Source organism: Ornithodoros turicata, chromosome 2 (assembly GCF_037126465.1).
Source record: "Ornithodoros turicata isolate Travis chromosome 2, ASM3712646v1, whole genome shotgun sequence".
In the NCBI taxonomy this organism is placed as follows: domain Eukaryota; kingdom Metazoa; phylum Arthropoda; class Arachnida; order Ixodida; family Argasidae; genus Ornithodoros; species Ornithodoros turicata.
In genome coordinates this window covers 8,065,312-8,209,490 of record NC_088202.1, presented here as the reverse complement: position 1 = coordinate 8,209,490, position 144,179 = coordinate 8,065,312, and the positions used below count along the sequence as shown (strand labels likewise).

Here is a 144,179-nt window from a genome sequence, read left to right as displayed (position 1 = left end):
ATAAGTTGTTGATAATAAGTCTTTGGCAGCATGACACAAGGGGTTTTGCTCGTTTAAGAGGGCTCTGCTGCCACGTTTTCCGAATTTAACGATCGCCTGTGTTATAACTCCAGCAGAATAGAATTGCACAAGCCACTGATAACTTTATTTCTTTCGCTCGATGATACAGGGAGTGTCGCCCCTTTTAAAAGGCCTTGCTGCCGCCGTATCCGAATTTTGCGGTCCCCTCTTGCGCAATCCCGGTAGAAAGGCATAGCATAAGCCGTCATGAATATGCCTTTGGTACCATGATACAAGGGGTTTCGTACGTTTTAAAGGACTCTGTTGCTGCTCTTTTCGAATTTCGTGGTCGCTTCTGTTGCAATCCTTGCAGAAGAGCATCATAAGCCGTTGATGATATCTGTTTGGAACCATGATTAAAGAGGTTTCGCCCATTCTAAAGGGCTCTGCTGCGGTCTTTTACGGATTTTGCGGTCGCCTCCGTTACAATCCCAGTGGGAAGGGCAATAGCATAAGCCGTCTCGAATATGCCTTTCGCACCATGATACAAATGGTTTGCCCGTTTTAAAGGGCTCTGCCGGCGCCTTTTCCAAATTTTGCGGTCACCACTGTGAAAATCCCAGTACAAGGGCCTAGTATAAGTCGTGGATAATGGCTTCGCTATGCAGAATACACCAGTGACTCTTTGTGGTGTATTCCTTGGATGCCCCTTCCATCATCGGGGTTGCAGAAAGGTTACTTTTTACTTTTCTCAAAGAAGTAGGCAAGTGATGCAATGTTTGAGAAGGAGACTGTAGGTCATTTCTTGCAGGTAGACGTGTAAGCGGATCATGGATTTCTCTATGCGTGCTGCACTTAGAGAAAAATTGGTTGATTACCATGAACAGTGAAATTCAAACGGCTTCGTAACGGATATGTATTTTCATCTATGATGTCTTTTCCTCAGACTTTAACACCAGTGCTCGTAGGTGTCTGCTGCCGTGTAAATGTTTGGACTGCCGGCGATTTGCCGGGCAAGTTCACTTTTGTGCCCCGTATCTTGGCATTTTTTTTTTCTTACCATATCGTCGCGGCTCTCTCATGCTGAATTCAAGCGGCAGGTATCAGCTTTTAGTCCGTTGCGCAACTCGTATCAGCACCGAAGAGCAACGACAGTTTCTTCTTTGTCATTGTTGTTGCGCTGGCACTATCATCAATGCGCATAGAAGCCAAGATGCGGTATACCCGACGTGATAAGATGTCTGCGTGATTTTGAGTGGAGCGAACCATAAGGGGGTATATCTTTATGGATACATATCTATGGGTGCATGGATTGTTGGGCAAGCTGTATCAGGAAATCTCATGAATTACAGGGGGGTGGATGGAAAAATTCAGGGGGAGTGTACACCTCCCTGGGGGGTGGGGGTAATGAAACCCCTGGAAAGGACCGCAATTATAGCAAAGTACCTTAGCGTAAACAGCTGAGCGGTATAGTTATTAGGCATTCGCATATACAATTCGTCAATGAAAAACTTCACTCGACACACCAACAGAAAAAAATTAGCTTCCTATCCAAATGAGACACTGAAAATTTGAAAGGCGTTTCAAGTTCTCTGAAATTGTCGGTTTACACACTCTATTGTTGATTTTGCTTGCATTTTCAACGTGAAAAAGAAAAAAAAATCAGGGAAAGAGAAAAAAATTAAAAATTTTCACACAGTAACCCTCGTACATAACTACTCCATCTCTATTTCTTCCCCTTTATTTCTCAAACTGCACGTTCAGACCAGATCGCTATAACGACTTGTCGAGGTTCATGAGTCACAAGAACTGTTCGAATGTGAATGTACTTCCCAACGTCGACAGGAGCAGCATACGTCGATCAAGGGTAAAAACAATGCCTGAAAACGTGTTTTCATTCCGAATTCTTCATTAATGGGGGGGGGGGGGGGTGCAGCTTTATTTTATTTAGTGGTCAAGAGCCCTCGGAGCACAGAATAGCTGACTGCAAGCCATGCACATGCGCCCCGCGTTTGTGAGAGCCCTGATTACCCTGATGTAAGCATTGCTTCATCTTAAGCGAGAAATAACTAATGTACTTGTGGGCGCGTAGCACTTGTTTAGCGCTATCTCCAAATCTGCTAATGAACAACTTTATTGTTGACGTTGGGGTATCTAATCGCCACCGGCGATAATCTACCCTGTTCCACTTTCTACTCCCCTATACAGGCTATACTCAATCCAATGCCAGTCTTCATACCATGGATCAATGGACTGGTTGTTGGAAATCTACAATAAACATTGGAGATCAACTTGAAAGGTATAGGCTGGGATTGAAGGAACGGGTCGCACCATCAAACCGCGTTATTGTTGTTTCGTTTCAAGCTGATCTAAGCTCACTGATTGCTATGCAATTTATTTTTGGAGCACCTTATATTTTCCACGCATAACTATACTACTGAATACAACAGACGTCTGTTGACGTCTGTACGCCGCTCATAGCCGCAGTTACTTCGCGGCGCTAACACGCAATAAAAAAAACTGAATACAACAAGATCCGTATCCGTAGGGTGCATCCGATGCACCCTACATTTGTAGTTGTAAGGGACGAATGTCCGCCTCGGTAAGAATACTTTCACCCGCTGGATCACGTCACGGAAATGTTTCCTTTCCAGACGGGGGCGGCAGACGTGCATTGTCATTCAGAGATGCGATAACATACCACCGAACGCGTTTCAAAATGAACCCCCAGAAAAAAGCTCATTTTCATGTTATTTTGGTTTCGTCACTGATTTTCCTTTCCCACACTTCAGCCAATCAAATTTTCCTACCTCCCGACACCGCGCCCCCCGCAAAGGCCTAGGCTGCGTTCGAATACCTCGCGCCCGCGAAGCCGCCTGACTAGGAAGCCTTTGCTTGTCACTATTGGAACAGGCTTGCCTAGCCGAGGCGCCCGTGGCGCCATCTCGTTGCTCACGCAAGAAATGCGTACGGCGCAAGCGCAGCAGGTACTAGCGTTTCCCGCTGTCAGCCATCCCGGCTGTCAGATGGTCAGGCGTATAACTAGACTGCATCGATGCGCACTAGGCGGTAGCCGACTGAATAGCGGACTTGGCGAGATTTGGAACGAGACTTAACATGGCGGCACTTCCGGTTAGACCGCTAGGCAGTCGACTAACCGGGGTATTGGAACGCAGCCCTAGTAAACAGCACAATGCGGAAGCAGATGCGGTTATTCTGAACTTTTTAGGAACATATTTGTCAATCCCAGCGTACTGCCTCGAGGTTGTTAGCGCCGCCTGTCCACAAGCCAACCTTTCAATACGCATCGAGTTGGACCGTGTAGCAGCATCGCGCACCCAACTCTATGGAGAAACTGGATGCGGATCGGATTCAATCCGCATTGAAAGTGTCGTAATTGTCTGTTCTTGTTTTGTTGTAAACTGCCGTGTGGCCTATCCACCTGCGACTATACCTCCAAGTATGGGTAAACAGTATTGTATATACACTAAAATAAAATTCACTCAGTTTTCTACTTCTTCGCCGCCTCGTGTGTCGGTGACCTTCTGTATTCCTACCCACTGCTGGGATTTGGGAATATACACGCCTTCGATTCTGAATGTATTTAGTTCTGCACCAAAATCTCTGGTCCAACGAAGTCGCGTTTTATCAAATCATTGCCACTCGCAGACGCCACCACTCGCATCGCCACAGCACTCGCAGACGCCAAATTGTCCATATCTTCCATTTCATTTAGTAATAACTCTGGATATCACGCACAAGTCGCTCTGTTGTTGTTTCGTGTTTGTTCTTTGGTCACTTGTGGATTTACACCAACCAGCCCAATCTGTATACTTCAGACATTTTGCCAAGTCGTCGCCCAAGTGGCACTCACTGGTGCCAACTTGTCAGTTTCCTCTGTTTTAGCTCGTTATAACTCTTGATACCAACTTGACACTGACGGTATCATCATAAAATTACGTATCTGTGTATCGTCTGCGGACCGTAGCTGTTGTCCTTGCTGCACCCTTCCCAAGCAGCACAATGTACTGAAAGACGAGTGCAATAGGGGTAGACGGTATGTGTCTTATCAATGTTCTTTAGTGTCACGAGTCTGTTCAAAGCCTTCCACCTAGCCGTCCACCGCTATTGTACCCGACTCTTAGTACATTGTGCTGCTTGGGTTAGAACTCGTATTTAGTCAATTTGTCGTCCAGAAGGCTATCACAGGCGCCAACCTGCCAATTTCATCCGGCAATCTCCCGATATCTGGAAAGTCTCATGCTCATTCCCACAGTTATACATCACGTATTATTCTTTATCTTACAGGAAAGCTCCCGGGCGTGTAATCGGCGTTGTTATCAGGTCGGGGCGCGAAAAGGGAATTATTCGCCTCAGATATGTCCTCCTCTCCCTCCCAAATCTGTTCCTCCTCACGTACTCACTCACCACCCTGTAAACTTAGCTTCCTTGCGTAGGCTGGAGCGTGCCACGGTGGGCATGTCGGGCACTGATGAAGGTTGCACTAGGGACCTGAGAGTAATATTTAATCTTTGTGACGTGACAAAACTTCAAAAGTCATACAACCCCACACTGTGAACTAAAAATGCTCCAGGAAATATATCACACCATTCTTCCCTGCCTTTGCTAGTTTGTTACAGCATCTCTGCTACATTTGTAATAATAGGAGCGGGGGGAGTCAGGAGACAAGATCCCATTGCTGTACAGGAATGTAAGTACAAACTGCTTTCTTGCAGCAGATGATAAAGCAGACAGCAAAGGTTAAGAGCATTCTCCCACAATGTATCGCAATACTTAGCCGTCACCATCCAACTCATCAACAAGATGGCGCGTATCTACCACATCTATTGGCCTGTCAGGGAAGCAATAAACCACGGGTTTGTGGCAGAAGGTTAGGTAATGTACATGGCGTAAAAACTTGTGCACCATCAGTGTCATAGCCAAGCGCCAAGCTGAATTGACATGACAGGTCATCAGGACCTATATCAGATGGCAGTGAGGCATCAGTACAGCCTCATACACAGATCTATAAAATTAACCACATGCCACGCTTTTTCAGTGCAATGTGAACAGTACTGACAAAATATGCATGATTGAACAGTTAATTACCTGGGTTCCTTCTCAAAACTGACAATATCGGCTGTGTCATCATGCCCTGGTGATGAAATTGACAAGGAAAAAGGTGGAGGCTCCACAGCAGATGTTGATGATCTAGGGAGAGCTTGGACACTATCTGATGGCTCAGGAACTTCTTCTATGATCAAACCAGGTAGACCCTCTGTAGGCACCATCTCAGTGGTTGAATCTTGTGCGGGTGGTCTCCATTGTGTGACCGTGGGCTTTGCTCCAAACGTCTCTTATCTCTCTGTGTTGCTGCATCTTTCATTGCATGCCGAGGCCCTATGAATGGGGACGGAACTGCAGTGAGCAACTTACATTTATAAAGCGAGTGACTAGTTTGACTGTGTGCAAAATACTTTTTTCAGGACCATAATGATTTGGTATATTCCACTTGGAAGCAGGTGGAGAGTGTTGCTCATGCAGGCTTTGTCTCTTCTGTATATTTTTACTCCATGTCCCTTGTGTCAACTGAACTACGAAAGCACAGCACACATTTCCCCTGCCCATGCAGTTCACCTGCGATCTTGACTACGCCAAGCCATCGGGCAACTCATGAGTGCCACTCCGGCAGTGAGCGCGATATTACACTCTAAACCCAGTGACGGATAGGTGCCGTCTGATCAAGTGGCACATTTGTAAAAAAAAATGTGCCAGATGACTTCAAGGGGAACGCGGTGCCTGCGAAAGGTGCAGGTGCCACGTGCCCCCTGAAGCAACTGGTACAACATTCCTGCTGACGCCTGGAGCCACAGTGTACCGGACGTATCGAAGGGTTACTTGTGCCCACTAATACGCGAAACACATTGCGCCATCTCGAGTTCATAATAGAAAAAATTACCTCCACGCTTCGCAAAAAAGAAAATGCTCCAAGCACATCGAACATGAAACACCAAATTTTATTGACTTCCACACACCTTTAAATTGCATCCAGTACATCATCGTTTGCCGAATGGAAAGCATATACGGTTCACTGATCCCAACGCATACATATGGAGCACAAGTTGCACGGACACAAAACCCATCCGGTGATCCGATGCACCAAGCAGTCCTCCAAATCCTCGAAATGTCGGACAGGCTGGCGCTGCAAAGCTTAATGAAGATCCTTAGTGACGAACACGACGGGTCCTCAAACGAAATGGCCGAGGAACAATTGTCCAACAAGTGGCAACAGACACCAATTCCATGTGAGAAGCAGTTGCAATCTTGTATGCGTGTGTAAGACCGTTGAGACAGGAAACAACCTGTAAAGAAACCGAAGTGAATATCACGCTGGTATTGTTCCAACGTTAATGCTGGAATAGTACTCCATTTTGTAACTCACCTCCTCGCAATCGATACAGTCCCAGGTCACCTAGAACGAAATAATACAATTAACCTCGCTTGTAATGTACATCGTCGCTTCACCGATGCAGCCGATCCTCTCCTGCCGCCGTTAGCAATGCGTCCACCATCTGCAACAGAATGTACTTAGACTGCTAAACACGAGTAAACCGCAGGCGTCGTACGATGCATCACAGCTAGGTTGACTTACCTTAAGCAAAAATTAGACCTGTACTTAAAAAGCAAGGTGTCATCCTTCTCAAAGGCGAGGTTGCAACGCAGACAGCGGGCAAGAAAGCGGGAAGCGGGAAGGAACGTGCTGCGGGAGAATACATTGTGCCATGTCACTCCTCATCGGCGGTGCGCGGAGCAACGCGAACGCACGCACGAAGGCACGCATATTCAGCCGGCACACGCATTATTCAACAAGCACACGAGTACAAGGTTCAGAAGGCACACATATTATTCAGCGGGCACAAAGCCGTTTTGTACCTGTTGAAATTTGGCGATGAGGATCGCTGTGCTTGCACTTTGATAACCGTTACGGCTGTTTCGAGACGGTTACGGCTGTGTCACGGCTGCACTTTCTGCGGGAATTGTTTTAACTGGCACATGTCCGTCACAGGATTTAGAGTGTAGTTTCAGGAAATGCGCCGATAACAAATATTGCGGCTCAGTACGTATTTTTCTATTTCTCTTCGTCAGCTGGACTCTCGCCCCGTCTCCCCATCGAAATTGCTTGGTCCCTGGCCCAATCCAGCCCAGCAACGCTCTGCGCTCAAAGCTCTTCTGACGTTTCTGCACACCATCGGATTTCGATCGTTATTGTGAAGGGGCTCGTTATTTTATTCCCCACATCCCCACCAGCAATGGGGTAGAGTATCGCCCCATGGCGATGAACCTCCCCACTCTCCAAAGTCAAAATAAAGTTGTTGTTGTGCTATTTCTATAAAGCAGAATATTATTCTTCACCGTACTCACCTGTCTCTTCAAAAGGAACTGATACTGCACCGCCAAAGTCCAAAGTTCAAAATTCAATAAAAAATTCCCTGGGCCGAATCCAAAGAAAAGCTTCTGCATTATGGCTCCAGGAAACATAAGTACCCGTATTCACCAACCTCCTTAAACCATTGGTTTAGTGACGTCGGTTTTAAATCGATCACGTGAGACTTTCGTTCGCCAATCCTAGATCACCACCCCATGCTCTACCACCTGCTGCTGTGAAGCCTATGGCACCGCACATAGCGAGCTTCCTGCATGGCGCATGCGCATTTCGCTAGAGTCTGCCAGAAGCGGTGGTGACTGATAGGCCTAATCCCCGGTTCACGAAGAATTTTTCATGAAATCTTGGGTAAGTTTTGACTGATATAGTTCCTAGAAGCGCACAGGAGACGGATTTTATCGCAATAGGACGAATAATTGCTTCAAATATTCCATTTCGATCATCCACCCAAGCTACTTAAACCGGTGGTTTAAGACCCATGCATTTGAATTGGACGTATTTTAAACCAGGGGAGAGACCAGCCTGACTGGTGTCAAAATTAAGCAGAATCGTTTTAAATGCACGGCTAGTAAAGAAAAGCGCTTTACCGTGGGCACGGAATGCTGCAGTTGTTTTTAGAAGTGCGCTATTGCGAACTCTTGCATAGTAAACGTAAAAAACACCGTGAAAGTGTGGTCAAAGAGAGTGACATCGACAATCGACATGTGCCACTGGACAAAATCCAGATACCAATCCAATGGACCGAGAGAGCGTGCGGATGGGCGAACGTCAATGTGCATCTACAAAAACAAAGTATAAGTAGTGCTGGCGCTTATTATGAGTGTCATCTCCTGTGATACACACTGAAAGCACCCCGGTCATTGTACAGTAAGAGCAATAACATACTAGATGGTTGTTGCGAGCTCCGACGGAGAAGTTGAGGGGCGTTATCCACTGGCATGTTTATCAACCATCCCAGTATCTCTCACCTCTTCGCAGCGTATCTAATCTCCATAGACACTTCACCGTGCAATAGGACTGATCATAAAGTGCATTAGCGTCTTGCGGCTGTTGGGTGGATACTATCGAGGCGTGGAGATATTTCATGTTGTTGCACTACACTGAACACAAAATTTGAGCAAGTTGTGCGTTCGCAGATTATGAAAATACTGAAGCACAAGCGAATGAGGTCCCCATTTTCACTGGATTCACATGCAAGCATAGATGAAACTGAGATGTGTGTTTTACGTATTTCAGCATGCCACAGCAGAAGAGAATCTATCGAATTTATCGTCTGGTAACAGTAGATCTGTCTGTAGGGCTGCTTCTGCAAAAGATAATACAGAGCAACGTGCCAAAGGAGGTTGCAAACCTTTTGGAAGCATCATTACTTTTGGAGGTTAACAATTGCAGGTACACACCAATCACTGACAGCTTTTGTGCATTGTATAAGCACAGATATTCTTGAGATCGTTTCTCAAAAATTATCTGGTATGGACACATTCAAAACAACAACCATGTATTTGTGAGCTTTTTGTTTATGTTCAGACAATAAAGGTGATTACGTAGTTCAACAAGGATGACTTTTTTCATAGAGGCACGCACTCTCGATACCCTGCTGGATTAGTTACCAAGGTCAACATAAGTGAGCAATGGTGCACAAGGGAAAAAATCCTTGCTGCATTGCATATGCTGACTCCACTAATATATCTGAGGAGTCGTACTGCAATAGAGCTGAATCGCACAGGAATAAAGGGCAATGTGTACAGAAACTATGAAGCTCCCATTGCGCGGCACTTAAAGTTGAAAATTAGATCAAATTCAATTACGGCATATAGACACATTCCAGATGAATATAACAAAACGTAGGCTATAGACTCATCAATAGATGGTATTGACAATTATAATAGTAGTATAATGGTATATTGGTATAATGGTAATCGTAGTATAACAATAGAATAATGGAAATGTGGTTCTGCCATAACTGCAGCATGAGCGCATGGATAAATTGTACCTACATGGCCACGTGACTGTTGTCAGCTACTTAAGAGAAAGTTAGCTTGCGTTAACATGGATGGATTTAATTGTCCTGCCAGTGCAGCCATTTATATCTACACTGAGCAGTAGCTATCGTTCTTTTAGGTTATTGACAGCTGCCATATGACCGCATGGTTAATTTCTGTGCGCATGTGTTCAGTGTGGATATAGACGACAGCAGTAAAGCAGGGTAAACATGCACCCATATTACATAGCTCTCCTTTTATGTTGTTGATAGCTGACATATTGCCACAGAATTTATCCATGTACTCAAGTGTTGAGTGTGAATATAGCACTAAACAAAAAAACAGTGTCCCTTTTGTGTCTCCTGAAGCTCGAAGCTTTTCTTTCAAGTCAAAATGTATGCATGCTGTTCTGCATCATTTCTGTGAGCAGGACTGCTAAAAATTGCTCGACGACACTGCAGCTTTACACTGGTGTGATCTGTGCACTCTTGTTTTGTAGAGTCATATCCTGTACAGGAAATCTTAAGAATGGAAAAACACACCTCATGGAATCATGCCATATGATTTATAATACTGTCCCGCATCCACATTGCAATCATGCTCCTATTTATCGCGAATGCCACAATGCCTTTAATTTGGATTTGTGCCTGTTTTCAACACGTTCTGAATAGCCAAGTTCCAAAGTAGTGACCAAACCAATATCCACTTCTAATATGATTACGTGCACTGTACTTTCAATTTTGTTTACAACTTGTTCTCCTTATACTAGCTCAGGTGCATGCTAAGTGTCCACGGTTTTTCCTATATAACATGTCCTGTACATTACCTACGCAGAACTGGTACTCTCATTTGACACTACCTCTCCTCTGCCTTGACTCGCACTCCACCCCTAAAGGAGTGAGTGTAGGGTATACAGAATATAGGCATACTACGGTAATAAAGTTCTGATGTAACTAAGAGTGTGTCATCAGTGTCATGACAAATGATTCTAACATCTATGGATCTGTCATTCGAAAGAGTGCCTGAATGCTGTTGCAATAAGACACACCATGACATACATTTATTGCTGGGAAGCTCCTTCCTCCCTCATCATCACGGCAATAAGTGGCATCTCGTGCAAGCTAGTTTCACTGAATCACTGGCACCAAATGCCTGTGACGTATGATTGTATACGTGTCACACCTGGTTATTTATTTTGTTTCAGGTAAGCAGTTCTTCAACGCCATACGTGAAGAAAATTTATTGCTATACAGACATGTGGCTTGAATTAGCTTAGGCTTATGGCATACCATGCCACCCCCAACAAAATTAACCCTGATGAAACACGAAAAACATTTCTGTGTAAGAATTAGCTTCACCATAGGTAAAGAAATCTTGTGGTTGTGTGTGTGGAGTTTTTCATTTCTTTTTAACGGGAGATTGACACTTCTGTTTCTTTTTAGAACCCCATCTCCTCCCACATTTTCTATTGCACCCTTACGGGTGCATAAAGTTCACTAAAGTCCCAACGCATTTGCCCAGGATCTGTGAAACTGTTGCTTTGGGTGCTGGTATGTTGCAAACCATCTCCCCATACATCAGGTATTACTTTCCAGATGTTGCCTGAAGACAGTGGTTAGTCATGCAGAGGCATCTATTTTATTTTACTACATATTCAGCACTATGTCCCATACACCTGCTCCCGAACTACCAAGGTGGCTCAAAAAATAACTGAAATTATAGAAGAAAGGTATATAATAATTTAAATTTTAATAAGTATACCACAGCACATTGTAGCTAAGATGCACCTGATTTCAAATTGCATTCTTTGCTTTGTATGAGCTTATAAGAGTTGCATCCATTTGTTCATTGCGGACTTCCTCTTAGTGTCTGCTATAGATCAATACAGAAAGCGAGCCGCAATGATCAGCGCTGCTGCTTAGTGTGGCGCTGAGATTTCATATTGAATGAGCACCTCTGTGCCTTGCTTTGATATGCCACTGCGTTGTTTCCCAAAAAATAGCACAATCTCTCACTACAAAGCTGCACAGTCAAACTGCATAACCACACAGTGCAGAAATGCCGCCTGTACAATAATTTTTCAGAGCTTTATCATTGGCGTAAACAATGAGAATTGTCCATGTTTGTGGCCTGCCTCGACTAATTCTCAAACATGTAAGCCTCGAATGCTCAGTTGCTTAGTTGCTCGAATTATCGTCTGTATTTCAGGATGTCTGCAATTCAGTAAAGCACGGAAAACTGGAAATGGTCCGAGAACTATTGCATGACTGGAAAACTAAAAAAAAAATGTCAAGAGAGTGGTGAAGAGCTGCTGAAGTAAAAATTAACTGGCATCTTATGTCATTTTACAGTCAAAGTTGAGTGATCTGTGTCAGAGTGGAGCGATAACTGTAACTGCATCACTATGCAGATTCTTTCTGAGCAAGAAGCCTGAACTGAAAACCTGAATAAGGAGTGATTTCACAGAGCATGATGTGCATTCATAGTGCATGATGCAGTCATCCGTGTTGTCATTCTTCTGTCCACGTCGTTTTCCTGTCTACACACCATAATTCGTACCAACTACACCGCCTTCATAGTACGCTTGTTTAGTGCATGATGTGCTGTTGGCAGCCATATTAGAGCACAGCATGAGCTGTGGGGAGTTTTTAGACATTGGTGGGGGTGGGGGGGTGATGGTTTGGCATATAATGGTGCGATGATAATGCTAGTGAAATTGTTTACAATGCCAGTATGAAGTCAAGAGAGAAGCTTATAAAGAATGAGCATGGAAAAGTAGGTAAGTCCCCAACCAAGTGTGTAAAAGTGTTTCCTCAATAAAATACTGCTTTGAACAGATAAGCACAATGTAATTATTGAACAAAATAGCAGCACAGGCTTGTTTGTAGCTGATGTTGCAGCTGTTGTTGTGTGTGTTCTCTTTGGTCCATTCCTGTTTGCTCCACTATTGAAACACCACTATTGAAACTGATATAAGATCAATCGTTCTTTAGGTTAGGTTAAGTTACGTTAGGTTATGTTAGGTTAGGTTATATTTTGTGTACGTGGTGTCAATAAACTGCAAATTCTGAATGGCTCGGATGTATTGTAATGGCATTAAAGTGTGGCCGTTTATTTTAGCAGTTATGACGTCTCTGATGTCAAGTATATAATATCAGGTGACAAGCATGACAAGTATGCTTAATAACTAATGACAAATATTTGCATAGGTATGTTCCCATTTTGTGAGATTTCATCAGAGCAAGACACACCTACATCGTAATGATGAATCTTTGTTGGATGAACAGAACAATCAATTTAGTGCGTAATGATTTCGTACAATAATCTTATATGCTGAAACACAGAAATCAAAGAGGTCAGAGTTAAGCACAGCACCGTACTGTCAGGGGTTTACGACACCGGCAACTTCCTCGCTCACACGCAGGGACGCCCTGGGCAACATGACGAAAACGCTGTTAAACAAACAAACAAACAAAAGCCGCACACACACACACACACAGGACGAGGACGTAAACGAGGCAGCACCCTCAGTACGTTTTCCGTATGAGTCGCGCTCGAAAGAAACACATCCAGCAAAGAGATGCTTTAACGCGTTGCAGACTTGTGACAAGTTGAAAGTACCATATCGATTTCTTAAAGGTATAAAGTTATGCGAGTGGGAGGATATGGCTACCCCAGCATCGATGTTCTTTCTCTTGACATAGCCTACAGTGATCAAGCACTTGATCGTTGCAGACAGGTGGCACAACACGATAAACAAGCGAGGGTCGGTGCGGATCAAGTTATTACGCGCAACCACAATCGACGAGCGAACGCCGACAAAAGCACAACGGTCACCTGTGCGAGGACACGTACTGCTGCCTTTCAAATAACGTGACAAACGCTCTCTATGTACACTTTTTAGCGACCATACCAACCACAAGTCGCAGAGCTTTTCATTAATGAATACAGAGGTAGGCCCGACCGCCGATTACAAACACCCTGATCCGCAACCAACTGCAACCGCAGCGCCCGCGCCGCCTGAACTCTTCTTCCGCTAAACCGCTTCATAATAAAAAACAAACAAACGGGAGCCCTCTCCTTCGCAGTCCTGTCATCTGCTACTTTCTCTCTTCCCTCAACGATCTCGTGACAATGTGAATAATGCGCATGCGTCGTGGTCAACCCTTTGGAAAGAGCTTCAGAGCCGGAGAGATCACGTGATCGATTTAAACCCGACGTCACTAAAACTTCGCATGATAGCTCCAGACAGTCCCTTTACTTTTGAATTACACTTTAATTACGTTTACTTGCTTTAATGACTCCCAATTTCGCTTTAATTGACGTTAATTACCTTTAGTTACATTTAATTACCTCCGGTAACATGTGGATAATTTCGGTAATCTTTAATTTCATTTAATCTTTCTCTTAATTACACATATCCTACATTCATTTCCTTTACACTCGGTATTAGTGCTATAGGTACCTTTAATTACCCATAATTACCATTAATTACTCTTACTCTTAATTACCTTCAACTACTTCAATTCCATGTCATTTACCTTAATTTATATTGACCCTCTTATCTCGCATCTATATCAATACTTCCGGCTGCCTTGATCGTCTGCCCTACTCGTCTGTATGCACATCGACGCACATCGCCTTGGACAGCAGCCTTCCAATGCATTAAAACCGAGCCATACTTTCAGAATCGATATGCAGGGAAGGGTAGTAACGGTAATGGCAACGGAAGCAGAAACCGAGGGTAACGATAACGGAAATGCATACCACGGTCCGGAAACAGAAACGGCAACGAATTTCTCGTCCGGTATTGAATTGGGGTAATGGTTATTCCTGCTGTGCGATGAGTGATTTTTCATTTTTTGTTGTTGTCTTGATGACTCCGTTCCCTGGAATGCTCTAAATACTACACGAGAGCATGGAAAGAAAGTGCAATATTGGATTACGAGGGTGCATCCTTTGCTTACCTACTTGTCCCAGTCCTCATACCTCCAAGACTATATTTACGGAGTCAATTCTTCGGGTTAAATGCCTTTCTCAGATTCGGGGGTAAAAATCGGGCGCTATTTTTAAATCTGTAATTCGAGGAGAAATCGGGCTATAATTGGGCGGCTTCGGTGTTATCGGGTGTTCTTTGTTTCTCCTCCTGTCTACTAGGTGTTTCCCTATCCCCCCCTTTTTTTGGTTGACCTATCAGCGCTAATACCCAAAGGCATAGACAGTGCTGACACACATGGGTATATTTCTGGGAACGTAAGTGACTCATTCTTGAATGTGTTACACGTGGCGACCTTTGTTCGTCTCCAGTGGTAGCGTCGCTTGAGGATTTCATAGTGAGTGGAATTCCACGAGAAATTGGGTTTAACCCGAAAAAGTGACTCTCTAACTGTACTCCACCAGAGCACGAGGATGACAGCCTACGACTTTTAGTTATTCTTCTTTTTTTTTCTTTTTTATGCATTGAATTCTATGAATGCGACATTGGATAAAAGCTACGCCCATCTTGAGTGGCTGGGCTCCAAGTGACTGAAGACATGTTCCTATATACGTTTTTAAATCTTGCAAGATGTGCGCATCCGAAGGACGTAAAATTACTTGTGTAGTGTGTACGTGTGACACCGAAGCAGAACTTGGGCAAAACAGGACGCTGTCCTCCCGCTGTCCCTCAGTTCTGTAACGACTGTTCCATTACCGGAAACAGCAATAGAAACGTAAGGGAAACGAAATTTGAAGGCCGGTATTAGAACGGATACTGGAAACGAAAATATAGCAGTAACGAAAATGGAAACGGTTACCAAAATACGTCCGTTATCCTTCCCTGTCGATATGTATGTACCTTTTACTTTCCGACTTTTCGAATAACGTTTCCGTCTTGTCGGGGCCTAAATGTTATACACCTAACTGTGATTTCTGCCGTACGATGTGCTCAGACATTTCCCTCGCAGAAAAGTACAAGCAACTATCCATACAAACAAGGGTGTAGTCCTATCGTCGAATGAGCAGACGCAAAATTGGTCGGAAGCTGTAAGTCGATACGTGTAAATGCTTGGGGAGCTAACCAGACGGCAACGTCTCCAAGCGTCATACGACGGTAGTTTGAGTTGGCCCGTGTGCACGCAGCCTATACAGTGGGCAGCAGCGGTGTCGCCATCCCGATCGGTGAGGAAGAAGCGAGTACTTGAGTTGCAATTATACAGTCCCGGTCAGTCAAGACGCGGTTTCGCCTGCTGTCAGTGAACTGCTTCCTGTCCCTCTGCCAGAGCCCACTGGCGTTCAGACACAATGGGTCCCTCAGGAACGTGACCCGGTGGGTCTCTCGGCGGTGGCGCAGGTCCAACACCCCCCATTCGTCGACTCCCTTTTAGCACCCCTGAAGATATCGTTGTCTGATCTGGCCCCACCCACCTGCCCGCTGAGGGACCTGTCTCTGCTGATCGCCGAAGCCTTCCTCCCTGGACGTGTCCTAGCTCCTCTGGCCAGGCTCGAGGCCCTCCTCACGGACCACGTCAGCCGGTTCCACTCTCACCTGGTTGTTGCCACAGATGCTTCCGTGTCCGCCGGGCTGGCGGGTGCTGGAATTGTCTTCCTGCAGCTGGATGCGCAATTCCCGATTCGCCTCCCGGACTTCACTCCAGTATTTGAGAGCGAGCTCCTCGCCATGATACTGGCTCTCCGCATGGTCCCTCCTCAATTCTGCAAGGTTCTGTTCCTGTCAGGCTATCTGTCTGTCATTGCAGCTCTGTCGGACCCCTCTGCCGACGCTTGGAAGTCCTTCCTGTCCCTTACTCCGAGTGATATCACGGACGTCGTCTTGACGTGGAGTCCAGGACATCGTGGCCTCTCTATCAACGAGTTGTCTGATAACCTGGCTAAGGCATTCATCGACCTGTTGCCTCCATTGCCCGCAGTAACTCGGGCCAGATATAGGAGGCTGCTGGAGCTGTCTGGACGCCGCTTGCCTGACCCCGTTACGATCACATTTCCTTCCCGTGGCACACTGATCGCTGCCCTTCGCGCTGTGCTGAAGTCCTGCTGACGCGCTTTCTATGCCACGCTTTGCCTCTAAACTTTTACCTTCACCGCGCGGGTACCCATCCATCGCCAGCGTGCCCTCACTGCGGGCAGGACGAGACCACTGAGCACCTGCTGCTGCACTGTCGCCTGTACGACAGGTCCCGCCGCAACCATTTCACCCTGCCCTTTGCCAGACAAGGCATCACTCTCTCCTTATCGTCCTTACTCTTCTTCGGAGCCTCACACACGGAGAAATGGATCCCCGAAGTGGCGTCCAGCGTCGTTGCCTTCTTAGCTACCTGCGGCCGCTTTTGAGTCGCCCTACCTGAGTAGCATGACCACCTAACCCCCACCACCGTCCCCGTCTCTACAACGCCCGTCCGTCCCCCTGGAACTGTTATCCAACGCATACTCCTGGCCAATCGCCCTGTGTGGATAACGGCCCTTTTAGCTACTCAGTCACCTGAGATCGAAGAAGAAGAAGAGGTCATCGAACGACGAACGGTGCATTCCTGAACACCAGACGCTGTCAAGGTACCAGTTCGTTTGAATCGTGATAAGGCTCAGCATTTCTACGTCTTGTCTACTTTCTATGCTCTTTTTGTCGTGTCGTTTCTATTTTGTGCATGTCTTCACTCGTCACCTGTAAGTACGCCTGCAAATTTCGGATTTCGGGGGCGTAAAACGCAAAACGCAAGAGTGTTGGTGCCCTCCTGGAGAGACATGACACAGTATGTGTAGGCAGTGTTTTAGAACTAGCCCCAGTTATTGTGGAAAGAGAAGGAGAATCGGTAAAGTAAGAATATTGAAAATAGTGGCGCTACTCCACATTTGCCATATTGGTACTGAATTCTGCAGTGTTAGCCGGACAAGTTGTTGAATGTACGCTACAATTCTACAGCCATCGGTGACCCAATTTGTCCGAGCACTTTAATGTACTCTACTGAGGATTACTGTCACATTCACCTACAACGATCCAGCTTCATTATGCTTCGACCAAGGCAACGGTAACTCGTATAAAACTACGACATTGTAATTGTTTTATCCCTTGCCAGAAAGTTTCAATGCGACAGTACGTGCGTTTCAATGCGACCGTCAGCGTTACCTCCGTGGATATTATTTTTTGTGCTAGCATAGTCAAGCTTCATCGGCGTGATTCAACGGGTTCAAAATAGAGGACAGTTAAGTAACAGCCAAAGCAAGAAGCGATTGACGCAACCAGGATGAGCACATTACACAAATCAGTCGAGTTCAAACTCTGGTGTTCAGCAATATAGAATTTTAAAAGTTCATAGCCGATTTCCTAAGGATCTTTTACCAATACCTTTTTCGATGGCTTAATGGGCGAATTATTCAGCCGGGGCACCTTCGTGAAGCACCATAAGCAGCAGTAAAACATTACAGTCACGATATATGCAGTGGATGGGCCAATTAAACGTAGGACAAGCACAACACAAGCCCCATAACGCCCACTCGCATGCTTGAATTGAATGCAATGGGTAGGGCCTTGCACCGGCCGACTTTCCGCATGTATTAAGTCCTGTATCTCGGCACGTGTCGCCTGATACCGGTTGTGTATTTATGCCTTCTTTTCCTGCAATACATTTCAGTTGTGAGTGACGCTTGTGTGTGTCTGTGTGTGAACCTTGAGTCCTTGCCTTTCGTGTCCCAAAGTGCTGCAGTATGCATACAAGAACTGTCAGTTTGACACCACAACAGCACGAGACCAAATTAAATCCACGACGCAAGCGGCCAAGCGCGTTATCCTTACACTACTAAGTTTTTGTGGATGCAGAGGATGCTCTCGACAAAATCCTCCCGGTCCTTGCCGCTCTCACCAAGGTTTGCGAACGCCTTGTGAGGAGCTTTGTGAGGAGTCAGGAACAATGTAAAGTGGCTTTGAGAATGCCACACGCACGGTGCAGTGTTCTTGCTTGCTTTCGCACAGGAATGAGTCAAGCAAGTGAAGATATGACGTAATAGTCCTCCATTGCGTGGAATTAGCAGCGTGACCCGGTCGAGCCTGACTGTTGGAAACGCGTTTGTCGGCACGAGCCCGGCCCGGCCCGCCGTGATGGTGTCTTTTGTCGGCCCGGCCCGCGGTGTTGGCGTATTTTGTCGGCTCTGGCCCGGAACACTCAGCCAATGACAAGCCTGTAGCGGGCCGTGGACAACGACGAAGATGGCCACGCGCCTGGAGCACCCACCTCAGTTCCACCGGCGCGGCCATGGAGATAGCCCTCCGTCATCGCCGGCCCTCTACATTTGGTGACCCGAACGATGAACATCAAGTTCGGAGCAATTCAGCCCTTCTCCATCCCAAATTTTTGACAAAATCGACTAGCACTACCAAGGCAAGCTATCCCTGGAAGCCCCCACCATTACCCGACGCATCACGACCGCCACGCCGACCGCATCCGTCCCGCTTCCGTCCACGCTACCGATCCGACCGACCACGCAACGTCCAGACTCATCATCCCATGCGCCCACCGACCCGCTCCAGGGCTTCCAGGGACCGACCTGCGCTGAACACGGCCCCCGGCACACTCACCACCCTCTTCATTTCTGCATCTCAACTCGCACCCACTGCCGGCCGCGACACCTGAGGTCGCGGCGGCCATGGAGATAGGCCTCCGTCATCGCCTCTCCGTGGCATACCATCATCGCCGGTCGGGGCTCATGTAGAGGAAGACCATCGTCCTCTACAAGCCCATTCCAGCCCGGCGGGCCGGGTCGGGCCAGGACCCTTGCAAGGCTCTGGCCCTGCAGTAAGAGATTAGCAAAAACCACTTAAATTTTTCCACCAAACATAAATGTGGTGTTCTATAATTGTATGCGAAGCGCACTTTTCTAGCTCGTTATCGTCTGACTCCTCACTATCGACACTATCAAGGACTTCCGTGATTTTACGATTTTTTTTACTACATCTTCCATCACCCTTCCAAATCGACGAAGAAGGCAGTCGTAACGGACTTTACACCTGCAAAATTTTTGTTTTGTTAGATGTTATTTTTATTTAAAAATGTAAAATTTTGCCAAATTTTTAAGTGTTTCCCAGAATCCCTCAAGCCCTAAATTTTGCGAAAGAAAACTAAGACTCAGTAAGTATGTAAATTTTACCTCCGCGTTTCGACGCTAGAAGGCTCTGAAATTTGCAAAAACCATTTTCCCAATGGAAGCGTGTCGTGAGCGTTCCACTGCACCGTAGAAGCTCGAAATTGTTTTCCGGAACGCTCACGACACGCTTCCATTGGGAAAATGGTTTTTGCAAATTTCAGAGCCTTCTAGCGTCGAAACGCGGAGGTAAAATTTGGGATGTTGTATATGTCTACCTCCGCAATGAACTCCAATTGTAGGGAACACACTATCTCGAATGTTATCTGACTTTGGAAGCGTTATCTGTTATCGTGTTTTCTGTACCACCGCTGCATCGCTCTCAGATTGCGATAACATAATCATGTATGCCTTCTCGGAACGTGGTGTGGGTTGTGCGCGCACGTGGTTGTGATGTCATGTATGATGGGCGGTTCTTTTGGTATAAAAGCGAAGCTGCGCGTGCAGCACGGAGAGAGAGGCCAAGGTATATCTAAACTGGTAGCGAAAACAAGCCAAAATACCAAATCAGACCCATCGGCAAGGCCACCAGCAAGAGGCGCGAGCGATCCTGGGTGTTGACAGTAGAGGTACGGTTGTAAACAGAAAAACTTTACAACATGGGCGTCGCTTGTGTGTGTACAGGTTATTCATAATTTCAATGTAGAAAAAGCTTTCTGTTGCACCGCTCGTGCACATATACGAGATATCTACCACTCCAGTACATTTCCGTATCCTGCTCCTTTGCGCATGTGCCGCAGTTGGGTCTGTTTATCCGTGCGTCTCTGTATCCGTACCGTGTGTCCGTGCATTGTAATACGAAGTTCGTACACTCTTTGGGTTAAACAGGAAGCGACGTTCACATCTCCGTGCTGTAAACCAAGATTAACACGAGTGAACAGATAAATACAGTGATCCCATGTTGCTGGGCCCACGAAAAAAAAAAGATTTCGTCATGGGACGAGCGGCCATGATTGTGTGAGTGTTAGCAGGAACCAACTGTGTACCAACGATGTCGTGTTTTGTTGCAATGGACCTATAACGGCCACTTATTGAATAAATGCAAACGTCTAATCACTAGGTGTACGTATAGCTCTAGGTGAGAAATGGGCCTTATGTGAGCCTTCCTAATTTCTCTATGGTCATCACGATGTGTCTCTGTTTGGAGTTGTCAAAATCTGTGATAACTGTATGTATTTGGAATTGATATGATTCATTAAATCTGATATGCTTTATTTTTCTGTGTTCTCGTCTGGTATTGTTGACTGGGCGCGGAAAGGCAAGCGAAGTGGGCCGGGCCAATGTAAACGTGCATGGATAATTATGCGCTACTTATTATTCATACTAGTGACGTCGTCTCTGACGTCATTTATTTACAATCGTAGTAGTCCGCGCAACGGATGGATGGCGCTGACCGTCTCTATCATGGCGTCATTCTGAAGACACAGGGGCCTATGGGAGTTACGCTACCTGTTTAAATATACCTTGGAGAGGCTTCCCTGGGCCTATCTGGCTTGGCACGCAGACAGCTGCTCCGGGCGTTGGTGTGGTCAGAGAACGGTGGGCCGGGCTGGATCTGGTATGGTATGGCTTATTCTTTGGATGCTTGCGTCCTTCTTCAACGGCAGAATGGACAGGGGGACCCGCGAGTTGGATAAATATTCCCACAATATATATATATATATATATAGGTACTAACAAAATATGAGGCAGACAACGAAGATGTAGGAAGTAGAAAAAGGGGGAGTTATTTATTTACTAGTGGAAAGTTAAAGGGACTATCGCATCCATCTCGGTCGATTCCGAAACTTCAGTACCACAATATTTCTCAGTGCCCTCTGACAAGGGCAGCGAAAACCCCAAGTGAATAGGTCGCGTATATGCTGAGCAATCTAATGAAATACATCGAGAGAGCAGACGACGCATAATGAGGTCCCTCTCCACCGTCTCTCCACAACGCCTTGATAACGTCACGCTCAACAGCGCCAATGAGAGCGCTTCTTCCTGCACAGCTGATCGGTGGGGCCGCGGGGCATCTGGATGCGAGGCGGCCAGCAGACACCAAGCGTAATGTCGGAATCGTCGGAATACGAAAGTGACGTCGCGTCGCTTCCAAGCGATTCTGAGGACTACAGCTCCGAAGAAATTGTGCTCGACGACGACCCTTATTCCACAGACCCTCTACCACTTGACCCTGCTGCACGTCGTGCTGCAGGTGAAGGTGCAGCCACTGAAAGCGAGCCGTCCGATAGCGACGACACTTTCAGGTACGCCATATCCCGATCATATCATATCTCATGATGATTGTGCACTGTTAAGCATTTTGACATTTGTCCACTTGGAAATGACAGATGCCTCTGCACTCGCTGCAGTCCAGTGGAACCCGATGAACGCCGGTGCTGCAGTTCTGTTGATCGGGTGTCGGCTGTCTGTGAGGGTGCCGGGGTCAATTGTATCACCGATCACCCACTCTTCAATGACATTTGTCTGCGGAGGGAGCTCCTGGTTGTTTATGCACCAGTGTTTTGCCGCGATGACCGTCGCATGCGTGTTCTCGAGCCATCTGACAATAGGTACTGTGTCTAAAACTTCTCATACGTCGTAAATGTCGTGATTTCGTGCCACTTTCGTTTCGAGCACATGGATGTGTGTTACTAAAAGTTTGCTGCTCTTAGTCAAGCAAATCAATATTTTGTCTCCTTTATTATTGTTTCACACAGACGTCTCCGATACAGCGCGTATTGCGCGTTCACAACATGGATTCATGGATACCTTGGGATAAGAAACCGAAGGCAGATTCCAGGATGTGCGGTTCGAAGAATGAGGACGTTGTTCCCGTCAGTTACATATACGGGATACTACGAGTAACACCAGGCATATCTCCCATGTGTCATATATTGTAACATACTTCACTTTTCATAACACCTTTCAAATTCAACTCGTGCAGCAGGGTGTTTGCTCTAATTAACGTGTCCAGAGGTTTTATCTAAAACGAGTGCTACTTTTGAGCTACCTCACCAAGAAACTGGAGCTGCTAGTGGAAGCATTACCTGTTTCTTACTGAAGAAACAGGTACTGCTTCACTAGCAGCACCTGTTTCTTAGTGAAGTAGCTGAAAAGTAGCGGTCGTTTCTCTTTTGTCACTCGCTTTAAATATAATTTCTGGACACGTTAGAGCTTGAATTATATACGCTTTCATTTTAGGACTCATCAGTGTCATTGTTGTTTGCGCATGTTCATGTAAGGTGCTTTGCTATTAGAAGATGTAACTGTATACACAATCAAAACCTCCATGATCAAGAGAGAACTGATGTTCTGAGGCTGGAACAACATAGAAGGGACAATCACATACAAGGCCTCAAGTTGCCTAAGAAATTAACGATGAAAGATGGAAGTCACTGAAAAGGTTAGCCAGCTGTAGGACTCGAACCCACATCTTCTGGATTACCGGTCCAGGGCTCTACCAATTGAGCTAACACGCCTTCTCAGCGACTTCCAGGGTGCGTCATCTGAAGTGACAAACCAGTCACAGTAATCCAGAAGATGTGGGTTTGGGTCCTACAGCTGGCTAACCTTTTCAGTGACTTCCATCTTTCACCTCCATGATGTTTGCTTTCCATAACCACATATGGTGAAGAAATGTTGCAGAGCGAAGTAACAAATTATTGAGCAGGTCATACTGTACGTCATATATGTGCATGCACAGTTCCGAAGGTTTGGACCCTTTGTTTCACTTCAAGAGCAGTGTACAGACTTAGGTCGCATACTGGAATGTGTAAACAATTTTCATTGAGAATCATTTGGAAGTACAAACCACAAGGTTCTCCCAGGTGAACATTAAAACTGCATTTAAGCCCACGACAACACTGAGGAACGTACTAAGCCACCCCAAGGACAGAACACCACCGGAAGAAGAACGAGGCGTTGTATACAAGGTATCTTGTCAAGATTGCCCTGCCGTGTACATCGGAGAAACAGGAAGGAAAACACGAACAAGAATGAAGGAACACAAGAAAGATATCGAGAAATCAGCAACAAACCCAACAGAACTGTGTGAACACGCGCGCAAAACAGGACACGTGTTAGACCTTGACAACCCATGCATTCTTGCGAAAAAGAACAAATGGGGGGTGAGGAGACAACTGGAGTCATGGCACATAAAGAAAACAAAAGAAGCTATCAATCGACAACCAGGCCCCCTCCCAGAATGCTACGCTCCTCTTCTACGTAAATACCCGGTGACGACCAGGACAGCGTCATTCTGATGATGGGACCCGAATGGGACCCGAAACGTTAACTGTATTTTGTTATGTTTGTTGAAAGCCGGTGCGGTTCAAACTAGTAAAGATGTACAAACCACAATGAGGACAAGTACTGGTGCAATACACATTTTGAAAAGTCTATCCAGCTTCACCATAGCGAGGTTTCTTTTGTACGATGTTTTTCAAGCTTTCTGAACCTGATACATATATTAAACATTTCGAACAAGAACTGATTGTATTTAGTACATTTTATTTCCTCATTCTTGCTATATTTTCAGTTGCTATGTAGGGAGCTGGCATTATGGTTCATGTTGACAGGATGGTAACAGGTCCTTTTCTTCCATACGAGCAGTGCGAGCTCAATGTGCTGAAAAAAGTAAAAACACAAATTTAAGACAAAGATAAAAAACTTACCATCATATGCATATCGGAGCCCGATACCACCATATTCTTGAATCCTTAGTGTGTCCTCTGTGCGCTGAAATTGTAACTGGAATTCCAATAAAAGCCACACAGGTGCGCATATAGTTCATTAGATGCTATTAATAGCCAGAGAAGGAATTTAAAAAAAAGCAGTTCATTTGAATCAGCAACACAATTCAGAAAAGTGTATGCAGCTGGACCAAAAACAATAATGTGCACTTTGGTGGGTTCATAACGCAACGCTTGTCTCTGCATAAACCTTGTGGTGGCCCTGAAAAGGGCCTTTTTTTAGCTTAGTTTCAACGTTCAGTGTGTGATGCAGGTGGGAGCCTCATTTCTGGAACCTAAAAATAAAAATTCACAATATATAACAACATCAAGCCATGACAGTATGTGAGCAATATATGGTAGGAAAAGTGTGCACAAACCTTGCCTGATGCTTCACGACTGCTTCTGTAAGGCTTGGCCTCTCACCATATGTTGATGACCGCGTTGGCAGAGTTGCCACAGCTCCAGACTCCCTTCTGTGCTCCTGAATGCGTGTCAGCACCTGATCAATGCACTGAAAATTGCCCTGCTCCCCATTGAACGGGATTCAAAAATAGGTAATGGTGAAGCAAAGTGTTTATGGACAGAGGGATATTCCTTGCCCAATGATCTGACATTAATACTAGATTTGAATATTTGATCTCACTGTGGAACTCAATATTTGTAACATGTACAGTGGATTTCAGGAAGGTTCCTTTCCCATATTACTCCTATCTCACTTGTCTGAAAGTTGCGAAGGCACGGTTTCACCAACGTCAATTTACATTTCAACCAAGATCTCTGGTCCCTTAACTTGAATTTAACACATAACTGTTCATCACTAAAAAGAGTCATTGTCACTGAAACGTTCATCACATGACCATCTAGCATTTGTAAAGAAATAATTGTGTGTTAACTTTACGTTTTAGCAACCCTTGATCTCATTTCAAAGTTACCCAGCGTTGGTGTAACCTGGGACTGTGGTAATTTGTTGGCAAATAAATAAAACTAAAACTCAACGACTGCAACATAGATTCATTCATGATGCATGCAACCAGCACATACCATAGCTAGCACTCTCCTTCAGAGGTACAGCCACCCACGTCTTCTTAACCTTCAATGCCTTGAGACGGTACTGCTTCGCGCCTTCCCTCTCCAACTGGACACGGTCTGCATTCTCGTTGAAGTGGATGATCGCCAACTGTGTCCTACAAGTGGAGTACATTACATTCTTATTATACCCTTTGTCACCGTGCTGGACTTGGCTCCTAGCTCGTGGGTCCATACGCTTCATACCTAGCCACCATCCCCTCGTCAGAAAAAGCGTAGGACTTCGGCAGGAAGTGGATGAGGACACTGTGAAAGGCCTCCAATCCATATGTCTGCTCTTGTGAGGACAGGAATGGGATATCCTTCAGGAGTGCAGGTGACAACAGGATGTCCTGGACTCGCCTGTACGTCTCTGTGTCTACAATTGTGTGTTGTCAGGTGCTTGAAATGTTCATCATGTACACTGAAAGGTTACAGCCCCTACGTTTCTGCAGTGATAATTTCAAATATACTGCGAACGACAAACTGATAATCTGCAGTTGGGCAGGGTCATGTGCTGGATAACAGTGCTTTCAATAACAAGTACCGATACATTAATATGAATACAGGAGAGCCACATATAAACCAATTGGTCTCTCTTGTCCCCTTGCTGAAGGCAGAAGAAAGAATTTACTGCGTAAAGAATAAGAGATAAATAATACTCAAGCTCTTACCACCACCGAGATCGTGGATCAGAGAATGGGAATGAGGCTGCAGTATAAGGTGTGCAACATATTTTTTTTTTCCTGTTTTCAATTGTGTTAATTTTGTTGTATGATTTTGGAATTTGTGGTGTATTTCACCCATAAGTGTCAGTAAGGAAAACTTTTATTACTTCGCTACTCTGTATATAATGTTTTACAAACTGCAAAATGTCAGTGTTTACCTTCTCTGAGCCATTGTCGTGGTTCAGAAAGTGCGCCGTTTTAGCAAATCGGGTACAATGGGTTGTCGTGCTCATGGATGTCAACAATGTGGTTAACTGCTGACACCCACTTTGCAAGACATAGGTCCCCATCATCCCCGCTTGTACGCGGACACCAATAAGCATGTCTCGTCAAGCTATCAATCCAGAGCTGCACAACTTGGTGTTTCGTTGAGCGACTGAGAGCCAAGAGCTTTTTCTTGACTCCTGTTGGATGTTATCATGTGTGACATAAAACTCCCTCCAGAAAATTACACCACTCACCTTTGACAACATGCCACACATCAAATCTGTGCTTTATGTGTGGGCACAGTCGCCTTAGCATGGCTTTGATGCCAGAATGGCGGTCAGTGACCAAGGTGTCCACAGTCATGTCATGTACCTCGAGAAAGGCGAGGCATTTCTGTAAACCATAGGCTTCCATTGCATTGCTGCAGCTGACCTCAGTAGACTGCATAGGAGGAAAGGTCAGGGTCAGACATTGTGCACTACAACGAATTGCCATACTATTAATGAGATACTTTTGTGAGTAATGCGGCAAGTAATTTATTAATTTTTCCAAGCAATTTGTGAGTAATTTCATTACGAGTGAATACTCTGTAATAGATAGTAATTAATCGTTTTGACTAAGCTTGATATATAGTCTTTCCTGTCGTCCATGCTATTGCACTACAATAAGTGATGGTCACTGAATGTAGCATTTCATATGTGCATTCTAAGTTTTGCCTGGGGGCACTTTAGTCTCGTCCTACTACAGCCTGCTGTATCCACACTTCACATTAGACAATTAGGCAAAAGCGAGTCATTTTTGAATTCCCAAATTAGAATGTAACATGACCAAGCTCTTCTATTGTAGGTGCTTTTTTATCCATGATAACTTTTGTCACAAAACTTTTCTGGTGTCCACAAAACAACTTGAGGTACCTTAACCAACTCGAAGTGCACGATACGGTTGGCTGCAGTCTCCAGAAGCGTGTAGGTGCCATACAATGCAGTGTGGCCGGGTGAGTCACACCTGCCATCCCCGGCAAGGGTCAGGGGCAGTGGCCGAAGCTGGTCAAGGATCTCTGCTTGTCTCATGAGGTAGACCTAAAAACATTTTCGGATGAGTGCAAATTGAGGAACCCTGGGTACACATGGTACCCATGATTGTCAGAGAAATAGTGGTAAAGCCAAAACCGTACTAGACTGCCTGCCCTACAGCATTGCATTTGCAATTGATTGAAGCACCTCCAAACGAGGTTCTTACTATACGATCATAGCACAATCACAGAAAAATAGTTGTTCTTTCTACTTTTTACTTTGACTATTTGCTGAGGGAACTCAAGGCACAGCCAATAATCTAAGCAGCAGGAAAAATCAGGGCCATACACTCAACGCAAACATATCACGTGCCCCTTTTATCCCACTCTGTGTGGCATGTCACAGCAAAGTCATACGTCACGTCACAGGACTCACATCATTCACAGCAGGAAAGAGGTGCTCCTTCTGCGTTCGAAAGTACTGAGACATTGTAAGTGTTGCCATCTTCATAAGCTCAAACATCCTAAACGCTTTTGAGATGTTCACAGCTGAGAAGAGGATTGCAGAGCAGACCAGGACGTTCCCCAGAGGTCGGCCCCCCAGCCAAGGTTGGCTGTGCCAAGACCGTTCCCTCCCACACTTGCAACGCATGACAGCTTTCAAGCATGTCCCCCTTGTTGTGGTGTTGATGTCAACATCATCGGTCCCACAATAGGGGCACTGGGTTAGCAGCTCTTTCAAGCTGGATTCTGCCACCAGGAAAAATCGCTCATCTGGATTTGGTCTGGAAAGCCAACCAAAATTTTTAATTCTTAGATTATTATGCTACCAGCGTCTTGAACAAGCTTTGAGAAATATTTCAAAATATTTCACTTACGTTTGATGCCCACGAGATTTTGAAAGCCCTCGTGGTTGCAACATCTTGTCTCCTTCACTGCAAGAAAAGAAAACAAATTCTCAAAGTTTCTATTTACCTCATGATCTCAAGCTTACTCTTCAGTGTCTGAGCTTTCTGCGGTTTCAGACAACTGGAATGTCACATCCTTTGGGTCAGGTGGGCTGTACGCACAAGTGAAACAGATTAATTTGCCTTCATCATAAGCGCTTTTCATCTCTGCTGAGACAATGCCACAGTGTCATTTTTATGTACACCAATCCAAACAAAGTTCCCAGAAATAACAACAAAGCTGAATACATGTTGAAAAAGAAAATACTGCCCATACCATGTGGACACATCCGTCGTGTCTAAGTCCACAGGCACTGGAGTAGAGGTACGGCCACCAGGCGGTGACGTCGAAAGGCTAGCATGCTCCAGTGGGACAACACAAAGCTGTGCTGCGTCATCATGTGGCAGCAAAGCCTCTGCTAAAGAAACAGCTGCGCCTTTGTCTCCACTGGTTTCTGGACACTCTGCTGCAACTTGTGAGGATGTAAAGGAGAGTGCACCAGTGGGTGGGAAGGTTACAGCTGTCTGAGTTCCCCTGCTTGGCATGAGGATGCCTGTTTGAGTGGCTGCATACACACAAGTGAAAAACATACATGGTTAAAAAAGGATGAAACGAATGCACGTTGAGCTCATGTTTCTCACAAAGTTCTTTGAAAGCTTACACAGCAGTTAATTTGGTTCAATGTCACTACTGCTTCTTTATAATAAGTGCAACAGTGTTTTGGCTTATAACTTCATATACTCATGACGGAATTCTCCACCTGACCAGTTAGGCAATATGACGGAAGCAACCAAAGTATTCATTACGTATAGTTACACTGCATAAGAAACACAAACATATTTGTGAAGCACAATACATTTTGAAGCATAACTACCAAGTGTTGCAGTGGGAACAGCTGTCTGTGTTTTCTTATTTGCCGTCTTTCCACCCTTCAAGCGTTGTTTCTGTGGCACCAAAGTGTACAAAAAGCCATATTGGCTGACAGTCTGGTATGGAACCAAAGGCTGAAGGGGCAGTTCATCCAGGACGAGAACTTAAAAAATTAAGCAAACACACAGTATATATATATATATTGTCAGTATATGTATTGTAGTATATATTGTATAGTATGAATATTGTCATCATGGGCACATTATTGATTACTGTATTTTCTTGAGACAAGCTGCATAGCTGTAGGCTCAGCTACACTTAGTGCTGGACAAAAGTTTCAGGTGTGGCACATTTTTTCATCGGACTGAGTGCAAAACGTGACTTGCTAGATGGGTGGTGGACTATTTGCATCCACCTTTCAAAATATGTGTACCCTATATTGTAAGATGCTAGAGTGTCACCCTCAGGCAAAACTCTGCCACCACCATGTCTGTTTTTACAGTTCTTTTTTGGTAGATAATTTACAGTCTTATTGTTTGAGCTGTGATAGGTGAACTGGAAAGCATACCATCCTCTGATGATGTGGCTGTCATGTGCTGCAGAACTGAACTCCCACTTGCACCACTTGTAGAGGCTGATACTCCTGCATACGCTGCCGGTTTCACAACATGAACAATCAGTGTAAATCATAATTCATATTTCATTAACCGTACAACACGGACTTCCCTAATGGAAGTTTCTTGTACTCACCACCTGAAGCAGATTCCATCAAGCCGCTTCTCTCCACCTGTGACAGAAATTGAGCACCTGATGTGGGACATGATGCGTAAAACTGTAATGCCTAATTGTTATTCTGTTGGAAAGCTGCCTCCTTTGCTCTCACTAGCTCACAAAAATGACGTTGCTATAGTTCACAAAAATGCTGGGTTACATGAGCAAAGAAAGACACAGGAGAAACAGTGAATCTGAATAATGCAAGTTATAGAGGGATGTCGCCAAAAAAAAATACGTAGGGTGCTCGTGGGGGCTAGGAGTGTCTGGTACATCACTGCCGGTCGCGGTGTTTCACGTGTACTTTTTCTGGCGCGCATTTGCAGAAACAAATGGCTGAAATCGGCGGATAGAGCGTGAAAAAATGTACTTCCGTACGTACTTTTTGTTATATACGCCGAACAGCACAACCGACATCTGGTAGGATATACTCTCCCCTTTATTGTACGTGATTACACTCCGAGTGTAGTGTGTTTACATTGAGTCACCTAGATCCCGATCGCCTACATGGAGGCACTTCGTGAGCTATTATATCACTACACCACACTTTTGTAGGGCTTCATTCGAAATGAATCGAAAACAAATGCTTACCTGCTCATCCGGCACGTCGGTGGTTTCCATTTGCTCATCGAACAATGTGGGCACAGCATCGGGCTTTAGTCTCTTTCGTTTGGCTGACAGTCCCATACGGAATTGCAATAAGTCCGATTCCACGTACGCCTCGTCGGCAAAATGCGAGGAACAAACGTGCCGAACATGCAGTTCCTCTGCCACGACAGGAAGACTGCCGGCGATTGCTGCTTCCCACTTTCGTTCCGTGTCTCTGCCCTTGGCCCCGTGAAATGTCAATTCTGGGTTCGCACCAGACGATTTTTTACAGCCAGGAACATTACAACGTGTTCCAGAACTCGAAGACATGTTGCAATTTCACCACTGAGCGAAACTCACAGCACTTTCGAGGAAATTGGTTGTTTCATACACAGAGACATGCACGACGCCATATGTACAAAGCAGACGATATCCCCGAGAGAAAATGGGGGAGCGGCGCCGGCGGTGCGCCGACCTCGCATTGGTCCTGTTGAAGCCTTCGTCACAGTGACGTCATCCGATGTTTCGCTGATCGAAAAAACTCGTTTATTTATTACAGGAACATTTTCTAGCCAAGATAATTGATGAAATGAATTGTCGAATGATGCCAACCATTCTCGTAACCATTTCCTACCCATGTCTCCGGATGCGATAGTCCCTTTAAGGGGGAAGTCAACGTTGCGGCGGAAGCTCCGCCTTCGTCAGGACTGAAGAATGACAAATGACACTTGGAGTTTTATACAGTGCTACAATGACGTCACAATCGGGGGGTCCCGCCACCTGGCGGCCGTCAGCAGGTCAAGTACCTTGGATTCCATCCCACCTCTCGGACGAAGACCTCTTCACCGGACATGACTCAACCACTTCCTTGTACTTGACCTGCTGACGGCCGCCAGGTGGCGGGACCCCCCGATTGTGACGTCATTGTAGCACTGTATAAAACTTTAAGTGTCATTTGTCATTCTTCAGTCCTGACGAAGGCGGAGCTTCCGCCGCAAGGTTGACTTCCCCCTTAACTTTCCACTAGTAAATAAATAACTCCCCTTTTTCTACTTCCTACATCGGCGATGGTCGAGCAGCATCGCTGAGTCACTTGGCGTGGAATGCGTCAAATACCACTGGAATTCGAGGAAGCTGGCACATTGGTATACTGACGGCATGTTGCCGTGCGGATGACGTGCTACCTCTAGTGAGTCCTACACGGCGTAGTTTGAGCGCCTGAGAATTGCTTATGAACCAAGTGGTGAGCCAAGAGCGTGCAAAAACGTGTCACAATGTCATGGCTGAAATTTGTTGTAGGATAGCAACGCTTTGAGTCGTTTACACGATCAGGATTTCAATATTAGGAACAAAATGCTTGCAACACGGTAAGAACAGATGGTAGCGAAAGGAATTCAATTGGCTTTAATGCCGAATCGTTAGGTCTTCATTCTCTCTCTCTTCCCATTATAGCGGAGTGCTATTGGTCGACAATTGATTGATTGATTGATTGATTGATTGATTGGTCGACAATTGTCGACACCCTCTTGATATGTAGGCAGCAGTGATTGAAAAAGAAATCCAACAAGGCTCCATCAGTAATTTTAATGGCCAATCCGAATATTTTAACGGACTATCAAGCCAACTTGGCAACGTCAGCAACGTCTAGTGGTGCGACAGGACTGTTGGCGGTCCGACAAATGATGTCCTGCTGTCCGTCTGGTGGGATTAATGGCGTCATAGGAGGACTCAACCGTCCGTCGGTGAGGCTTTAGGTCCAACAGAAGGCGCCTCACAGTACATCAGCAAGCCCTCGGGAACGTGGGATGCAATGGAATGGAGAAATGGCGTGCGTTAAGACCGCTAAAAACCTCGGTGCAAGGGAACAAGTAGTAACGCGAAAATGCCAGGATAATTTGAAATTGCGCGTAATGGTTTGTAGATATGTGTCAAATTTGCATAGGAGCACAAGCATCATGTAATGCCAGAGAGGGCAACGTGCTTGGGTTTGACGTAAAGAAGAACGTTTTTGACGGGCCTTTAGTACCTCAAATAGCACAGATAATAAGCTTGTAATGTAGTTGCTCATTGTGGAGGTCTTGGTCTTCCAAAAAATCACTAGCCCTTCGTGCGGGATACACTGTACGATCTCGACAGACTGGCGTGTTTACGTCGGTATAGCGCATAGGAAATGCATGAAGACGAAAGTTTTGTTACGCAGTGCCTGATATCGACGATTTTTTTTTGTAGAGTTTCCTGCCGTAACTTCTTCACTCTCCGGACGAGGAAGTCTGTCTGTCAAGTAGGTATCGCGCCACGCGCGAAAATGTGACTGACCTTTTATAGCATACACCCTGTACATCAACAGGTTGCCCGCCGCGAGGTGATTAAGCGGGCATTTCGGACGCCTTCAACTTGTAAAGGTGCTGTACTGCTCTCCTTATTGTTGTGCGGTTAGGGATTCTTAGTAGACACAACCTGGCCCTCCGGTCAGAGCCTGGAAAGATCTTTTCGACCACTGGTAACTTCCACTGAAGTCTTGGACAGATGGGGTCTTCCACGAGGACGATGTCTCCAATCCGGAACGTAGATCAGTTTGATATTCCTTGCGCCATCTTTTCCATGCCGCTTCGAGATACTCCATCTGTCTCTTCCATGTCCATCGGAACATAGCCTCTAAATTTGCAACAAAAGTACACATATCAACTTGATTCACAATGGTGGCCGGAAGGCTGTTCCATTCACGTATTGTACGTATTTGTACGTATGTATTACATTCACGTATTGTAGCTACGATGTCCTTTAAATGTCGATTATGCTAGATGTCTAGAAATGTGACAATCCGGGATCAAACGCGAAGAAAGCGTGGTTCTTGTCATCAGTTGAAACAAGTATTTAAGGTGCTGTAGCTTGAAATATTGTTCGAGTGGTATCAAATTAGCCTTGCGACGTAAACCTGACGCAGATGTTGCGCGATAATCTGCAAAAATAAATCTGGCAGGTTTCTTCTAAACCTTTCTGAAGTTATTTTTATGTATGGCAAGAAGGATCCCAAATTGGACAGGTACATTGCATTAATAGCAACTCTAGAGACTTATACGCTTTTAACCTCACATCGTAGGACGAGTATCGTAGCAGACGTTTGAGTTGGTTGATTGATTGATTATGTGTTTAATGGCATAAAGGCAACAGAGGCCATAGAGCGCCAAAACTATGCTGAGTGTGTCGGAGACGTGTGTTTGAGTTGGAACAACCTTCCCACAGCCCTTTGGCCCTCAGCTTGTGTCAGACTGTGGTCCGAAGAATATTTCAGGTGAGATGCTTAGCTTCCGTGAAGGGCAGGGTGTACGCTGGTGGGTGGGTGGGTGGTGGGTGGTACGCTCGAGGAGGGTGTGTCGTGCAATTCTGGGAATGACTGAAATATCGGGATCACCTTTAAAATCACAGCACCTAAAAGCCTGTTCATAAGGCGAGCGTAATCCGCAATTGAAAATGACGACCTGTATTGCAATCATGCCCTTGCGCGAGGCCTCAAGACGGACTATTTCATGAGTTCTGCATCAGTAGGGAACAAAGGGTGTTCAAGCCACAGGCCTGACACTAGATTGAGTGATATACTAGCATATATATATACTGGGTGTGTCACTTGAGAGTGACCATAATTTTATTAAATTCGTGGTTAGCTTTTCTTTCCGACGGTCGTTGAATATATATATTCCTCACGGGACCTAGTGATTCTATTCTATTCAGCAAGAATCGAAACAGCAGCACTTTTCTATGCACTAAAAATGAGCGAAAATGCATGATCTTCGAGCGTTGCGTGAGTTCAGCGGCCGCTTTTTCCTATCACTCTCACCGTTTGACAATACTGACATCACGCTGCTCCTCAAAGCATGGGGGCCCCCGCTTCCTAGCGTCCTCGTTGTTTTTCTTCTGTTAAAATCCGATACAACGTAGACACTTATTGAGCAGCAGAATCGGTGATTTCATGTTTGTTATCTATTAAAAAATCAAAATCAAATACGGTATGTTTTATGATAATGTAGACTGAGAAACGGCATCGATATTTCCCTCACTTCCAGGGACAAAGCGGGCTGTTCCATGATGTCAGTTAAGAAAGGGTGACACCGAGACAGGGAGAGGAGAAATTGACCGCAAAACCCCCACAGTGCTTTCGCACATTTTCTTACTAGAGCGCAAAAGGGCTCTGTGGTTTCGGTTCATATATTCAACGACTGTGGCGAAAAAAGTCAATCGCGGATTTAATAAAATTCAGTCAGTCTTACGTCACGTACCCTGTATATATGACAATAAGCACGCATATTTTTAACGTATTCATTATTTTGCTATCTAGAACGAGTTAACCCGTAAGATTACGGTCTTGCATATGCTGCATGAGTACGAAAAATTTGGCGAGTTAGGGAATGACATGTATACACAAGCAAGAAATACGCGTGGGAATTTGTTCATCTTAATTTCCTTTACCATGAGATCTCGTCAAAGCTGGCCCGCATAATTGGTTCCGTTGTCACATCGACCTCGAATGAGAATTTGATGAGTGTGTCATTACAACAAACACGCGTGACACTTTGTGCGTCCTACTTAGTTTCGCCATAAGTGGGCCCGCACGACAATTCCTTGTCAGGTCGGTCTCGATCAATTTGATGAGTTTCGCCTTGACAGGGAACAAAGGACGTTTAAGCCACGGGTCCGAAATTTATGGTAAATGATTGACATGTATCAACACCACAACAAACACGCGTACCTCTTAAATACCCTTACCACTAGAGCGCTTCAAAGTTGGCCCGCATAATTTGTTCCGTCGACACATCGACTTCGACTTCAGGCAAGAATGGACATTTATGCCACAAGTCCGAAATTTATGTTAAATGATTGACAATAATCTACATTACAAGAAACACGCGTGGCATTGTGCAAAACGGGGTTTCCTGTAACGGTGAAGTAAGTCATCTGCTTTTCACATATTATGTGCACAGGCGACCGCCCAGCATCACGGCGACTAAATCAAATCGAACGCCATGCAGTATGGTATAGATGCAGTACGGCATTATTACGCCTCCCTCTACAAAAAAGAAAAAACTGAAACCAGACCACGGATCGAACCACGGCCCCACAAAGTAATGACCAATATCGTTACCACTGAGCCAACACCACCCGTTGCTATCGCCCTCATAAATTAAGTTAACACTTCTTTCGTCGTTAGAACAAAATTAGAGCGTCCCACAGTTGCGCACAAAGTTGCAAAGCGTACAAGACAAATTCAACTTTCAGTCCTACATGAATATTTCCTGGAGAACCCATTGTTCTGGCCAAGTACAACAAGAATAGCACACCAGTGCATTCTGCCATGAAGCCAACACCACGAAAACAAACTCCAGGAACCTCCAGGAACAAAACTGTGACGCTCTTGCGCTTCCATTCCACTAGTACACCATCGAAGGGCCTCTCACAGCAACACCCATGTGTGGACATTTCTTTCTAAAGCTCAGGGTCAACAGATATTCTAACAAAACAGATGGAATGCATTGCTTCAATGGAGGGCAGCGAGTACGCCGGTCAAGCCAACTGTGTCCCGCATTTCTGGGAATGATGTACCTAATTTCAAGCACAATAGCTAGTGCAAGGAACATTATGCCTCGAAGGGAACAGGAAGGGTATGCCTGTTGGTATCTGGCAGACTGGTCATTCTTCAGCATTTGTTTGATAGTCGTACGATGATCAGGGGCTTCCTCCAAGACACTGCAGTTTGCTTTGGATCGCTCCATCAAACCTTTTGCCTTCTCCAGTTCACTAGACAGTGACGCCGCTTTTTCTTTCAGAAAACAGTTCTCTTTAAAAATATATAATATTGGTTCTGTGCTTGTATGCTTTTCGTGGGTGGAATATTGCTCATCTGCTCATATGCTTCACATGCTGCTTTTGTGTCAGTGGTGAAGGCGGTTGTACAGGCGCAACTGCATCCGGGAACAACGCAACACATCCCAAAAGATTCAGTGCATCGTTATCCGAACCACATGCAGTGCAAATGCAAACACCACAGATTCATAGCGTCAAAAAGGAGGTGAAGTCAGGTGGGGCCTTTCCGGTTTTGTGGAGTCTGCGGCGCCGTCACGCTCCGATTCACGCGAAAAGGGGTAAATACTGTTTGCTTATTCGTGCGTGATTCTACGCGTGTTTATCGACACCTCTATTTAGTAGTAGTATTTAGGGAGTTTTAGTTCCCAATACGATAACACGCCGATCGATACGATCTCCGAAAAACACACATGACTCCTGAGTCGGCGGGAACGATTCGTAAAGCGCTTATCCGCAGTTTTAATTTGTAGACGAAGATTGATTGATTGATTGATTATGTGTTTAATGTAGACGAAGACGTGTAGACGAAGAGTCACCGAGAACTACCCCACCGATGCGGAAAATCAAGCGGGACGCCATTTATGCGCCGGCAACAGTTTTGTTTCTGCAAAACAATGCACATCTTCACTTGGGCTTAGGCGTCCAGAAATAGGGAATTACAAGGTGTGAAGTACGCACACTACGCCTCGCTACACTACAGTCCGCTGTCCTTTCTTATGAACCGCTACTGTATCCGTGGTTGCCGCACAGCCATGATTTTGGGAAGTTGCAGACCAAAATCGTTCGCAGTGCACGCTGCGAGCGAACGATATTGTTGCTGTTGTTGTCAGCCATCTTGTTTGTAAGTGAACGCTCTGCGCATGCTCCAGCTGAGTGGGAGCACGACAGCACGCACGACAGAAGTCCGATAAATTCGGAATGAGTGGGATTTCGATATATTTCGTAGACGATAAAGACCTCCGACTCAGTTTACGCATGCGCACTTTGCGGAAAGCTGAGTTGGAAAGTTATCGGAGAAGCAAAAGTGGCCAACTAAAACTCCCTATTATCCCACAAAGGAAGTGTGCAACTGGAGTGCTGTCATGAGTTGGAAATTAAAGAATACGAGAGTGCCGTCGCATTTCAAGGACGGACAACAAAGACAGGATTACGTCCCCAACAACACAGACGGTCTCAAGGACACCTTCAAAGTGTCATCGTGTATCCCCAGAACGACTTGAGGATGACATTTGCGGACTCTCCGTGAAGTCATTGAGGTACGTCCTGTGCCTTTCCGGTGAGTAGCTCTCGGGATTAGAAATGCTACCTTGTTTAATTTACTTCCCCAAATAGTGAGTTATACACGTGTGTGTGTTTTTTTTGGGCCGATCCCAGGGGCTGAATGACATTCGTCAAAAACAAGGAGCGGTCCTCGAAAAAAGGTGTGTCCATGAAATATCGAGCATTTATCGCGGAATAGAAATCGCAATACTGTAGCACTGCTTTTGACTATCTCAAAACAAAAAGCAATAAGAAACACTACTGGAAGGTTAACACTTGGATTGATTGATTGATTGATTATGTGTTTAATGGCACAAAGGCAACAAAGTTAACACTTGGAGAAATTCGTCGCTTGAGCATTGTTTTGAGTACCCTTCGTTTTGTGTCGGAGGCGAGCAGAACTCTTGAACCTAGAGAGGGTCGCGTAACAAGTGAGGGAGTTCCAGTTCCTTTCGAAGTGGGTTTCTCGGCCTTTGTGGTCTGGGCAATACTTTTTTCTTTCACCTCCTAGATGTGTGTTGTTAATCTTCACCTAACCTCCTAGTCTTTGTTTTGAATCGCCGTGCTCATTTTCGTTATTTATTCGTTTCGTTACATGAGGGATGGATGCAGACGTCCTGTCTGTCTCTGTACGATAACCGTCGGATATTCCATGGGGTACGAGAAGCTTTTTCCGTTTGTACGATGCATTCGAAAGATTCTCACCATGAAATGATACGCACTCATGAGACTGCCTCGCTATTATGAATTGAACAGTGTGTTCCTTTTGCTTCAAGTTGGAATCTGGGTACAGTCTGTCAGCAAACACCCTGCATACAGAGCACACATGTATCACTACTTTGAATCAGTACTGTGTCAAATAAAAGCCTCTTATTTTGAATGACTAAATACGCGGCGACAGCCGTGCAAACCATTAGAACTAGCCAAGGTCGCCTGAATCGCGAGCCACACAGGGAAGCTCCTGATTTTCCGACGCATAATCGGGCATAATACATAATCTGTCAAATGTCGCAATTACATTAGTCGTGTGCCCAGTATTGTGGGCTCTATGGGGAGCTGTTGTACCTTGTGGCAGTCTCCGCTTGTGGAGCCTGTGACAGCAGATCAGCTAGAGTCTATATATATATCGCTGGAAGTGTGGATGGTATAATGAGAGGCAATACTTATAAATGAGGGCGACGGCCCTGTCCATGGAAAGGGTGCCCGCACAATACATTTTGTTCAGGATGGAACGATGGAGCTCCCATATATTAAGACGGATGTCTGATCTCTCTGTTTAAAAGCCAAAACGTACAGAACAGAACGTATAACAAAATGATCGATTGTACAGCATCGATAGGTACTCGAACTGCACACTTCTGACTGGAATTCTACATTTCTGTGGATTTCTCGCAGCAATTTCGTTTTCTGGTCAAACCCACATTATAATGAAGAAACACAACACTTGTACTGCGTACACTTTTGGAACTTCGCGCTGGATGGCCGTGGTATCACTGTACCAGAGAGGATCCCCTAGTGAAAATGTATCTGAGAGGCCTCTCAGGATTTTTAAAGAGGTCTGAGAGGACCTCTCAAGCAGTCCTAAGAGGTCTGAGAGGACCTCTCAAGCAGTCCTAAGAGGTCTGAGAGGACCTTCTACGAATTTCTGAGGGGTCTGAGAGGACCTCTCAAGCAGTCCTAAGAGGTCTGAGAGGACCTTTTAAGAAATCTTGAAAGGTCTGGTAGGACCCTTTAGCACTTCTGAAGGGTCTGAGAGGTCCTTTCAAGAAATCTTGAAAGGTCTGGTAGGACCTTTCAGGCAGCACAGAGGGGTCTGAGAGGACCTCTTAGAGAAAATCTGGAAGACGTTGTATAATCATTCATGTAGCCCTGAGAGGTTTGGGGGGACCTCTCAGACAGCTTTGCGACAGTGCGTCGTGCAACACCTCCCAGAGCAAGTTGCTACGTGTTTTCCGCGCCGCGGAACATGCTACCTCGTCCGCTTTGGAAAATAGATCGCAAGATTTCACGTGTTTGTGCATTATTCCTTCAAGGAACACGTGCCGTGATAACCTTGTATTGCCTTCCCCCATTGAAGCTATTGTTCTTGCAATCCGTGCATTATTGCACTGCACGTAAGTGGAAGCGTTTCGGCCAGTCGCCAGCGGTTGAATCAGTCTGTTTTGAAACGTTGAAGTGTGAGGACGTCGGCCGCGGATCTCAAATAATTTGCCTTTTTTTTTCTCTGGATTGTAACTGTTTTTGAGGTATGTAGACGATGTCTCAAATATGCTTTTGTGATTGACAGCCATTCCTCTTCACTTTAGGCTTTTACTACTGTTCGCAGACACGCATTATGAGCGCCGATAGGAAGATTACCAACCACGTAACGTTACCAACGGCGCTGGGTGCCAAACGGTGTGTTATATAGTTCGATGCCTACACACTGACTTACACTGACATTTTGAAGTTGTATTTCTTACAGATGAATCTCGTACGAAGTGACAGGTGGTGAGAACACAAGGTGGTGAAAAACCAATCTCTCCAGTTAGTTGGTGGCTTACGCAAGCAAGGGAAACTAGACGGTGCATCGCAAGTCCCGAAGTATACGTAAAACAGATGAACTTGATCACCGAGAAGCAGAGTTCCTCAAGAATATTTTTCATCGCCGCTGTACGGACATTGTGAATATGTGTCCCATGAGTGCACGCTTTGTGGAATACGACAGTATGTGTTTATGATGACTCGTACGCTTTCGTAGACATGTAAGTGCTAAATCTAGTTTCTGTTGGTGCAATTTACCGTTTCGTGTAGTTTCTTGCGAGCGATCCTTCAACAAATATTAGATATTCACAATTCTGTAAGACATTTGAAATAACTGTTACATAATCAGATAGCAGTGTGCATGCCTTGAGTGTATCTGTACAATCGAAGGAACTCAATATATGTGGAGTTTTGTGACATGTACTTGTCTGTATCTATGTCTGGTGTATCATAGCACTGTATGATTATACCACTCCGACGACAGGTGCAGCGTAGACGGCGAAATTGAACATTGATGTTCCGATGTCAGATCTGGGCATTAGCTTCTGAGAGGTCCTGTCAATCTGAGAGGTCCTCTCAACCTGAGAGGTCAGCCTGAGAGGTCCACCAGCCTGAGAGGACCTCTCAGCCTGAGAGGTCCACAGGCCTGAGAGGTCCACAGGCCTGAGAGGACCTCTCAGCCTGAGAGGTCCTCTCAGTCCCATAACATATTAGACCTGAGAGGCCTCTCAGGGTCGTGATGTCTCTCCACTGGAATAACCAGGCCTTTGCTCACCTCAGGAGTCGAAGCAGGGTATCACGAACGATTGAGTCACTGCTGTTCTACCCTTCCTTCACTAGAATTCCTAGAGGGGGGGGGGGTCTTTCCCCTCCCAGGTGTCAGTTGGTGTTACGCTACAGGTGTTAGTTGGTGTTACGCAGAATACAAGTGAAGCTTAATCACACTTCTATCACACATCCCTTGCGACGCAAAATGATATCCTCCTTAGTTCTTTCATGGCCTGCAAAAACTAGAATGAAATAAGCAGAACCAACACCGGCCACGAACTCACACTTGTACACTTACCTGACGGGACGCAAGACTGCAGCCGCTGTTCGAAACAAATAACAAAAACCTACAGCACAACAGTCATCGTATGAATACAAGTGAAGCTTGATGACACACTACTCCTTACACAGCTTACCCCTTACGACGCAAAATCATATCCTCCTTTGTTCTGTAATTGACCAGCGAATGCTGAGAGCCGCAACCGTTACGACCGAGGTAAGAAACTCAGGAAATGCCCTAAGCGCCTCTCCCAATGCAAGCGAGCGTGCTGTGATCCGCGCATGGCATTGTGGTTAGTTGCCCACACACGTGACCCATAAACGTCACGGCAAGACGTCGTAAGACATGGCGTCCTCCATGTCCGCGGCGTATCTTACCTGAATACAGAGACGAGCTGCGGCCGAATAACTTGTTACACTTGTCACTAAATCGCTAGAAGACATATGTACGTCATCGTGACTTTGCCTGGCTTCTCTTCTGTTTTGCTCACGCGGCGATATGTTGAAACATCCCATAACCTTCAAAGTATTGTGCAAATGGACTCCTTGAAGGTAAGAGGTTTGTTGAAGATGAGGTTTGCTAAACTTCCATGCCTCCGCGCAGACCGCCATAACGCCGAAACATGTGGGGATCACGTGACCGGGCAACTAGATGGGCGTGGTATTGCCAGGAGCGACCGCTAGAGGGTCCCACGGCCCTCCGATCTTAGTTTCTTACCTCCTTGGTTACGACACGACATTCCCATGATGCTAATGGCGATGACTCCTTCGTGATGAGGCGAGGGCGAGGCACGGAGGCGCAGAATCAAAATATGCAGCAAACGCTGATGATCCTCATGTGGTCGTATATATATTGTGTACTGAACTGAAGTATAAATAATACGAGGAACCGTCTTCTCAAAGGCATCGAAAACCTATTTAGTGTTTTAATATGCAGCTAAAAGGTGGCAAAGTGGCATTCAAGCTACTACGTTTAATTACGATCCAAAGTTCAGATCCAAATACCGCTTTGTTTAGAGAGCCGATAGCACGGACCTCCTTCCAGGAGTGGTGTACACCCCATGACTTTTTCCAACATACCCAGAAATTGCTGATATTATCCATACAGCTTGTCTCCTATCGAATAGACCCACAAGTATGCTTCTATATATATATATGTATACCCCCTTATGGGATGCTCGGTACCGCCTTGAGACCTATGTAGAAAAAAAAACGGTTGGAATAAGTACTTGCTACACAGGCGCATAGAAAGTCCAGACTCTCAACAACGACACCTATGTACCTTGTCCACAGAGGGTGCACATAAGGAAGTTCAAGAGATTGACAAAATTCCTGTGCCTGGAGCGACATCGTTCATGTTGAAAGACTAAAGCCCTACCTGAGGCCTCTTGCCTCCTATGATGTAAATATGTATATCATGTAATGTAGCCACTGTAGTTATTGTATATACGATGCAGGGTCGGCACCTTTTAAAACTGGGCATGTGATGTGATGTGAAGTCAATAAGAAGTCTGCAGAAAGGAATAATCCATTTCCATAAGGGCGGTCTTCTGCACGCATAGATTCGCAGCCGAAATCTACTCGTCGTTTAAAGACTCCCGTGGATTTCAGGAGGAAGGCTCCGAGAATTTGTAAGTCAATTCTCAACTTGAATCTTTTGCCCGCGACTGATGATGATGATGATGATGATTTGGGTTTTTTTGGCGCAAAAGCTGCTAGGGCTATAATGCGCCAAACAACAAGGTAAACACCAAGGTAACAACAAGGCCCGCGACTGGACGCCGCACTTGGACAGCCGTGACGTCTGCTTCCGGCCTCCGCGGCGTCTGCTCGGCTCCTCTCGGCGGGCTGTGTGTTCTTTGTGCGTCACCGTTCTTGGTTTCGGTACTTTCAATACGCATGGCATTCCTGCTTTTTATTGACAGTGGCTGCATATGTGACGGTGTTGTTGAGTGAGGAAACATAGGTGTTTCTTAGTGCATAGTGAGGACAAGAATGAAAACACAACGTGCATGTGATATTTCGGGTTTGCGGAGACCGAACCCCTAAAACAGTTCGGGGTAGCCAGTATTCACCGTCCTGGATAAAAGCTGGGTGCAGTACGAACGCCTTTCGAAACGACAAGTATATGTGCTGTTAACTTTCAACCTCGTTCTCGTCACGGATTTGTCCTACACAGCATAAACATTTGTCAGGCGCGTGTCTGAGTTACAGCGCCAACACCTGCATAGAAAATGTTACAAGTTACGTAATTAGGAATAACATTAGGTCAAGTCTCGCCTCTCGCCTAACCATCAAGATAGACGCCGCACCCATGCACAGCCAATGCAAATACTAGAACTGACTCCAGAACCTTTGTTTGCCAAAGTTCTTATTATCCAGACAGCGCGAAGCCTTTGAAAAATATCACCATTTGTGATCGCCAGAGAACGTGAGTCATTGGAAAATCCTACACAGCGAAGAAACTGCCAACAGGAGACATACAAATGCAACTACAAACGAAACTGCAAAGCTCCACGCTACTCTACCTCGATAGAATCGCTGATGTGTCAGTTACTCTTTCCGAACATAGGACACTGAACTTCATAAAGTGCGTAATTTCAGAACATGAGCTCCTCGACTGTTCTAACACTGAAATAGAGCAAGGCTCAGGGAGTAGTAGAGCCCAGCGGATTGTAATGCGCCGAGATAGCAAAGAAATCCCGACGAAGCATACTCTATGTTCCTTTCATCTACACAAACTTCCCACAGACATCAAAGCAGGACATATCAACTGTCTCGTGCAACCTGACGTTCCTAACCCACGCCGTTGCTTTAAGTGCCAACGTTTTGGTCACTGATCGCAGGTCTGCCGGGGACGCACTACCTGCCCGATACAGAGGAAAATCATGCAGCAGAAACCTATCGAAGTAAGACCAAATGTACGAACTGCAGCGGCAATCACAAAGCCTATTCACGGTCCTGCCCTCAGTGGCAGCAAGAAAGACATCCTGAGGATTTGAATTTGTCTAAAAAAGGTGGTTACGCCGCGGTGTAGGGGAGCGACGCCACCGACTAAATCCGTGGAGACCCAGACGTCTGAGCCTTTACTCCAAGCTACCCAAACACAAGAGCCTGTGTTGGCTCCGGCTGCTCAAATTTGCTTCATTCTGGAATGGGCTCACTGGGAGTTAACCCCAGACAGGCACACACATCATGGAGCTTGATAATGATGACTGCATGTCGCAGAAGTCATCGTCAGGTCTCCCCAGTACATCTAACCCACGCGCTCCTTCCCACATAAAGAATTCCCAAGATTGATTGATTGATTGATTATGTGTTTAATTCCCAAGAGAAACAGAAATTACCCCCACCGAGGGCTGTACGTCCTTAGTACACGGAATGGCCAGGCTCTTCTCTCTGTCCTTGTTAATCCACACTTTCTTTGTGGGACAAGTAATCCTTCACTGGAACTGTCGAGGCCTGGATATGCAAGATCTCTTCGAAAAGTACAAGGCTATCTGCTTCTGTTTACAAGACACATACTTACACGAAGGAAGTCAAAATCCTTTCCACACATATAATGTTTTTAGAAAGGACCGTACAACCGGCACTCGTGCATCTGGAGGCGTGGCTGTGGTCCTCCTGCAGGCAATATCTGCAAAACCTCATCTGTTCGTCACGGAGTTGCACGCAGTTGCCGTTCAGGTCAGTCTTGACACTGTCTTGACAGTATGCTCATTATAATTGCCACCATCATCATTAGTAGAACAGAGAGAACTTGAAAAGCTATGTGATCAACTTCGTCATCTCGGGGGATTTTAACGCTCACAATGCCTTGTGGCCGAAATTAGGTGGCCGATGGAAAATGTTGGAGAGGGTTCGTCTGTCAAGGCCACTATGGCCCGGTTTCACCAACGCCGATTAACACTTGAACCGAGATCAACGGTCTCTTAACTTGAATTTAACGCTTAACTGTGCTTCACAAAAGGGAGTTATTGTTACTGAAACTACTGAAACTGAAATTGTTACTAACTAATGTTTGGAAAAACGAATTGAGCGTTAACTTCAAGTTTTAGCAACGCTTGGCCTATGTCTCTTAAATTCAGGGTTACCAACGTACGTATGAATATGAACCACGTCACGAAGTGGACGAATATGGAAAATACACTATGTCAGGAAGTACGTTCGAAATTTTCCAACAATTTCTTTTATATAAATGGTGATGATGATGATGATTCGGGTTTTTATGGCGCATGAGCAACTAAGGCTATAATGCGCCAATACTGTGATATATGATCTCTTTACCAGTTAAAAGATAACGATGAATTTAAAACTGATATAAACATAAAAATATATGTGAATTCAGATATCTCTTAGGTATGCAGTGTCCCTAAAAAACTTGTAAACTCTGCTAAAACTTACAAGCGGCTCATCGCCCAGCAAAAGGGCTGGGTGAAGAGGAATTCTATACTGGTAGAACTCAGAAAAATGAATTTGGCGATGATGTTCCTGGAGAGGGCAGCTGATCAGAATGTGAAGAATAGACAACTGCTCAGCACAGTGCACACACTGAGGTGGGTCCCTCTGGAGAAATAAAAATCCATGCGTGAGAAATGTGTGGCCGATACGCAGACGAGACATGACTACTTCATAAAGCCTCTCTTTGAAAACTCCTGCAGGCTTACCTACATTGCACTTGATCAAATGTAATTTATTATTTGCCTGTGTGTCCCAGTCATGTTGCCATTTTAAGTTAATTGCTCTACGCAAGGCAGACCTCAGATCCTGTGCTGGTACGTCAAAGGGGGTTATGTCACCTGAGAGTGCGTTGGTAGCCGCTGTGTCCGCGAGCTCGTTACCGGGTATCCCGACGTGGCTGGGCACCCAGCAAAGTGTCAAGGAAAGACCTGTGTTTATTATGCGGCTAGACAGGTGTTTTGCTCGCAGAACAAGGAGGTTTTTTGGTGGTTGCAGGCTACATATAGCCTGCAGGCAACTAAGTGAATCAGTATACACAACTGATGACCTGATGGAAAGTCGTAGTATATGATGCCAAGATTACGCCATACACTTCCGCGGTGAAAATGGAAGTTGTGTTTGGCAATCGATGCTATCTACAAGATGTGTCTGTAACCATTGCACATGAGACACCGGTGTCCGTTCTGTAACCATCTGTGTAAAATGCGACATGGTCCCCAAAACCTTCTTTTATAGACAGAAACTCTTGCAGGAGTACGGCTGTGGGAGTTTCGTGTTTCTTGTACTGCAATAAAGATGTATTGTGTTCGGGCGGTGGTTGCCACGGAGCAATCCTCCCACTAGTTCCTACAGGCGTAGAATCGTACTCTGAAAAACCGTGTGTTTCAATTTCCTGCAGGATTCGCAAGCTGAAAGGAGGTGTACATGACGGTTTGTTAAGAACTAACTGTTTGCAGCGTGTCTGAGTAACACAAGAGAAAGCTGGGTGCTGTGGATAACTTCGTACTTTTAGTGCATATGTGGAGGCAAGGTAAAATCTCCGCCTTTCTAATGACCACTCGTTGCACTCCACATAGAGACTCTCGACCGGCGATGTGCGAAACGCTCCCAAGACCAGTCGCAGTCCCTGGTGGTGGACAGGGTCTAGAGCTCTCAAGACGGACTTTCGTGCAGAGCCGTACACGACAGATCCATAGTCAAGCTTGGAACGGATGCAAGATGTGTAGATGCGACGCAGAACCTCACGGTCTGCACCCCAGGATCTATGTGACAAGATTTTGAGAATGTTCAGCGATTTCCCACATTTACTTTTTAGGTTCCTTATGTGAGGGTTGAAAGTGAGCTTGCGGTCAAAAAGTATACCCAGGAATTTACGCTCAGATTTGACCGTAATATCTTGGCCATTCATTTTAAGTTCTGGCTCACGAAACATACCCCTTACTCTTGAGAAGGGTACGCAAACCGTTTTCTCAGGTGAGAAATTAAATCCATTCTCAAATGACCATTTTGCTAATTTGTTCACACAGAGCTGGAGTTGTCTCTCACATCTTGAAATGCTTGTAGACGAACAAGATATCTGAACATCGTCAACGTATAGTGAGTACATGACGGATGGCGGAATAGCGTGCACAATAGAGTTCATTTTGACTATGAAGAGTGTGACACTCAGAACGGAACCCTGTGGGACACCGTTCTCCTGAATAAAAGAACGTGAGAGTGAAGTGCCCAACTGGACTGGAAGTTCTGTCCTGTAGAAAATTTGCGATGCAGCGGAGCATACGGCCGCGTACACCGAAATTGTACAAGTCGCGAACGATACCATATCGCCATGCTGTATCGTACGCTTTTTGAATATCGAAAAATATGGAAATACAATGCTGTTTTCTGACAAACGCTTCCCTGATGACAGTTTCCAGCCGCAGCAGATGATCAGTGGTTGAGTGGGCGGCTCTAAATCCGCACTGATACCTGTCGAGACATCCATTTTCTTCGAGGAAGTACATCAGGCGGTAGTTAACCATGCGCTCGAAGGTTTTGCCTAAACAGCTTGTAAGGGCTATAGGCCTGTAGCTACATGCGTTGGAAGGATCTTTCCCTGGCTTCAAAAGTGGAACGACTGTCGCCACTTTCCAACGAGATGGGAGTTCACCCTGATTCCAAACTGAATTGAAAAAGTGCAGAAGACCTTCTAGTGATGTTTTTGATAAGTGCTGCAACATGCTGTACGTGATTCGATCTGGCCCTGGTGCTGTTTGTTTTGGAGACGACAGAGCACGCAGCAGCTCCATCAAACAAAATGGTTTATTAAAAGCATGTCTGTCATTGGTGCCATATGTAATTTTGAATTTCTCAGCATCATCTTTGACTTTTGATTGATTGATTGATTATGTGTTTAATGGCACAAAGGCAACAAAGGCCATAGGCCATCTTTGACTTTTAAGAAATCCCTAGTGTAATGAGAGGAGGAAGAAACACTCTGGAAGTGTTCTCCCAACACATCTGCTTGTTCTTCTAAAGTTTGGCACACCGTACCATTCCTCTCCAAGAGAGGAATAGAGAAGCTTGTGTAACTGCCCTTTATTTTCTTTAATCGATCCCACACAACCTTAGTTGGGGTATTGCTATTCAAGGAGGAGACAAAACCCTTCCACGATTCACTCTTTGCTTGTCGGCGTGTCCACCTCGCTTTTGCTCGAGCTCTCTTAAACGCCAGTAGATTTGCTGTTAGCAAAGTTGTTAGTCGAAGTGACAGGCACTAGTGATCATAGCGAATTAGTGATATAGCGAACGGAATTAGTGATCGTAGCGATGCAGCGATCATTTTGAGGCGTGAACTGAAGCAGCGCTTAGTGCTGCACTGTGTTTATACGTATTGCCACCAACAACACAACAAGAAACAGTCACCACGATAACGAACAGCATACAAAACACAGACACGGACAGAACAGCGTTCAACTGGCACCTGAAGTTTATTTTCATAATCCACCTACTCCGGAAGGTCGCTTTAGGGAAAGTAAGGTCAAGCGGGGAGAGGTTGACCGATTTTTGGTTAACTTTGCTCCAATCTTCGTTTTACTGTACGTGATAAACCAAAGAAAAAGCAAAACGGTTGCAGCGGGGTTCCGAGTGAAAAATAGCAGACGACGTTCTTCGAAACCAATCAGCGGCTCCACTTTTCTGACGTCAAAATGGCAGGCGGCTCGACGGCTCGTTCCGGGTATTGCCACCGTTGCGCACGGTCGCGATTTTCAAAATCGAATTCTGCGATATTTGTGCACCTGTTCATAGAACTACTTCGCATGGTGCATTTTAATAAGCTTACGATTGATTGATTGATTGAGCCGCTTGGTTCAAAAAAATGGTCGTGATGAAAGTGCTTTCTGAGCTCCTTTAAGTGTAAAATGCGTTGGAGTTCTTTCTCATCAGACCTTCCTTTAGATGATTTTTCTACACATCATGTGAGGATGACTACGAATTAGCTATTTTGCTATAGTCCAAAAGTGACTTGTCCATGCCTCCATCACATTCTTCCATGAGTTGCGGATTTTGCATGAGTCGTGCACTAAGACTTCGCAGTCGACTGGGCGCAGTTCCTTTGTTTTCCTTCCACAAGAGGCATACCTCGTACTGACCGTCGTGTGTAGCAGCACTATCGATGCCATCCACCCTATCATTTTGCAAAGCCTTCGTAGTCTTCTTCTTCGGCCAAGACCCTTACTTCCGTGGCCTCAGCTAGCGCCGCGACCACTTGGTAGAATTGAGTGGATCGTAATGCCTCTAAGGGCAAACTGTGCTTCCGCTTGACGGCAGGGACGTTAGGCATAGTCAGGGGGGAAGGGCCTGCCGGTGAAGGGGCTGACGCAGGGACGTGTGGCAGCGATGAGTGTGGAAAAGTTGGTGTATTAGTGCTTTCGAATGTACCAGGGGATGTGGCAGTAGGCATCGTTTAAGTGAGAAAACGCCCAACGGCGATTAACGCTTGAAATGTGATCAGGGTCGGGTGGGCCCAGTTTCACCATTCAGCCTATGTTTGCGCTGTCAAGTACATCGCGCGGTTGATGGATTTCTAGTGATTTCTCTGATCTCATTATACGATTCATACCTCAGTACACTTAGCCGATCACTAACATCAATTTCAAGCCGATCCGCCTGGGTTGCGAACAAACCAGGAAACGGTCCTGCCGTTCTGTGCACATTTTGCGAGAACTGCGCATTGATTGATTGATTGATTGATTATGTGTTTAATGGCAATGGCATTGTATTGGAATGTTGGTATACCTGAGGAGCAGTATTGGTTGATTGATTATGTGTTTAATGGCACAAAGGCAACAAAGGCCATAGAGCGCCAAAACTATGCTGAGCAGTATTGGTGTTGTACACCCATGGCGTATAGACCCTACACAGGGATACCCTGCCTCCAGTTGATGATGATGATGATGATGATGATTGGGAGTTTAATGGCGCATTGACAACAAAGATCATAATGCGCCATAAACTGAGGTATGGTTGAGACAGTGGTGATGTTATAGTTATTTAAGAGTAAACACGATGACTAATAAAAGATGAGCGTATACGTGTAAGACCACAAAAGGCTAATAACGCCAACGTCTCTCAGGGAATCAAAGACGCTTCTAAAAGGGACGAGAGCCTCGTCACCAAGCAAGAGGGCTGGGTGAAGAGGTAAGAAGTGTTTATAAAATTCCTTGAAGTGATGTTTGCGATGTAATTCATGATGTGTGCATGTGATGAGTATGTGTACAACAGACAGGAGCTGACCACAGTGCGCACACTGAGCCGGCTCCTCTCCCCGAAGTAATTGATTGATTGATTGATTATGCGTTTAATGGCACAAAGGCAACAAAGGCCATAGAGCGGTGAGTGTGGTGAGTGTGTCGGAGATGATTATGGGAAAGATGATGATGTGAGAGAGAGTGTGGTAGTTAAAACCTATCTACAGGTATGAGCGATGATTGATTGACCAGGATAAGAGAGAGGGGGGTGACGATAGCAAGCGAGCATGGCAGTTAAAAGCTATCTACAAGTGTGACAATGAGATATTTACATGAGGAGTTCGGTGATAATGGATAAAAGCGGAGCAATGCTTATCATCTACATCTGACTAAGAAACCCACACGTGGTCAAAAATTTGATTACGTTATCAAACGGCACAAGAGGGGTGTCACCCAGTAGAAGGGCTGGGTGGAGTGGGACATGGTATCTGTAGAATGCGGTGAAATACTGTCGCGTAAAGAACTTCGGATGATCTGTTGATGTGTTCAGTCCGATGCGGGGGAGAAACGTGTGGCTGTGTGAGGTGTAGCTTGTTATTTTCTTCCATGTCCCACTCCTGCTGCCACTGTGTGCTCTCTTTAACACTGGCAGGATGTCTTGGTAGGGTAGTCCTAGAGCTGACTCCTCTTGTGCCAACGCTCGCCGAGCCTCACGGTCGGCTCGTTCATTCCCCGGGATCCCAGTGTGGCTGGGGACCCAGCAGAGACAGATTGAAAAGCCTCGGGAACAAAGTTGGGTCGCAAGCGCTCGTACACGCTTGACGAGGTGATTCTTGCTGTCATAGCCAAAGATAAGCACGACGTAAGAGGAGAAGAAAATGGTAAGAGGCGCGGTCAGACAAGAAAGGGAATGTGCACATAGTGAAGGAAAAGACCAAGCAGTATTTACAGACCTGTTATCAAGCTTGCGGATAATCTTTTAGTCCTACATGACTTTTGAAGGCCTGCCGCTAAGCTATGACCGAAGCAGATAAGATCCATCACCTTCTCAAGGGGCTATCGCAGACCTCCTTCAGTGCCGTGGCGCTCCACAAATTTGCTACGGTTGCTGAGCTCAGCACCGCTTCGTTTTTCACGTCTGCTCTTCCAACAGACCATGCTGCTAAGGTAAATCTCACCCGCGCCACCATGCGCGAAGAGCTCGCCATTATGAACATGCGAACAGTGAACGGCCGCTCGTCCAATACTCAGTTCCCTCAGTAGTCCAACTCGGACAGTAGTCAGTCGGACAGTTAAGGTCGGTCATGTGGAACCCTGCAGTTGCAATGCCGGTTGCACCCTCACCGGCTGAACAGAATCGGCCATCCTACGCGGAAGTATGCGCTGAGACTCCGGCTACACCCTCTCGAGATTCACCAGTGTTGGCTCCTATTGCCTAGGTTTCTTTTAATTCCTCACGTTCCCCTTCGGGTGTACAGTATGCTCTCCCTGCATACAGACAGCCCCTGATTTGCTTTTACTATCACTTGTCCGGTCATGGTGCTCGACGCCCCCAGCAGTTTCAAAGCATGACCTACGACAATGCCGCTTACCGTTACACTGGGCACACTTCGTATGACCCGAGATAGGACTACGAATCTGTAACAGGCGACCAGAGGGCTCCCACTTCGCCCACGAATCGATAGTCTCGATCGCCATTTTTCCGTACGTTGCGCCGTCGTTCTGTGTCTGTGTACACGATGTCAAACTAAAAGGCGCAACCTGCATCGAGGAGGGACGTGAGGTTGCGCTTTCACTTCTTTCTGGCAGTCCTCCTGTGCCTAGGAACCACATGCCTTTATTGTGTGATAGTATCGATATCGTGGCTCTTCTGGACAAGCTCCGCTCGCGACAGCCCCTGACGAATCCGTTGTGGCTGTAATGGAATTCCCCTCGCTCCCCATACGAGGGGAAGCCCTCGAATAGGGAGGATACGAGGGTCCCTGGGAATGCGTCCTCTGCAGGTATTCGTGCATGTTCCAAGACAGTAGCAGTGTTCGGTGCGACGACGAAGTAGTTTTTACCTTCAAGGAACTAATGGTTCAACGACGCCTATGCGCTCCCAACTGCTTGCTCCGCTTGGTAGATAGAAGAGCCCTTATCTGGCGAATAAACCTCACAGCAGAAGATCAGGTCCTGCCTTCTGGAACTCTCGTCGGGTCTCTCCATTACGACTTTGCTAATGTCTGCCCTTTGTTACACGAGAACTCATCTGATACTCCGAGTCGTCGACCACAACAAGCACCAAGCTGCCGCCAGCCGACTTCTCTGGAGTCATGCATGTCCTCAGAACTTACAGCTGAAGTGGCCAGGTCCTTCTTTCACTCCTACGCGAATATGAGGACATCTTCGATATCACCCGTGGACCCTTGGGCTGCTGAAGTATCGGTTCACGACAACCACTGAGAAGCCTACGCTACTGGGAGCTAGCCGGCTACTGGGAGATAGCCGTCGACGAGCGCGACAGAGAACGAACAGCGTTTGTTACCCCAGAGGGCCTGTAAGAGTTCCGTGTAGTGCCCTTCGGGCTGTGCAACGCACCTGCAACCTCTGAACGTGTGATCGAGACGTTACTTCGTAACTTCCGCTGGACCTTTTGCTTACGCTACTTGGATGACGTGCTCGTTTTTTCTCGCACCATGCAGGATCACATTCACCACCTCCGTGAAATTTCGCTCAGCAAGTCTGCAACTGAACGCGAAAAAGTGTGCGCCAAAGTGTGTTTGCCAGTCAGAAGCTCCATGTTCTTGAACACCTCGTCGACAGAAACTGCATTCACCCTGATCCTGACAATACAAGGGCAGTTCAGAACTTTCCTCGTCCGAAAAACACAGCGCTGCGCTCGTTCTTGGGCCTTTGTTCCTACATCCGCCGCTTCATCAAGGGATATGCCCACATTGCAGCCCCTCTGCAGAAACTGCACCGCAAGGACAAGTCCTTTGCCTCGGATGCAGAGCACGAGGAGGCCTTTATGGAATTGAAGCATGCCCTCCCTCAACAACGTGAGTGCGTCTCCAGTCATGGGTCGCTTTGGACAAGATGCGCCTACAGAAATTCATACCGATGCTAGTGGACATGGTCTTAGTGCAGTCCTACTACAATCTTGGAACGGAAACGCCTCTGTAATCGCCTACGGTAGTCGGTCTCTCTCGTCACCAGAGCGCTATTATGCAATCACAGAAAAAGAATATGGGAATCGAATATCGAGCGATATCGAAATTCAGGCCATACCTCTATCGTCGTCCATTTCGTGTAGTCACCGATCACCACGCTTTTGCTGGTTGACTCGCCTCAAGAACCCTTCTTGAGCTTCACAATACAGAGTATAACTTCACAATAGCGTACACTTCCATTTCTTCTTTTCACATAGTATTCAATTGACGCTAGGTCGATTCGCTTGTCGATTTTGGTTTTATTTTTTAACAAAATTTGTCGTGTTTTTGTTTTGCATGATATTGCTGGTTGCTTCTATGTAATATTAATAATAAAAATAATGAAGATGAGTAAAAGTAGAAGTTGGCGTCTTAAGCACTTGCTCTTTTTCAGAACTGAATAAAATGAATCAGAGGGCAAGAGTGGCAAGTATGCCGTCCAGCCACCAGGTGGCTACACAACACGTGCTGAATAGACGGCATGTGTGACACACATTGACTCAAGTCAAAAGTCGAAAACGAGTCTATCGTTTGAAAAGGCAGTAAAGGGCAAAAATTAACTTTGCAATGCAAATGGCAGTAATGCAACTAGAGCAAGATTTACTCGTTTCTAATTCACCATTTGTAACTAAAAGGTGAATAAATGCGACAACTGTGAGGTTAGTCTTTGCTTGCTCCGCATCGGTTCAAAACAACGAGTCACCCCCTACGCATCAGATTGAAACCGAAATATATTACGGAAACTACCCCTTGCCACATTTCTTTGTCCAATCGCCAGGACATGTATCATACGCGTACTCTGTAGCGGCGGTAGCATTCGCTTTCCCTTTCCCTACCCTACCTTTCCCTAATACCGCCATACAAGGTAACAGGAAGAGGTTCAGCCCGCCAACGTAACAAAACGCACAAATTATAGCGAACGTTCGAAAAACGAAACTTACGAAACGGAAGCTATACATGTTAAATTCCAATGGCAGGTTCGGAGCGCTTCCGGAGCCCTCAAATGGGAGCTTTGAAGCGGCATTCAAGCCAGGGTCGCTCCAAGGAGCAACCCAGAGTTCTCTGCCAAAATAGACCGATTCAACGGGAACTCTCCGTGACGTATCATTTGTCGCTCGCGCTTCCTATTTCCTGTCTCTACTTCGCTAACATGGCCACTTGCGGCAAGATCCGGAGATGGAAAGGTGGCTTACCGTCGAATCTGATTTGGCTAAATAAGGGGAACCGCAGGGTGGAAGTGGGCCGTCAGGGTGATGGTAGACCCTTCACTAGGAGAGGCGGGGTGGAGTGCGATATTAAGGGGAACGGCAGCGACCAGGGGCGAAGCTCTTGTAAAGGAAGATTAGAAACTTTTGGGCTCGTGAATTCAAGCCACCATCCGTAGTCACATAATCTGACATCGTTGGGTAGCGCGTCTTCCCCTAGTGACATTGGTGCCGAAACCCGGTCCCTTCACGATCAAGAAGTCCCGGCAAGACATTGCAGGAAGAGTCGCAGAACGGCTAGACGATGGCCAATGTTGACCGTTTGAAGTAGTTGCAAGCGCCGCTAAGGACGGTAGTTTATCGCACCGTTAGTGAGCCCAGGACTCTCCTCGTGACAGAATCATTACCTCACGAGGAACTGAATGCTAAACTGCCATAGCTGGAAAACAAGCCATCCGTTCTTGGACAGCAAGACGAGGCAATAATCGAGGCAAGCTGTAATCGAGGACGACCCCACCACGGGGACACCACCCTCTACTGTCTGTGCTTACTCAGGTCGTGTGTTAATCACTGTACAAGGTGATACGCACGCAGCGACGTGTTTAGTTTTAGTTTAGTTTTAGTCAGGGTGTCGGAGCGAACCGAAAACCAAAACCGAAAACCGAAAAAAAAACGCGAATTTTTCGTGCGAACCGGAACGGAATCGAAACCGTATACGTTTTTCTCGCCCAGGAGGGAAACCGAAAACTTTACTTAACGGTTTTCGGTCCAAGAAAAAAACTTTACCGGTTTGGACTAGGAATAGACGAATGAAACTGACGTCGTGTGTTCTGAAATCATGTCATTGATACTTTACGAGGATTACGGTGGAATGTATGTCGGTACACTATGACCCGTGGGCTCCCTTTGTAAAGTTTGATCGTTCGCGCACATAGACGGTACATGTGACCGGTTGTGACTCTCTACCAATGTGCCATAGTGTTCGTTTTAATTTCATCCGACCAAACTCTCCTCAACTAAACAGCGACCCAAGAGGGCTGCATAACGGCTCCTCCATCGGGAATGTCGCGCAACGCGTCCCTTGTTTGAGAGCTGCGGTGTTGAATATCCGCGAGGGCAAGCGCGAACGAAGTGGCGCCTCTTTTGTGGACAGGACACGAAGAAAGAAAACGGAGCCCTCGAGCGCGTTTGTGAGTGAAGGTGTTCCTCGATTTGCGTCGTACTCGTACGGTGGTGCTTGCTGGTTAAGAAGCAGCAACAGACATTCGGATGGGACGCCATCGCACCAATCCAGCAAGAAAGTACTTTACGTATGACGTCACGAAAAACAAGTCCGTCTGTATCATGCGCCTCAAGAAAGGAGAAAGTCGATTTGAAGAGACAGTCACCTACAGGAACCAGGAGCTACCAATTTCACAGCTGCCTAATAATATTAAATACCATGTATGCGAAATAAACGGGTTTACATTTTGCAATTGATTTTTTTATGGGTGAATATGCCCAACAGAAGCGGAACCGGTTAAAACCGATATGAACCGTTATGTCTTTGCTCCGGAGCAGAACCGGTACCGGACCGTTTGTGATAGAACCGGAACGAGAAACGTTTCGGTTCGACACCCTGGTTTTAGTAGTTTCGTTTCTTTCCATTCGTTTCTTTCTTTTTTGAGTGTGTTCCTGTTCTTCATTCAAGTGGAATGTTACACCGTTTGACGAAATTATAAAGTAATATTTCCTGTTATACTTCAACTGTAGCGGGACTGGCTTTCTTTTCACGCGCAACAGTGAAATGCAAAAAAAGTGGCATATGATAGCAAAATAAATAAAATGTAACCATTTCTCCGTCACTATTTTACCAATGTGATTACACTGCGAATTTTTTAGTGTGCCTTCAGGAAAGGGTAGAATTGACAAAGCGCGCATGAACTGCGCCGAACACGCCGGTATCAACACTTACGTAGATGGACTTGGAAGTAAAGTCCTGCACGGCCCGCGGTGTTAGCGGCTGACCCGCATTTTGTTGCGGGTGGCGAGTCTAGGTCTTCGGTGTCGTGCGGGTGACGGGCTGGGTCCAGGCGGCATTGTTGACGGCGAAGCGGGCAGCGGGTCGGGTGCGGTCGGCGCATTTTACCAAAACACTATTGGAAGTACACAGAGTTGCCCAATTTCTTACGCGTCTGTACAGTAGTGACTCGAAATATGACGTAAAACGTCGCTGGCAAGGGCGGAACAAACGCTCAAACCGTTAAGGTGCAACAGCTCCTGTGTGCTCTTCTCGATCTATGTCGCGTTTCGTATCATCATTCCTCAAGTCATAAACCAACACACATTTGCACCTTTTTGCCCCCTACGCTGATGTCGTACAAGAAACCATATATGCACGCAGACATATCTATAATCATCAGGAACAGACCAGGGAGTACTCTCAGTTGGGTGCGGGTGAGCTTTTTGAAAAAAATATGCGGACTGCGTGCGGATGCGGGTGTAATTTGTAATGCGACGCGGGTTGCGTGTTGGGTGCGGATTTGAACCCACGGGTACGGATTGGATGCGGGTCAAATAATTTTGACCCGCGCAGGTCTTACTTCAAAGCACCATCTCCCACTTGTCACTCCCGGGATTGGGAAGCGAAAAATCCCGAAATCCGTGGAGTGCAAAAATGGCTCGGGATTGACAACCCCAACTATGATTAGAAGGAGTCTTTCTTTGATCTTTTGCCGCCGCGAAGGAGGAGCTTGTTGACACGTCAAACGCGTCGCTTTCCGGCCAAGTACTTCGCGAACGCGAACTAAAGCGAAGCTGGTCCAAGCCGATTGAGGATGGTCTGCTCCAAACCGCCATGCCATGCATTTTCTATGCCATGATGCGACTACTGTGAATCGGCGCTTCGTAGCCGATTGCTGCAAACATTTAAAAAAATGGTTTGAGGGCCGTTCTTCCGACCAAAAGTATCGGCTCTATGGATAAAAGATACGCTGATTAACTATCTGATAAGTTACTACGAATTAAGTTGAAATCCGTGCATTGCGAATTGAACCAGTACACAGCACTATCTCGGCTATATTGTCGCTTCCATTACATCGAGTCCAACCGAGAAGGAATCGCTGAGTGCTCGCAGTCGCGACGACATTCATGGACTTGTTATCAAACTAGTTTGCGGGGGCTAAATTTGTTTTTCTATCCACCTATTTCGCAAAGCCCTGAACGCTTTCCCGGAGCGTGCTCACAGTAACAACAACATTATTCTGGGCATACCGGTTTCATTTGTCTCGCATATACTCTGGGCAGCCGCAGTCACGATTCGTGCATCTCCCACGACGAACGCCGTGGACATCTGTGTTCTGAAACGGCATTGCCTCCTGAAACGGTTTAATAACGGTTTAAGTTTTAATAACGCCAGCATCCGTTGCGTGAGCTAAATCGGCTTACTTGCTTAGGTGGAAAGGCGGTGCAGAAAAAGTTACCGCAAACTATGAGGTAGAGATCTGAAGAATTCAGGCCGCAGATTGGCTAAAAATTCGATACCATCTCGCGGAGCCACCGACCCAGCATTCGTTGTCCTTCAACGGCACACAACTGAAAACGCACGGCACGGCGAACGAGGAGGAGGGAGGCAAAGAATGCACGTGCAGTGCGAGCGGTCAAGGCCAAGGGACCAGGGACCAGGGATGCGGGCTGCCGCCGTTATCTTTATTTGGAGGGAACAATGGATTTATAAATGACGCTCTTTCGGAGTATACGGCCTTCACTTCATTCAAACTGTGCTATGCCACCTTGACCCGGAAATACAGGCATTGCCACGTTTAGGAATTGAAAGAGTACCATCTACATTAGAAGCTGTGGCACTTTCAAAGCAACGCTTACTGTTACCGAACTAAGGGTGTAGGCCGAATCTGTGACTAGAAGGAGATACTCAAACATACTTGTCTCCTCAGAAGGCTTTGGTACCGCAGGGAGCTTCCATCCAGGACGATGAATACTGGCTTTCCGCGACTGTTTTGTCTCCACAAACCCCAAAAAACCGACACTCACGTTGTGGTTTCGTTCCTGTCTTCACGATGCACTAAGCAACACCTATGCCTCATCCCTCATCAACGCCGTCACATATGCCGCAAGCAGTCACTGCTAATAAAAAGCAGGAATGCGTATTAAGAGTACGGGAACGCACAAGGCACGACACACAGCCCACCGAGAGGAGCAGAGCAAGCCAAAGAGACACCAGAAAGACCAGAAGAGGACGCTGGCATCGCGACTTTTATGAGTGCGGCTTTCAGTCGGGGGCAATAGATGCAAGTTGAAAATTCCACTACAAATTCTCAGAGCCGGTTGTAAACGAAATATTTTGCATGGCGAGATGGGACGACATAAGGAATCATCTGATAAGGCCTATTTACTTCACAGTGGGGGTTACAACTTTAAGGGTTACAACTAGGGATATGCCAACCGAATCCGCGAATCCTCGAATTCTAGGCAGGGATTCGAGATTGGGGAATGCGAATCCCATTGCACAAAACGGCGAATCAAATCTTTCGAATCCACCAATCACGTTTGTTTCTTTCTTTTTCAAGCTGGCGCCTCCGGGGTCCACCGAAAGCCTCTTTGACCGACGGGTGTTCTCTTGTTTCTTTGTTTACATTGCTTTGAACTGAAAGAATGAGACAGGAAGTGTTACATTATAAGTTTAAAAGTAATATGGTTTTGCTTTTGATTGGTGCTGTAGCTTTATGGAAATAATTCGGGCTCGTGAATTTATGTACTTCTAATGTAGTCGATGAAGTACTATCTGGGCGTATTTTCTCCCGAAACTGAACTAGTATGTAATATTTTTTGTGGTTAAACAAATGTAGCGTATTCTGCTTCAAAACACTTTCAAACTTACTTACTTATATACTTACACTTATACTTATACTTACTTACTTATATACTTACACTTATACTTATACTTACTTATATATACTTATATTTTCAAACTCCCTTTTTAAAGAAAGGACTCGAAAGATTCGACAGATTCGAGATTCCTTCGATTCGATTTCGGATTCTCATCTTTAGTTAGAACGGTCCAGTGAGTTATGCACAGGTTGCAACTGCGGTGCCGCACGAGCACTGAGCAACAATGAATACTATCTAAATTATACAGGAAATACACTGCAACTGCTGAAACTACCAATTACTCTATGCAATAGCTGAAAATTAGACGACACATACACAGCGGGTAATTTGCGGATAGCACCCTACTTTGTTCAGTTACACCCTTCGCTACACCCATGTCAAACAACAAGGGTATTTTATGGGTGCAAATTTGTCACCCACCCTAGTGACTGTGTTAGTGTCAGCGGATGTCTGAATTTCCATGTTTTTACAAACAGCATTTGAACACAGGGGATGTGCGGCATAAATGTTTATTATAACAATTGAAAAGAAAAAGGATTGAGGCCCTGGAATGTATTCGTAGCTAAGGCTGCTGTCATAGTGGACTGCCGTGGACTCCGTACTGGCTGTGATGTTTGACTTAAGCTACTTTGGACTGTTTTCTTAGAGTGGACTATGTACTCGCTTTTAAGTGTGCTGTGTAACATTGTTCCTCCTTGTGGTATCGCCACCTTGCTCTGGTTAGCAGGCTTGTGCGCCTTTGTGAATTTATAGGCTAAGCCAGCTGTGACTACACTACTCTAATTAGCTGAGGGCTACATCAGAGCAAGCCATGCTGGAGAGGGCTTAGCCGAGGGGCCAGCTAAAAGAGGGATACATAAAAATGCTGGTATAGTTTCTCTCTCGCTGTAAAGGATTGCGTTGTGTTTCCATGCCCATTATGAGAATTGTATGTCATATTTGTCCAAATTGTAACATCAGGCGTCATCGGCCCATTTCCATGCTCATTTTCTTAACCAGCCTGCGGCGAGGGTTGACCGACTGGTGACCCGACCCGACCCGACCCGATGTCAGTGAGGAAAGGGAATGGCATCGTTGCAGGTGCGGGGGAGCTGGGGTCTTCCAGGCAACTCAATCCGTCGCGACGGCCATAAATCTGGGTTCTGGCACCGGAGGCATGCACAGACCAAAGTTAGGTCGTGCACGTCGACGTAGTCGTAACCTCGACACGTCGGTCGTAAATCGCGTGGAGAGAGTGTGCAATCGGGCGGTTCTGGACAAGTATTTAATCTGAGCCAACCACGAGCTGTAACCCTTTGAACCCAGGCCGTCCGGAAGCCTTCAGCGGGGGTTGTGGCCTCGTCTGTCACCCTTTTAAGCGGCCGCTGGAACTGGGAGACGGACTTGGGGAACATGTAACATCCAGTCCAGTGTGAAAATCTTGTAAATATCTCTATGTACAATAGTCCCCAGTGAATAAAGCTCGTATCACCGTCATCTGAGTCCGGCTTTCATCGGTGCCCACCGACCAGATTCCGAACCATCACATCATCGAACCCGGAGCGGAGCACAAGAATTTAGACACTTCGTGCGCATCGTCATCACCAATCCGTTCCCCTGCCACTCGGGACGAGAAGACAACTCCGAGTACGAGTCTTTACTCTCGCATTCATGTGTATGTGGCACGCAAAAAAAAAGGCGTAAAAAACTGTAGGCGATGGAGTCAATTTTCAGCTATTGCATATTACAGTAGTTGCTTATCTCAGCAGCTACAGCTAGTACGCATAATTACAACTTAGCATTCATTGTTGTTCAGTAGGATTCGATAGGATTTACCTCCGGGGGTAGAGTGGTGCTATAGTGTAGCGGGCTTCCCAACTATACTTCTCTTACGGCGCTGGAACGAAAGCCTGTAAACTATCGTCATGACACTGCCGCTCTCGCAACAACAATCCGACTTTTTGTCAAAGTAGCATTTCGTCCGTGGTGTGTTGTGTCGGTGCTCGATCATTATTTTGGCAGAGATTCACGCAATTTGAGAGGCACATGCCGTTGCAAATCATTCTTTTACGACGCTTCTTCACTGGGCACTGGGTTAGGCCACATTTTGCCTACTCCAAATCGCTGCTTGAGGCGTGCACCGCGTTTCCTGCTTGACTGAACTTATCACTTATCCATAGAGTTGATACTTTTGGTCGAAAAAAAGGGCTCGCCAATCATTTTTTGAACGTTTACAGCAATCGGCAACGAAGCACCGATTCACAGTAGTCGCATAATTGCGGAACATCCGGTTTCTAGTAGACGACGCGTCTAGCAAGTGACGTGTGTCTGACGTATTCACAGAGTTGGCGAGGCTTCCCCCTATGGCCAAACTCTCCCTATATACGTCTCTCTCCTTATTCCTATATATGCGCCACCTATGTGCGGAGACGGAGACCGCGTTTGTGTGCCATGTATGAGTACAGCTGCAGGTGGTTTCGGTTTTCGTGTCGAAGTGCCACGGGGAATCTTGCTATACTTTTCAGGTGGTGCTAGTGGTACCTGCCGCTGTCTCAGCTTGCTGTGGAGATACATTTATATTTCTGCAGCCAAATGAAACGATGTCCTCTGTTGCCTATCAAGACAAAAGGTAAGCGGCTCTACCCACTCGCGGTTAAGACAGTAATTGTTTACTACATGCCATCTGACACCGAACCCAAGAATACGTCTTTCATCCGCATACAGTACTGGCATTACTGAGTTGTCTCGCGACGTAAACACCCAATTATTAATTAGTAATGGCATTACTGTAGAAGTACGTGATTCGCATGAGTTTGAGTTGTTGAGTTGAGTTGTTTGAGTTTGAGTATTGTGGTTTCATAGGGGTGTAATGATAATGGTGATGGTGGTGTGATAAAGACAAAACTGGGGATGTGAGCTACGACGAAGTAATGCTAATGTTCTTGGCTGTTCTTTGCTTTGGAGTGTTGAGTCAATGGATAATGCCACGTGTCAAGATGTACTGCGTTATGTAAAACTGTTCTGAAACCTCTTCGAATCAACACATTACTTACATGTGCACTACACCGTTCTTTTAGGCTACTTTTTAGGAAACCGATTTTCTGGTTTTGGCTGTATGCAAGGTGGACTGATAAGTAACCCGGTACGGAAACATGAGTCGTTCTTTGGTGTTCAGTCGGTATGTTTCGTTACAGCCAGTATCTTTCAACCAACATTCTCTTTTCGTTTTATCTCTGCTATGCGATCAATGACTGATCAATGAATGATCAATATTTTAGAGAGCCTCTTCCGTGTTATCAGATTTTGCTTGAAATAAAATCACTTTCTTGAGTCGAAATACGAAATTTGCCAAGGCAATGTAACGATGTTTGCCAGAGAAGGAAAGTTATTCATGTACCCCGTTCCATTACAGCTTGCGAGATACTTGTCTGGAATGGACAGCTGGACAGGTCTGGCAAGAATGTTTCAATTAATAGGCACGTACGAGATGCTACCCAGTACGTACTTATTAGGCGAAAAAACGCCTGGAGGTTCCAGGCCGGATAAACCTCAAGCCGTCGATTCCAGACAAGCTGTGCCAAGGATATATTGAAAGTAGGACAGTTTTCGATGCCACATTGTGGGCGTACAGGTAACGTCGGATAGACGTCGCGGACGTGTGCGACCTTTGTGGGATGTACCTTACATATATCTGGCTTACTGGGTCATACTGCATACAATGTCCTAGTTTCGTTGTTCGTGTGCCTAGTGTTTTGCGAATTATCTCAAATTATTGGCTTTATATGGAGCTTTTGGAGCCTGGCAACGCCTCTTCTTCTGTCTACGTTTTGACCAATGTAGACACTTCTTCCTGAAATTCACGTGCATCGTTGAACTGTGAGTAGATTTCGGCTACGAATCCCTGCATGCCGGAGGCGTGGCTGGAGACAAGCTTTTAAGGAAGCAAGATTATCCCTGCGACTAAGTAAGTGCGCGCTTGGTATGGGAGGGGGGGGGGGGGAGGAGGGGAGGAGTGTCGTTGGGAGGAACCCGAGAGGTCTGCCTGCCTGATTAGGCGGCATGTTTCTCGGGAAAGGAAAGGTGGTGGAGAGGAGGAGAGGAAAGGGTGAATTGGAAGACCGAGCGGAATCCGCTCGGGGGGAGGATAGCTGCGTCCATGGGCCGACTTCAGGGGAACTGTGCCGGCATACGCCTATTACACATCTGAGGGAAACCCAGGAAAAACCCCAGACGGCACAGCCGGCCCGCGGATTCGAACCGCGGACCTCCCAGTCTCCAAGCGCACGCCTTACCGCTGCGCCACCGGAGCTGGTGCTTGGTATGGGAAGCGTTGAATACCTGGGATTTCGCGTCAGTAAAGGGACGGTAATGCCAGGACATTTGAAGGTTAAGGATATAACAAACATTTCAGCCCCGAAGGACGTCCACGAGATGAGAAGATTATTGGCTCTGGAGAGTTCCTTCAGGAGGTTCATCGAACGCTACCCAACTATCGCCGAGCCCAGGGACGGATCTAGGATTTTCTCGAGGGGGGCGGTGGGGGGTCCGCTATGGACAAGTGCCACGTGCATGCTGGGATTGGTCCATTGAACCCTATGTTCAAGTCTGGAGTTGAGGGGGAGTCCAGGCCCCTGGACCGCCCCCCCCCCCCCTATATCCGCGCCTGGCCGAGCCACACACGCAGCTATTCACCGCAATACGAATAACGTCCGTGCTGCCATGTCACTTGAATAAACGCTGATATTCCGGTATTTGTTTTGTCCCAAGACAAAATAAAAGGGACTAGTGTACTCGAAGGGGAAAAACGAAGTACCTCTGAAAAAAAAAAGTTGGCATTTAGAGGGAACGTCCTCCATGAGAAGGACGTTCCGACAGTACTAACTGCCGGAGAACGTTCAACATCATGCCAAGCCCGCAAGGGAGCTGCGCTTGAGCGTGCAAACTCGAGCACCATGTGAAACAGCGGTCGACAAGTAATGATAAGCATCTAAATCCAATCTTTCATTGCGGTCTCTTGGGTAGGGCGCCTTTCTTCCTGTTTTCGCGCGGTTGAGGTATGGAAACCGGAGCGGAGAACAAGGGTCGAATATTATCAGCCATATGCGGCCGGAACCCCAATCCCTATTGCAGTGTGAGATCGGACATTGAGAGCTCTGCCCGAGTCAGCAGAAAACGAGAAGGATGGAATACCCGTACAGTCGACATGCCTACGACACTCGTTAGTACGACATCCTCACTTTATGACCACTTTTCTGGGGCACCAATACAGCCCAAGCAGCACAATGTACTGAAAGTCGAGTGCAATAGGGGTGGACGGGTAGGTGGAAGACCTTGAACAGAGTCTTGAAACTAAGGAACATTGATAAGACACATACCGTCCACCCCTATTGTACTCGACTTTCAGTACATTGTGCTGCTTGGGAGGTCCCGCGAAACGGCCTCGGTTTATTATGACAACTAAAGAATCCGACTATGACCAACATTTCAGGAGACGAATTCGGGAGAACACGTGTTCTTCCCCCGTTATTGGAACCATTCACAACAGACCGATTCATCCTCCCGACCCAAAAGTAGAGTGGCCCCGGGAAAAAGGTACGCGCAGTATGTATTTGCCACCACCCGTGCAACTGAGTCAGCGGAAAAGCTACATATTGACTGTTTTTCTAACCAGACGCTTTCTTTCGACGACAATTGTTAATAAATTGCAAGGTTGCAAATAATATATTGTGCTGGTAAACGTAATTCACACACTGTGGAATCAATGACAGATACCAGCAGAACGCCGTACCTGGAACATCATCCATACTGCTCGCTCGACATTTCCCTTTATGACCAAAATCCCCGCGAACGGCCTTGGTCATAATGACGGTTGACGCTATACAGCACAACTAGGTACCCAAGCAGCACGCCAGTACGGGTTAAATATTCAACCCATATTAGCTGCCAACATTAAAGGGCCTTACGCACTATTCTTTTCATTGGTCCCAGGGAATCGGTGTCTTTTGCCTTTTCTGAGTTAGGTGTTCCAACCATATCTAATCTGCTGAGATATAAAGTCTCTCAACTGATGCATGCCGCATTCTACGGATCTTCTGTTAGATATCAGATGCAGCTCCGGCATCTCGCCACGCCTTACCCTCTCAGAAATCAGCTCTTATCACTTCAATGTCCAACATATCGTACTAACTACGGGTTTTTTTCTCTTTCATCTTTCGGTGCTCGCCTTTGGAACAGTCTTCCGATTTCCATACGCTCGTTAGGTAGCTTCCAATTATTTAAACGCCATTGTAAAATGTATTTTCGCAACACATAGCACATCCGTCACGGGTCCTGACAATGAGACTAGTCCGTTCTACTGTTCACATTTCCTTGTGTTAATCCTTAGCTGACACTGACATATGTTTTCTTTTTTTTTTCTATTTTATTTCCTTTTTTCTTCTTATAGCAGCATTGTAATATGTATAATAATGTTGTAGCATGTAGTGCTGTCTTATGTAACGATGAATGTAATTTTTACGTGTAATAATGTTTCCCCACACGTTCATTTTATGCATCACTGATTATTTATAAGGACCGATTTACAGGGCCTGCCCTCTCGGTCCTTTATTTGCTTATATGTACGCTTTTGATGTTTTCAATAAACTATTGAACTATTGAACTATTACCAATATTGGTCCAACATGGGCTTCCAATATGCGACCAATATGGGGAGTGCGACCGGGCTCCATATTGGACCAATATGGGCCGCCCATATTGGGAAGCCTATTTTCCTGATAACGCCAACGGAAGTTCGTGTAATAAAAAAACTATCCAGTTTGATATCCACCACTGATATTACTTCTCTCTTCTTTTTGCTTTTTCATTTCTGTAGATCCTAATGACCCACTCTGCATAGCATTACAAAAACACCGCATCGCCGAAACAAACGAAGAACAGATGCTATGCCGGCCTTGCTGAAGGACCCAGGCAGTCCCACAGCAGTACCAATGTCGAACGAACGTCCTTCAGGAGCCTTCATTGAGATCGCAATAGTGTATGCACCAAAAATTTCCACCCCGCTCCGAGGGTACAAAGGAGCGAAACACTTTCGTGAGTGAGACGGCGACGGATATACGCCTGAGCAACTCACACTGCCTGCAGTAGCTTGAAAGCACCTAGCTTTACAGAAGACCCTGCACTTCCTACCGAACATTGTGCTTTTGACTTGACCTGCCGCAATTGCGTTACCATTTGAGGAAACAGCGACATTTTAGCTCGTATGAAACGTCCGATCCGACAGTCGCTCATGCTCATTAGTTGTAGGACGCGTGATTTCGCGCAAACGACCACACTCTCAGTCGGTTAGACCGATTGGCATTGGCATCGCGAACCAAGATGGTGGCTGCTTCCAGCAAGTGGAAGGTTGTTGAGTTCTAGTGAACGGGTTTGCAACGAATGTTGACTGTTTCGAACAATGTGTATTACTTGCAGGAGGTAGTTCGATGTAACGACGTATTGAATTGGGCATTTCACGCGCTTCAACGAACAATCTTGCCGTGCTGCTTTGGCATTTCTGGCAGCACGTGTACGTACCATTTGCTGCATTTTCAGTCAATGCGGGGGGTAGACGGGCAATATGGGGCCCATATTGCCAGGATTTTCCCCATATTGGCTCAAACTGGGCAATATGAGGCCCATATCACCATGATATCGTCAAGTTTGAGCCAATAGGGGGAAATCTTGGCGAAACGGGTCCCATATTGAACCCGTATCGCCAATGACCAGCCAATATGGGCCCACTATTCTGTGCTGATTGAGTAACGACCAGGAACGTGACAGCTTATATGGGTTAATCTACGAAAGGCTGGGAAAGGTGAAATGGCTGCTGGATTAGGACGTCGAATTCTAGCAAGTCAGAAATTGCTTTGTCAGCACTGAGCGACGAACGCAGTCGCATCGACAACGCGCAGCAAAGAACCCTTTTTTGTGTTCAGTTTGTTGAGCTTGATTTCCTTGGGTCGCGTTTCAGTGTGTTGCACTAAACATGCTCAACAGAAACGCTACCCTTATATACGCGGCTTAAACCGTCACCCAGCAGAACCGCACAGAACCTTCTTGACGATTTTATCGTAACGCCCAACACGAGTCTCTCGGTAATCCACCTATTGTTTGAGCAAAAATGTGTTGAACAAAACAGTGAGCCTATTTTGTGTTGGGTACAAGTACAGGTCACATACAATGCTACAATACAGAACATCATGTTATCACTTGTCTGATAGGTGCAGTATGAAGCCCATGACAAGGTCAACTACCGTGGAGGAAATGTGCTGCGGAAAAAAGACGACGATTAACGTAATAAATGCGGCGAAAATGCGTTAGCATTTGACACATTATCTTATGCATTTGTTTACGTTTTATACAATAACATCCAACTATGTGTGGACAGCACACTACTAAGACAGGCAATCTACGAAAGCATTACTCACCAGAATTCCTGCTTGACTTGGTCTTGGTCAACACTGCGCGATATACGTTGGGGCTGTGGCGATTCATTCAACTCGATTTTTACCGGAACAACAGGTGCTGCTCGAAAGACAACGACGGAAAATAGAGAGCCGCTATAAAGTCCGCTAATTTGCACATTACAGCACTACAAAGCGATATATGAACACATCGTAAACAGCAACCACTCGCTCACACACACAAGAAACGAGGTACCCAACGTTGCTAGACACCATCCGAACTCCGAAGTGACAGTAGCAAAACAACAAGATATCAAAACACGAAAGGAAGAGTATTGATCCCCCCTCCTCCTATAGCATGCAAAACGTGATTTGCGCTGAGATGAACATATATGTTCATGACGCGAGTAATTTTCACTTTTCACTGATCCAAATGAGGTCCTATGACTGAAGAGCACCCTATTTTTTTACTAAAAGGAGCATGCCACCTACTCACCGCGTCTCAGTAGTCTGCGTGAAATCTTAGTATTTGGGAAGTTATAGGACACGCTTCAAAATGACATCTGACAATCTATCGTTCTCATCAATCCTCAGAGCAGAACAGCGTATACATTCGTAATGACCTCGCTGCTGCACCCATAGGGTCAGTTTGTCACTGCTCTTATGATTATGTCTCCTGCAAGATCCGCCTTGGACACATGCTCTTAACAGTCGTCAGTATTTATCTACGTCCCGTGGTACAGGTTCCGTGGACTGACTTCCAACGCTTATTCAGTTCACTGGAATCCCCAGCTCTTGGGGATTCCCCACACCGCCAAACGTCCCCTGGTCTCTGCCTGTGCCATCCCACTTTCACACGTCTTCCTGACTCCCAGGACCGCAGAGATCAGGTTTCCCCTCAAGCCCTTCGAGCCTATTTTTATGCTCTCGTAGATGCGAAGTTTTTCTAGGTCTACCGCCGCTTGCACCGATGGCGCATCTGGAAATGGCAAGTCCGCGTTGGCATTCGTCACCTCCGCCGAAGGCGTAGCTGGAGGATGTAGCCTTTGGCATCATACCTCATCCACGGCTGCGGAACGCTACGCCATACTTTTTTTTTTTTTTGCAGCGCATCGTTCCCTATACCCCACGGAATTGGGTGGTCTTTACTGACTCAACATCTGCGCTGCAAGCAATTGAAAATTCTGGCATACGAGGCTCCTCCGCAAAATAAAGAAAAAAATCGTGTTTGTTCACGAATTTTTGTTCTGAAAATGGCTACCATATCAGGTGACCGGACGTTCTCATTCGGACAACTTCGTAGCTTGTATAATTAAAATGTTAACTAACGATTTTAGGTAATTACTCATTCGGCGGTTCAGCGACAGAGGACCAAGAACACCCTCCGGCCCAGAGATGATAGAAGTGAAAACAGGATGTCTATAGCACTTCGCTTTTACTGCGAAATCTGTGTCGAATAAAAGACACCCTGTATATAGGTGTCGACATTGTACGACTTGCACTCAGTCTTAGGTTTTTACTACATTTTTACCTGTATTTACATCCTTTCCATTACCTTGTTACCCTCTCGTACGAAAACTCGTTCGTCAACTGTATATGTGTTCCTGTACCATGTTCATATTTTTGTAACCTGAAGAAGTGCAGTCTCGTGCACGAAAGTCTTGTTGCCATGTGTAAATAAATAAGTTGCTCCTACCGTTTTTACTACCCTCAGATCTTTTTTTAACCTTCGTCCACAATAATGGCGCTTGATTAATGAAGAATAAGCGAATTCTGCACAGATAATTGTATATTTGTGGCAGATTTAAGACATAATAGTTTGAACTGGACTGATTTGGACATGCCTAACCTGCTCTTCCTGGTATGGTAAACCGCTTCCATTTTTTTTTATTCTCATAGAAGCAGTCCGCTATTTTGAGACTTACGCTATATGCTAGTACAGCAAATAATACCCATCGGGTTACGGTGTTGAACCGCTCTTCTTCATTTGCCGAAGCTTGTTTACGATAGCTTTTACACAGGAAACAACGCATTAGAGTTACATCCCATTATCGGGGTTCCCTGTCCTTCCCAGTTGTTCACGAATGGCACTCACGTGAAAGTCGTGCTGTGAGACTACATTTAGTGATCTATTTCATAGCAAAATTCTTACTTCACAGACGGTGCTACGTCACAAGAAAATAATAATGATAAAAAGGTCGACCTCTGTCATCACGACAAGAATATCCGCGTCTTAGTATTTCTTACAAACTCCATGGGATGGGTTCCTGTGACGGCACTGATGAGGGAAAGTTGGAGAGGGTCGCAGGGAAAGCTAGCCTGCAGATGCTATGCAATTAACAATGAAATAGTGACGCCTCATAGATATCTACACGTGTGCAAATGAATATTTGAGAAACATAACAGCAGTATAAGTGGTCAAAACGGAAAATGCAGCAGGCTACGCTTCCCCTTGAATATGCAGAAATGCGCTCACATGCAGTGTATGGAGCAAGAACCTATCTTTTTCTGTGGTATCCTGCTCAAAGTACTGCAAAGTAGCAAAGTACTAAAACGACATTCCTTGTCAAAAAAGCACTCTTATTGCTGTTAGGAATGTAATAATCCCTTGTTTGCGGTATAGACATAACCCATTCTTTTCAGGCTTGTTTCAGCTAGCTTTTCTCTCGCACAGCACATAACACGTACATAGCACATATGTATTTAGCCCATCTAGCGCAACATGGCGGATAGCTAATTGAGAACCACAATCAAAAAGAAGTTGTTTAAGAAACCCAGATGGGCAGATTACGCACGCGAAGTCAGGCGAGTTACTATGCTAAATATACGGGTATTTCTATATTCATTACATAATTTTTATTTTAAAAAAATTAGCAGAGCAAAATGGATGTCGAAGCAGTTATACGGCAAGGTAGACATCCTCTAGCATAGCGTATGCAAGTGCTGGACGACTAATTAGTGACTAAGTTGATAATTAAGTGCTTCCTGGGAAATGCGGTCAGCAGAATTGGAGCCAGTCGTTATTCAAATCCATCATTCTTATTAAACACCTTGAGAAGCGAACTTCAATAATGAATGCCTCCAATTGTGCCATCTCGTATCTCCCTCTAAACATATAATTATTAGGTTGATCAATGAATGTTAGAGAATTAGTCGTTCAGTATAGTCCAGTAATAGCCCCACAGGAGTAATAGCCCCACGCTGGACCGTATAACCCACCTGCTCAGACGGCATCTATTTTGATCTCCTAGTTTTTTAATAAAAAGTATGTAACGAATAAAAAAGCACGCTATAGAATTTTGATGGGCAGAATCATAGAATCACAACCATAAAGGACCGGTTTAACAAACAGTTAGACAACAGTTAGGTTTAATAAACAGTTTAACAAACAGTTAACAGTTAAGCAGATTACACACGTCCAAGTCAGTTGAGTTCAAACTATGGTCTCATAAAACTGTCGTAAACACAGAATTTCCCTGTGAAGAATAATTCGCTCCTTTTCATTGGTCAAACGCCGTCATTGCCAACGAAGGGGTAAAAAAACTGCGACATGGTGTAGGCAGATACATATGACAGAATGGAAGGTGTGGAAGGTAGACCCGCACAGACAATAAAACTTTATACTCGTATGGCGGCAGGCGCCAAAGGGGAAACAGGAAAACAGCCGCAACGCGAACTTGAGACGTCTTGGAATCCCGAAATTGAGACTGTCAAAAAAGGTTAGGCGTATCACCTTTTCAATGTGGACTTCACACGTTTAGAGAAGAGTCTCCAGCACTTGTTTTAACAACAATATAAGTTTTATTCTACGTTTTCAGGAGCAAGGTACGTTCATACTCCGTGACCGCGCTGTGAAGCCTACTTCGCAGTTTTTCTCCACGCAAAAGATGAAGTGTTCTGCGGTTCTATGTGAAGCATGCAAGTCTTGCTAGCTTGGTACCGCAGTTGAAAATATCCACTAAATCGCTGAGAAAAGATTTAAAAAATTTCCATTCGAATTCAGCCCTGACGAGCTTTACACGAGCGAAATTTGGTTTTGTTAGAGGCGATAGCCATTTATATATATATATATATATATATATATACAGGGTGTCTCAGTTAAATCCCCGGGCTAAATAATTCGTGAATGGGTGCACCAATCGAAGAACTTTTTTTTTGTTTTTTTTTTTTTACAAGTATCTGTCCGATACCACCTACAAGCTGCGCACCGTGCGAATGAGTGGGAGGTGCTCATTATTTAAATAAAAATGCAAATGAGTTTCGTAAAAAACAAAACTTCTAAAGCAGGGCGCTGTCGGCATTAAAATGGGTACTACCACTTTGGGGACCTTCAGTGGACAACTTTTAGAGAAATATCTGCCACCGAAGCGGGTCATTTGGGGCAGTAATTAATTGGTTTCGGTTTACATATTTTTATCGCGGCTGATCGCAGTGAGGCACAAAAGGACGCTCTTCCACTCCCTTATCCACCAATGAATTATGTCCGTACACCAATGAATTACACCAATGAATTACGACCTTTTCCGCTTCACCGCTTCCGCTTCTATACACTTCGGGAGCATCGCTTTTGCTGTACATCAGAGCCCTCCACTGTCGGAACCATATTTGGGATTTGGTATTTGGTATATGTATAGGTCAAGCGGCATCGCTGGATCACTTAGCGTGAAATGCACTAGTTAGCATTTTGCAGTTACTCTTTTGTTACCATATGCATGATTTTGAACGATTAAAAGGAAACAATTTTTCGACTAGGGTACCGAAATTTTAGCCGTGCGTCGCTAAAGCCTGTTCAGAACTATTGCGTTCCAATACGTCCGTCCGTTACAGTTTCTGTGCGACGGACACATTGGCTTTCCAATGCACGTGCGCACTTGTGCAACGCTGCGTTGCGAGAAACAGCCTACAGCCAACTACGTGAAGTAAGACCAGACAAGAGCGCGCGGCGCCACCGTTACAGGGGCAACGATCGCAAGTTCCTGCGTCGCTCCGTCCAAAACTTGAACTTGGCGAACCTATGCGTCCGTCGTTTTCCAAGGTGCCTACGTCGGTTCGCAGACGGACTCATTGAAACGTAATTTTGGGAACCGAGCTTAAGAAACCTGTAAATGACTGTCTTCGGACGTAACTTTATGTATCGATCTATTTATCGATCATACCCTACTACTCCACATCAGTGGAATTACGTAGGGGAGAGTGCAGTACACGACATGCAATAATAACAAAGATACAATAACACGTAGTACGCATTGAGCCAAAAGAATGTATGGCGTGATAACACATCTACAACACACACAAGTACAAAATCTAACCAAAGTGTGAGCCGTTACTCCGAAAAGAAACTAGTTTTTGTGAAAACAGAGTCCCCGAGTTTGAGAGGACAAGGTCACGTGGTTGTTCCAATGTGGTATTGAGCGAACAAAAAATGAGTTTTGAAACATGGATGTGCGAAAACGATATGGTTCAATTTTACATTCGTGATCTAATCGATCGGAAATGAAGCTGGGGGGCATCAGATAAAGATCACGCGAAATAGCCACGGTACCATAATAATATATCAAAAGAATCTGAGATTTGCTATCCTACGACGAGTTTCTAACGTGGTCCAACCCAGCACGGACTGTAAACTAGAGACCTTAACATAAGGCGAGTAGTTGCCTGTTACCCACCTAACGGCTCGTTTTTAGATCTTCCCAAGTTTCTTCTTGAGACCTCTTTCCGTTGGGTCCCAAACCACACTACAATATTCCTGCAGGGGACGAATGTACGACTCGTAGACAGTTTCTTTAACGTCCTTTGGGGCACCCTTAAAATTTCTTTTCATGAACCTGAGAGTCCTACTAGCCTTATTACTAATATAATCTATGTGCCTGTCCCACTTCAGGTTTCTACTAACTACCACCCCCAGGTATCGATATTCTTCGGCCGTTTCTAATGCTTCGCCATTTAAATTGTAATCTAAGGTGTACTTGTTAATGGAAAACGCAACGCATTTACATTTTTTAGCATTTAATGTCATACCCCAAACTTGACACCACTTTTCAATTTTAGTCAGATCCTTTTGAAGTTCGTCGGTATCACTAGTTGTTTTGATTGCCCTCTGCAGTCATCTGCAGTCAGTCAGTCATCTGCAAATAGTTTAATATTTGAATCAACTATACCAACGAGGTCGTTTATAAAGATTAAAAACAAAAGTGGGCCCAATACGTATCCCTGCGGGAAACCTGATATGACTGTAGCTGGTGGTGATTGAGTGCCATTTAGTACTATACACACTGTCTCCGATTTTTGACATAATCTTGCATCCAGTCCAGTACTAGAGGATCCAAGTGCAGGAGACTTAACTTATATAACAAGAGGCTATGGTCAACGGTGTCAAACGCTTTTTTAAAGTCCGAGAAAACGCAATCTGTTCGAAACTGGTTATCAAAAATTGAAGTAAGATCATGATAGAAGCAGACGAGTTGTGTAGTACATGAAAGAATCTTACGAAAACCATGCTCGGACGGGGAGAGAAACTCGTTTCGGGATAGGTGCATCATAACATTTGAGTAAATTATATGTTCCAAAATTTTACCGCATATACTCAGAAGAGAAACCGGTCTACAATTTTCAGCGCATGTTTTATCACCTGATTTGAAGATCGGAACCACATTAGCAAACTTCCATTCCTGTGGTACCCTTCCTGTCACTATTGACCGGCCAAAAAGTACGAAAAGATATTCACTGATAGTGGAACCACAAGCCTTTATGACAATAGTTGGAATACCATCTGGTCCTTGACTTTTCTTAACACTTAAATTGCAGACCTGATTTAAAATACCTGATTTAGATAGTAACTTTGTGGCAAGGGATGAAACAATTACGACAATAACCCATCCGTCAATCGTATGTGAAGCACACGACCAATAAGGCCGAGCTGTTCCCAATATAGTAGTTTTATACGACTTACCGTTGGCATGATCGAAGAATAGTGACACTGGCTCGCTGGCGGTGAACTTGACAGCAATTTCCAGTAGAATACGTAGGAATGCTCGGACAAATTGGGTCACCGATCGCTGTGGAATTGTAAAGTACGTTCAACAAGTTGTCCAGCTAATACTACAGCGTTTCAGTGTCAATGGCATTGGTGAAATATACCTTATTTTCTTTCAATTTTGCCCCGTTTACCCAATTACCCAATACCCAATTTTCTTTCCAATACCCCGATTACCGATTCGCCTTATCTTTCCACAATAGAGTCAACCACTGGGGCTAGTTCTAAAACACAGCCTCACTGATTTTGCACTTAAGTGTAACACTGCATCATGTGTTCCAGAAGAGCACCGTTGCTCCTGCGTTTAACGTTTAAGACACCCTAAGTCCGAAAGTTCCAGGCGTTCTCACTGGTAATTCGAGTGAAGGCATAGACAAGAAAATAGAAATAACATAGCAAGTTCACAAGACATAGAAAAGCAGAGCATTTGTACTCACGATTCAAACTAATTGGTACGTCGACAGCGTCAGATGAGGACACTGATCTCTATGTATAAAGGCTGGATCGCGCATGGGAGAGGGGCTCGTGGGGGAGAGGCGTGCCTTCGGGCCGCCATGTTGGTGGGCCCTAAAGTGCTGTGTGTGCCCATAGAAAACAATGGGAGGCAACAGAGATTGTGAGTATTTATTGCGCTGCTAGCATTGATCGTTGTTTGTCATCACACAATTTTATAAGGTGCCAGTATACTGATGTATCCTAACAGTGTTTCACAGGTGTCCCGCCGTTCGATTCTTAATTACGTTATGTTTTGCATTCCGAAACTAGACCGTCACCGCAGTGCAGCGCTGGGGATTGTACTATAGCACGTTTCCCAGCCAATATTTCAATAAGAAACGACTTGAGGTTAACAACAACCATGTATATAATATCCCGCACTGCGTTCTGAACAAAAATTGTTCCATAAAGAACGGTCCGGGAAAAGATATACTCGCATGGCAGAAAGAGATCGTTCTGTAGAACCACAGCCGTTGTTTTAGCCGTGTATGCGTTTAGAATGATTTATATCAAGCATCGCCTTAGAAAGAGCCTTTTAGTAAACGACAGCGATGCTTTGCCTCGCAAATATGGACACACCGAAGCAGCGCAAATAATTACTTCACGCAATTAGATCACACTCGTTAAGACTGTTAATCAGGTACTGATGTAAGCTTAATCAATTAAGTTACTTAGAAAGTGGTAACACCTCCTTGAGACACAGGACTTATCTCTTTTTGAACTAAGTACAGCCGTTCTATGTTTGTTTGCTTCTTCCTTTATTTGTTCTGATTACTTGCAGGCGCGGTTGTGCCAAACTGAATGTCCTTCTCCAGCACTCACATGCTTTGTTGAATACAACTGCAGCGTGAGAAAAGCTGCTTGGGGACGGGGTCCTGCTATCCAGTGCTGACTTTGTCATGCTTGTTATGTGGAGCATGTTCCAAAAAATGCAGCTCCACATATGGCCTTCAAGTTGCAACAGGACTATTTGGAGCTTGAAACAGTTGTGATTTTGTCATTTTTGCCCTCGTGTACCCAGTCTGTGAAACGCAAACAAAAAAAGTCTAACACGATATGCTTTTGTAATGAAGATCACTGATGATGAGCAAAGAAAATATACGAGTTCAAGTTTATACAACATCATGTTTATTCAAGTTCAAGATTTATTTCTTGCACTTATGCGTTTCAGGGTACAATGAACGTGCAGGCAGGTCGCAAAAGACTACATTTATTGTTTTGTGACCTTGCTACAATGGCAATATATATATTAGGAATGACAATGGTCAGGTACGCTCTCTAAATTTGTAGCACTCAATTTTAGGTTGGAATGAGCAATGAATAGCAACTTCCCTCCTGATATTTTCTCATATATGCTAAATTTTAAATTTAATGTGATCGAATATGTGACACTGATAATACAATAATAATATATAAGAATATAATATGTTATAAATGAATGTGATCAACAGTAGATGTAAACAACATGAGTAGCCAGAGAAGTGCATTCACAATAAATAATTTTCTTCTTATAGCATATATGTGCATGCCTATTAACTGAAACAATTATCACAGTTCCCTGACAAGTTTTAATTTCTGAGAGTGTACTGTAGAGGCTGCATAGATCTACAACAGTTCATACAAGGTGTTATATACTGTGAATGCCTTTAAAAATCCCATGTGACACATATGCCTTTACTTTCTGGAGGTGCTGTGGTAGTCAAAGTTTGTGGGCATTACGCAGGTTCTGCACCCATTTCTTGAGTATGTCGAGGCAGCTGTGAAGTAACCTGCATTGATGGTGATTATTCCAATTTTTATGGTGCATCTACAACAAAGGAAATAATACATCAGAACATTGGTTTGGGTGCAACCAGTTAAAAATGAATATGTTGTTTAATAAATGCATTGGACAAATGTTAAAACATCAGTTTAAAACATGGTTTACAATCCCTGTATCTTCTAAAAATTAAAAAGATTAAAAACTATTCTAAAAAGAATATGGGGAACTCTTCTAAAAAGAATTATAATCTCTAATTATTATATTGCTGGGTGAAGGAGCCTAAAGTGTAAGGTGAGTTTCTGATGTGAACATGTAAGAAAATATGCAAAACTGAGAGAGGCTAACCACAGTGCGTGCACTGAGGTTGTTCCTTCCTGTAAAGTAGAAACATGTGGATGAGGAACGTGATACTTACCTGTACACCCAGCCGTATCACACTGCACAGATTATTCACTGGGTAGCCCTCATGACGAAACCTGTATTGAGAGACCACTTTTGCCTTAAAAACAGCTACAAATAGCACGACACGCTACAGATTATTACTATCGTAACAAGCCGACGATACAGCTCAGACACAAAGGCGTTATTCAAGTCGCGCGCGTCACACCACCGTTACGTAGGATTCTTTGTCACAAATCAAACCAAGGCACAAAACAATACCAATACATGAAAAAAGGTGACGATCTTGGTCTCATTATAACTTGTGCGCCAAGGTAATTCAAAGAAATGAGTGTGGCACTTGCTTCCGCAGAGAACACCGTGTACCATGCTAGCAATGCATGCAAAAAAGCGCTCGAGTGCTTGCACATATATTGATGACAATACTACCTGTGTAGTGTAACATGTTCTTTCAAGCATATTATGCACTCAAACTGTATTTGCCGCCGGGTAAAATGCAAGTGTGCTCGATTGAACGTCGGAAGAGCGATCAAGCAACCTGCATCCAGTGCTCGTTTTGGGCAAAAAACACTTCATAATGGTCAACTAAATATACAGAATGGACGCCTATTTATTCTTCGATGAAGAGTGACTCACCTGTATAAATTTAGGCCCTGTAACCTTGCCAGTACTGTTGGTACGACCGTAATTGCAAGAAGTTGCCATGATCGCTGCGGCGACTGTTGTGGGTACAGTAAGATGGCGGCCGGTTTCTTCACGCTCGCGCTCCCAGTCCGCGATCCAGCCTTTTACAATCGAGATCAGTGGATGAGGAATGCGCGGGTTCGATTACTTCTTCTTCTTCAGAACTGCAGCATTCTTCTTCTTCTTTGATCTCGGACGCTGGCCGTTATCCGCCGAGGGAGATTCTTCTTCTTCCTCTTCTTTCGCAACTGACCTACTCGCTTCTTCAACGATGGCGACACCGATGTTACCCCAGCTGGGTTCTCACGGGCCAACTTCAACCACCGTACTATGACAAACATGGAGGCGCGGCCTTCACAGCATTTACACCACAGGGGTGGTATCCAATGTACTGCCAGGGGGACGAATGTGTAGTATAATTCTTTTGTTGGGAAAAACTCACGTGACCTCTAGCGTCGGGCCAATCGTTGGACGACGGTTGAGTAGCTTTTTGCTTTTCTTTTCTTTTCGTTTCTTTGTCTCCCTGGGCCGTGTGTGACGCTGGCAGGGCTTTCCGTTACTCAACTGTTCTCTCCCTCTCCCCCGCTTTGTCAGTTCTGGATGGTTGTGGCTATTCCTTCGCGTCGAGCGAAATAAATAACAAAACGCGGAGGTGCTGCTGTTCCTTTTACACAAAGTGCTTTATATTTCTGAATAGGTATTTCCAAATTATAAATATACAGTCTGCTGTAGCTGCGCCAAACACGAACATGACGTGAACATTGTTTCTGAAGTTGGAGTGATGCCGAAGTAACGATGTGATGACAAAGCAACTTTGCATTCACTGATAGCTGATGTCTCACGTGGAAGATTTTCCAGTAGAAAAACAGTATATTGACTGCACAGGCACACACAATCGCAGATCCAGCATGACGGAGAACATGTCCAAATCCCTTTGCTGCTTGTGTAGGCGTCTGGTTGACCCGTCACAAAGGAACTTGTGCAGCTGGTATGCCGAAAGATAAAGCTGTTCCAACCACTCAGAATGGTTTATCCGTGCAGATGCTTCTCTGAAGCAGATACGAGTTGAGTGCTTATACCTGAGTCCATGCTTGCAAAGTGTAGGAAAGAAAAGCAGACACACCAGCTCCCGTGGCATAGTGGTTAGGATGATCGCTTTTCCACGCCGAGACTGGGAGGTGACACGGGTTCGAATCCTGTCACCGGCTGTGCTGTCTGAGGTTTTCCCTGGGTTTTCCGAAGACTTTCCAGACGAATGTAGTCACAGTTCCCCTTGAAGTCGGCCCAGGACGCATACTAACCCCCCTGTCCCCCACTCCTTCCTGCTGTCCTCTCTCCATCTGTCCACGTCTATACGCCGCTCATAGCCACAGTTGCTTCGCGGCGCTAACACGGAATTTAAAAAAAAGAAAAAGAAAAGCAGACAGCAAAGGTAGGTTGCGAAAACCATGTTTACCCATTAAGGTTGCCCATAAGAGTACTATCATCGTGTTCGGAAGGCGGGAATGTCTACGAGGAACACATCCCTTCGTCCTTCTGTCTCCTAGTCATACGCTCGTCCGATTCGTATATGTTGGAGAACCATATTTAGTGTGGTGCAGGCTGCGCTTCCGTTCACATGGAACTACAGCGTAATTTACATGACGAGCTGTATGCGATGTTGCGCGAGATTGTGCCCTTGGCAATGACCCCAGGAGACGAATGCAAACATTTTGATGCCAGTCACCGTAACATCTGTAAAGGAGCATTTAGTGAGAAGCAGAAAGTGCGAGACCATGACCACGTAGGTGGAGAATTTCACTAGTCATTGTGTCAGGAATGTAATCTGAAGCTGAGGATACCACGTAAACTGCGATTCATTGCGCATCACGCCAAGTATTATACCTCGGGTTCATAGCAGCTCATCTGCACCTGCTTAGGAAGACAGATATCAAAGTGATAGCTTCCAGTTGTCAAAAGATTGAGGCTATGGAACACTCAAAACTCGGTAAACCGAATTCCAACAACGACACGGATATCGGACCCACTAACACAACACACGCAGCAGCCGAACAAATAATTTCCAGCACCACAACCACAACTCTCCGCAACATCGCTGAGCCACCCCGAGAAAACGCTGACGCAAGCACCGTAATATATAGATAAATCATGCTCACTAACCAGCGACGAACTACAAGTCCTCTCTAGGGGGTTAACATCTTGCCCTACACTCAATTCTGTTAACGAATACGCCATCTATAAAGACATATCAGACTTTGCGAGTCGCCTGCGCCATAGAGAATTCTTCGCTGATATAACACAAGAAAACAACAACGACCTCCGACTACCATCAACCTGGACACCAAATCACGGCCGAGAACCGACATTAGACCTGTACATTAAACAAGTAAGCAACGACATCCTTCGCGGTATTTCCCAAAGCTCGCGTGGTCACAACCTCACTAAAACACAGCGTGACATCATCAAAGCGCTAGCTGACAGAGATGATATCATTATCAAGCCCGCAGATAAGGGTGGGAGTATCGTCATCTGGCCCACAGATAAATATATTTCTGAAGCTCGTAGGCAACTCAACAATACGCAACACTACCTCAAACTGGACCATGACCCAACAAAGGAGTACACGGCGCTAATAACCCATACCATACAGGACCTCCACGAACGAAAGCTCATCACACGTGATGACCTCAGATATCTCACCCCATCAAACACAGGCGCCGGTCGTTTCTATTTACTGCCCAAAATCCACAAGGCACACGCCAACAAGCTCTATACGGCTGACATCCCCGGCAGGCCAATTGTATCTAATAGCAACACATCAACAGAAAGACACTCGAAATTTCTGGACCACTATTTAAACCATATTCCGACAACACTGCCATCCCATGTACAAGACACACCCCACCTCTTCAGAATAATCAGAGATATAAACAACACTCGTACATTTGGTAGGGACATAATACTAGCCACGCTGGATGTGACATCACTGTATACTAACATCCCACACAACGACGGAATCACAGCCATCTGCAATACCCTTTCTACAACAAACACCAGAAAAGACACGGAAACCATACACGCTCTAAAGCACTTGGTCCTTAAACTGAACTACTTCGAGTTGAATGGCGAATACTACCTAAGAGTACACGGTACAAGTATGGGCACATACGCAAATATCTTCATGGGGTTCTTAGAAAACAAAGATCTATGATCTGGTCGAAGGCTCTGCAGCTCGCGCCAGATGAAGATGATCGTGGTGACGATGGCGACGGGCCGCTACAGTGTCAAAAATTTGTGATGGTAATGGGCCGAATTGCGCCGAACATGGTTTTCTTCGTCCCGGTCACCAAATCTAGAGGAGGTAATGTCCCTCTACATGAGACCCGACCTGCTACGATGGTATGCCACGGAGAGGTGATGACGGTGGCCGGTCTCCATGGAGCTGAGGCCGGCGCTCCAGCCGCGTGGTCATCTTCGACGTTGTCCACGGCCCGCTACAAGTACTAAACTAAGCAAGTTTATGATGTCTTATGTTAGCTCAGCGGTAGGCCACGTTAGGTTAGTGCAGCTTCCTGGCTTTTTTGGGCATTTTGCCTGTAACATGTATACACTTACGGCTCCGGCGATGGCGTAGTTTCTCCACAGGGGCCCATGACCGCCAAAAGGCTGAGCATTGTTCTTGCAATAAAGATCAACCATACTGCACACGCAGCCCCTATCTTTCCCACTTTTCTGTTTTGTACAAGGCAAGGAGAAAAAGAAGTCTACTTCGTCGACCTGATGACAGGCGATTTCCTAAATGCATGCGACGCGAACAGGCATTTAACGAAATATCTTAACGAACTAGGCATTTCATAAAATGCCTGGAATCGTTCAGTCATATAGCGAAATGCCTGATTTTGCCTGTCATACCACTGATACACGGGCACATTCAGGAACTCTTATCTCAAGGCCCTTTGGAAATTCCACAAATGAAGTAGAAAACATTAATGCAGCACTGTTTCGCGCTCTGGGTAAAAATACCAGGCGGGAGAGGGGAAGCAGCGGATCGGATGATCGTCTGAAAGCCGTTGGGGCGCCACCCTGAGTTCGCCGCATCTCTAACTCACACCTTTAGAGACCCGGTGCTGCAAAGCGACATGTGGACCGTCGACGGGGACAGACAAAGTGGAGTCGCTTCCCGGCTGCCTCACGATTGTAGGCCGATGGCCTTTGCTGCCTTGGCCTGTTACACATTTGCCAGTGTAACCATAGGGTCCTGTTTCCGATATTGACAACGAAGACATGCAGATATTTATTTCAGTATATGGTGGAGACAATGATTAGTGTCCATAAATACTACACAACTGCACATAGTTCACTGAATCGACATCAGTTTGCTCTCATTTCAAGTAAGCATATTAGTTGGTATAACTTTCATGGGCAGTCTTTCCCCGTAAAGTTGAGTTTCATGAGATCACGTAATAGTTGAACTGTCTGGTAGTTTCCTGTATAGTTGAGGTCACCACAGCCTTTTCCGTCTACGACAGAGAACTCCATGTGTAGCATAGTCCATCCGCCAGTGAAGTTGTGCTCCAGGGTGAGGTTGCACATCTGTAGCAATTGAATGAAGACACTTATCGATCGCACTAATGCTTTTAAGTAGGCGGTTCTTGTGTGGGAGGCGGTGTGAGTAGTAGTGTGCGTGATAAAGTAAGGGTCTAACAGTGTGCTAGAAAGTTGACCAGCTGGAGGTCTTGGGTTAGTTTCTGCTTTGCCGAGTTCCTTTCTGAACCGATGTATCCTGCATGCCCCAGACATGTCGGGGTTGAGATTTTCTAAATTGAGTAAAGACGAAATATCGCGTGCCAGAAAGCTGCCATAAAAATTTGATGGTATACATCAGAATATTCTGTCGATCTGCAAACTTAGGCGGTGAATGTCCCCATTGAATATCTAAAATAAAGTCGTCGTTAGCGCATTCAGGGAATTCATTCATTACCTTGAGTATCAGAAAATTACTAGGGAAAACCACACGGGACGACAAAGATGACGTTCTGACTAGGGTTTGGATCCCGGGATCCCCAAATCCCGGGATTTTGCCATAATTTCATGGCAAAATCTGTAACTGTAAAAAGCTGTAAGTGTGTGTCCGTGTATGAGATAGTGAAGCCCAAGCAAAGGTAGAGGTATAAGTGGACATGCAAACGGGATATAACAGGGTAAACCTAAATAGGGGTAAATGATTTGAAATTGAAGTAGTCGAAGGTAATTAAGAAAAATAGGTAAAAGTAACGGAAATGAATTAGAGGTAATTAAACGTAATTGATATAATAAAGTTGAGCTTGAAGTCAATGAATATACGATATATGTAATTTAGAGAAAGATTAAATGAAATTAAAGATTACCGAAGGTAACTACAGGTTACCGGATGTCATTAAATGTAATTAAGGCAATTAGCTGAAATTCAAAATTATCTCCGATAACCTCGCTTACCTTCGGTAATTAGATGGTGATCACAGGGTAACTGAAAATAACTGAGGATATTTTAAAGGTTCATTAAATGGACTTACACGCGGTAACTGAACTAGCTGAAGCGGAAGTCAAGTGTAGACCGGAGGTGGACAACAGGAAGTCAGGTTAGACCGGAAGTGGAGAACCGGAAGTCAAGTATAGACGGGGAGTGGACAAGCGGAAGTCAGTTTAGACCGGGAGTGGGCAACTGGAAGTCAGGTTGAGACGGACAATCCGAAGTAAGGTTAGACCGGAAGTTGACAACCGGAAGTCGAGTTGCACTGGAAGGGGATACCAGAAGTCAAGTATAGACGGGAAGTAGATAACCGAAAGTTGGGTTGGACCGGGGGTATACAGGGTGTCCACCGAAAAAGGGCCAGGGGCTAATGAAAAAACGGAGTGACCTGCACAAATGGAACCAACTGTACGTGCTTGGCAGTTGTGTGGTCTATCCAAAAATATATTTTTCATCGCCCCTTGTCAATTAATTAGCGGTAATTAATTTTCCAACTTTTTAATTATCGGTTTTAGCTCTCAGATGTCAATGAGGAAGTTGTAGTACATGTAGAAAAAGACGCAACTGAAGTGGTTCGAGGTTGCTATGGCTTGTGGTTTAGTTTTTTTGCCGGGTTTAAAAATTGGTTTCAGAAGCCGCGCGCACCACAGAGCGCCTCCCATAATTCGGCGCCCGCGCGCGACGATTGCAGTGCACTCTGATAGGTGTCCCGTGAAACAGGTGAAATATGTTCCTCTTGTGTGAAGTGACCCAAGGATGGTCTCCAAGTGCTAATATCAAAGTGAATGTACGCCGGAGGGCGCTGGAATCATCGCGCGAGGGTGCCGGATTGCCGGACTTTTAAGCTCGGGAAAAAACGAAACCACAAGCCATAGCGACCTTGTCTCTTTCGACGTCTACTACAACCTCCTCATTGACATCTGAGAGCTAAAACCGATGATTAAAAAGTTGGAAAATTAATTACCGCTAATTAATTGACAAGGGGCGATGAAATTTTTTTTTTGGATAGACCACACAACTGCCAAGCACGTACAGGTGGTTGCATTTGTGTAAAGCACTCCGTTTTTTTTTTTAGCCCCTGGCCCTCTTTCGGTGAGACACCCTGTAGACGTCCCTTATGGGACTTGTGGGAGCTCAATAAATTGATTGATTGATAGACGGGAAGTGGAAAACCCAAAGTCGGGCTTATACCGGAGAAGGCGCTTAATGTTGACGCATTTCTCTCGCATTTACCGCTAAATCACCACTGTTTTGATTTGAAGTATCCCTAACTCACCGAAAAATATGATTTTCAATCCGAAACCGTACCATATGACAGATTTTAATTGCCAACTCGTGTGAAACGCGCAAGCCGTGGCCGAGAAGAGCTCTCAAGTACTATTGAAACTCCTGCAAATTCATAACGAGTCTTCCTGTGTTTAAGGATACACCCACAATACTGTCTGATTCTCCTTCTCTCTGCAGTACCGCTCTACTGAAAAGAGAAAATGGAACAGCCTTTTCAGACAACTAAACTTGACTGCTCAAGACGATAACACACACGACAGTTACCGTGAACGAACAAAGAGAGAGAAATACACAGTGCCCCATTCCATGTACGTATTCTGACAAGCGGCATTCCTCAGAATACTCCATCGAAAGACGCGAAAAACGTCATTGAGTTTAGCTGTAGCATGAGTATAAATGCTGAATGTCATGCGTTCCCGTTCACTGCTAACGGCGAGAAGTATCCAGGGGTGCAGCCGCAAATATTACGAAGCAGACGACAAGAAGGGACCCATTCCAACGTGATGTCGATATCCCGGCACGGTGAAAGATCAATATAGTACGTGGCGAAACTGTCTCCCGGGTACAACATTTTTTCTATTTTTCTTCAACTAGAATGTTCCTGTGGGGATGACAGGAACCGCGCGCTCTATCCAATTTCTGATATGGTGGATGTGGAGGCGGATACAGTTCTGTACAGTATCCTGTTGATAGCTGCGGAAAATCTCGATCCCGTCCCAGGATCCCGGGATCCACATTTAGAAATCCCGAAATCCCAGGGTTGTAAAAACAGCTCTGGATTCCGAACCCTAACTCTGACTGTCGTCCTTTGTTGCTTTCCCTAGTCGTTTCCGCATACTTAAAGGACCAATGAAGTGACATTTAACATGGCTTGAAACCTTTGCTCATCTGTGAAGCTGTCCACCAGGACTCACGACGCAAAATAGTTTTGCTCTGCGGTGCATTGTCACTGCGCCACCGTATTTTCAAAAACAGTCGAGAACACGGAGAAAGACAGTTTCCAGGAGGGCGCACTCTTACATGACGCGCTCTCGTTTTGCTTGACAAATAACGTCGTTGGTAGTAGTAGTAGCAGTCATGTCCTATCCCTTTTGAGTCAGGGTGGGCTATGCCCGACCTCTGGAGTTCTTGGTGTCCACCCCGTAGAGATGGCGCCCCAAATGAGAGATCGGCGCGGCCAGCGCATCCCGTTTCGTTTTGGCAACTTCTTGCGTTTTCGCCGCGTGCTTTTCAGTTTCTATCTTTCAGTGCATGTGAGTGCAGACCACGCTGTGCCACGGGCCCATGCTTCAGACCGTCCAAGAAGTGCACATGCTATTACCTGTAGTGTTTTTGAATGGAATGACTGCCAACTCTCCGGTCCGAACACTACCATTTCGAGTTGCTTGTTGCGGTCAGTTTGCATTCGGTTACTGCATATCTTGCCACTTCCTCGAAAGAATGAGCCACAGATGTTACGTGCTGAATTGAAATTCTGGGTATGCGTCATGCAAGGTGAATGAGACGCTCTTCAAGGTGCAGGCAAATCCGACTGAACTGGAATTGCGCCGACGCAACATACCCCGGTCCAACCGCGTCCTCCAGCCTGGGGATCACATTTGCGCGGAATATTTCGCTGAAAAGTTTATTTCTAACTCTAAGAGATATCATGCGGAGTACAAAGGGCAGGTTCTGCTGGACGAACCGAAGAGTAAGCCAAGGCTAAGCATTTGACGCTGTGCCGACACTTTTTCAGGGATGTCCTTCGTACCTAAGCGGGCCTCAGCAAAAAAAAAAAAAAAAAAGGGAAAGAGATAGAGAAAGCCTCCCAAAAAACGACCTTATCTCAACCTGTGAAGCAAAAGACGACCCTCTGACATCGGCGGTATGTATGTACACATGTGGACTCCACCTTCTACACATGTACCCTTCCACACATGTGGACTCCACAGATGATATGTCTGGAAGGATAAGCCCTACAATAAGCGGTGCAGGTTTGGGCACGTCTGCACCCAAGATGCTTGAGGCCAGGTAAACCTCAGAAACTCGTGAAGTAACTGTGAACACGCTAACTTTGGCCTCATACATCATCAACAATCTTGCTGAAGTTCAGCTGCCATATCGTTCATGTTATTGGTGTACCGCTCAGCATTTTACGTTACTATGTTTGAATCCGAATGCGTTAATAGTGCAGACAAAGCAATGCTGCTGCCATAAAGATATCGAGAGAGAAAAGGAAAGCAGCGGAGCACTGCAGAGTGTGACGTGTGTAACCTGTATTTAAACATGCCCGTCCGTAAATAAAGTGCTGAAGGGTCACTCCTCAAGCATTATCCTCTTCCGTGGTAGAGAGGCACTCGCGTGACGTAGAAACGGCTCTGTGCCTTTTTTTTTTCCCTTGTTTTTTTCTTCTCAGCTCACGCGCCACTTATACAATGGTGAAGTAGTTCCGCGATGCTTTGCAAGAAAAGGTGATTTTTTAAACGATAGAGCTTTGCGTGCGCCCTGTAGGTGACCTGCGCCCATTGTTCTTTCGCAGGAGCTCATTTTATTTGTTGCAGAACACGCCAGATGAGAAAACAAAAATGGTTGTATTTGGGGGCCTGAGCCTTGAAGATGAAGATGAACGTTTCGAGGGATATCCAAAAAGTGGCACACTTCATGCGAATGGCCATGAAAATCCTGTAAAATGTAGCTTACAACGTGACAACATGGAATTCCTGACACCACGCCCTGCCTTTCTGCAAGAAAAGAGGGGGCGTGCGCCCCCGCCCCCTGTGGTAGATTAAGAACACCCCGCCAATGGTTTTGGGGATCACTTTAGTACTCCTTTCAGGTAATGAATTGCCAAATGCTTCACACCAGCTCGGTTAGTGTTGTTCTATCTTCGTTATAGGCATTTTCGATGCCTCATAATGCGTCTTATTTTCATGCAGAATGCACTGCCGGTAACCGCATGGCCTCATTGAAACAGCGACCAAACAGTAGCTATAGTTACTTGAATGCGACAGAAATGCATCGTTCGAATACATATAGGCAAACCAGCCGAGGCGAGCTCAGTCTAGGGACAAGCACAACACATCCACCCATCGCATATTAGTCAAGCTACGCCACTATTTCGCGTAGGGTTTTTGTCGCTGGCCCACGTGTAGCGCTCCTAGAGGAGCGTGTCGACAAGCTTCTTATAGGGGCTGCCGATTATGACATGGTCGTTATAATCTAGCAGGTCGTGCCCCCGCGCTCATTTTTTTCTATTCGATCCACTCCAGTATAGAGGTACAGCCTGCAGTCTTCGGTTCGTGCTCCATACCGGTTCCCAGTAAGCCATTAATAACCCCAGGTCATCCCTACATGGTCCCGAGCGTACTGGATATTCGGATGTCCATGCGGTACTTATGGGACGTTCCAGAATGGCATTCCCGTTTCGGTTTTACTATATAAATACAAGATGACCAGGTAAGTCTGCAAAAAAAAAAAGTAAAAATATCACAGAAATTGCTTTGCAGATTGTCGTTAAAATGCGATAGCTCTTAGGAGTTCACTGCTCGCATTCTCCGACGGTGGACAGTAAAGGCCTGTGAAGACTGAAGTAGCTGTCGTACTTCGTCACCACGAGGTTGTCTGTGGTCCTGACGAATATACAATCTATAACACTTCCCGTACGGATTGTGGTAATTTAGCCTCACGAATCAGTCGAAGCGTCCCTTCATAAAGTCTGCGAACCATTTCTTCTGGGACTTCTTAGTGTCAATATTGAAGTCTCTCATGGCAGTCATGGGCGTGTGTGTTGCATCAGTTTTTCTATCAAGTTGTTGCTGGCAGTGTAATGGGAGAGTTTGGCTAGAAGGAACTTCTTGACCGTGCCTTTAGGGAATGCCCGCGTATTGTATACAGCACGATGAGGCTTGGGGGCATCCATGCGTAGTGCACTTGTGCATGCATAGGTGAGGTAACTTCGACAACCATACAGGCGGTAACCATCGTACAGAGAACATCGCAGGGACGCTCGCACGTTTTCTTTCGCGGTGGGTAGTTCGCGACTACCATATTCCCAGGTCAGGAGGGACTGCGTAACACTCCCTCACCAGTACCACAACCACATTTCCCCTTTTCTTTTTGTCCCCCTTCCCTCTGCTCCCCTGCTGGGCAGCACCGAGCCGCTGCCCACGAGCAGGCTCACCGCACCTCCCTCCACGACGCATACGTCACCAACTTCGTGTACAGCAGCAATGGCGTGTTCTACCCATGGTCTATTTGGTTGCTAAGACAGTTTCGTCTTTTCTGAAGTTGCTGGCCGTTGTCTTCGCTCTTCGTTCTTCTCTCGTTCAATATTATTCGCCTTTTTGGACGCCACCGGACTTCGATCCTCATTCTAACGGGAGCCCTTCCTTCTTTACCCGCTTCACCTCCAGCAGTGGGGTGAAGAAACGGCGATGAAACTCCCCACCCATCACCCTGACATAAAGTTGTTGTTGTTCTTCTTCTTCTCTCTTCGTAAGAAAAACACATCCCATTCCTCCCAGTATCGCGGTAGGTTGGTAAAGGTCTCCGAGAGCGCAAGGTTGTTACACTTCATACTCAGGCCTGGTACCGGAGACGGGGAGGAATTCTCTGACACAGCAACTGTTTATTATGAACCGAACGCTTACATCTCCAAAAACCTCCGAAGGGGGGAAAGGGGTATGAGTGTTCGAAGACAGGACGAGACAGAGAGGAAGGATGCAGATGAACGTTGATGTTAGAATGAACGTGATTCCGTCGCGTGGTAAGCGACATTGACTTCATCTTCTTTGTTGACATAAAATATTGACATAACATCCAACAATGAGCGAGGGATTACTCACGTTTCCCTTTCCCCTCGTGTTTCCCCTCGTGGCAATCCCCCAAGATTCAAACAACAACAGTTTCCACTTGTTCCTTTCTGTACCCAAAACAGAGGTATCAGTGAAAATATGCTGACAATCATTACCCCCGGAGGTGGCACACAAGTTCACTGGAAACGTGAACCTTTTCGGTGCTAAGCTTGTGTTCTCTAAGACAGTTATTCATATAGCGACCCGTTTAACCAACGTCACAAATACCACATTCCAAGAGGAATTGAGTATACGACGTTCTCCTTACAGCACACAAAAGGGCTTTTATGTGTGACCAGACAACCGGTTTTCACATACTAAAAGGCGACTACCTGCTCAGTTTGAAAGCGTTTAAAAATAGAATTCTAATTCCAAAGTTTCTCGCAACAGCCAGTATATTATAGGACATGGAATGATAATAGGGAATGACGGCAGTTGCCATCTGTTCGTCGATATTATCACGCGGAATGGGAGAACACGAGGAAAGTCACCGTATTTCTAAGACTGCCCAAGGAGAAAGCATATGAAAATCACAACCAGCTGTAATCAATTGCAAAGAGTTGTAAAAAATGGTATTGTGTCTTCGTTGTTGAGAGCTGCCACTACAAAATGCTGTATCCATTGTATAACTTCTAGCTTAGAAAAGCTGTGTAATTGATTGCTCCGAGCCCAGTAAACCAAGAATGTCCCGAGTGTATCCGAACATGATCACGGACGTCCATCCCGTCATGTCATATAGATATCCACGGGCTATTTCTTTTCGGTCGTTCAAAGATATCCTTACCAGGCTGTCCCAGGTATGTCTCAAGCATAATTGAGAAGTTACCCGTCAAAAAGAACTCGTTACAAGTTAAGTTACCGCGTGCAAACTGTAACTAAGTTAATAACGAAGTTCTTCAGCATGAAATCTAACTCGCAGTTACTGAGTTACTTAAAGAAAAGAACGAGTTACTTCCAAGTTACTTCGGACACAAAATAGCATTACGCAGGTGCAGCGCGCGTGAGGAGTTGAGTTAGACCTTGAGTTGCCTGCGGAGATCGTTTTCCTTTATGCCCAACAATAGACCTCTCCCTGTTTGTAAATAAATGACGCCATAGTGTTCGACAGCGCCAAAATTTGGTAGAACTGAACTACGGTCGAAGTTAGAGGTGAACAAGGTCGCGCCCGAAAGTCACGGTCTGGAGGGGATTACGACATGATCCCTTGAATGGACGCGACCCTCGGTCCTACTTTTCTTTCAATGGGAGAGAGCGAACAAGTGTACGTTCGCGGAACCCAGCCGTCCTCCCGCTTTGTTTCGGTTTCAGTCTGTCTACCAATGTCATGATGACGTTTCTCTGGTAGAGGTCTATTCGAACGCTTCGCATCTTACCCCCTGTGGGCGCACAATGGTTCAGCTTCATTTCAATGTCAGCGGTTCTTACTTCCTGAATAAAATACTGTCACTCATGGAATATCACGTTTTATAGCGAAATATGCCATGAAGGAACCGGAGAGAAAGCAAGAAAATGTGTGGACTTGAGTGAAAAGCGAGTTAAAAGTAACTGGGAACTTAAGTTACTTGGGCAAAGTTACCAAAAAAAGGAACGAGTTCCTCTGAAAGTTACCACGGCGCAAAAGTACCGAGTTAAGTTACAAGTTACCAAAAAAAGGAACTTAGTTACAGTAGTGAGTTACTTGTAACGAGTTACCTCGAACTCTGGTCTCAAGTATATCCCGCATCTAACGTAGTTCTGCACTTACAGAACAAGAACATACACGCTTCGAATTTCCCCAGAGTTCCGCATGTGATCATTGCAATTATATTATGTGCTGTGACACAGTCACAACACGTTGATTCCAGTTTTTTGGAACGCTGGTACGGCGTGATCATATGATCACGGAGTGCCATGGACGCACTTCCCTCCCTTTCTCTTGCTAAAAATAACCAAAATAGCCAAAATAAAAATAAAATGCTCTTCCAGTCAACACCCTATCGTGATGAGTTCCGTGCTCTGTTTCCTGTAACAATAATTTTGAAAAGCACGATGGTAAGTAGTGTTTCGTATTGACGGACGTTAAAATCAAACTGGGAGCCACTCTCATCGCTGTCACCGTCTGATGTGAGCCATTCAAGCCAAGTCGAGCCATCGCTATTGTGGACTGCAACTACGCTCATGTTCTGGGATGATCATTATCGAACAGTGGTGAGAAAATGTTTCTTACGTGCACAGTAAGTGCCAGTCATATGCCATCATGCAATTCGCAAAGCTCCATTTTTCTTGCTTCACCTCTCAGCATTTTAGACTTATCTTGAAAAGTGTTAAAACCGGTGCGGAATGTACATTTTTGTGTTGATCACTGTATGCTCTGCGCTTGTTTCATATGCACTAACAAGTACCCTGCAAGTAAACTGATAGTGCTTTTGCTTTGGATTTGAAGTTTTTCATTTAACTTTTAGCTGGCTGTGAGTTGTAGTGTTAGTTGTTAGTGCTGTGGGCTGTAGCTGTGCTGTGATTGCCTTTTTGAAGTTCACATTTCTTTCTTTGCATCAGAATGCATCGTTGTTATGATAATGTTGAGCATTATAGGGAGAGTTCAGGCTCACCGATTTCAGCAAATACGGTATTACAGTGGACAAATAAGTCACTTTTTATTTATAATATATTATTATTATTAAATTTATTATAAAATAAATTTATAATATATTATTTATTATTAAATATATTATTATATAATATATTTATTATATATTTTACGAGCGGCAGGTTACACCGCGTCCGGGAGCTAGACCACGCATACCAGGCCACCCCGCGAGTTCGACGAAATTTACACCTTCGCGGGTTCATGTGATCGGTCTAGTACGAGGTGTGTCTAAGATGTGGGGCCACGAAGTCGGTTTTCGAGAAATAATACAGCGAGTCTGTCGGCTGCTACATATGATCTGTCCATTTATTCTAGTCTCCCAGGAGCCTGCTCTTCTAGGGCGAGAGCACCTTTGTTAACGTGGTCAGCTTTCGTTGACCGTGTCTTGTTCGACGGGCTGTATAGCTTGTGGTACTGTTCTTGGCAAGGTTTTTTCTAACATATTGTGACATGCCCAAGCGGTTTTTGCCCTGGGTACCTTATTGCCCAAATGAGAGGTACGATACTTAAAGGGGTTGAGACACCTTCAGAGATATAGTTTATTGCATCATGAAGGCATTGAACTGCACGCCAGAATACAGACAAAAAAGAATCATTCTTCTACGGGTCGTACTTAGCTAGATACAACCCTTCGAGTAGACTTCCGAGCAAAGCGCAGACGTCACACACCTCATAGGTGCGCCCACTCCCATTGGCAGTCGTAAGCACGTGATTTCTCGTCCGCTGCCTCACTGGCGGCGGTGAGGTCAGTGATGTCAGAGCCGCATGAGTTTCGGTTTCCACGGTGCCCATTTTCTCCGCTTCTATCACTCTCACCGTTGTTAAAGCAGCATGGAAGTGACCCTCAAAATATTTTTAGTTTTTCGCTGTAACGTCTTCTACAACAAATAAAATGAGCTGCTGCGAAAGAACGATGAGCGCAGATAACCCAGACAGCACGCGCAAGGCTCTGTTCCGCACACCTTTAAAGAACCCTCTCCACATCCGAAGAGCGCCGAAGCGAGGCCGAAGACGGCGTGACGTATCACGAGCTACGGCACGTGACCAGTGACGTCCAACGGCACAGCTGAAACATGTGTAAGCGGCGCGTGAGCCAAGATGAAAAGACAAAAAAAAAGGGGAACCGAACAGCTTTTACGTCACGCGGGGCTCGTGTCTCTCGCCCGCGACTGCCGTTCTCCGACAGTCTTTTGTAAATTTTATTGCGCAGTGACAATACGCCGCAGATAGGAAATATTTTGCATGGTGACTCCTTGTGGACAGCTGCACAAATGAAGCAGGATCTCGAGTCATGTTAATTATCACTTCCATGCTCCTTTAAACTTTCAATGAAGGTTCACATCGGTGGAAAGAACCGTTTTTATGTTTATGTGGGATAACCTAGGATGACCTGTCACAATTCCTTCAATTATGCTCATTCCGTAAAGCACATTAAGCCCTGACTCAGGCTCAGGGATTTAACCAGGTCCTGGGAATGTCCAAATATCCTCTGGTGAGATCCGTGCGATGTTCCTGAAACGTGGAAGAACTCGGGACAAATCAAGTGTCCTGGAGATGCATGCCATGTCTACATGCTCTCTGCAATAATCCCTGGGATATCGAATTATCTTTTTCAGGATATTGTACGGGCGTCGCTGGTATATGTGTGGTTTACTGGGTTCTCTCATGACCGCCGTCATATGCAGTCCATAGTGCGTGGCTATTATGTACTGATACTTCATTGTTTTTGTTTACTAACATTGCGAAAAGTAGCTTAGAATTTCATTGAACTCCTTCAGGTGATTTGGCAGCATTGCCCATGGCAGCGAGCCTGAGGCAACTCCCTCAAGTAGACACCCTGAACATGGCACCTGCTGCCACGCCAACACAAGAACTGCCAAAGACATCTAAGGAAGATGCCAACCTTTCTCTTCATAGACTCTGGAGTATCATATGCAACGAACGTCTGGTTATCTTCGTCTTCCAACGCTACGCGGTAGACGTCCATTCCGTCTGGTGACGTCCTCCAGGAAGCGTTGCGAACTACATTCTCCGGATCACATTTCTGTAAAAAAAAAAAAAAGAAACAAGTACGGCATATGCACAGCATTCATTTCACGTCTAAGGTGACTGCATTTGTGCAACTGAATGGCTCTCTGCAATCACGATGTCAGTGTATATTTGCAGTTTATAGAAATAAGGAAAGGGAGATTCCTGTGAGCTGCCACAAAAATTGCTAGGAATATACCAAATCACCGTTCTGCACGACAAATAAAATAACACCGTGGTTTCTAGCACTGTGGTGGTTCTTCTGTGGTAACTTCTAAAGCAGGGCGCTGTGAGCATTAAAATGAGTCCTACCTCTTTTGGGCCCTTCAGTGGACACATTTTAGAGGATAACTCTGCCGGTCGCCGGTGGCCGGTCGCGGTGAAGCGCAAAATGACGCTCTTTCGGTCCCTTATCCACGAATTAATTACGTCCTTACACGAAGGAATTACACCAATGAATTACGTCTTTTTGCACTTGGTCACGACAAGCCGCGACAAAAATATGTAAATCGAAACCAATTAATTACTGCAACAAATGTCCCGCTCCGGTGGTAGATCACTAAAAGGTAAAAGGTAAAAGGTATCCACTGGAGGTCCCAAAAGGGGTAGTACCCGTTTTATAGCTGACGGCGCCCTGTTTTAAAAGTTATGTTTTTTTTCACGAAACTCATTTAAATTTTTATTTAAGTAATGAGTCCCTCCCACTCATTCACAATGTGCGCAGCCTGGGGGAAGTATCGGACAAATACTTGTAAGTTCTTCGACTGGTGCACCCGTTCCCGAATTATTTAGGCCGAGTTTTAACTGGAACCCCGTGTAGATATTGGCACGGTCACTCAATAGCGAGGGACCGTGGTACTAGATACGCATATGCATAGCGAATTTCACATTAGGAGACTATACAGGGTGTTTGCTCAAACGTGTCCAGAAATTTTATTTAAAGCGGACGATAAAAGGGAAATGAACGCTACTTTTCAGCTTACTTGACTAAGGAACAGGCGCTACTAGTGAAGCAGTGTCTGCTTCCTACTCAAGTAGCAGGAAAGTACCATTTGCTTTTCTTTTACCGCTCGCTTTAAATATAATTTCTGGACACGTTAGAGCAAACACCCTTTATGTTTAGAAACGGGTATTTTCATGGAGGGGTTATTTAACCTAGACTTCGTCCACCATTTCCGACTTATTTCGTTCGTTGATAGTGGGTAGGAGTGCAATAAGAAATTCCCCGGTTTTTTAATGAGATATGTTTCAGAAGTTTAAGAAGTACAAGTAATGGATCATGTTTTAGCACCGATGGTACACTCTAAACCAGGTAACGCATATGTAACGGTTAAGTACCGCTTGGCCAAGAGGTACATTTAAAAAAAAATGTACCACTTAAATTTGAGAGGTACACGTGTCCTCACATGCGGTACATGCAACGCATATTTAGGCCTACCCGTCGGGGTGGTTCCGCTCCTCTACGATATATTAACAGCCCCAGGAAGCTATGCTGTACGACAAATGTCACAAACAAATACCTTTACTCGAAAATTACATGTCTTTCAGGGGTGATGCTTGTCCATCGCGAGCGTGTATTGTCATGATGAGCAAACGCCGAACACACGAGGCACAACGTATATGGATGAACGCTGACCCCTGCATCTCTCCTTCACCATTGCGGCTGCTCTGTGGTCACGCTTCTTTATCTCTTCCACACCTTTGGATTGCTGTTCTTCCCCAACTTTCGTTTCTTCCGCAGAACGTAACACCAACCACGGAAGACGATTGACTCACCCATATACGACATCGTCTGGACGTAACCTAGAAGAAACGATGTAAAAAAATCCAACAAACGAAATAGCTTGCCTGAGAAATATGCCTACTTGCTTGTGTAATCCAGGTATAAAGTGCAGTCTAGGCTTCTCTAATTTACGCATCAACGTTCGTGCATGGAGCGCAAAGTTCGTTGTCGCCGTTCCGCAGTCGTTGTGTCCAGCCTGCCGGTGAACAGGACCACTGGGAATCAGAGCGAAGATGAACGAAAATGCGTCGTGCGGACGAATAATTCATAGATATAATACACTCAGACTCCGATCTTGAAAGCGTCGAACGAGTTTCTTCAAAGACCGAGCAGACTCGTCCTCGCTCCCCGACGTTTCAAACCATAGGTGGGGAGTAACGCGTTACGTTCGAGTAATGAAATATGGTAGCGCATTACATTTGGTAGAAAAATAACGAGTAACGTAACGTGATTACATGTTTAATAACTACCGCGTAGCGGCGTTATGCGTGTTCGGGAACATTGCTTCATCGTCTAAACTTGAAAGCTTGAGCAAGGACCATGCCTGCAGAATCCGGGAAAATCCCCGATTTTTTCTATTCATCTTCAACAATGACAAGAAGGTCACATCGATACCCACGAAGAACGCAAAAGAAGGGTTATTGACCTACCCTGGTTGAGATATCACCTATGTTTACCACCTGTTTTTTACTCCCTCTGGTATTTTTCGGACGAATGGGGCAAAAGCGGTAAAAAAAAAAGAAGCCTCTGCCCTCTCAACAAGTAACAAAGTACCAAGGGATTGGCCTTTTATCTCACTCTGTGAGCAAAAAAAACTCCGATGAGGAGCTCCTCTGTGATCACAATACCAGTAATATATACTGTAATACGAGCCCTGAAAGCACTCGTAGTCGTCAGCTAAGCTGCCACCTGGTCCTATTGCGTGGTTTGCTATTGCGTAGGCGTCACCTGTGAGTGCCATCGAACACTACAGGTTTTGCTAAGACTGGGATTTCCGCACTAATTTTTGAATGGAGCACTCTAAAAGATTTTTATGTATATGTAAAGTTAGTCTGTAATTACTGATTAAAACATTTCTTTTGAAAGCGATGCAAAATAGCAGAGAGCCATTCAGTTTGTGGGGCGAAGTAGAGGAAGAAGTTTGGACGTTGGGGGACGACGAGGAAGTGAGACACTTGGGGGTAAAAAGGAGAACGACGAGGGGTTTGGGTGGTCAGTGTGGACGTGTAGCGGAGAAGAAAAGACACTGTAAAGATGTAAGTAATTAAAACAGCGGTTGTTAAGTATATCTTGTGTTTGCATTTGTGCCTCGCCTTCCACTGGGATCGAATGGACGGGCTTTGCCCCCGAGAGTGGGAATAGGCTCCCACAAATGGCGCCCAGACGTGGGGTTCGAGCTCGTTCGTTCGATGACGTGGAAGACGCAGCGCGTTTGATCTGCTGTTGTTCTATTTTGACGTTTGAAATTTTTTGTTCATTGTGATACCGCTGGATTGTTCTGCTTGGATCATTTTGTGTTTTCATTTTTCCGGCGTATCTGGTTTTGTCAGGGCAGCACTTTTGCTGCTCGTTTTGTTTGAGAATTCCGTTGTGTCCGGTATCCGAGCCCTTACAGCTGACGGACCGTACGCCTCCACGCGGGTACAACCTCCGGAGCGGAGCGAAGGCCCCGGTACCCCAACGGTCCCACTCGGAGGAGCGGCCGGTACACGTCGCCCCGGCGCCTACGGAGCCTAGAGGACCGGCCGACGATGAGAAGGCACCTGCCGTGCCTCCATCCCAAGGTACGTCGACTGCGGTATCTGCAGTGCCACAGTCAGACACCACAGCAACGGCAGAGCTTCTGTCACGTATGGCAGAGCTGTGCTCGTTGATGACGCGACGCCTTGATGCCGGGTTGGTTTCGCCGCCGCAGGCACAAGCGCCCGTCCGACTGACAATCCCTATTCCTACCTTCTCAGGGTATACCGATAGAAATCAGTCGCAGACTTCTTGGATGACCTTACCGCCTATCAGGCTGGTATGGGAATCTCAGATGAGGTCTTGATCCTACGCATCCTGCAGGTTGCTTTGGTAGGAGACGCCGCCCGCTGACTTCGACTGCAGTCGAGGTTCACGTCCTTGCAGGACTTCAAGCAGCGGTTTAAAAACGAATTCCTTCCCCCGGATTACGAATATCGTATCCTGGAGGAGCTGCACAAACGTACTCAGCATCCAGAGGAGACGTTGGCAGAATTCGTTCGGGCCCTGCAAGAGCTGTACAGCAGAGCAGAACCAACTGCAACAGAGCAGCAGCGAGTAGCACGGGCTATCCGTCAGTGCCACCCCCGCTTCCGGCCCTACCTTCGAACCCATCGCTTTGATAGTCTTGAAGCGTTGGCGCAGGAGGCTCGTACCATACAGTGCGACCTCCTCGCCGAACTGGAATATCGGCCCCCGCCGCCGCTTGAATGGGCGTTAGAACCACGTTGTGCGTGGTCAGCGGGAGCAGCCTCGGTCGAACGCCTACCTGCAGTGGGACAGGATGAGCACCACCGCAATCCTTATGCAGAGCCATCCCGCCGAGCAATTGATCCCTTCCGTCATGGACAGAGGGCGATCCCTGCAGGAACGAGCCATGACAGACCCGTCCTGCCGAATTATAGTGGTCAACCCGGCAACACAGCTGGCGAAACTACCGACAGGCAGCGGGAACGGCAGCGCCTGCCGCGCTCGCAGCCGCCAAGGTCCGCCGGCTGTTGGAATTGCGGCAGCCCCGAACATTTCCGTCGGGACTGTCCGCACCGAGGGCCGAATACCCGTAATGTGCCAACGGGAAACGGCCGCAGCCGACGTCCATGAACGCTCGCTTAACGACGTCGGCTATCTGCCGAAAGAGCGAACGAACTGTCGCTAGCAGCGGCCTTGATCATGCAAAAGCTGGCTCTGCAAGCAGCAAGACAACCAAAGGAGACGCATTAGCTCCTTTTGCTCTCTCTGTTCGGAATGGCCATTCAGGACAGAGAATCAAATATCGCAGTTCGCATTTTGGGCAGAAATTACATCGCCCTTATCGATACGGGAGCTACACTCTCTCTCATCGGCGACTGTGTTTACGAGCACTGCCTGCAAAGACAAGTAGTTCTGCAGACTACCGAGGTCACCCTTCGTCTTGCTTCCAATGACGTCATTCCAGCACAATCTGCAGTTGTGCTCTGGCTCCGTTTCGATGGGAGACGGCGAAAGCAGCGTTCGTTCACCTTCCTGGCCTGGCAGTGCCCGTTATCCTGGGCAGGGATTTCATCATCCGGCACAAGTTGGCGCTGGACCTGCCCAATGGAGGATACGTATACCACGGTTCGACGGTTCTTCTCCTTCGCCACGGCAGCGGACGACTGCACAGCACAGCAAGCTGCAGCAGTCTCCACCGAACCGTCTGCACTCCCGACTGTCTTGGCGTCATTCCATGGTCCTGAGGAGGAGCGCCGTCAGCTTCAACAAGTATTGCGGCAGTACGACGGTATCTTTACGGAAAACCCCGGTAAGACGTCTCTGTTACAGCATAGCATAGACACGGGTAACGCTAGGCCCTGGCGTTGTAATCCAAGACCTTTGAGCGTACATAAGCGTGCTTTGTTAGACGCTGCTCTAGAAGAAATGCTCCAAACCGGTGCAGTTCAGAGATCCCAGAGCCCTTGGGCGTTTCCTGTCGTCCTGGCTCCGAAACGTCGGCAAGGTTATGCGTCGACTATCGTCGACTTAACGCAGTAACTGTAAGGCACTCTTATCCCTTCCCGTCCATCGAATCAATCCTGTATTCCCTGGGCAACGCTGCGGTGTTTTCAACGCTTGATTGTAACAGAGGGTTCTTGCAGATCCAAGTTGCCCAGGAGGATGTCCCGAAGACAGCCTTTACCTGTCATAAGGGTCTGTTCGAGTTCGTACGGATGCCTTTCGGTCTGTCTAACTCACCAGCCAGTTTCGAGCGGTTGATGGACACCGTATTAGGAGATGCGAAGTACAATTTCACGATGGCGTACATGGATGATGTCGTAGTGTTTTCCAGAAATTTTCAGGAACACTTGGAACACCTGTCAATCGTCCTTGCAAGGATGAAACAGGCGGGGCTAACCATTAACCCCCGCAAGGTACAGCTGGCATCGCCTAGGATCAGCCTTCTCGGCCTCGTGGTGGACGGAGGCACCATCAGTCCTAGCGATGACAAGCTAAAGGCGATCATGGAGTTTCCGGTTCCCGGTAACGTAAAAGCCTTGCAGCGTTTTCTAGGTATGGTTGGTTTTTACCGGCAATTCATTCCTAATTGTGCTCAGTTAGCGCAGCCGCTTAACCAGTTGTTGCGCAAAGACACACGCTGGCATTGGGGAGAACAGCAGGAATAATCCTTCCGAGCTCTATCTCATGCAATCGCTAATACGGCCAGGCTATATTTGCCCGACCTAAATAAACCGTTTGTTGTGCAAACAGATGCTAGCGATTATGGTGTTGGCGCAGTTCTCTTGCAGGAGCATGACGCTATTCTCTGTCCAGTGGCTTTTGCAAGTCGCACGCTGAATCCGGCAGAACGGAACTATTCCGTCACGGAAAAGGAGTGCCTGGCGATCATCTTCGCTCTCAGGAAGTTTGATCTCTACCTGGATGGCAGCACTTTCACCGTCCAGACTGACCACCAGGCACTCTCATGGCTGCAGCGGCTCCACAACCCAGCTGGACGTCTCGCCAGGTGGGCCCTGAAGCTATAAGGCTACTCCTTCAACGTGGAATACAGGCGGGGCTTCACGAACGTGGTAGCGGACGCACTATCCCGTCCGCCTCTACCGGAGGGGGAAGAGGTAGGCACCGAGGCGCCTTCTCAACTCCTGGCAGCAGCACAAGTGGCACGGGACGGATCCTCGTCCTGGCGCACGGTCGTGAGCAGGGAGGAGCTCCTAGACGCTCAGAAAGCGGACGGCCTTTGTCAGCGGGTGTCTCAATGGTTAGCTGAGCAGGTCTCGGCAGACACCGGAACGTCTGACGGACGGCATGACTCCTATCTGCTGGGCGAGGATGGCATCCTGTTCAGGTACATGCCCCAGGCGGATGACGACGACGGTACATCCCCATTCAGAGTCGTGGTGCCACGGAAGCTGCGTAAGTCTTTCATACGTTACTTTCATGACTCGGCCTTGGCAGGTCACAGCAGTGGCAGGAAAACTTATGAAAAGTTATGTCGTGTTGCGACATGGCCAGGAATGAGGCAGGACGTAACTAAGTATGTTCGTACTTGTGCGATATGCCAGAGAGCAAAACCTCGTGGCGGTTTACCCCATGGGCGCTTACAGCCGGTTCAGAGCAATAGGCCCTGGCAGACAGTTGCTTGTGATGTGATGGGATCTTTTCCTCGTAGTCCTAGAGGTAACCAATACCTGTTCGTGGTTACTGATCATTTCACAAAGTGGATTGAGCTGTTTCCTCTCAGGACGCTGACTTCCCAAAGAGTATGGGAACGACTACTCGACACGTTTTGCCGGTTCGGGTTTCCCGCTCAGCTGATCACTGACAACGCAACCTACTTTACAAGTAAGGTGTTCTCAGATTCTTGCGCTGTCTTAGGCATTCAGCACACGAAGACTTCCCCGTATCACCCTCAGGCTAATATTACCGAACGTGTTAATCGGAACATGAAGATGATGATGGTTGCTTTTACTAGTCAGCACCACCGTGATTGGGATCTCCGCATGACTGAGCTGGCGTTCGCTACACGGACGACGGTCAACAGATCTACAGGCTTCACCCCGGCGTTCCTGAACTTGGGACGAGAGGCTCCTTTTCCAGTAGAGAATGCCCTGGGCCTCCGGGATGGCAGTACCTAGCCTCCTTATTCAAGGTACGCTGAGGACCTCCAGAGCCGACTGGACGTCGATCCTCGGACGGCTCGGGAGAACTTGGACGTCGCAAGGTTGGACCAGGCTCGCCAGTACAACCGTGGACGACGGAATCTCACCTACAGTGTCGGTGATCTTGTCCTTCGACGGACTCACCCGCTTAGTGATGCGTCACGTAGCTTTGCAGCTTCACTCGCAGATAGGTGGGATGGCCCCTTTGAGGTAAGTGCGTGCTCCTCCGGCCTCACTTACAGGCTTCGTCGTTGTGACACGGGCGAAGAAACTGGGCCAGTACATATCTCGGACCTGAAGACTTACCACCTCCGAGACCCCGAGAGTGAAGAAGCAAATGGTCAGCTTCCTCCTCTAGACCTGGACCAGGATGTTCCCGGTCCTTCCAGGCGCTACAGTTTGCGTCCCCGCAGGCGGCGCACGTAGCTGACACTATCCTAGTCGCTAAATCCTAGTGCCCTTGAATACTTGGTCTTTCTTAGTGTGATTTCTGTTTCGCAGTCTTCAACTATAACCTTCTGGGGGAGAGCCTTCTCAGGTTCTCGCGGTCGGAAATTGCTTTCTCACCGTCGTCCCCCATTCTTTCTCGCAGCGGCCATGCCTCCCCAAAGAAAGCGTAGTCGCGGGCCTGGACGCTCTCCAGGATCTAGTTCGTCTACCGCCCGGCCTCAGGTACCGAGCCGATCCGAGCCACCAACTCACCGGTCAGTGGCTACATGGACCGTCGTAGCGGGAGACAGACCGGTATCATGGGCCTCCCGCTCTCGCTGGACCTCTCAACCGCGCCCGCTCCGCACCGACGACCCGGCGAAAGTGCCTCAACCTTTCAGAGGCCTGTTGCTGACAGACCGACACCTCAATGACCCCCCGATTCCGCTGACTGCGGAGGAAAAGAGACTTCTGTGTCCTCTGTGTCAAGTCCCTGAGCTGCACCGTCGAACGCATCGACAGGGACCACTTCACCGAGCTAAACAACAGTCCAACAGCGGGGACGTAGCCTCAGCGCTAGAGACATTGAGGAGGCACAGGCCCGACCTCTTAAGGCCTTCCTCCCCACCGAACCCTGGGGACGACGTGGTCCTGGAGTTCGATGACACGACCTCTAGAGAAAACATTCTAATTGTTTGGCTTGCTGCATTACTGCATTTGTAGAAGTTTTCGGTTGTCAAACTGTGTTCGACGTTTTGCGGTGGGGGAAGTGTGGGGCGAAGTAGAGGAAGAAGTTTGGACGTTGGGGGACGACGAGGAAGTGAGAGACTTGGGGGTAAAAAGGAGAACGACGAGGGGTTTGGGTGGTCAGTGTGGACGTAAAGCGGAGAAGAAAAGACACCGTAAAGATGTAAGTAATTAAAACAGCGGTTGTTAAGTATATCTTGTGTTTGCATTTGTGCCTCGCCTTCCACTGGGATCGAATGGACGGGCTTTGGCCCCGAGAGTGGGAATAGGCTCCCACAAGTTGTAGTTCTAGCTACGTCAGGAAGTCAAATATATTCGAAACATAAAGCTGGATGTTAAAATTTGTGAACAGCTCGACGAACCGTAAGCTTCTCAACATGTTCTATTAAAGGGACGGTCACACACAAAAACCCGTCTATGAAATCGATACTATTATGTTCGTCATCGCCTGTAATGTCACGACATACAAATTCAGAGTTATAATCTCGGTACTTATACAGTGTGGTCCACCAACCATGATAGAAATTTTTAGTAAAAACGTAGGACCTGGAGAGACAACCTAACGTTTTCTTTTCGGAAATGGGTTCCCCGTGGTCATTTTACTCAGTATAGCGCATAATCCTAGTTGTAATGCAATGGCAATTGCCGAAATAAATTCGCAGAAAATCCGTGGAAATGAGCCCTTGGCTCCGCCTCTTTTTTGACGGCTCGTAGTTTGAGCGCAAAGCTGCGAAGAAAGGAGGTTACATTGACAGACCACACGAGGGGGGAAAGAATTACAAGCCTAACCCACGGAACAAACACGTGCGGTGAGTGCGGGAATCAGAGCTATCTTATCAAAAATGAGGTCACCCGACGGCTTGTAAGCCTTTCCCCCCTCGTGTGGTCTGTCAATGTAACCTCCTTTCTTCGCAGCTTTGCGCTCAAACTACGAGCCGTCAAAAAAGAGGCGGAGCCAAGGGCTCATTTCCACGGATTTTCGGTGAATATATTTCTGAAATTGCCATTGCATTACGAGTGGGATTATGTGCTATACTGAGTAAAATGACCACGGGGAACCCATTTCCGCAAAGAAAACGTTAGGTTGCGTTGGGAAATTTCTGAGTTCAATTCAAGAAATTAACTTTCCGTCAACTGAAATGAAATCAAAATATTATCAGTACGTGGCAAAAGTTATTGGCAGAAGAAAATCCCTTGACAGCATGTCTCTCCGGGGCCTACGTTTTTTACTATGAATTCCTATCATGGTTTGTGGACCACCCTGTATATGGAAACCACATCGCTCCGTAGCCAAGTTTCGCTCAAAGCAATCAAATAATACTTGTGAATATCAGCACCCAGAAACGAATTTATGTCATGAAAATTATTTCTCAGGCTTCTAGCGTTGAAATCAGTTAAAGAAAAATCCATGGTAGAAGTCTAATTGCGCGCGACAACACTGTACACACCAAAAGTGACCAATCACATAGGTACAATCTTAGCAAGATCCGATTCACATTTCACGCGTATAACAGGGCTATCGGTTGAGTACCTCACTTTGATCTGACACAGATCCGTCCAAACGAACCTCCAACCGTGTGACTTTGCTGGATCTCTTGCTTTAGCAAATAACTTTTTTATTGTATGGGCTATTTTATCGGGTATGGGTTATTTTATCTTATGGGGTAAGCTGGTCATTAAAGTAGATAGGACATCTGACACTGGTGGTTAACCCCAGGTCATTAGCAGAAAGGCCGGCCTTTTTCGCCTTCTGTTGGAACACTTTCTTTTTCTTTTCTTGTTTTTTTTTTTTTTTCATTCTCTACGTAAAACGAACTTCTTTCATTCATTCGCTTTGTTAACAACTGGGACACGATGGACGACGTTAATGTCAGATTCGAGTAGGTTACTTCCTTGGAGGCATGGGTGTGTCAGAGGCCAGACGCCTACATAAAACTAAGCTAGAAGTGGAAATGATGGCCATGAATTGCTTGCAAGTGCAGCTGTTAACCCAACGCAGAGAATGGTGTACGAGAGGTATCAACAGTGGCCAAAGGATGCATATGGCGATGACAAAGAGTCCATTCAGAAGCTGAAGGAGAAGATTTCTTTGTACAGATATGATGGACAAGCTGCCATGTATACTTTAGTTTATGTTAAGGTATTTTAGTGGTTAAGATATTAGTATATGTAATAGTATATGTAATATGTAGTAATGTAGTGCATGTTATCTTAGTATATGTAATAATGCTACATGTCATGGTTAGCGGTGTTCTCTAGTAGGCACAGAACGTGTTAAAATATTTTGAGGTATACAGACTCGGAAGACTACGCAGAAACAAAATATGAATTTCGGACATGTTGCTTTTACGGCATATTCATCCGTTAATTGCACACTGAGGTAGTTGTGATAAAAATATGAGATCAGTTTCATTTGGTACTACGCTCCTTGAACATTCCTTGTACAAAGCTATTCGAAACACTTTTTGTTTTTGCAGCAAAAAAGAAAAAGAACATATCGAACTTGACCACCACCACACTCATGCGGCGTCGCCCCGCAAGGCTGCTTCACCACGAGACTGGTCCTCATCTATTATATCTAACTATCAGTCGGATGAGACACCGGCCTGCTTAGCTGGCTCCTCATATAATGATAAGTTATATTTTTACCAAGGGTTTGGAAGGGGGTACAGGCAAAAACCTACGACAGCGTATAGCTTGGTGGGGCCCGATCCCCTCAATTACTTCATGCGGACAGTTGGAGGCTTCTGTTATTGTTGTCTTTTGCGGTATCCGAAAGAGTTAAGTTGTCGTGCTTTCCCTGTGTATTTCACACCCATTATTGCCTGGCCTAGAGGCTGTGTTAGTATAAGCGACGTGCCTGTCTTCGCCTAACTAAATTATGGTTCTTTAATGGCCCCCGCCAGTGTCCGATGTCACCTAAGTAGATTTGTAGGCCCAGTGCTCCTATTGAACTGCGCCGCAGCAGTAGGCTGTTCTCGTGAGAACCTGAAGTTTGGAAGGTTAAGTTCCACAACATGCTTCTGAAGAACGCAAATCGGGTTGTGCCGCTCCAGTGTGTTTGGGGGAAGCAGCGACGACGCGTTGTGGGCTGAATTAGAGGGACTATGAAATTATTTCTTTCTCGTTTTCATCAGAAAGAAAGCCTTTTTCCGAATCTAAAACCAAAAATTTACCTTCATCATGCGAGGAGTATTCTCGGGAGCGAATTTAAAGGAGCAGTCTAGAGGCCCACAACTTTGTTTCTATTTTTGGTCAGTATGGAATGTTAGGCGGCCGAAAACAGTTTTCCCACAATTAGTGCAACCGTAGCGAAATTGGGACGCCTGCAATAGCTTCCCGAACCTCCCGTGCGCGAAACACCCTCCTTCGCCTTCACGATAGGCACGTGATGAGCGCCACCACACGCGTCACTATGTGACGCAAGTGGTGAGGACGTTCCTCATTGGACCTGGGATCACATGACCGAGGTGAGCAACATCGCGCAGGCCGGACCATCTACTACCGCCTCGGAGACGCCATGCGTTCTCCGGCTACGTGATGTCCGAAATAGAGGGTTTGAAGGCTGTCCACGACACAACCACGATTTTTTGGGACCGCAGACACCACGGGAAGAACGAGTGGTGCAGCCCCAAATTAACTGAGCTTGTACAGCGAAAATCCCGTGCTTCTCGACAGTGTGCAGCCTGTCCAACCGTTTTCACCGCGCAGTTGGTTCAGTGGCTAACAGGTGGCGCCACAATAGGTGCCGCCGTCATCGCTTGCTTTCTGCTACTCTGAATTCTGAGATTGCACAGAAGCCACGGATATACAGGGTGTCCCACCTAACAGCAAACATATTTTAAAAATATATATATAAACTTTTTCCAAGATAAAATCAATTGCAATATAGCATATACTGAAGGGCACTCCCTAGGAGGGCATTAGCAAAGTCCAAAGGCAATGTCTTAATTACTTTAATTAATTAACTTTTTAATTATAAAAGCTACAAAGTCGTCCCAATGAGAACATCTGTTCCTTTCGGTCATCTGATATCGTAGCCGTTTTCAGAACAAAAATCCGTTCGATAGATCGCCCGCAAAAAATTAGTGAAGGAATGCCATTTTTTTCTTTATTTTGTTCATTGCGCTTCTTAGAAGACGCGTCTTTCCTTCACCCCCAATGTGAGAGGGAGAAAGAGCACACTATCGCCTCTCGCGTCCTGGAAAGAGATTAAAAGGAAACAGAAAATGCAACCCAAGATTAGGCCAGTTCCGATAGAGTCACCCGATACATTTGTTTTTGTTTTGTTTCCGCAAGTTAAAGCTCATCTTCGACGCATGAGGCGGCACTGTACTCCTTTCCCCTCTCACGTTGGGGATGAAGGAAATACGCGTTTGCGAAGGTGCGCAATGAACAAAATAAAGAAAAATGGCGTTCCTTCATTAATTGTTCAGCAAAACTTAGCAGCGTGTTATCCCAACGCCTCCAACCAAGAAAACTTCTGCTTCAAAAAAACTGCTTCAACTTCAACCCTAAGACGCGACCAGAGACCTTGTTTGTGACCTTCTATGTGCGACTGGACGGCGACAGCCACAGCGGGCTCGCAGCATTACTTGCCATTGTGCAACACCGGTGACGTAACGGAGCACAGAAGTGCGGTCCGTACAGCACCATCGACGGGAGAATGTGCGCCGGAGAGGAGGAACGCGGAAGAGACATTTCGAAAGCGCGCTTCTGCTGAGTGGAGCGATTTCGTCCGGAAAAATTTGTGGTTTCTCGTAGGAAAAAACAGCTTCCAGCGAAAAAAAGTATGGGGGTTCGGGAAATTTCGCAGTCCCTTTAAAGGGACAGTCGCATTCTCCGAGGTCAATTTCGAAACTAATGCGAATTCTAATTCCTTGCCGAGCACTGAAATGGGCCCGAAAATACCATTTCGATCCGCGGCGTACTTTTCGCGCAATCCGATGAAAAGGAAACTGGAATCCTTGCGCCCTCGCTCTCTAAAAGTGGGAGCAAACGTCACCCGGATAAAGCCAATCAGCGCGCGCCCTGGGTAAAGGCGAGCCGCGCGCCTGTTTGGCGATCGCGAAGCGAAGGCGAAGGTAGCAAACATGGAGTCTGAAAACGAGAGTGATGTTTCTCTGTCTGGGGGAGATTCCGACGAACATGTAAGCGGTAGCGGCGACGAGTTAATGCTGGATGATGACCCATACTCTACGGACCCAATGCCTCTGGAACCCGCCGACCATGCACGAGATGTGGCTGCGGCTAACCCGCGGGATGACATTTTCAGGTGACGTATCTCTTTGCATGGTTGCCGTCGGATGTGCGAAACAGTTTAGAATGTTGAAATCGGCAGGTGTCTGTGTGGAGTCTGCGACCCACAGGAGCCCGACGAGCGCCTGTGTTGCCATTCTGTTGCCAGGGTGGTAGAAATGTGCAACAGTGCCGCCGTGCAGTGCATAACACAACACCCATTACTCAGGGACATCTGCCTCCGTGGGGAGCTTCTAGTGGTGTACGCGCCTCAATTCTGCCGCTATGATCAACATTTTAGGCGACTCAATCCCCAGGACCACAGGTAAGCCTGCTGCAGTGCTCTTCCGTTTGCTGTGATTACGACCGTAATGATTTTTTCGGTTTAAATGACCTCCCATCAAGATTCGGAAGTGTAAACTCGGGTGCTAGTCGGGTGTTGTTGGTTACGCAAATTGTCGAACCTAAAGTGGACAGGGGTTGTATACAAAAGGGGCGGCTATTCTCAGCAGCCTTTTGGCCTACACAAGTTTGTCCCCCATAAATCATAAGCGTGGCCGACAGCCATGGAACGACCCAGAATCCTGGTCCAACAATTCCATTAGGAAAAGTGAAGCAACACAGTCGCCTCAGCTAGTCTCGATATGCTCTCAATTATGCCAGTTAGCCATGTCCTGATTGGCAACACAAAGCTCTGATTGACAGATATCCAGTGGGAATTCTGAAGGATAGTCTTACAAGTCTGAAAACAGAAGCATTTGAGGTGCCAATAAAGGAGGGGGGGAGCATGTTACTGAAGAATGTAAGAGTAATATATTTTGGGAGAAATTGGATTTTGCCGGAATTGGAGGGAAGCTGGTTCGGGAGGCTCGGGAGGAAGCTGTTGGAATCGGGTTCATCCTAAAAGAGGCGGACCATTTTTCTGTTGTACTATGTTGCACACCTGCCAACCTTCCACATTCAAAATGCGGGAGACCCTGGAACTAAGAAAGGAATGCACAGGCTTTGAACTCCAAGGTTGGGATAGTGTCTGTTCTTCTGTTCTGGCCATTGTCTTCCCAACACTGTGGGAGATTTGGCAGGTATGCAAATGCCCACAAGATATAATGCTAAATAAAAAGAAATGTCATGTGGATTTGTCTTTTCCAGCTGCCTGAGGTTCACGGCATACTCGTCATTCACGAGATGGCTCTGGTGATACCTTGGTCCAAGGAACAGACGACAGGTTCCTGGATGCGTTGCCCGAGCCATCAGGAGGGAGTTCCCATCTACGTCCTATCAAGGCTATCAGCGTTAGGACCTTGACAAGAGAGACAAGGTGTCTTGACAAGAGAGACAAGCTGGTGCATACTGATGGCTGGAACTGGAGACATGTAGTGGCAAGACAAAAATTTTGCTGACATAGGCACACTTTGTGTAAATGAGCCCTTGGTCATCCCCCTTGCCTCATATCAGAGGTTTAGGAGGATACTATTGGTGTCTGGTGTACGGATAAACCTATCCGTACACCACACACCTATAGTATCCTCCAAAACCTCTGATGGGAGGCAAGGGGGATGACCAAGGACTCATTTACACAAAGTGTGCCTATGTCAGCAAAATTTTTGTCTTGCAGCAATTTTCGTCTTTTCGTCATTGCAGTGTGGGGGATGTTTTGTCTTGTCACTCTGTATCTCCAGTTGCAGTCAACAGACTGTCTACCCGTCTGTACAGCAAAAACTACTACATGTGGCAATATTAGCTCTGCCATCAAATCCAGACTGTACTGCACTAATGCGGTGTAGTGACGGGAATAAAGAATGACCCTATAATTGTATCGCTTTATTGTACAGTGGAGTATGACGGAGTGGGAATAACAAAATAGCATAGGTTTATTATATTGTGCTGTGGTTCTACATTAATGTGGTGTGAAGTCTGGGCGGTTACAGGTACGCTGCCACAGGGATGTTAGGAGGGTTCATGTTGGCAGATCCATATCTGGTGTACTAATACGCTATGCAAGTCTGTGTCCATTGTTTTCCTCTTCCTGGAATCAGGGGATGACAACCCCCTTGTGAGATGCGCCGTGAAGTGGGTCCCCAGCACTTGCTTCAGCCATGACCTCCACATCTGAAATATGGCCTTGAGTGTTAACACTCAAAAGAATATGTTGAGGGCCTAGCAGGTACAATAACAAATATAAAAATGACTATGCAAATAAATCTTCCCCTTTGCGGTCCCTATTTCACTGGCACAGTTATTTTCCTGTCGACATTACGTTATAAACGCTGGCAGCCGCATCACACAAGATTCCTCTCACAGAACTCTACAATTTTCAGGGCTCGTACATATCCATTATTTTGTGGGACGTGCAAAAAGAATTGCAATATTTTCGTGGCTTGACAAAACATACCAAATCCACTTGATTCCGTTGACGTGCTTGCTGCCGCCTGAAATAGAGCCAGAAATTAGCAACAAGGCTGCAGTAGAATACTGATGCAAGTGTCTCGGACGTAGCCAAACACAGATTGCGATGCTTTCACATCCCTGAATGCTACCATCAGGCTTACACTATGAACTGTAGAAACATCCACTAGCTGTAATAAGATTAGAATAATGCTGTCATGTGGGAGTGTTACGTTACTCCTGCATAATACTGGCAACAATTAGCACAGCAACAACACACCAATCTTTTTTCTCTAGAGTACGCGTACTATTGCGTCAGGATGCTGCAATCATTGTAATAATTCGTGTACATTAGTAGCCGGTGTGACTGTGACGTTACAATCGGCGGCGAGGCCAGGTGTTCGCGATTATGTTTACTGTGACAACTGATATTTTTCATCGCAGCGTATAGCTGTGACCACGCAAAATTGTCACTTACCTCCGTTACTGGTTCTTGCCCTTGTTCCTGATCGAATGTGGTAGGTGTGGTAGGCACGGCGTCAATCTTCAGCCGCTTCTGTTTCTGCCGTAGCCCAAACCGAACTTGCAATATCTTCTTCATCAAAATAGGCGTCGTCGGCGAAATGACAGGAACAGACCCGTGAAACATTCAATCCTTGGGCCACACCACAGTAGTGGCTGGCGATCGCTGCCTCCCACTTTCGTTTCGTTTCGCCATTGCGAGGTCGGTGAGATGTAAGCTCGGGATTCGCGTTATAAGTCTTTCTGCACCCGAGCACGTAGCACCGGTTTCCTGGCTGTGACATCGCACGTCAACGGCGTGAAATCCTAGGCCACACGCTATGGTTCAAAGTACTTCAAAGCAAACGCGACAAGACAACAAGAAAAAGGGGCAGCCGCACGCTCAGACACACACAGAATCTGCGGCGGGAAGGAGCGCCTCCTGATGGTTGGTTTATCCGAGTGACGTCATCCAGTGTCGGCGCCTTGCGGGGATTGCCGTGCGCGCCGGAAGCGCGAACATTTAAAAATCGTTTCTGAGTCAACCAAGTGGATTTGTGCGGAGAAACTTTGCCGGCGTACATTATGAACGACAGGGAACATGACCATAATAGTTCCGGAACACGCTTCCGGATGCGACTATCCCTTTAAGTGTGGCTGTGTTCAAGTTCTAATTTTTTTTCGCTGCAAAAACGAAGTCTTTTGATGAAACTTTGTAGAATAAATAATCAAGGTGTATACCATGAAATGCAACTGTCTCTTGTCGCTTGTCAAGAACCTCTGCAGTGTGCAATTCATGTGGCAAATCAATCAATATGTGGCAAAAGGCAATATTTCCGAACTTCCTAATTTTTTCCCCACATACTTTTCCAAATATGCGCATCTCAAAATATTTCTGACACGTTCTATGCCTCCTTTGCAAGAGCACTGAACAGTTTTAGGTGGCTGTGAAAAAACTGCAGAGTTCTGTAAACCTGCGAGCTCGAGCACTTCGACCCGAAGACAAAATAAAAGCATGGCGCCAATCCGCCACGTGATTCAGACGAGGCCAGAGGCCCCCAACGCCTGACTGATGTTTATGTAAGCCAATACCATGTACACCTTCGAAAGAGGAGAGGCAGTCGGCAAATAAAGATGCTCCCGAGCAGACATGCGTTTGCGATCTAGACAATCAAGAGAGAAATTGTCTACATTTCCATAAAAAAAATTCACAAGGTTTTCAAATTTTTAGTTTTCTCCGGCCATGAACTATCGACAAAAAGTGTCGATCAACCTTCAACGCTTATGCCACGAAAGTGTTATGCTTTGCCATCACTCAGAAGAGATTAGGTAGGAATTCGCAAAAAAAAAAAAAAAAGGAAACAACAACGTAAGCCGGGAGAGTATTGACTGCATGGTCAACCCCAATTTATTTGAAAGAAGTCAGGGACGGTCTAGCGCAACATCTGGGACGTTTGGCAAGGAATTACTCAGAACATAATTACAGAACGCAAGCAAGTCAGTGTAATCTTGGAGGAGGGAATATTACCCTGAGTCTAGGATGTGCGGAGACCGAAAACAAGAGATTTAGACGGGACAGGACTCCCGTCTGCATCTGTTGTCCTTCATCTCTATACATTGACTCAAGGATGATACTCTGTATTGTCTGGATTATTCATGTAAAGATATCACCTTCTATTTGGTACTCCTCTGTTCTCCATTTTGTGTTTCGTTTTAACTTCAAATTCACGATCTGCACTGCTCAGATACAGATGTGAAGACCTCTACCAACAAAGGTCTACAATCAAAGCTAATGGCTGCTCAATCCCAGAGGATCCACTATGGTCTAGAAGGCCAATTAGAAAAAACACATTTTTTAGGAAGATGCAAAAATGCTGTGCAGTAAGGGCTTGTGTGCATCACTTCGATTTGTATTCAATTTGTATTTGATTTGAACTTGAAAATCACTATTCGCGCGGCCCTTTTTTCTGATTGTGTCAATGTTGCTGCTGCTCAGTCTAAGACCCACAACATGTCTGTCTCCTACTCACAGCTGCGGCCACTATTGCCAATGATGAATGAAGAAACTGGCATCGTACAATGGTTTCAAAATTGCTGTTGCGACACAGTTGTCTGAAACTGCGAAATTGTGGTAAAGCCTCTATGTGTTTCACCATTGCAATAGAACAGGAATCGATATCGCAGCATATATAGCAAGATAGCTGTGTCGTGCATTTTTGCATATGCACTCTTTTTCCAACCACAAATAATTCTTAGAGACAAGTACAACTTGCTACTCCTGTTTGAGTTGCTCAGCAGACTAACAAGAGCAAATGAAGAGCAAGCAAAGTAGAGCAATGCATTTCCAGCAAAATGACCAAAAAAAAAACGAAATTATCTTGTGCAGTTGCTTTGCCATATACTATTTTTTATGTTACCGTTAAATGCCACTTACAATGTAGTGATCCATTTCAGATCGTGTACACTGCCACACTGCAGATGGCTTGGAAAAAGCAACGGAAGAGCTCCAAGCATTGCCCAATGCCTCCTACAGAGTACGTGTGCAAGCATTCTTGCAAAAGGAGCAGCAGTGGGTTATGCTGTTTTGGAGAATCATCCTAACGCATAGGTCCCCGACATGTACGAATACTCCGCAAAAGTACTTAAAATAAGATGCTAAATGCGCAGCGTACAAAAGTGTTTAAAATAGAGTAAAAAATAGTAATTTGAGTAAAGTACTAAATACTCAAGTATTTAAGATACTCTTTAAAGTACTTTAGTATTAGCAGTAAGTGAAAAACCTATTCTGAACGTGGCTGTACAAGTGAAAGGAATAAACTTCAGCATATCTTTTGTTTGCAACTACTTGGTGTCAAGCTATGTTTTTGTGTACTTTGGAGAACTCAAATAAACTTTGGTGATATGTTCTGACCCAAAACTTCGTATCCCGTCCTGTATGGTAGCTTGAGACTTTCAACTTCTGGGGCGTGTTTATTGCTTCGGTGACCAAGGCAACGAATTCCGGGATTATGATGTACCACAGTCACCTGGGAATATGGATGGGAACAGTTTTCTGACAAGGGGTCTGGCTATTGAGAAGCAAGGCCAAGCAATGGGCAGCCTGTTGTACAGAAGAATAAATAGCAGATGCGTGAATTCCGAAAAACAAAAAGAAAAAAAAATGAAAAGGAGGGAAAAGTTCCAGTGATCTGAAAGTCTGGACACTGCGGGGAAGTGTGCGCGATACGGCATGACGAGGAAGGAAAGTGTTTTGAGTACTAAGTAGCACATAGTGAAAGTAGTATTTCAAATGCTTTAAAACACTTGTCGCAAAAAGTAATGAGTAGAGTATCAAAATAGAAAAACCAATAGGGATGCAACGCATTCTTCTATACGTATACTAGCCTACGTTACGGAATTTCGCATCCCTGACGACTTAGCAAAGGGAACCACTTGATCAATTCCACTGGCCCCAGTTCAAGTGGGACCATCAGGAAACTGGTTCCAGTCACTAAATGGTCCCACATTCAAAGTGTGACCTGTCTATTAAACCACTTTGAAATGGTATCACTCCAGATTTTTGCCTGGGCTGCCACGGGGCCTCTCTTTCGGGCGAACACGCGCTCATTCTTTACATTTGTTTCAAACGCACATGCTACCGTACATAGAACGAGGCAGACGACATAGGCCACATAGTAGGCGCCCCGGAGCGCTAGCGTATGAAGCTCTGCTCACTAAACGCGACACAAGCCGCCGCCACTCCTAGCGCACCCATTCTGAAATGGGGGCTTTGCAGCAGACGACAAGCGCACGCACGGGCGCTTGAGATTTTCTGTGGCACACTTCTTGTTAAGCGGCGGCAGGACGACCTTCGAAGCCTGGGCTCGGAAGGAAAGTATGGACGGTCTTTGTTATCGAATGCTTTGATGTCAGTAAAGTATGTCAGTATTTTTATAATTGTTACCATCCCTTCTTATTTATGGACAACTTCCACACAGAAAATGGCGATTATTCGCGTGAAGTACAGTGCTTTAATGCAGACACTTCGATGTCATGCAGTCAACTTCATGATAAGCAGTACCTACGATAATATGTATTACACATTCTTGTGTTTTCCTTTTCGTTCGTTGTTGCAAGAAGTAGTCTTCACAACCATAGTCATCTCTTCCAACGTTGCCATAGGTTCAAACTAAGCCAACGTGTACTCCGTCTGTGCACTGCATCAGCAGACAACAGGAAGTGGCATCAGCGAGCGAGCAGGGTAGCGCTTCAAAGTTGCTTTTCGCTGTTTAGTGGCCGCTCCGAGTGCCTTATACTCCCTAGTTGAGTGCGCCAAAAGAGGAGAGCCTACATAACGCCACCAATGCGTACAAATGCAATAGCGATGCGACAGTGCTGAACACAATTGTGCTTCACAGTGAGCACTCGCGTGGGCTAGAAGAACATGTAAGAGAGAATGTCCTGAGGAGGGGGACAGTCTTCTTGAAAATTCGTGTCACGTCACCGGCAACAATACGTACCACTGTCTGTTTTACTTCAAGATTATATGACGCTTGCCCTGGTACACATTTATCTATAACAGTGTATTATGTGCGTGGTAGCAAAATGGGAGCGTCTTATATCGGGGTATATAGATATTCAGACAATCGAAACGAAAAATAAAGAATCCCACAGGTTAACGCCACGCATGTTTGAAATTGTCCATCATCCTATCAGTTTTTCCATCTTCTCTTCGGCAAAGTCGGTCTTTGAGACTCTCACAAGGAAAGTATCGCGGAAGCAGGTCAGGATACGTTTTCTCTTCTTCTGCTGGACATCCTCGACATCACAAGCGCTGGGCGGTCGGACAGCAGATGCAGTCGGATGCAAGAGCCCGAACGATAAACTTCGGTGAAAACAACCCTTGCCCTTGAGGACCTCAGCCCAAAAGGATCGTGTGAATGACCTGTGGGCGGCTTGTAGGTGTGATACACGTGCGGTAGGTGTGCAAGTTCTTTGAAGGTATTAAGTATTTTAGGAATACCCTTTCAAACGCTTCTCCACAAACTGGTTCACTTACGAAACTAGCTGGCTTTAAAAGAAAGTGGCCACAGGGGTCACCATACTGGAATTCGCCAAACTCCATGACGTGGGCCATCGCCGGAGAGAAGGACATCATTTGTACGACACTGGAGGGCCAGGTGTTCAAACTACGCAGCAATAACGCCCCTTCCTGCAAATAGTTGTTTTGTCTGTAATGCAGGCATGCGTGCAGTTTCCAACCCATAGCATAGCTGTAAACTCTGTGCTTTCAATTACTGACACCAACGCACAAGAAATGCAGCAACTCAGGTCCCTCGTGATCACTTACTTCAGAACTCTGAAGAGGGCAACTTACAAATGACATCTGTGTGTCCCCGTCTCCAAGTCTAGACCACATTGATGGTGCAGCATAAACACAGTCGGATTGCTCATCGAAGTCTGTTCGAGTGGACCGGTATAGCACTGCGTCCGGAACAAGATTGCTGGAATTTTAACGAGAAAAGCTAATAATTATCTTCAAAATGTTCACTAAAGAATGATAGATTAAATGAGAACGCTGCACGAAAAGTGTTCCACAACCCTGTCATAGTCTGCTTTCTTAGCTGCTGAGCTAGATAATGCAGTGAAAGCACAAGTGGTGTGAACAAGAGCATTGATGCCTCGTTTGGCGGGACACGTACGGGAAATAGAGCAGGAACTGGGCCGGTTGGTATGCGTCTATCCTTAATGTACCAACAAGAGGAAACACGAAAAAAGACTGTGTGCTGCTATTCGTCACATTATGTACAAATAGGAAAGACACCTCCTTGAGTTTGAGGGGCCCCGGAACAAGAAGGAAGGGGCGTAAAGGAAAACACGACGAGACTGTCTCGAAACCAGCAATGAACAGGTGCCCCTTAAGAAGCGCAAAAAGCCAAGTGAATGAGAAAGCACCCTTCCCGTCTCGCCAAGGAGCTAATATAAGGGATCCGTTCCTCAGCCCCTATTCTGTAACCGACAAAACTTTCTCTTTATCTTCTTTCTTGGCTCCTTACGTTTTGTGAACATGGTATATCATCTTAAGTGTCACAAAAACATTGGTAAAAATCTACGTGCCTAAAGATTATGGCTTTAATGGTGTTCGTCTAGGTCCCTAGCAAAATCCAGCTCACCAATAGTATACCCGCAAAGCTCTTTTGACATTGTTACGCACCATAGGACTTCGAACCGAAGGGGCTCATTATTTCAAAAAGGGCCAAATTGGGCCTGGTCGGTTTTCCAGAATTATGATTAAAAGCGTTAAAACCTGAGTGCCGGGGAGCTAAAAGGACAGACACAGATTAATCATGATTCTCATTATTTCATTCCCCACATCACCATTAGCAATGGGGTAGAGTGTCGCGCTCCTGGCGATGAAATCCCCATTCACCATCTTAAAAATAAAGTCGTTGTCTTCCGCGAACTTTTGTAATTACGTGGGAGCACTTTGATCGATTTTCAGTTCATAGAAATTGAATTTTCGGAATGAAACTCCGAAGTAGCAAACGCCAAGCCAATGCCACGTTTAGAATTTTATTTTCAGAAATAGGAAGCGCATGTCGGATTTACCCTATCTTATCACAAAATACATTACCTACCAAAGTGGTAATACCTTAAACCAATTGTCGTTTCGAGAGGCCCAAATTGTCCGTCGTTCTCATTTCTCTGTGAACATTATTCACCAAAAGCGGAGGGTGGGGGGGGGGGGGGGGGGCGGAATTGCGTAACTCCTGTTCTTGTTTCCTTGTGACAGTTTCTAAATTTGTTTAATGTGAAAACGTCTGTAAGTTCGGTTTGCTACCTGGTCAAAATTTACGATTCAACGAAAGTCTGCCGAGTTTCATGACGCGATAACTTGGTGAGTAATAAACCGATAGCAACTAATCGGTTAAATCCAGATAACTTATATGTAGCAACAACAATATAAATCAAAATATAAAATACAGAAGCATTCCTTTAATCGACACAAGTTTTCATGCAGTGGACTGTTGGCCAGCATTTCGTCAGGTGTAAGATTCTAGCTAGGACGCCGACTCGTCAAGGACTCGTGAAGCTAGGACGCCGATCGAGGTCTCCTTAAGCGATATTGGCTTCGACAACAATAACCAAAATTTCATAACTTCATAATCTCATCATAATTTTGCCAGAATGTCCGCATATGTGAAACTATAAAATAATCAAAATCGAAGGAAACGGCAATCAGCAGAAAGCGCTTCCCGAGAGGAACCCAAAAAGACCCAGCACCGAGCGATCGGGGGAGCTACGGGAGCGTCGACGATTAGTGGCGGAGGCAAATTCGACTGCCGGCGCGCACGGCAAGCCCTTACCCTTGCGGGGCAACTCCGACTTGTGGGATTGTGCAAGTGAGCTACAAAGATGATGGAGTGCATCCAGAGGGGGGGGGGGGGCTCAGCACCGTGGTGGAGCCAGAACCCGCCTGGCGCAGAGGCAATGGGAAGCGGCGCGTCGCCGGCTTAAATGTTCTTGGTGTTAATAATAAATGACTAATAAATGGAATGAATAAATGAATGAAGAACTGTATTTCATTCAATACAATCCCGCAAAGAAGCAAAGGAAGCGGAGACCGTAACGTGTTCATGTAGAACAAACACTACATCTCGCACATGACTGAGAACATCCCAATTTATTTTTCTTCCAGATAACAGTGGCGTTTCTCTCTTGGCTTTTTTCTGCCGCATCTCGCATTATTATACGAATAACTGAGCGCGTCCGATAATTCGCGCCTCTCAAAACGACAGCTTTCTCTTGTTTCTTTTTCTTTCTTCAGCTATTACCACTGTTGTAGGGAATTTATTGTGTGATGGAATGGGACAAATCCAAAATGTGCTTTCTGTGCCAAGCAAGAAAGAAACAAGAAATGTGACACTGATGTGGCAAATTTCTGAGTTGAGTTCAGAAAATTCAATTTCTAGGGACTGAACATTGATGAAGGTACTTCTGTGTCCTAAAGACCATGACATACCGTTGATCCCATAACTTTCAGACAAGTATATTTTGAAACAAATTTTCGTTACGTTATGTTAATGCGGGTGATATAGTACGTTGTGTTTCTACCAGTTGCACTAGATTTTCATTGAGGTTTTGGAGTACACCTGGCCTTGTACTTCTTTTTCCCCTTTTCCATTCTGGCCTGGTTCTAAAGCTCCTCAAATTCAACAGGTTGCTACTACTACTATTAAAATAATGGGTCAGCTAACTCGCTCGCTAAGAGTGAAGAAAGTGAGAGCATGAACTGGGTTACAGAATGTTCGTGTCGGTGGTGGTGGTGATGAAAGGGATCTAAAAATAGAACTTCACTGCGAAACATGTTCTACGCCAACCATTGCCATGAAGGAGAGAGGGGGGCGTACGCCTTTCTTGTCAACTTGGTCACCGTGATTTGGATTTATGATAATTGCCACAAAGTGGCATAGCCCCCTGTGAAGTTATTGCCTCCATCAAACTTCGTGGAATGGAGCATTTCCATATTCGCGTCGCCCCTGGCGGCGGAATGTCAAACGTCGTGACTTTCCCCCCAATAAACACGGTGACGGTGATGCTTTCCGGACTGGCACGTTGCGTGGGAAAGTAGTAAGAGAATATTGGAAGAAGAATACGGAAATAGGTGAAAGCGCATTGTGCTCATTAAAAGACCTCAAACGTCCGCGTAACCTTGAAACCGATTATCTCCCCCGAATGAACATGACAGTCGCCCGCAGGTGGCCGCGCATGCCCATACGCTTACTCGGAAAAGGTCCGCAGCCATGGAGGAAGGAAACACAGGAGCGGCCCTTCCAACTTTTTGCCATTGGGACGGGCGTGCCAGCTTCGCACTGCATTCTGGGATGCTCCTGTCTACCATGTGACCGCTCACGTGACCCCAAGAGCATGCGCAGGCCAGCTCCCAAAGCAGACGACGGGAGCCGTGATTGTCTTGCAGTTCAGACATCTGCATTGTGACGAACGCCGCGCGTCCAGCTTTATTTGTGTGTGTTCGGAGGTTTACTCTTGGTTTACCCTTCTACTACAAGACCGGTCAGGGTCTGCAGGACAACCACGCAGGACTAGAAACATCATTCGCGGCAGCGATGTTTGTGTGACGACGTGGCCGCGTTTTGTGTGTTTGTTGCCGAAGTGGTAAAGCATGCCAGTAATCAAATTTGTACAACGATGGAGGAAATCAATTGAATCTGCAGCTGTAGCACAGCGCCAGCTTGCAAAGGAACGATTCAAGATGACTCTCTCACAGACAGGGGCACGAAAAAACCGGTCAAGTACGTGCTTACGAAGGAAACGTTATTCCCGTGACAGAGCTGCTTTCTGTTGAACGACAGCCGCAACCGCGGTAAGAACACGTTAAAAAAAACGTTGTTTCCGCAGTGGTGCTCACATTTTAAGAGTAAGTGACTTTGGAAAAGCATAAAAGCACGAAAAGCAGCGCGAGCAGCCAAACCGAAACTTTAGAGAGGATCACGTGGTGGACAGGAAGTAATGGCGGTTTTGACAGGAGCGACCGCCAGAGGGGTCCCACGGAAATCTGCTCGAAACGGCCGCTCCTGTGTTTCCTTCCTCCATGTCCGCAGCGATGTTTTCCACTCAAAGATGGCGGACGCAAGGGCTGGGCATGCGCATACGCGTTGTCGGAAATGGTCCATTTTACCGAGCCTCGAAGTGACCAGTTCAAGTAGCGACTCAAGGCTGCTCCCGCCGTGGAACTGCGGCGAAGAAAAGACGATGAAAGATGAAAGTCATTGAAAAGGTTAGCCAGCTGTAGGGATCGAACCCACATCTTCTGGATTACCGGTCCAGGGCTCTACCAATTGAGCTAAGCTACCACGCCTCTCCAGCGACTTTCGGGGTGCGCCATCTGAAGGGACGACAAACCAGCCACTCACTATCACTCACCCTCCTTTCACTCTCACATTTTTTGCTCGCTCATACACACATTCATACGACGGAAATCGACGCAAGCGGCACCTGTTGAACAAGAGAGAAACTGATGTTCTGAGGCTGGAACAACATAGAAGGGACAGATACGATCCCTACAGCTGCCTAACGTTTTCAGTGACTTTCATCTTTTATCGTTGATTTCTTAGGCAATTTGAGGCTTTGTTTGTATCTGTCCCTTCTATGTTGTTCCAGCCTCAGAACATCAGTTTCTCTCTTGAAGAAAAGACTCCGCAATGCCCACGGAAGGTCAACCAGAGTCGTCACAATGGTTGAAGGTCGCGTACGCGAAACCTACCGTGTCGCTGACCTCGGTCCGAGGTGTAGCCGAGAGTGAATGTGATTGTTACTATCACTCAGGATTTGGCAGTCGGGTGGGACAGTGGTCTCCCCGTGTAAATAAACTTGTATATACCGGGTGTCTTTTTTAAGGATATACAGATTTTTCATTAAAAAACTAGAAGTTCTAAAGACATGCTGTTTTCAGTTCTATCATCTCTGGGCCGGCGGACGTTCTTGGCCATATGTTGCTCGACCGTCAAATGACTAATTACCTAAAAATTGTTAATTAACTTTTTAATTATAAAAGCTACGAAGTTGTCCCAATGAGAACATCTGTTCCTTTCGATGACCTGATATCGTAGCCGTTTTCAGAACAAAAATCCGTTCGGTAGATCGTCCGCAAAAAATTCGTGAAGCAACACCAGTTTTTCTATATTTTGTTCTTTATATTCTTTATCTTCAGAGGCCCGTCTTTCCTTTGCCCACAATGTGGAGAGGGTGAAAGAGCACACTTTCGCCTCTTGCGTCTTGGAAAAAAATTAACAGAAAATGCAACACAAGATAAGGGCAGTTCAGATAGCGTCACCCGATGCACGTGTTCTTGTTTTGTTTCCGCAAATTGAAGCTCATCTTCGACGCATGAGGCGGAACTGTGGCGCCACCTTCGACGCATGAGGCTCCTTCACCATGGGTGCGTTCCACAACTAACCCTCGAGTAGGAGTTGGTCACGTGACAGAGTTGTACCACGTGACCATGGGAGTAAGGTAACCCTCGGGTAGGTTGTGGAACGGGCGCGAGTACGATTCTCAACATGGCGACAGCAGACGACATTGACATTTGGGCCCCGCGACATAAGAACCGCTGTCGGCTGCTTCGCTTTAGTGTGACGCTGTTGACTTTGGTATGGGGACAGCTGCGTGGGTTCGTAAAGCATTCACGCCACGACATAGGGGTATTTACCGCACGTTCCGAGAAAGGGTAGCGCTGTTCTCGTCCGCAGCTAGCTCTAAAACGCATAGAAACAGGTTGTATGGTTCCGTGCATGTTGCACTGAAGAAAACATCAAGTCGCAAAATCGACACTGGAACTTTCCTGCATCCTTTGTGATGCTGCCGAGACAAGCAGCAGCAAAAGCAGACGACCGTAGATTCCAATACAGACGAAAGCTCTGACATCACTACCCTTACCTACTCCCGTCTGATAGGGGGTAGAGCGAGTCGACCTCGTGTAGCTACTCTCGAGTAGGCAACCCACTTTTGGAACGGGGGTCGCGACGTCATCGAGTAGGTTTTGGAACGCGTAGAGTAGCTACTCCCTACTCTCGGGTCGACCCGGGTGAGTTCTGGAACGCAGCCCATATCACATTGGGGATGAAGGAAACATGCGTCTCCGAAGATGCGCAATGAATAAAATAAAGAAAAAAATGGTGTTCCTTCACGAATTTTTTGCGGACGATCTACCGAACCGATTTTTGTTCTGAAAACGGCTACGATATCAGGTCATCGAAAGGAACAGATGTTCTCATTGGAACAACTTCGTAGCTTTTATAATTAAAAAGTTAATTAACGATTTTTAGGTAATTAGTCATTTGACGGTTGAGCAACATATGGTCAAGAATGTCCGCCGGCCCAGAGATGATAGAAGTGAAAACAGCATGTCTATAGCCCTTATAGTTTCTTTATGAAAAATCTGTATCGCCTAAAAAAAAAGACACCCTGTAGTGTACTCCTAGTCTACGTTTGCTTCATGCGGCGCGGCCCAGGCCCCTTCCCCCGTCATTGCCGTCATCGACTAGGGGAAAATCTTACTCCCCCTCTTACTCTCTTTCGTGTTATGCGGTTAAGTTCTGTTTATAGAGTGCGCAAGTAATTAAGTTACAGATGCTAAAACGTGAGATAATCCAGTTGCAATCTGCTTCTTCGCAAATATAATTGAGTAACTGAGTCATGCAATGTGCCTCTATGACTGACACTCCCCTCGTTCTCCCCTTGCTTTTCTTTTTATTTTATTTATTTATTTATTTTTTGTTGCGGCGTGTTCTGCAACGATTAAAATGAGCTCCTGCCAAAGAACGGCAGGCGCAGGCAGAGCTGTGTATAAAAAAGGGGTTCTTGCCGTTCGTCGGACTTGTCAATACCTGGTGCTCCACTGACTTTCAAAGACATGTAATACTACAGGCTAAGGAATTATTATTATTACTGACAAAGTTATACTTCGCCGTTATGTACGCATTGCCACCACGGGAAAACTGGATCGGTTTGGATCGAAACGGACAACCCTAGCGATACACCACAACTGGGAACATGCTGCCAGTTTTATCAGCATCATCGGCATGGAGAGAGGAATATCAGGAAGACACAGAACTGCAGACACCGCTTGTCCGTACGCGTAGGGGTCCCGGGACTGAACTGTGGCATGAACTGTGGGAAAAGTGTGTCAACAATTATCTAATCGCGCGCCCGACGACACGGTAGCCCACGGACTGTTGATAGTAGTGACTCAGGGTACGGTTTTCAGCTGATATCAATGGCATGTGTTGACAAAGGGGGCGGTGACTTACTGCTTAGAAACGATGCCGCACTTGGCAGAGGGGCTGCTGATTCTTTGCTTGCTCGGTGATAGCAATGGACGAAATTCCGTTTCACAGCGCAAGTGGATAGTGAATTTTCTGCCACAGAGACAACTTTGACCTCACTGTTTGTACGCGGCTGTTAAGCTTTTCTGTGCCTTCCCTCAGATGGAAGCCGGGTGAGCACTTGCTGTCACCGTGGGAATATCCCTACGGCGTTCTCTACTATATGCATACACTGGAAACAGGCATGGTAGCGAAGGATGCTGCGTGGATGTCCAGACACACAGAAGCGCAAGTAACGAGACCAATAGATGAAACTGTAGCCGATGATGGAAACCTCCGTGTAGTGCAAGGAAACGAGAGTGACACTGATTCCCGGACCAGCGACGACATCATGAACGAAGCGAATGGTTCGGCGAATGGTTTCATAATCCATGCCTGGCACTGCAAGCGTAAGAGTATCCGTGAACGGTGCCAGAGCAGTAGCGAGGACACAGTCAAGAGTGTCGTCTTCCTTCGCTCAGACATCACGAAGTTGAAAATAGACCAAAAGCCAGTGTTATGTAAGCCAGTGAAATATATTCGTTGTGAACATCGCGAAGTCCCGCGCCGTGCTTTTCCGACCTTTGGGAACGGGCGAGAACGTGAGCACGCTGCAACTCAAGGAAGTTGGAAGAGTTCCGGTACTCTGAAACACCCAACGAGATATTAGAAGTACGTGTAAACACTGCACAAAATCAGGTGGTGGGCTAGTCCCACGTCTAGGCCTGACATCTCTGGGCAGCACCAAGGTCACCGCCTTTCTGCCGCCTCCACCCAGCGCAGTCACGGGTCGGATATGCGTGAAGGATAATTCCCTCTCTGATCAACAGCTCAGTCAGTACGTACATGCATGAGATCCAGTGATTAATGTGGATGCACATAGGAAAGGAAGGCGCTCTTGTAAAAGTGTGTTTTGCCCTGGGCGCTCTTCCCGAGAGCATTCTTGTCGGCCGAGTCTGGGTCCCTATATGTCTGAAATGTGCGGGCAGCCATAACACAGGGGACTGCACGGAAGCCAGTGCAATGAAATGCGTTAATTGTGGAAAGAACCACTCCATACTGGACCACCCCTGCCCAGTTAAGCGAGAAGAGACAGCGGGTTATCGATATGGATTGGAGAACAAAGTGGGTACCCGGGTGGCACAAAACATGGGGCGGGACAAGGTTGCCAAGACCACTCAGGAACCAGCTCCAGTCACCACAGTGGTAGTACAGACCAAAAGCGCGACCAACTCTGAAGGGCGCACTCTTTACGGTGACGCCGTAGAACGCGGGCGTCCAACGCAACTAACGTCAAAGACGGCTGATCCAACAGAATCTTATTCACATCGCCTCGAAACACCGCGAACCTCAAGACGGGTCTCCTGCCCAACCCATTTGAATGACAAGGGTTCATCAATGTCGCACCCAACCACTAAACCCTCACCCAGCCTTGCAGCCTTCATTAATTTTGCTTTTACGACTTTGATAGTGCTTGTCAGTTGTGAATGGATCCCCGCAGGTCTGCGGTCACACCTGTCCTCACTACTGCCCCTGGAACAGCCACTGGCCACAATCAGCTCGCCTTACTTTCAGCTCGCCTTACTTTCAGCTCGGTTCCCTCATCATGAACAACACAACCTCCAGGATGATGCCCAGTTCGAAGCTTCCGGCGCTCTTGCGCTGGAACTGTAACGGTGCTTGTGGGAAAATGGCAGAACTGCAGCTTAGGCTCAAGAGGCACCCACTGCCTTTATTAGCACTATGTGAATGTGGCATAGCGGCGGCAGCTGGAATCACAGGCTATGAGAAATTGATCGCTCCGTCCATCCCCAGTTACCCTACTGGAAACTGTGCACTCTTCGTTTGGAAAGATATTGTCCACCAACGGATTGACCTCAGCTCCGCGCTTCTGGCCATCACGCAGAATTAGTTGGATCCCGGATTATCCTCCGCAGGCTGACCATTGATGTTGTGTCTACATCACAGGTCGGCGCGATCATGATCGCAGCAGCCTTGCCAGTGCTTCGCGATCGCACTCATGATCGCGATCATCAGGCTTTGATAAGGCATTGCGATCATGATTGCGCCGACCTATGGTCTACATACGTCCACCCCACAGGGACTGTGGTTATTGCAGAGGCAGTGCCCCGGCTACTCATCTGTGGAGATTTCAACGGTCGCAACGCAACATGAGGAAGCACCCGTACAGACAAGAGGGGGAAGACCTCTTGCAGGTAGCAGACGACCTGACACTTATCCTAGCAAATGACGGATCGCCAACCTTTTTTCGGTCGCCTAACAGGCACAGCGCACGGGATCTATGCCTCCACTCTTCGGACCTGACGCTTATTTGGAGGGTTGAGTCCTGCACGTGGGGAGTGACCATTCCCCCGCTGCGCGGTCTGCATCCAGAGTACCGGAAGCGGTGCACCGAGGGCCCCGAAAAGCCAGTTTACACAACCGTATGGGACAACTTCAGGAGGGAGATGGAGATGTCGACTCAACCGTTTGCAGATGCACTCTGCACTGCGATCAAGAAGGCAAGGAAAGTAGTAACTACGTGAAAGACAGAACCGTCGCCAGATCTAAGGCTACATAACCTTCATCCGGCACGTCGGACGGCCCAACGTCTATCCCGTCGGTCCCCTTCCCGCAAACACCTTACCAACTATCGCAGTATCACCGCAGTTACTAGGAGATGCATTATCTGTCTGCGAAGACGTCACTAGGGCTTTTTTCCGTGAAACATTGGACCCCTGTACCCCCAAATCACTCATCTGGCGGACCTTAGATACGTTGACAGAGAAGGCGAGGGAGAGCCTCGTGTTTCAGTCCCTTCCAAACCGAATGGCCCTCGTTCCAGAAGACCTAGCAGAAGCCTTTGCAGATACACTTATCGGGCCTCCACATCCTTCAACTCGGACGAGCCTTGCCATTGAGGAAAGATGCCTAATCTTGGATAGGCATCTGGGTCAATCTCATCATCTTGACTGCACTTAACTGGAGCGTTTCATCGGCAGAACTCACTTGCGTGGCAGCAGTGGTTTAGCTATTGTGTCCAACCTTACGTCCCATACTACAGGTCTCAGATCGAGAGCCGCCGATATTTCGAATAGAGATAGTTCTCGTTCTGGGCTGAATTTCTACCCATCTACTTACTACTGGTTAGTTCTGCCTTTTAGCATCTTTTCTCTGCATATCTATTACCGCTGCTGCTGCCATTGCTTACAACATTATGCTGTAGGGAGTGTCATAGTGTACTACCGTAGTGTATCTTCTGTTTAACGAAAATGAGCAACGATATCCAAGAGTTCTTGACGGGTTCAAGAAAGAGATGAAACAGGAGTTGAAGGACCTTCGCAAGTCGTTTGACAGAGAGAACCACAAGGAACTTGGACAGTCTTTTGAAGAAACAAAAGAGAAACTGGAATCTATGCTCCGGGACATTACTGAAGTGAAGAAGCAAAAGCACGCACTTCATGAGGCATGTAGCTCAATAAAAGCCAAACTAAAGTATACTGAGACCCTCCTGACGAGTATTGAGCAGTATTCCTCCCACTCCAACCTCCAGATAAAAGGCAACCATTGATAAACCTACAGAAATAATCTAACAGATTGGCAGTGTTCCAGAAGTACAGGTAAGAGAAGTAGACATTCATGCTTGCCACCTGGTCCCGATTCCAAAAAGTACCGAAAAAAAATTGTGGTGTAGTTTACCTACAGGAGAAAGCGGGACGAGATTCTACAAAACGCTCGCAAACGAAAGCCTGTTCAGACGGGGCCAAACGAGCACTTATGTCCAGCACAAAAGAAATTGCTCGGCGCTGCTAATGCTCGGAAAAAGACGTCGGGTGGAAGTATATCTGGGTGTCAAACGGCGATGTGCTCGACAAAACGATGGCTGTCCTGTTGTGGTAATTGAATCGCGAGAAGACATTCGAAAGCTTGGCTAGTGAGAACTGACACCAGAAACATCCGCTCCTCCTGTTTCGAACTATCATCGAAGCCATTTTACCTTCTAGTTTTGGCGTAGTTCCAGCACGGTCTTTCAAAAATGCTATTGCAGCAATTCACTAGAACGTTCGATCAGTGTCAAGTAAACTTGATGAATTACATTGAATGAATTACAATTCCGTTTCGAGTAATTGAATTTCTCATTCAGTGCAATAATGTTCACTGAAACGTGGTACAAATTGTCTTCTGAATATTTTGTACTTCTTGATTATCAGCACTTCTATATGTCACAATCAATTAGGAGACGAGGGGGCGTGTCCTTCCAAGTTGCTGATGAGATGAGAAGTAAGATGATAATTGAATATTTTATGAACACAGTAGACAATGAAGTTCCGTGCGTCCAAAATAGCCAATGTGTTTTCGGCGTATTGTACCGTCCGCCAAAAGGAAGCCTATCTGAGCTAGTCATGTTCTTAGAGAAGGTTTTCTCCTATGTGTCTTAAAATAAGTACGTTATGATCATGAGTGGTGATTTCAGCGTTGATCTTTTCGAAGAATCTAGTGATGCCCGAGTATTGAATAACCCACTTCTTTGTTATGGATCCCAGAATTGTATTTCTGATGCTACGCAAATAACTACTTCCTCTGTAGCACTGCTGGACCTTGTGACTCCAAACTATAACTACCTGCATATTATCATCAGCACGATAGTATGTCATATAATTAACCACTTAGCTGTTTACACATTACTTGGCGAAAAAGAACTACGCAAAAATGATAGTACAGTGAAACGAAATCGTTAATATATAACCAGAGAAACATTGCACAGTTTTCGAAGTACCCTAGCAGGTAATGACTGGTCAGTTGTACACACTCAACACCCCGAGTCAAGATATTAGGCATTTATTACTTTGAGTAAACAAACGTGTCATGAATGTTTCCTTGTCGGTCCGTGTGCATTCCCAAAGCGCACGGCAGCAATGGCTTACTCAGAGGTTATTACATATGATTCGAAAAAGAACCTTTTGTTCAAAAAGTTTGTTAAATGTAGCATGTGCTGAAGGGCACCCCTTAGGAGGGCATTAGCAAACTCCAGAGGCAATGTCTTAATTAACTTTCAATAATTAACTTTTTGATTATAAAACCTACGAAGTCGTCCCAATGAGAGCATCTGGTCCCTTCGGTCGCCTGATACCGGATCGTTTTTAGAACAAAAATCCGTTCGATAGATCGTCCGCAAACAAAAAAAATCGTGAAGGGACACCATATCTTTCCATTAAGGCATTGCCTTGGGGGTTTGCCAATGCCCTCCTAAGGACTGCCCTTCAGCATATGCCATATTCCAATTGATATCGTCCCTCGTCAGGCGAGAAATTAGTTTTATTTTTCAACGTAATCTCCAGCTTCACTAATGTACTTGTCCCAGCGTTTCACGAGGGCTTGGATGCCAGCAGCGTAGAAATCCTTACCGGCGCGTAACAGCCATGATCGGATCGCATTCTTGACCTCGTTGTCGCAGCTGAAGTGGCGGCCCTCAAAGAACGCCTTCAGTGGCCCGAAGAGATGGAAATCGCTGGAGGCAAGGTCTGGACTCTAAGGGGGATGTGGCAGCAACTCCCAGCCAATTTCCTGTAAGATGCGTGTCGTGAGATGTGCGGTATGCGGGCGTTCATTGTCCTGTAGGAGGAGGACTCCTTTGGTGATGAGACCCGGCCACTTTTGCTTCAGCGCCTTATGCACATCCCTGAGAACCTGGCAGTAATATGCACTATTGATGGTGGTACCACTGGGCAGAAAATCAACATGAACAACTCCAGCCTTGGCCATGACCTTAACCGCAGACGGGGTGCTTCGGAACTTCTTGGGAGCTGGCGAGCCCGGACGCTTGCACTGTTCTGATGCGAGTTTAGACTCAGGAGTGAAATGGTGCACCCACGTTTAATCACACGTGATCAAGGAACGGCTGTCCTTCAGTGTCGAAACGGTACCTTAGCTCTTGGGAGATTTCCAGTCTTCTCTGCCGGTCGAACACGGAGAGCTGCCTCGGAACCCAACGGGCACTAACGTTCCGAAACTGGAGGTGTTCATGAATGATAGTGTACAACGTTCCCACAGAAAGGTCCGTCTTTCGAGCCAGTTCGAGATGTGTTATCCACCGGTCCTTGAGGATCAGGGGCTCCACAAGTTGGATGTTGTCACGAACCCTGACACTGGGCTCTAAGCCGCCCCGGCCGGGATCGTCCTGCACTGATGTACGGCCGTCTCGGAATCGTTTGCACCACTCAAACGCTTTGCTGCGGCTAAGTGTATCGTGGCCATACTGAACCTGAGGTCCTCTGTGAATTTCAGATGACTTTACGCCTTCATTCACGATAAACTTCATGACAATTCGCTGTTCGATGTGCGCGCTCACCTCGTTGTCGGCCATCTTGTCCAGCACGTGTCTTCTGTTTTGCACAAACTTTGGAACACCACGTGGTGAACGCGGAGGCCTGTTGCGTGTGAAAATGACGAAAAAGAAGTTGCGCGAGCCATTTGTACTAGGAGGCAGAAAGTCCCGGTTTGACTTGAACACCCGTCGAATAAATGACAATGTGAACTTAGACGAGCACTCTTTTAAGTAAACTAAATAAACAGTTCAATTAAAATGACTTTAAAATAATACTCATAAGACTAAACCGTAATCTTCCGCCCCAAAAATAAGAGTATCGTAGTAAAGGTCTTGGGAGTGCACTTCTGATGTGACATGACGTGGAACTTGCATGTACAACAACTCTGTGCAACACTGTCAGGCGTTGTTGTTCAGATGCCGTACCTTATGGTCCAAAGCTGTTAAATTCCAGATCTATAATAGACATATTCTCTATTCCACTTGCTGATCACGTGAAGGTCTTGGGAGTGCACTTTGCATGTGACATGACGTGGAACTTGCATGTACAACAACTCTGTGCAACACTGTCCGGCGTTGTTGTTCAGATGCCGTACCTTATTGTCCAAAGCTGTTAAATTCCAGATCTATAATAGCCTCTTTTACTCACACTGGTATGGGGAGACACCACCATAAGAAATGTCGGGCGATTAATCATATTGCAGAAAAAGATAATTTGCTGTATTGCAAACCTTTCATATACTGCTCACACGGAATCACTTCTTGTTGATCTAAACGTTGTACGCTTATCGTACCTTGACGAATTTCTTCTATTCAAAAAAGTACGTTTTGCGAATGATAGGTACGTCTCTGGTATCAATAAACTAGCAGATTTATGAATGCATAGGACAGCATACAGTAGGAGACACGATCATTATTTGCATATACCAGCAATTAGAATGGAATGCGGAAGGCAAATGCTTGCATACAATGTCCCCCGCGTTTTAAACGTATACTTTTTCCCCGGTTCACCAGTATCGAAAATGTCACGCACGGGACAAGAAAGATCTTTTTGTAAGTGCTCTTTAGCAAATCTTAATGCATAAAAACCGTGAAACTGTATAAACAGTACGGTCTAGATGTTTATGTAATATGCTCTTTTCTGGTTGCAGTGTAAATATTACCAATCTGAATGTGTACGTAATATGATCTTTTCCGGTTGCTATCACCCTCGTATTGAGGGGGTATGGGCTCCCTCAAGCTGAATTGTGTAGCTTTTTTCCGTACCTCTCATTTCTGCGGAAATGAACAATAAAGTAGAAAGAAAAACTAAACTCCCCCTTCTACGCTGTCGCCGGCGCAGCGCCCCTCCGAATATCCGATATCAGGAATATCCGATCAAGCCATCAGGAACGTAGGTGCCGGAACAGGTAAGGTATACTGCTGGTATACCGTAATGTGGTGTGGGTTTCTGGCAAAACCTCGCCACCGCTGTTTTGGTATCAGTCCTCAAAGACGGGAAACAGAAGGAGAACCTGTCGTCATACAGGCCGGTATATCTGACGTCTTGTGTGGCTAAATTAATGGAACCACTTATCCAGGCGCGCCTCCACTGGTTCCTGGAATCCAAGGGCGCTTTCCCGAACTGTATGACAGGCTTGAGGTGGGGGATGAGCGCCGCCGATACCATCCTGGAGCTTTGTTCGGTAGCAGACAGCTCGAAGAGGAGAGGACTGGCGATGGTAGCATTTTTGGACATAAAGCAGGCATTCGACAGTGTTCCTCCTCTTTTCCCTCATTTCTCTTCATCATGCAACGTTGTTCAGAGGATATTGTACACGCTGCCTTCCGCTCTTCGTTCCGCTTCTACACAGAACCAACTGGAGGGGGTTCATTGCAAAGAACTCCTGACGGCTCTTGGCCTACCCCACATTCATCCAATGAGATGGTCTACGGTGACTCCGGTTCGACGCACTTACGCCTGTAGGCCGCGGGGCGTCTCCTTCGCCAATTTGGAATGAGGCACCCGATACTGTGGTCAGGGCATTTGCCTCGGTAGTTATCCATGGCAGATACAGGGAAGCACTCCATGTATATACTGATAGCTCAACGAACCGAACACTGAAAAAGCAGTTTAGCTGAATTCTGGATTCCTGCCCTTCAGTATTCCTGGGGAAGACCTTTGGTCTCTCTCGTGTCGTCAACGCTGGCTGAGTTAGTTGTGTAACGTCCGAGCAAAACCAAGCGTTTAATGATTAGCAAAATGGGCCCGCACACGATGGGCGTCCCTGGTCCCGGTCCCAGGATGGGCTGGGGGGCTGATGAGCCGACGCAAGTCTTGAGGGAACGGGATGCAAAGTCGATGGCGCAGCGGTGTTGAACCAGAAAGTCGCTGCCGAGGATACACTCATGCAAGATGCCACAGACGACATAGACGGGATGAATTGTAGTGGTTCCGGGCACAGATATCTTCATATAGAAGACTCCTGTGATGTCAAGCGGGTTGGTGTTAAGGTCGACAACGTGCTGGGGACTTCCGCAAGACGGGATTGAGTGTTTGGACGGCATCATGCTCCAAACGGTGAAATTTACTATGGTGACGCTAGACCCAGAGTCCAGTAGCATACGCACAGGCACGCCTTCAACGCTTCCGGAAACGGTGACCAAAACGTGATGCCCTTAAGGGGCTGCTGCGGCGGCGTCCCGAGCGAGGCCGTGCTGGAGACGCCATTTAGTTTTCCGAGGGCCCTGGGAAGCGGTCGCCGCCACGTCACTGTGTAGGCTGTCGCCGTGAGCGGCGTGGGCACGACCTGGCGAAGTGGCCGTGAACGCCACAGTGGTAACAGGCAGGGCTGGGTGAGGTGTCCCGCCAGCGGGACAGGGGCTGACGTGAGGCGCAACAAGGCGTCGACCCTCTGGCTCAACGCCGCGACTGCGCTTGCGAGAGCTTCCATGGTGTCGGCATCGCGCTGGACCGGCTGTCGAGATGCAGAAGAACTCGTGGGAGGCAGGCTTGTGGTTGCAGCAGTTGACAGCGGACCAGGAAGCTGGCGGAGGGCGATGACGCGGGCGGCGGCGTGGAGGGCGTCAGAAAACGTGGCGGGATTGGCGGACGTGACTTTATCACGCGTCCCACGTTCGAGTCCGAGAACGAACTGATCCCTCACCATGGTGTCTCGCATTGCCTCCGACGAGTCTGGGTACGCCTTGTCGTAGGGGTCGAAAAGATCGTACCCGAAGGTGTCGAGGGCCTCTTCACCACGATGAATGCGGGCGCGAAAATTTGCTGCCGCCTATATGCGCAGAGCAGAAGGAGAACATTTAGTGGACAAAGCCGCACGCAGATTCGAGTACGTTTCTTTTTCAGTCGTCGTGAGATTATCGTAAATCCTCTGAGCCCGACCACGTAGCCGCGCCGGCAAAACCAGCAACTTCCTTTCATCAGACCACGAATTAGCCGAAGCGCAAGCGGAGAAGTGTTTCTCCCAAGAGTCGAAATCTCCGTCCCCCGCGTACGTGTCGGGCAGGAGAGATTGTTGAGGGCAAGCTGCATCCGGGGCCGTCATCCCACCGCTGCCACCAAGTGTAACGTCCGAGCAAAGCAAGCGTTTAATGATTAGCAAAATGGACCCGCACACGATGGGTCCAGATTCCAAGAACGAACTCAGAGCTCTCTGCGCGAGCTCAAGGTCATCAGAGTCTCGCCCAAGCTCTTGGCGATGGTGATGACACCCCTAAAGCAGCCAGCGGCCGCTACAGTAGCAATCCAGAAACCTCTGGAATTTGTAACTACTGTGCAAGCTCAATACGTTCTGATCCTCTCATACTCTAAAAGTGCCCTCCAACGTATCAAAGGATGCCGGGAGGAGGACACGACTACGCAACAAATCACAGACATTCTCAAGCAGCTAAACGAAAAGGAATTTTGCGTTAGGTTCCAGTGGATCCCCGCGCAATTGGGGATAGATTTTCAATGAGAACGCTGATCTCACTGCCCCCCGAGCAGCCCACGCCAATTCTCCGGACACGGTGGTACATTATGAACCACAAGCCAACTACCTATAGAGGCGCTAGTGTCGTCCTCAAGATGGCGGAGAAAAGAAGGATTGCCGATGAATAAATCAACCTGATTCATGCCTTTTTCCACCAGTCACGCTTCAAAAATTGTACAAATAACATAAATCGCCCGTGGTTTCCCGCAGTCTTCGTTGTTTTCGTTTACGCCGCTCCTGTGATGCTCCTTTTTGCTCTTCATCATCTCGGCATTGAATTTTCTTCTCCGCAGTAGTTTCGCACTGCAGAATTGAGCAGTGCTGCTGCCGTTTGAGTTCTGCAAGCCAGGAAACTCCATCGCACACGAAGAGAAGTTGCGGCAGTTTCGGATCAGTGCGAAATATTCCTGTCGTCTGCTGCCATTGTCATTCGTTGAGTGCTTCTGCTGGAGTCCGCTAGGTGGCGAGCAGCCAGCTGGAGAGGCGAACACTCGCAACATCCGAAATTCGACCTTCCCAGCAGCCCAACTCTTCGATGAGCCGCTCCCCACAATGAACCTTGAACGCAGGAAAGCAGTCCTTGTTTACAGGCTGATAACTTAATCTGTTATTACATCTGCACGTATGTACAACCTCGGTCTAGCACCGTCGCCCAGTGGTGGTTCCTGCGCCGCCCTCTGGGAACACGCTATTCTGCATTGTCCGATTCACTAGGGCTCCAGGGAAATTATGCTCTGGAAGTTCCACGCACAAGGACTCCCGGATGATACATTTGTGTGAGCTCCGACGGGGGCCAGAGAAGAATGTTTATTACTCGTAGCGCGGGCTCCAGAAGCGGGAGCGTGCTGTGGTCAGCACTTCGTTGTCTTTGGCATTACGGCGCACTACACATTACAAGATCTCCTTCATCTCCGGGGATCAACATGCTCCCGCACGGCAGCACGTAACGTGCTACTGGACTTTACTTCTAGCACCGGACTACATTAAGTGTCTCACCCTCCTCCTTTCTGTCTATCACTTTTTTTCCTCCCTCCCCCTCCCCGCTTCGACACGGGGTGAAATTTGCCGCCCTTGTCGTGGAGGGAGACCTCACTCTTTCTTCACAATGACCCCCCCCCCCCCCCCCCGCTCCGGAGGGCCGTCTTCCCTTGGGGCGTCGCCACGAACAGACTGCCTTGGTCTCTCACGGAAAATAGTTTCTTCCTGTACTCGGCATTCTGTTGGTATGTTATTAAATGGCTGTTCGTATAATCAGAGTTTGGTTTTCTTCCACAGCAGACTGATTCGCATGTCTGGCGCCCAACGCGTTGGGGGCTCCTGCTCGTCGGAGTGCGTATTTCCTCCGGTAGGCTTTTGGGAGACTCGACGACAGGACTGTGATTGCCACCGGTATGGCTAGTGAAGGGTATTTCATTTTGGGTTAGAATTAAGGGTAGCCAGTTTTCCCCTGCTGTTTTTTTTTCCTGTTTTATCTCGTGTTCTCCGTTGCGAATCCCCCGTACGTGGAAGACCGCGTACCTTTACGTGGTTGCGGCATCAGGAGTTCTACCTACAGTCGTGTAGTCCGGTGGTCTTGAAAAGCCACGTCATGTCATCCGGGGCCTTGTAAGCAAACGGGGCAGGGTTGCGTGCTAAAGGTACGTACAGTCCCTTCTGAATTTGTCGAGTCGGCACCCTGACCCGATATACAAGCGTACCGAAATTGCTGTGGATGGAGTCGCAATGGGGCCTCGATAGTTACCTGGCCTATCCGGCAGGACACATTACGTTACCATCCAGCTCCTAGGCTTAACTCTAACTTTCCGGGATCGTTTCTTGCAGGACCCAAGCATGCCACGAAAGGAACTGGGTCTGGCTTGTTCAGCGGAATTTTTCCCAGTTGAGTGCCCGCGTATCGCGGGACTCGATGAGTTTTCACTGCCTGTGTTACGGCGCGAACTTGTCCCTCCGGATTCTCGATTCCATGTCGTTCCACGAAGGTCGAGCAACAGGAACGAGCCATCTCCCACTCGATTTGTACGACAGAGGTCAGGCCGTTCTCACCCCATGCCCTATATGATGCGACGTCGCCCACACCTGCTTTCCGCGGTCGATGCGCGTAATGGGCATTATCAGTCACTATTTCCTAGTGTTCTGCATTTTTCCTTAGCTACTTGTGCCTTTTCCGTCTTCACGGTCGCCCACGGTAGCTAAGTTATCAGACGGCTGGACATACCCTCTTGTTAGGGAGAGTCCTCCCCACCATTTTCTGACGTTCTTTCCCTTTTTCTACTCATTTGGTCATGCCTCAGCAGCGCGGAAGGCGACCGGCGGGTAGCCACGGAGGGTGGACATGGGTGAGCGTCCGCCGGTCTCAAACAACTCAAGAAACGAGGGCCCAGATGGCCGCGGGAGGGTCCCGAACGTCCGGTTGGTGGTGACCTGGACAGTCGAGGAATCTGGTCGTCCAGTGTCTTGGACATCACGCTCGAAGTGCTCATCTCAGCCTCAAACGCTCAGAGGAGATGATCTCAAACATTTTCCGCCGCCGTTCCAGGGACACGCTTCAAGATCGACATCCCGCGAACGCCGCCATCCCGTATACAGAGGGTGAGCATCGCCTTCTGTGCCCGGTTTTTCTGGTTCCAGAGTTTCACCGAGGAGCTAAACGTCGTAGTTGTCTGCATCGCGCCAAAGTAGACGATGCCAGAGCGTGGAAGGCAACATCGCAGTCGCTCTCGCTCTTCTTCAAAGAGAAAGGCCTTCTTCGTACCTTTGATCAGATGGGAGATCTCATTCAGCTCGACCCGGAAGACCTCTGACCTTTGCTTTCAGTTGTGAATTGGACTGCAGGCAGCCTGTGCCTGGTGCATCTATCGAGCTCTTTTTTCGCGGAACATTTCTTTCTTATTTAAGTTGTTAAACGAGTGCTGCGTGTGTGCCTTGTGTTTTGATGCATTTCTTGTTTGAATTTTTTTCTACTATATCTACTAGCACGTTCTTCGGGGTCATTATTTGAACTGTATTTTTTTTTTTTTTTTTTGGTGGGGGGATGTGGACAAAGATGTGAACGATTATCTAATCGCGTGCCCGATGACACGGTAGTCTACGGACTGTTGATTGTAGTGACTAAGAGCTGATATCGGTGAGACGTGTTGACAAAGGGGGCTGTGTCTAACTGCTTGAAAACTGTGCAGCGTTAGGCAGAGAGGCTTTTTCCCTTGGGACGTCGCCAGGAAACCGTCGCCAGGTCTGGCACGGAAAACGATTTCTTGGTGTACCGGGCATTTAATTTAACCCGGTAACTGACTGTTGGTATGATCAGAGTCAGTTTACTTCCCCAGCCGACAGATTCCTACAGAACTTAACGAACTTGATGAAACGAACTTAAGGAACTTATGCAAACGACGTAACATAGACAGATGGAACCAGAAATGAACAAAGATCTATATATAAATAAAAGTCAACAATAACATGCGAAATTTTACGCTTCACTGCAGTCTTTTCTCGTGTGACTCGTGACGGAGGCCTGCGCCTGTGTAATCCTGTGTAATCCCTTTTTAGTCCTGTTGGAGATGTCCGAAATTACGACAGGCCTATTGGTCTAATGGTTCCATTAGGATTGGCTCTGATGGATTTTTCGATCGGGTGGTACGGCTTTTACATAAAGTCTGGTTCCTGACAGGAGAGAATGCCGCGGGGGAATACAAACTTAGTTTTCAAAGGCAGAGCAAGGAAAGACCGAATTCGTTCGACGACGTTCCTGATGTGGCATTACTAAAATGGGAGCGATACCGTTGGCGGCTTCCCTGCCCCACGTTCCGTTCCCGCTAGCAGACGCCTCTCGCCCTGCTACACGTTCGAAGTTGACTTTGCAATTTGCATCAATTAAATTGTATGCTCTTGGTATGCTGTACGAAACGCTGTATGCTGTACGAAACGCGTTTCGTAACGCGTAACGCGTTACGAGTTCCCAACTAGTTACAAAAATTGATAACGCGTTGCTGCAAGTTACTTGTTCCTTTTTTCTTTTTCTTTTTGCTCACTGTCACCCACCACGACCGCCAGTTGTGGTTTTTCCTGCGCACATGGCGGTATTCCACGAGGCTGAAGTATGCGGGAAAATCCCCAGCGAAGAGAAAAGGACACCAGAGAGCAACGCCTTTCTCGTTTCTCTATATAGTATCCACAGTGTTTCAGCACACTCAATGTGTTCCATCTTTCAAGTATTCACTGCACGCAGGGCGTTTAGTGCTTCGTCTCTCTGTCCCCTACTCGGGAACTCATGTCAATGATCACGCCAAGGCCTCCTTGTGAATGAAATCCGTTTTTTCACCGAAATTCCCTCTTATGGACCACCGCCTTCAATCCTGTTCTCCGTATGGTGTACATTTAGCCTTGGGCTTATATGGGACAATACAACATACAAGACAACATATGTGGGCGATATAGATAGGCGATGCTTTCGTATTTCTGCTGTCTGGTATGCAAATGTAACGTATAGAAGTAACTCGTTACTTCCAAATAACAAGAACGCGTTCCTTTTATTTGTGAGTAACGGGTAACGTATTTAGTTACTATTTTTTCGAAGGAGGAGTAACGTATTTAGTTCCTTTTTCTTTTTTCTTTTTTTGTAACGTGCACAGCTCTGTTTGTGAACAGGAATGTGATGCTACTGTACGATGGCAAAACGGCGCGGTTCACAGAGCCGCACACACATTAATTTATTTTTTTTTTCAATATTGTGAACAACTGGATGCATGGACAGACATAACACTGGCATCAAAATATTCAAGAAAGAATTCCGCGAAAATGCTATTGGTTACATTTCACGTATGCGCTACAGTAAACGAGCTAGCTTCCTCAAGTGAGAGACTAGGTTACAGATTTTTTGCAGCTTTCGTAAGGTTTTTGAAAAACTAACGTTCCAATGTATTCAATACGAATTGTTTGAAATTCGAAAAGCTATCGAACAACGCCATATCGGTAGCAGCGAAAAATCGCTTTGTTTCTCCCATAGAGAATACATGAGGCCGCCGGAGATCGTATCTCCTCTTAAGAAATGTCCGAGGATTTCCAAAACGTAAATATCTCGATAGTCTCATAGATAATGCGCTATCTAAGTCAGCTCTTATAGAGAGAGACACGCTTCTACACAGCATACGTATAAAGTAGAGATGAAACGAATCCAGGATTTTCCGAATCTGAATCCAAGGAAGGTTTTGCGCATCCACGAATCTTAAGAATCTCGAATCTTTCTAATCCCATCTTTAAAAAGAGCATAAAAAGCCAGAGGAAGAAAACACTTCTACTGAAAAGTGTTTTCAAGTAGAATTTGATATATTTGTTGAATAAAAACAAATTAAATTCACTTTCACGTTCACTTTCAGGAGAATACATACCCATATCCTTCTTAAATGTGATTCATGTTCTTAATCGGCTACAGGAGAGACAGAAACTCTCGAGTCTGAATTCTTTGTATGAAATTAAGAAACGATCAAAAGCAAAACCGTGCTCCCTTTAACCATGTAATGTAAGAGTTCCTGCCTGAACCCTTTCGGCCCACAGCAATGTAAACAAAAAACGAGAAGACACAGTTGAAAGTTTTGAGTTTATGGACCCGGGTCCCACCAGCCAATCAGGCCAGCAGACTCCGGAGGAATCAATTCTAAAAAGAAACAAACAAACGTGGTTGATTGATTCGAAAGATTCGATTCGCCGTTTTGAGCACTGAGATTCGGACTTCCGAATCTCGAAACTCTTCCTAGGAATCGCGGATTTGTTTGGCGCATTCCTACTAGGAAGGAACGCAATGACTTAATCTTCGTCACCGCTTATAACAAAACCCTCAGCAAATAAAAATGCATTATTCGACGACATCTCAACTTATTGCACAATGATGAAGATTGAAAGAAATCTTCCCAGTTGCTCCATCTGTCTCATTCCATAGGTCAGGTAATATACGTAATATTCTGACCTCTTCCCGTTTATCAATGAACGTTGCAAACAAGTCATTTTGTGCTTCCATGGACGTCAGTCACTAGTAGCACTACTCCTTTCACTCTCCCAATTCGTCATTCCTTACATTGTACATCATTTAATGCTTTCCACTTAATCATGTGTAATAAATGCACTGTCCAATACACAGGGCAACCATTCCACACCATGCGTGAGCGATTTTATGGTCATAAGTGTTATATCATCAACAAGCACCACACCCCTGTCTCGGCTCATTTTCATCTTCCCGAACATGATTTTCACGCCCATTTAGAAATTGTTATCTTAGAGTCTGGTTTCACTAGCAGCATCAAACGGAAACACGGCGAATCATATCTCATTTCGAAATTTTATACCCTTAAACCACATGGTCCAAACATGCACGAAGGTCCGCTGCATTTCTTAACCAAAACATTAGACTTTGCCATCACGTAGCTCCCCATCCTCTATTCCTCTTAATTTTCCATCTGTCACACAGTCAGAATACCTTTCACCGGCCGCACAACGCGACAGACACCGCAACTCCCATTTCTCAAGGTTAACTACCACTTTACCCCTGATCCCCATATCCAATACCGTCATAGTCTTTCTTATTTCTTTCTTTTTTTTTTTATTTCACCACATTACAATTGACAAAAACTGTGTGGTCCTTTAGCTGATGCGAGTGACGGGTCCAGTAAATTCATACATAGTGTGGTAAAGGCAGTTGGGCAGATATTCTCGGGAATAAGTTATATTCTCACAAGCCAGTCACAAGAACAATAGGAAAAATGTTTGTTTACAAGCATGAGACTGTAAACACAAGATTACCATCATGTACTGAAAAAAGAAAATTCACAAAATATATAATTTTACATATTTTAAAAGCTCCTACAGGAGTGTAAGCCAGAGGTTACAAACCAGATTAGAAACAACGAAACCATGACAACGTATACAATATTGTTACACACTGGAATGATCACTAATAATGTATTGGCGGCATGCCGCAAAAATTGTTTACTACTTTTTACCTGGAGAGGCATTCGATTCCATATTCGAACACCGAAGTACTGCATAATGCTAGTACCGTAAACATTCCTTACTACTGGGAGGTTGAAATTGTGTTCGGTTTGTGTACGGGTTGATCTATTGGGATGATTTAGCAATCATACATGTATAGGTTCGTTATTTCTGACAATGCTGTACATGAGACGTGCCCATTTTTGTGCTATCGGTTGCTCAATTGTTAAGATGTTTAACTGCGTAAAAAGTATCATGGATGAAGAAGAATATTTGGCGAACATGATGATTCTTACAGACCGCTTTTGTAAACGTACAATATCAGTCAGAGAGGACTTATATCTGCAACACCATCCTTCCAGACAGTATGTGATGTGAGTTTGAATGTAGCTGACATACAATAGTCTCATTACCTGAGTGGGTGATATGTTCCTACATTTAACGAATACATGACAGTCGTATGACTCATGTTAGGTACTTGACTTGATATGATTGTTGAATCACGGTATTGCATAAAGTCACAGAAAAAGTGTTCGCATCTATCTGGGCCTGAGGAGTCTGAAATATAATGTACATGGTTTTGGATGTATTTATGGTAAGTTTATTGTAAAATAACCACTGTTCTAGTTCACGAAGATCATTTCCTATAGTTCTACTAATGTGGTCCAAATTTTTACCCGAGTAGAACAAACTTGTGTCGTCCACGTAAAACAACGGAGCCTTTAATGCGTTGGGGAGATCGTTAATGGATAGAGAGGATAAGATAGGCCGTAATACAGACCCTTGGGGTACACCAGTATTTACTTGTTCGTACTCCGATGATACGCCATTAATTGTGACCATCTGTTTGCGACCTGTGAGGTAGCTCCGAAGAAATAGGTTAATGTGACCTCTAAATCCGTAGTACTCCAATTTGTCCAGAAGAATATGATGATTAACTGTGTCAAATGATTTATTCAAGTCTAAAAAGATACCTAGGACCAGTATATATAGTCGCCTTTGAAGTGGACGTTCCTGATCCTCATCTAAACCCATGCTGATTTTCATTAATAATGTTGAGTTTTTCTAAATATTGGGGGACCCTCTTGACTATCAGCTTTTCAAAAACTAGATTTATTGACGTAGGTACCGATATCGGACGATAATTACTAAGTACGTATGGGTTGTCCGCTTTAAATATATGAACTACCCTATCTACTTTCATTCAAATTTCAGCAAGTCATTCCAATTTATTCATACCTTCTTTTTGCCTTTTACCCTTTGGACATTCCGTTTTGTGCATTCAGAGTTTTGAGTGTTTGCGTTTTGTATTTCTGTATATTACTGCATAGACTCGCCGCTTTTGACATTTTACGCTTGGGAAGTATTTAGACGTTTCTGTATGTTTGTTGTTTGACTTGCCGTATTTGTATGTTCCTGCTCTCCTGTCTGTATGCTACATATTGTGACTATGTGCTATATATCATTCCTGTAACCTGATGAAATGTAGACGGCTATGCGAAAGTCTCGTTCGAATAAATTTTCTAACCGTTCCTAGTTCTTTCAAACTATGTTAAACATGATGCAGTGCGAAACAACCCATTCAAACTCATTTAAATTTTCAACTCCTTCCCCTGCTGTTGTGCTATGTATATTTACTGTAGAACTGGCGCGCAACCGACAGCTACGTCAGTACTGTATTTATTGCCCCTTTACATAAACGGACAGAATGAATGAATAGTACAGGTACCTCATAACGTATTTGAGAATGACCTCCGAATAATCATCTCCGTCTTGGAATGCGCCGCCGAATGGTGCAACGCCCAGGAAAAAAAGGCTCCTTTCGGACTGATGAAGGCTCTCGTATTCGTCTCCTAGGCCCATCAATATCTGCAACAGGAGTGGGTTCCGCAAAAAATGGCCCGTGAAAACATTGTGCCTGATGGCGTGGGTGGACATAATCGTCTCGCGGGTTTCCGTGCGTTACTTTAGTATGGGGCGTGGTCCAGTTAGACACATTAGCCGCGTGGGCTGACTTTATTCGCCAATTTTTCGTTCCCAACAGCTGCGCGACTCCCTCAGGAGGGCGTGGGCAGTTCCGGAAATCGAGCTACTATTGAGCACACATACTTAGGTAGAGAGCTGATCCAGTTGACTGTTGGAATAGTTCGGCTACACTCTTAGAAATGAACTTCACCACATAGCACGCTCCTAGCCAACCATCATCCCGAATGACAACGTTCTCGCCACCTTCTGTTTTCAACAAATCAGGGGCGAAAACGTTGTCATTCGGGGTGATGGTTGGCTAGGAGCTTGCTATGTGGTGAAGTTCATTTTTAAGAGTGTAGAAGGCCAGAACAGCCAACGTACACTCTTAAAAATGAACTTCACCGCATAGCACGCTCATAGCCAACCAT

At 46.2% G+C, this 144,179-nt stretch overlaps 2 protein-coding genes and 4 long non-coding RNA genes across 6 annotated transcripts; all 6 read right to left on the bottom strand.

Moving 5' to 3' along the window:
• Positions 1-24,381: 24,381 nt before the first annotated feature.
• Positions 24,382-24,762, bottom strand: LOC135383064 (uncharacterized). The gene is made up of 2 exons (XR_010419642.1): positions 24,647-24,762; positions 24,382-24,562 (listed from the first exon to the last, which is right to left on the bottom strand). It is a non-coding gene; the product is annotated as an uncharacterized LOC135383064 (long non-coding RNA).
• A 489-nt stretch (positions 24,763-25,251) lies between these two features.
• Positions 25,252-26,259, bottom strand: LOC135383063 (uncharacterized). The gene is made up of 3 exons (XR_010419641.1): positions 26,221-26,259; positions 25,542-25,713; positions 25,252-25,453 (listed from the first exon to the last, which is right to left on the bottom strand). It is a non-coding gene; the product is annotated as an uncharacterized LOC135383063 (long non-coding RNA).
• Positions 26,260-28,024: 1,765 nt separating this feature from the next.
• LOC135383062 (uncharacterized) lies at positions 28,025-28,337 on the bottom strand. The gene is made up of 3 exons (XR_010419640.1): positions 28,276-28,337; positions 28,160-28,216; positions 28,025-28,066 (listed from the first exon to the last, which is right to left on the bottom strand). It is a non-coding gene; the product is annotated as an uncharacterized LOC135383062 (long non-coding RNA).
• Positions 28,338-28,390: 53 nt separating this feature from the next.
• On the bottom strand, positions 28,391-30,788 carry LOC135384301 (uncharacterized). The gene is made up of 5 exons (XM_064613507.1): positions 30,462-30,788; positions 29,850-29,886; positions 29,668-29,751; positions 29,104-29,262; positions 28,391-28,794 (listed from the first exon to the last, which is right to left on the bottom strand). The coding sequence occupies exons 1-5, from the start codon at positions 30,786-30,788 to the stop codon at positions 28,391-28,393; spliced, it is 1,011 nt and encodes a 336-aa protein (XP_064469577.1).
• A 43,239-nt stretch (positions 30,789-74,027) lies between these two features.
• LOC135383061 (uncharacterized) lies at positions 74,028-75,085 on the bottom strand. Its single transcript, XR_010419639.1, has 2 exons — positions 74,988-75,085; positions 74,028-74,163 (listed from the first exon to the last, which is right to left on the bottom strand). It is a non-coding gene; the product is annotated as an uncharacterized LOC135383061 (long non-coding RNA).
• Positions 75,086-82,798: 7,713 nt separating this feature from the next.
• On the bottom strand, positions 82,799-143,633 carry LOC135383060 (uncharacterized). The gene is made up of 5 exons (XM_064612691.1): positions 143,513-143,633; positions 117,006-117,132; positions 116,688-116,840; positions 94,569-94,709; positions 82,799-83,004 (listed from the first exon to the last, which is right to left on the bottom strand). The coding sequence occupies exons 1-5, from the start codon at positions 143,515-143,517 to the stop codon at positions 82,828-82,830; spliced, it is 603 nt and encodes a 200-aa protein (XP_064468761.1). The 5' UTR covers positions 143,518-143,633; the 3' UTR covers positions 82,799-82,827.
• Between the last annotated feature and the right edge of the window lie 546 nt (positions 143,634-144,179).

Excerpts from the sequence above, each read along its gene's own strand:
- LOC135384301 (XM_064613507.1), bottom strand. The coding sequence starts at position 30,788 with ATGTCTTCGAGTTCTGGAACACGTTGTAATGTTCCTGGCTGTAAAAAA. Across the intron at positions 29,752-29,849 it reads GATGGAATCTGCTTCAGGTG|CGTATGCAGGAGTATCAGCC; the intron begins GTGAGTACAAGA and ends TGAAACCGGCAG. Across the intron at positions 28,795-29,103 it reads TGTTCCCACTGCAACACTTG|CCACTCAAACAGGCATCCTC; the intron begins GTAGTTATGCTT and ends GTGTGTATGCAG.
- LOC135383060 (XM_064612691.1), bottom strand. Across the intron at positions 116,841-117,005 it reads GGGACACACAGATGTCATTT|GAAGGGGCGTTATTGCTGCG; the intron begins GTAAGTTGCCCT and ends AACTATTTGCAG. Across the intron at positions 94,710-116,687 it reads TTTTAAAGCCAGCTAGTTTC|AAATGTGATCCGGAGAATGT; the intron begins GTAAGTGAACCA and ends TTTTTTTTACAG.